At 53.1% G+C, this 138343-nt stretch overlaps 5 protein-coding genes and 1 long non-coding RNA gene across 24 annotated transcripts; 4 read left to right on the top strand and 2 right to left on the bottom strand.

Moving 5' to 3' along the window:
* Positions 1 to 13726: 13726 nt before the first annotated feature.
* LOC134728986 (uncharacterized) lies at positions 13727 to 17595 on the top strand. The gene is made up of 3 exons (XR_010109824.1): positions 13727 to 14308; positions 16078 to 16213; positions 17032 to 17595. It is a non-coding gene; the product is annotated as an uncharacterized LOC134728986 (long non-coding RNA).
* Positions 17596 to 52570: 34975 nt separating this feature from the next.
* FBXO2 (F-box protein 2) lies at positions 52571 to 58632 on the bottom strand. Its single transcript, XM_003822076.4, has 6 exons — positions 58498 to 58632; positions 54654 to 55019; positions 54133 to 54262; positions 53967 to 54062; positions 53275 to 53413; positions 52571 to 53013 (listed from the first exon to the last, which is right to left on the bottom strand). The coding sequence occupies exons 1-6, from the start codon at positions 58517 to 58519 to the stop codon at positions 52879 to 52881; spliced, it is 888 nt and encodes a 295-aa protein (XP_003822124.1). The 5' UTR covers positions 58520 to 58632; the 3' UTR covers positions 52571 to 52878.
* FBXO44 (F-box protein 44) lies at positions 58624 to 67495 on the top strand. 15 transcript variants are annotated; one of them, XR_008621087.1, is made up of 8 exons: positions 59012 to 59134; positions 59983 to 60277; positions 62445 to 62571; positions 62711 to 62806; positions 62914 to 63049; positions 65305 to 65483; positions 66800 to 66855; positions 66991 to 67495. XR_008621087.1 is itself a non-coding variant. In XM_055098465.2 (7 exons), exons 3-7 carry the CDS (start codon positions 60013 to 60015, stop codon positions 65446 to 65448), a joined length of 768 nt encoding a protein of 255 aa, XP_054954440.1. In that variant the 5' UTR covers positions 58630 to 58763; positions 59504 to 59876; positions 59983 to 60012; the 3' UTR covers positions 65449 to 66466. The 15 variants fall into 15 exon arrangements, 11 of the variants coding, with proteins under 11 accessions (XP_003822126.1, XP_008973853.1, XP_054954440.1 ...); XM_055098465.2 differs by lacking the exons at positions 59012 to 59134; positions 66800 to 66855; positions 66991 to 67495 and adding exons at positions 58630 to 58763; positions 59504 to 59876 and having other exon boundaries at positions 65305 to 66466; XR_008621091.2 differs by lacking the exon at positions 62711 to 62806 and having other exon boundaries at positions 62445 to 62542.
* A 5349-nt stretch (positions 67496 to 72844) lies between these two features.
* Positions 72845 to 80116, top strand: FBXO6 (F-box protein 6). The gene is made up of 5 exons (XM_034955416.3): positions 72845 to 73130; positions 77020 to 77146; positions 77683 to 77778; positions 79032 to 79167; positions 79374 to 80116. Exons 1-5 carry the CDS (start codon positions 72845 to 72847, stop codon positions 79608 to 79610), a joined length of 882 nt encoding a protein of 293 aa, XP_034811307.3. The 3' UTR covers positions 79611 to 80116.
* Positions 80117 to 80238: 122 nt separating this feature from the next.
* On the bottom strand, positions 80239 to 97733 carry MAD2L2 (mitotic arrest deficient 2 like 2). Of its 4 annotated transcripts, none has more exons than XM_034955564.3 (9): positions 97632 to 97733; positions 86277 to 86328; positions 86071 to 86189; positions 83294 to 83365; positions 82599 to 82699; positions 81804 to 81898; positions 81416 to 81489; positions 80840 to 80932; positions 80239 to 80575 (listed from the first exon to the last, which is right to left on the bottom strand). In XM_034955564.3, the coding sequence occupies exons 2-9, from the start codon at positions 86314 to 86316 to the stop codon at positions 80534 to 80536; spliced, it is 636 nt and encodes a 211-aa protein (XP_034811455.1). In that variant the 5' UTR covers positions 86317 to 86328; positions 97632 to 97733; the 3' UTR covers positions 80239 to 80533. The 4 variants fall into 4 exon arrangements, with proteins under 4 accessions (XP_034811455.1, XP_034811462.1, XP_003822122.1 ...); XM_034955571.3 differs by lacking the exon at positions 97632 to 97733 and adding an exon at positions 97451 to 97527; XM_003822074.4 differs by lacking the exon at positions 97632 to 97733 and adding an exon at positions 97112 to 97272.
* DRAXIN (dorsal inhibitory axon guidance protein) lies at positions 97421 to 134316 on the top strand. Of its 2 annotated transcripts, none has more exons than XM_057299847.2 (7): positions 97421 to 97552; positions 111994 to 112454; positions 115020 to 115210; positions 117597 to 117711; positions 118141 to 118230; positions 120924 to 121013; positions 131781 to 134316. In XM_057299847.2, exons 2-7 carry the CDS (start codon positions 112004 to 112006, stop codon positions 132044 to 132046), a joined length of 1203 nt encoding a protein of 400 aa, XP_057155830.1. In that variant the 5' UTR covers positions 97421 to 97552; positions 111994 to 112003; the 3' UTR covers positions 132047 to 134316. The 2 variants fall into 2 exon arrangements, with proteins under 2 accessions (XP_057155830.1, XP_034811290.1); XM_034955399.3 differs by lacking the exon at positions 131781 to 134316 and adding an exon at positions 125371 to 128516.
* The last annotated feature ends 4027 nt before the right edge of the window (positions 134317 to 138343 follow it).

The raw sequence follows: 138343 nt of genomic DNA, 5'->3' as shown, positions 1-138343 counted from the left end.
GATTTTTTGTAGAGATGGGGTCTTGCTATGTTGCCCGGGCTAGTCTCAAACTCCTGGGCTCAAGCTATGCTCCTGCCTCAACCTCCCAAAGTGCCGAGATTAGCCACTGTGCATGGCCAGGATCCTTTTATTTTATTTTATTTTATTTTATTTTATTTTATTTTATTTTATTTTTGAGATGGTGTCTTGCTCTGTTGCTCAGGCTGGAGTGCAGTGCCGCGATCTCAACTCACTGCAACCTCCGCCTCCCGGGTTCAAGCGATTCTCCTGCCCCAGCCTCCCGAGTAGCTGAGATTACAGGCATGTATCTCAGCCTGTAATCACCATGCCTGGCTACTTTTTGTATTTTTAGTTGAGACGGGGTTTCTCCATGATGGCCAGGCTGGTTTCGAACTCCTGACCTCAGGTGATCCACCTGCCTCGGCCTCCCAAAGTGCTGGGATTACAGGCCTGAGCCACCACACTGGCCAGAATCCTTTTAAAATATAAATCAGATGATGTTACCTTTGCTTCCAACACCTCCCGCTGAATTCTGGAGAAAATTCGAGCTCCACCTGCTGATTTCTCTGACATCACCCCAGGCATTGTACCTCAGCCACCACCCTCACTTCACACTGGCTGTCCTGTCACTTCCTAAACACGCCATCTTTGCTGCCTCTACCTCGGGGCCTTTGCATTTGCTAGTTCTCCTGTTCAGAAAACGTCCTTCAGCTCCTTGAAAAGCCAGCTCTGTCTCATCATTCAGCTCTCAGAACAAATACCCTTTTCTTAGAGAGGGCTCCCTGGACCACTGGACCCCTCTCACCCCACTCCCAGTCACTTCCATCCCAATACTGACCACATCATGCTAACTGGACACCACTGAGACACTCAGCTCACCTGTGTGTCTAGAAAGTGTGTGTCTCTGCCATTCAGCTGGGGGGTAAACTCAGGGCAGAGCAAGCCATGTGGTGGGGAGGTCTGTAGAAGGAAGACAGTGGGTCCTGCTGGGCTGTGTTGAGTCTGAGGGCCCTGGGGTTGGCCAGGTGGGGATGCCCAAAGGACTTGGGACTCAGGAGGGTGTTGGGAGTTGGATGTGGGAATCTATTCTTTTTCTTTCTTTTTTTTTTGAGATGGAGTCTCAATGCTGTTGCCCAGGCTGGAGTGCGGTGGTGTGATCTCAGCTCACTGCAACCTCCACCTGCTGGGTTCAATCGACTCTCCTGCCTCAGCCTCCTGAGTAGCTGGGATTACAGGCGTGTGCCACCACGCCAGACTAATTTTTGTATTTTTTAGTAGAGATGGGGTTTTGCCATGTTGGCCAGGCTGGTCTCAAATTCCCGACCTCAAGTGAACTGCCTGCCTTGCCTCCCAAAATGCTGGGATTACAGGCATGAACCATCACGCCCAGCCAGATGTGGGAATCTTAATACGCTCCCTGAGAAGGGGCTGAAGAATGAGAAGAGGAAGTAGATTCACACAAGAGGAGCTGGCAGCTTCAGCACGTTCTGAGCAAGCAGTGGGGAGGCCTAAAGAGAAGGGCTGTGGCCAGGCACAGTGGCTGAGGCAGGAGGATAGCTTGAGGCCAGGAGTTCGAGACCAGCTTGGGCAACAAAGAGAGACTTCATCTCAAAAAGAAAAAAAAGAGAGAGAGAGAGAGAAAGGGAGGGTCAGATAGGCCAAGGGGAGCAGACCCTGTGCCTTGGGGAACCTACCCAGATGGTCCTTGCAGAGGAAGATGGGGAGGGAGCCACAGAAACAGGACCCCCGTCACACGGCCTCCTGGGAGCGCATCCCTTTCCCTTCTTCCGACAGGTCTGAAATGCCACTCAGGACCACAGCTGGGGCCCAAGCCCAAGCCACTGTCTCTGCCTGACCACTCTGCAGGGACAGCCCCACCAAGCCCTGGGCCATCGACCTGCCTGCCCCTCTGGCTCTTCCAACAGCCCCTGACAATCAATGACACTGAATCCTGTCAATAGGACAGGGCCAGGGGTCTAAGGCGGAGAAATAATCACAGTCTTGTTGCTGCCAACATTGCAGGGACAGATTTTCATTAACCCAGTGGGCCTCTCCCGAAGCCTCTCCACGTGGTCTCCACCCACAGGCCTCTAACTCTTCATCCCTCCTTGTCCCCAGCTCCCTGCTTGCAAGAGTGGAACTGGTGAGCACACTGGGCTGGTGTTAGGGCTGGGCATGGAGACCTCCAGGGGCTGATAGTCCTGCAGGAAACAGCCTTGCGGGAGGCAGCTGAGCCCTCTCCGCCAGCATCAGGCCCAGTTCTGGGGAACCAGGGGGCCCAGAGGGGAAGGTGGCCTTCCAAGGATGGAGTCTCAGGAGGATTCTGGGGTCCCACAGTGTTGAAGGCCAAAGTGTCAGCAGGGGCAGCATCACCTAGTGGTTGGGGGCTCGGGCCCTGGAGACCCTGGCCTGCCTTCAGATCCCTGCTCTGCTACTTTCAAGCTGCATGGCCTTAGGCCAGTGGCCTGAGCCTCAGCTTCCTCACCTATAAAATGGGGACAATAACAGTACCTATCTTCAGAGGGCTGTGGGGAGGGTTAAATAAGATAATGCAGGTCAAATGCTCAGCACAGTGCCTGGCACCTAGTAAGTGCTCAAGAAATCTCGGTGTTCATTTGATTTCATCTTTGAATTCAAATGAGGCAAAGGAATGAGGCAGAGGGCCACACGTTTCCTTGGTGAATAATCTCCATACAATTTCATTTCCTTCCAGATTGTCTGACTCAGGGGAGACTGTGCTCAGCATTGTCTAGAATGTTCTTCGATATCAGCTGGTCAAAGCGAAAACACATTGCTGCTCCCTGCAGCCTCTCACCCAGAAAAGGTATGGCCAGGCACCCAGGTGCCCAGGCCCCCTGCCCTGGAAGCCCCACCCCTTGGCAACTCCACCCCAGGGAGCAGGGCCTTCACCCAGCAAAGGAGCCAATCAGGAGACTCCTGGCAACATTCAGGGACTCTGGGTCCCCTGGCTCCACTCTTTGATCAGAGTCGGGAGGGGACTGAGGGTGGGCATGGGGGCGACATGGAACCAGAGCTGGGCCAGTTACCAGCAGCAGGTGCCACTGCAAGCCTGGGCTTCCGGGGACTCCCAGGACCCTGGGAGAGGGAGGGGTCCTGGAGGGTGGTATTTGTAACGGCTTGCACCAGGAGCTACATGCTCTTGTTTGCTATTTCTCCAGATGGAGTGGTTCCTGTGTGACAAATCACAGATGTAATTGCATCTCTCTTGGATGGGCAGGTGGGTGCCTCCTGCAGAGAAGGTCCAGGTCCCAGGAAATGGAAGCCAGGGAGCTGCTGCCTGCCCTCAGGGTGGGTACAGCGCACCACTGCTCCATTTTGCAGATAAGAAAACAGACTCAGAGAGGTTGAATGCCTTGCCCAAGGTCACACATTCGTTAAATGTGGAAGGAAGGGTCTGAAGCCTAGGTTTCTGGCTCCAAGTCCAGACCTCTCTCAGGGGTAGGGGAAGTGATGGAGAGACAGTCTCTTGGGGAAATGATTAGAGGTCACCTGCTTTTTGGCCACCACAGGGGCTGGGTCCCTTGGTCTCCCCAGTGGAAGGCCCTGCAGTGGGAAGTGGAAACAGACGGGGGAGGTGAGATGACATGGTGGGAACCAGGGGATCAGGATGGGGTTCTGGCCTTGCTTTGATCCTAGCTCCCTGTGTGACCTTGGACAGATCCCTTCCCCTCTCTGGACCTCATTCTTTTCAGCTGTAAAATGAAGAGGTTTCCATCTTCAAGCTGCCCTTTCTTGCTCTCAGACTTCAAAGGGATGATCCAGTCCTCTCAGATGTCACGTGAAAGAATTGAGGCTCAGAGAAGGGCAGGGTCTCACCCAAGGTCACACAGCTCTTCATGGAAGAACCAGACAAAGATCTGGCGCTGGACTGGAGATGGCCCACCAGTCCAGTCATAGGTGTCCTTTCATGGGCTAGTTCCAAGTCACCTCTGCCCAGCTGAGCCGGGCCAAACCCAACCTTTGAGACTCTCCCAAGACCTCACTTTCCCCTAGTCAAGCCCCATGGCTTTAATCCCAATATTGTCTATGCTGTGGGCTTGCAGCTTGGTTCCAAGGAGTTTTTTTTTTTTTTAATGAGGAGATGGCAGAGGGACCACGATGACTGAATGAAAGGGGCAGGAGGGGCTGCCGCCGGCTTCTTCCCGGCTTCCTCCTGGCTCCTCCTCTGAGCCCCTCTCTCAGCCATGGTGAGGGGTTCCTGCCAGGGACAGTGAAGGTGTCAGAAAGGCTCTGACTGAGACTTCACAGAAGCCAACGACAGGCCCTAGACCTGGGCCAGGCCCAACACAAAACGACTTTTAAAGCCCTCCCCAGTATCAAAGCAAACAACGTCCAGTAACAGCCCACACTCAATAGAACATATTTGCCAACAATTTTTAAAGGGGTTTTTATGATTTTGCTTTTGGAATTGCCTGGCTACCAGGCACTGATTTAATTGGCAGTTGGCTATGCTTTCTCATCCATTCTCTTGTCTACTTGGGAATTCTTACCAAGTGAGAAAATGTAGCTGACAAATTGCTTTCACGCATAATGACACATTTATGAATACCTAATGTGGTAATTAATGCAGTTGACCTAATGTTACATTTTGTAGACATTTAACATTTATTAATTTCGATTTCACAGTTTTCTTTTCCCATTTGGTAGCCAATAAATATTTTAAGGTCTCAGATATTTTTGCAGGATCTTTAAAAGCTCATACACCCAAAGTCCTAGAGTGACCTGGAATAAGGAACTTCTCTGGGCCTCAGCTTCCCTGTCCTGCTCTCCAGCCCCAGGAAGGACTCTTTAGAACCACACTTGGTCAGTCCAAGGCCAAGGCCAATAGGAGCTGCCAGCAATGCCCACAATGGAGAGAAGCGCAGAACCACACGAAGACAGAAACAAAAACCTTCCTCTCACCCATCAAGAGCAAAGCAATAAAAAATGTTATTTTGCCAGTCGGTTGAATTTCATTTGTGTGGTTTGGAGTGTATTTCCTAGTTAATGAACCTGCCACATTTATGACCTCCCTTCTTCAATTCAATAGAGAGGAATGGGGAAAAGAAACGGGGAAAAGCTGCAATATTTCCCCCACGCAGCCGGCAGCTGACAGCTGCAGGTCTGGGCAGGGCAGTGCTGCACAGCTGTGGACCCAACAGCCCGGTCAAGGACAAGCCTGCCAGGAAAGCGTTTGCACCTGCAGCATAAGTGTTCTGGGTTTGCTCGGGGAGAATCCTCAGCAGACGGGTGTGCGCTCCCCTCCAGGTATTTTGACTGGGTAAAGGTGACTGGGACTGCCTTTCTCTGCCAGGCAGGCTCTGAGGTTAACAACTGACCAGAGCCCTCTACCTAGTTGAGTAGGTTTGGGAGAAAAGGCCAGAGAGACAGGGACACACTCATGGGAAGAGGAGAAGAGGGGAAACCCGTGGCAGATGTGATTATCCATGAGGTGGCATAGGGGTTGGGTCCTGAATTTTCCATGGCAGGGGGGGACCAGTGGTTCCAGCCACACACACACTTCCCTCTCCTTCCCCGAACCCAGTACTGCTCCCTGGGCTATTTAAGAGGCTGGGTGGGTTGTGCATCGTGGCTCATACCTGTAATCCTAGCACTTTTAGAGGCCAAGGCTGGAGGATCGCTTCAGCCCAGGCATTCTAGACCAACCTGGGCAACATGGTGAGACCCCATCTTTACAAAATAAAAATTTAAAAATTAGCCAGGCATGATGGGCCGTGCCTGTAGTCTCAGAACTTTGGGAGGCAGAAGTGGGAGGATCACTTGAGCCCAAGAGGTCAAAGCTGCAATGATCTGTGTTTATGTCACTGCACTCCAGCCTGGGTGACAGAGTGAGACCCTGTCTCAAAATAAATAAATAAATAAATAAATAAATAAATAAATAAATAAATAAATAAAAAAGGCTGGGCCACCTTCCAGGGAGGAGCCCAAGGCCTCACCCTCTGGGGAGGAAGACCTCGGCTGGGGAGCCCACCATCACCCAAGCTGGAGACATTCCCAACCACACTGGCCACGGACGATAAAGGCACCAACTGGGGTGACTTTGCAAGGCCACCACGAGCATGGGCTTTGGCAAGGAAGAACCTGTCCAAGCTGGAAGAATCTCTTTTCCTCTCTGAGCTCTGCCTCCATAGCTCCCGCCCCCCTCTGGCCTTCACTGCAGGCCTGGCTGAACTGCACAGGAGTGGATTGTGTCTTCCTCCACTTATTCACACGCACTTCGCATCTGCTGTGTACAGACACTGGGCTAGACACTGGGTGGAAGGGAGATGGCCGTGAACAAGGCACACAACAGCCCCGTGCCGCTGGAATTCACAATCCTCCTGGAGAAACAGACAAGTACAGCAGTCACAAGAGATTAAGCCACGATCTGATGGGGGAAATTCAGAGCGGGGATGACTCCCCAGGCGGAATGTTTAGAGAAGACTTCCTGGAAGAGGGGCAGCTCAGCTGGGAAGGAGGGAGGGGACTCCCAGAGGGAGCCTGGAGCCAGGATGGTCCGTTCAGCTCCACCAGAGTCAGAGCCCCGAGGCCTGCCTCCAACAGCAGCAGCAGCAGCACCCACATAGTCACTGGGGATGGGGAGGGGCACCCGTGGAGTCGGTCTAAGTCCCAATTTCAGGCTTCCAGGGCCTCAAATCTTCCACTTTCCAGAGCAGCATGAGAAACTGAAAACAGCCCTGCCTGGCCCTCCCAGGGGATTTGCATTTTAAGAGGGATCTGAGCCTGGAACAGAAAGATCCGCCCCCTGTGTCAGCCCCTGCTCCTCATTCTCCATCCCAGCCAGCCTCGGCCTCAGGCACCCTCTCCCTTCCCACCTCTAGTCTCCAGCCCCAGACCCAGGCACACATCTTGTGGGGTGACCCACACTGGGGCTCCCGTTTCCCCGATTAGCCTGGGGAACACTGAGTCTTAAACAACAACTCCCACTCTTGGCTGGGTCCAGCCCTGAGCTCAGTGTCCCCACCATGTGATGGGGGAAGGGGGAACTCCGGGCCCTCCAGGGCCCAGCTCTCCCATAGGATGGTGGTAGGGAGGGGAATTGGGAAAGGAGAAATGATGGATTACTACATCCTCCGACCTGCTAAGACATTCACATTTCAAGAGGGGTGTCTAGAGACAGTGCCTTAAACCTTAGGAGAAGGGTCAGAGGTGAAGTCGAGGAAACTGAGGCCCAGAGAGCTTGGGGAACCGGCCACGGTTGGGTTGCAGAACTAGTAGGCATCCCTGCCCTGGCCTACATCCAAATCTGCCTGGTTCAAAAGTTTATGCAGTTAACCACTAGACCATCAGGCCACAAAAAACCCAAACACCTGCCTAACAAGGTCAAGCAGGTCAGGAGGTGAGCGGACTGTGAGTGGTAGGCAGCACCAGGAGCTGGCACACACAGGTGCCATCTGCAGAGACAACCAAAGTCCAGTTGCTGTCGATGGCTGCCCCGTGGAAATGCAGGCCCCCATGTTATGAGACCAGCTGATTTTTCCAGAAAGCAGGAATTCAGATTTTTATATGAAATACTCTGGTTTGTAAAAGCTATCTAATGAAAACGCATTTAATTAGATGCTGTGTAGGTCAAATAAGACATACTTACCCCCAGTCTGCATAAATTCATTCAATAAATATTTAATGAGCACCTATTATGTGACAGGTAGGGTGACCAAATAGTCCCCATGTGCCCAAGACTGTCCCAGTTTTAAGACTGAAAGTCTCAGCCAGGCACAGTGGCTCATGCCTGTAATCCTAGCACTTTGGGAGGCCAAGGCGGGAGGATCACCTGAGGTCAGGAGTTTGAACCCAGCCTGGCCAAAATGGTGAAACCCCATCTCTACTAAAAATACAAAAAATTAGCCAGGCGTGGTGGCACGTGCCTATGGTCCCAGCTACTCAGCAGCCTGAGGCAGCAGAATCATTTGAACCTGGGAGGTGGAGGTTACAGTGAGCCAAGATGTACCACTGCATTACAGCCTGGGTGACACAATGAGACTCTGTCTCCAAAAAAAAAAAAAATGAAAGTCTCACATCCTGGGAACCACCTCAGTTCCTTAGCAAGGTACCGTGCTAAGCTTTGGTGCTATGGTGGGGTGGGAAATAGAGAATAAGACAAAGTCCCCACCCTCGAGGAGCTTACACAATGGTAAACACATACCCAGGGTAAGGCACAGAAAATAACACAGGGCAAAGGATAGATTCAATGGTGACTTGGGGAGCAGAGTGGCCGCTTTGGCCAGTGCAATCAAGGAGGACCATTCTGAGGAGGTGACATTTATTTAAGATGAATTCTGAATAAGAAGACGGTCAAGAAAATCTCTACAGTAACAAAGATACTCTGGTGAAAATATGAAAAGATGTTTGCACAAGTTTATTCACGGCAGCTCCACCCATAAAAGCAAGACTGGAAACAACCCAAGGATGATTAATATCGGAGTGGTTGAATAAGTGATAGCACAGGCCCATGAAGGAGGAGAGCTACACAGCTGTAGACAGGAGTGAGGGAATCTGTGTAAACTGCTGTGCAGGGATAGGGTCTCACTCTGTCACCCAGGCTGGAGTGCAGTGGTGCGATCATAGCACTAACCTCTAACTCCTGTGTTCAAGTGATTCTCTGGCCTCAGCCTCCCAAGTAGCTAGGACTACAGGTGTGCACCACCATGTCTGGTTGACTTTTTCTTTTTCTTTCTTTTTTTTTTTTTGAGATGGAGTCTCACTCTTGTTGCCCAGGCTAGAGTGCCATGGCGCAATCTCGGCTCACTGCAACCTCTGCCTCCCAGGTTCAAGCAATTCTTCTGCCTCAGCCTCCCCAATAGCTGCAATTACAGACATGTGCCACCACGCCTGGATAATTTTTGTGTATTTTTAGAAGAGACGGAGTTCCACCATGTTGGCCAGGCCGGTCTTGAACTCCTGACCTCAGGTGATCCACCTGCCTCAGCCTCCCAAAGTGCTGGGATTACAGGTGTGAGCCACTGTGCCTGGCCAGAATTTTTTTGTTTTCAGTAGATACAGTGTCTCACTTTGTTGCCCAGGCTGCTCTCAAATTCCTAGACTCAAGTGATCCTCCCATCAGCCTCCCAAAGTGCTGGGATTACAGGTATGAGCCGCCACACCCAGCTGTGCTTATATTTTTAAAAAGTAAGCATAGGAAGGGCACAGTTCAAATCTTTGATCACATCAGGCCTGCTAACATCCCACTGACCCAAACAAGCCCAAAGTCAATGGACAAGGATGTACTTTATGCTCACTGGGTGGCCCCAACCTGTGTGGACGTTTACACAGATCAATGAAGAATGGACTCAGTCTACCACAAAGAAGGGGTGCTGGATTAGGACAGGGTTTCTCAGGGGTTCTCAGCCTTGGAGATAGTGACATCTGGGCTCGGCAACTGCTGGGCGTGTGGGACTACCCTGTGTGTCATAGGATGTTTGGGAGCAACTCTGGCCTCTGCCCACCAGATGTCAGTAGGATCTCCCCAGTCCAAAAATGTCTCCAGTCATGGCCAAATCTCTCTTGGGGGCAAAACCACCCCCACTGGACCACTGGATCCAATACCACCATTATACATGCCCTTATGAGTTAAAGCATCTATGCTATGCTCATCAGTGGCTGGTTAAACTCACAAAAAGAGAAAGTATGTCATTGTGAGCCTCCCAAAGAAAGCACACTGCATTGCTGCACGCCTGTAATCCCAGCTACTCGGGAGGCTGAGGCAGCGGAATCACTTGAACCCGGGAGGCGGAGCTTGCAGTGAGCCGAGATGGCGCCACTGCACTCCAGCCTGGTGACAGAGCAAGACTCCGTCTCAAAAATAAATAAATAAATAAAATAAAAAAGAAAGCACACTGCATTACCTTTGACATATTCTTGCTCAATATCTCACCTGACTGTGATCAAGCCTCTAGACCTAACTGCCATTTTGCAGGAGCAAAAGGGACAGGAGAACATATTAAATGACACATTGAAGATACGATCAGCAAAGTCCAGACAGCAGGAACTCTAAAGTATATGCAACTCAGTTTCTTCACCATGTCAATTGCAAGGACAGAGAGAGAGAGAAAAAATATATATATGAAGGGTTAACTTACAGAACAAACAAGGCAGAAGCATAAAATAAAAGAACATTTACCTGCATTAAAAAGCCACCTAATTCTGGAGACAGGCAGAAACCCACAGCGTTCCAAGTAAAAGTTCCATAAAAATAAATTGAAACCTTGCATTTAAAAAATGTATGGGCCAATGGGGAAAATTGGAACACTGACTAGATTTGGATGATATTAACAGAATAAGGTTTATTTCTTAGGTTTGATAAGAGCATAGCGATTATGTTTTGAGGAAGGGCATTTTTTTAGAGATAATGCTAAAATATCAACAGAATAAATGACACGATGTTTGGTTTTTGCTTCAACACGATACATTGGGGAGAGGGGTTCATTATTCGATTGTGTTTCTACTGTCTCTGAAAGTTTTCCGTAATAAAAAGTAAAAACAAACAAAATAGGATGGGAGTGAGTGTTCCAGACACAGGCTTCAGAGGCCACTGCCAAGGTCCTGAAGCTGCAGTGAGTCTGACCAGCTCGAGGGTAAGCCAGGCCAGAGCAGCTGAAACCCAGGAGATGACCAGGAGAAAAGCAGACTGAGCTCAGACACAGGAGGGGCCTGCCTTGCAGAGCCTTGGGGCCAGCAGAGGGGCATGGGGTTTGCTCTCATTGCCAGAGGAGCCATTAGAGAATTGTGGGAAGGGACATGGTAGAACCTGATCCTGCCTTTAAAAGAGCCTTTTGGTTGGGCACGGTGGCTCATGCCTGTAATCCCAGCACTTTGGGAGGTTGAGGTGGGAGGGTCGTTTGAGCCCAGGAATTTGAGACCAGCCAGAGCTACATAACAAGACCCCATCTCTATAAAAATTTTAAAAATTGGCCAGGCATGGTGGAGCATGCCTGTAGTTTCGGCTATGCAGGAGGATGACTTGAGCCCAGGAGTCCAAGGCTGGAGTGAGCTATGATTGTGCCACTGCACTCCAGCCTAGGTGACAGGGCAAGACCCTGTCTCAAAACAAAACAAAAAAGAACCTTTTGATTAACAGCATGTGGTATGTCCATGCAATGAAATAGTACTCAGCCATCAAAAGAAATGAAGTTCTGATGCACGTTGCAATATGGGCGAACCCTGGAAGCACCATGATAGATGAAAGCAGCCAGTCACTCAAGGCCACGTCGTGCGTGACTCCACTTAAATGAAATACCCAGAATTGGCAAATCCATGAAGACAGCAGCTTAGTGGTTGCCAAGTGCTGGGAGAGGGGAGAATGGGACCAAGTGCTAATGGTACAGGGCTTCTTTCTGGGGGGATGGAAATGTTCTGGAATCAGATAGCAGTGATGATCGTACAACATAGTGACTATACTAAAAATGGCTGAAGTGTTCCCTTTAAAATGGTGAATTTTAAGCCGGGCACGGTGGCTCATGCCTGTAATCCCAGCAATTTGGGAAGCCAAAGTGGGTGGATCACCTGAGGTCAGGAGTTTGAGAGCAGCCTGACCAACATGGTGAAACCTTGTCTCTGCTAAAAATACAAAAATTAGCCAGGTGTGGTGGCATGCGCCTGTAGTCCCAGCTACTCAGGAGGCTGAGACAGAATTGCTTGAACCCGGGAGATGGAGGTTGCAGTGAGCTGAGATCGAGCTACTGCACTCCTGCCTGGGAGACAGAGCAAGACTCCATCTCCAAAAAAAAAAAAAAAGGTCAATTTTATGTTATAGGAACTATGTTTCAATAAAAACATTTTTTTTTAGGCCAGGTGCAGTGGCTCACGCTTGTAATCCCAGTACTTTGGGAGGCTGAGGTGGGTGGATCACTTGAGGTCAGGCCTTCAAGACCAGCCTGGCCAACATGATGAAACCTCGTCTCTACTAAAAATACAAAAATTAGACTGGCGTGGTGGTGGGCACCTAGCTACTCGGGAGGCTGAGGCAGGAGAATCGCTTGAACCCAGGCAGTGGAGGTTGCAGTGAGCTGAGATCACGCCATTGCACTCCACCCTGGGTGAAAGAGTGAGACTCCATCTCAAAAAAAACAAACAAACAAAAAACAAGCTTTTTTTTTTTTTTTTTTTTTTTTTTTTTTTTTTTTTTTTAGTGGATGCAGGGAAAGGATCCTTTTGGCTGCTCCATGGAGAATCAGCAACTAACTAGCCGGGAGCCTGGAATCATGAAGCACAGCAGGAAGTGCTGCGGGCACCCGTGCAAAAGACCAAGCAGCAGTGATGGGAGGCACCCAGTCAGCTCCCCCACGGGGCTTCATGGGGTGGAGGGAAAGAAGGAACAGGGAGGACCCCAGGCCTGAGCCTGTGGGTGGAAGTTGCCACTACTGGTCAAGAGGGAGCAGACTAGGCTTGGGCCGGAACAGCTTCTGCTTCACGTTTGTTAGATTCCACGTGTTGGGGTGGTCATTAGGGCGGTTCTCCTCCAGGCACTTGTAAGCTAGAGGGATGTGCAAGCGGGGTGGAGCAGGTATTTGATTGCTGGTCCCAGAGGTGCTGGAACTCCCCGCACCAGGGTGGCCAACAACATTCAAGGTAGTGGCTGCCCCACCAGCCTGAGTCCTGGATGGAGAAGACACAAGCAAAGCCCCCTATGGCTCAGGACAGCTGTCAGCAGGTGAGGAACACGCCTTTGTTGTTGCGAGCCCCTGCAATCTCAAGGTGGTTGCGGTTGTGAGAGGTGACAGCATGCTGGCAGTCCTCACAGCCCTCGCTCGCTTGCTCTGGGCGCCTCCTCTGCCTGGACTCCCACTTTGGCGGCACTTGAGGAGCCCTTCAACCCACCGCTGCACTGTGGGAGCCCCTTTCTGGGCTGGCCAAGGCTGGAGCTGGCTCCCTCAGCTTGCAGGGAGGTGTGGAGGGAGAGGCGCGAGCGGGAACCCGGGCTGCGCGTGGCGCTTGCGGACCAGCTGGAGTTCCGGGTGGGCATGGGCTTGGCGGGCCCCGCACTCGGAGCAGCAGGCCGGCCCTGCCGGCCCCGGGCAATGAGGGGCTTAGCACCCGGGCCAGCAGCTGTGGAGGGTGTACTGGGTCCCCCAGCAGTGCCAGCCCATCGGTGCTGAGCTCGATTTCTTGCCTGGCCTTAGCTGCCTTCCCGTGGGGCAGGGCTCGGGACCTGCAGCCCGCCATGCCTGAGCCTTCCCCCGCCTCCGTGGGTTCCTGTGCAGCCCGAGCCTCCCCCACAGGCACCACCCCCTGCTCCATGGCGCCCAGTCCCATCGACCACCCAAGGGCTGAGGAGTGCGAGTGCATGGTGCGGGACTGGCAGGCAGCTCCACCTGCAGCCCCGGTGCGGGACCCACTGGGTGTAGCCAGCTGGGCTCCTGAGTCTGGTGGGGAGGAGGAGAACCTTTGTGTCTAGCTCAGGGATTGTAAATACACCAATCAGCATCCTGTGTCTAGCTCAGGGTTTGTGAATGCACCAATCGACACTCTGTATCTAGCTACTCTGGTGGGGCCTTGGAGAACCTTTGTGTGGACACTCTGTATCTAGCTAATCTGGTGGGGACGTGGAGAACCTTTATGTCTAGCTCAGGGATTGTAAACGCACCAATCAGTGCCCTGTCAAAACAGACCACTAGGCTCTACCAATCAGCAGGATGTGGGTGGGGCCAGATAAGAGAATAAAAGCAGGCTGCCCAAGCCAGCGGTGGCAACCTGCTCGGGTCCCCTTCCACACTGTGGAAGCTTTGTTCTTTCGCTCTTTGTAATGAATCTTGCTACTGCTTACTTTTTGGGTCCACACTGCTTTTATGAGCTGTATCACTCACCGCGAAGGTCTGCAGCTTCACTCCTGAGCCAGCGAGCCCACGAGCCCACCGGGAGGAACAAACAACTCCAGACGTGCTGCCTTAAGAGCTGTGACACTCACTGCGAAGGTGTGCAGCTTCACTCCTGAACCAGGGAGACCACGAACCCACCAGAAGGAAGAAACTCCGAACACATCCGAACATCAGAAGGAAAAAACTCCAGACGCGCCACCTTAAGAGCTGTAACACTCACCGCGAGGGTCCGCGGCTTCATTCTTGAAGTCAGTGAGACCAAGAACCCACCAATTCCGGACACAGTTGTTGTCACAGCCCGGCCTGCCCCAACCTGCCTCATAGGAAGCATCGGAGACACTCCACCAGCTTCCCCCATGGCTTCCTATTCCTGGGGCCAAGGCAGCGTCTGGTACAGAGCTGAGGCAGGGAAGAGATATCCTTGGAGCCAACATACATGTGTTTAGCCTGGATCCTCTGTGCCTGAGCAACTCAGGGTGGGTACATAGGAGAGGCCCAAAAGGTGTGGCCTGCAGTCAAGCGGGGGGTACCAGAGCAGACTCGGGGAAAGGGGATTGAAATCAGGTGGAAAAGTGAAAGCAATTTTTAAGGAAAAGCAAATATCAGGGCTTAATCAAGTGCTAAATTGAATATAATCAACTGCCACAGAGGGTTGACAGCTGTGGACACAGCCAGTCCAAGCGGCTGAACAGCAGGGTGGCCTGGGCCCTCAGGAAGGTAGCCCTGTGTGTTTCAGGGCACAGGAAACGCAGCAGCGCAGGGCAAAGGCACTGATGGGAGGACCTGAGGGACCCAGGAGGGGAGCAGGACACCCTTGAAAGAGCTACCCAGGTTCCCTGGGGTCTTCTGTGAGCCTGGTCCCTGCAGGGGACCCTGAGGGACCCCCAGGAAGATGAATCCATTGTTCTAGTGTTTTTACCCCTGTGCCGCCTCATCTTTGGGGTAAGACCTTGGCTCTAGAAGGCCCCTGTTATGATGCACACTTCCTACCAAGAGGGAGAGTGTGCAGGCAATAGATTAGCCGCCCCCCAACACCCCCAAGAGACCGGAACCCTGAAGAACGTGGGGTGACGGGCACCACTGTGAGGGGCATGATGCCACCACAGACCAAACATAAGCCTGCGCCTCCAGCCCAAAGGAGACCTGCGTTCTTGGCACCAGCCCCTCCGCACTCCCACTCCTACCCCTCACTCCCACCCTCCCCCTCATTCCCACCCTCCTCCTCACTCCCACCCTCTCCTCCCATGGCTGTTTGAAGTCAGTCACACACAGGCCAAAGCTACTTTGAGAATCACACTGTGTGTGACTTATACCCTCTCATGACCCACCCTTGAGGCTCTACTTCTGGGAAATCAGCCAGGTCCCTGACCCAGCAGCTCTGAAGACCAGGGAGAGAGGAGGCACCTGGCCGGTCATGGGGCATTTAACACCAGCGCTTGGCATAGGGATGGCCTGGGAGGCTCTGCCTTCCTGAGGAACAGAAGAGACCCAATCCTAGCCCTGGGCTCTGACCCTCCAGTGGAAATTGTTGCCAAGAGAAAATCTCAACCCATCACTTCCTAGCTGCAAGATGCTGGGAAAATTACTGCATCTTTCTGAAGCACAGTGTTTCTATCTTAAAAAATGGGGATTAAAAAATACATACAAGCACCTAAAGAGGAGAATCCATGTCAAGTGTTTGGAATACTGCCTGGCACATCATGAGTCTTCGTTGCATGTTGTTGTTATTGCTGCCGTTATTATAATTATTATTAAAGTCTAAGAGAAGCTGGCCTCTCCTCTCGCCAGACTCTGCCTGGATAACTTCATAGCAGCTTCTGGCTGGAGCAAGCTGACTGTTTGGAAACAGACAGAGACAGGTTCAATCCCAGCGATGCTATTACTAATTAAATGACCTTGAATGACCTTGGGGACGTTGCTTAAATTCTGCATGCCTCAGTTCCCCACTTATGAAATCAGCATAGTAACGGTACCTATCTTCCAGAATTACCTGGCTCAAAGGAAGTGTTGACTGTTGAATTAAATGAATAAAGAAATGAATGCTGGTATGCCAGTCAGGGGCTTTTGGTCACGAGCCACAAAAGCCCAACCAAGCTAGTTCAAGGGGAAGGGCATCTAGCAGCTCTGGTAATGGAAAAGGCTAGGTGTGATAGCACTGGCTTCAGACACAGCTGAATCCAGGTACTAAAGCATATCCTTTGACCTCTTAGTGTTCTCTCTCTGTCTCTGTCTCTTCTGCACACAGCTTCTTCCACGTGGCAGGGGCAGGGTGAGGCCACAGACAGCTCCAGCTCACATCAACCCAGCTAATGGCTTCACAGGAAAGAGGGAAGCAAAATCCCAGAGAAGTCTGATTGGCCCGGCCTGGATCTCATGGCTGTGTAAGTAGGGAGGGCTGCAGGGATGCAACGGTCCCCACAGCCAAATAGAGTGACAGGGGGATGTCTCTCCAGAGGACGGGGTTCTGTTACCAGAAGGGGAAGAAATGAGACTGGGCAGGTACAAACGGTATGGCTATGTCAGGGGTTCCCAGCAGAGTGCCTGGGCAGCTAGCCAGGGCGAGGCCACAGCACGTAAGCACAGAGGAGAGAGAAGAAGAGAGGGGAAGGAAGTAGAGGGGGAATAAGGGAAAGGGGTAGGGCCTGGACCACCTGGGCTAAACCTCTGAGCTAAGCATCTATATGGCCCCCAAAACACAGACACCCACTGTGTAACAACCACCCTGTTTGTGTGAGGCCAACCCCACGATAGCCCCAAACCCTCCTGCCAAGAGGTAACCCATGCCTCTTGCCACAGCAATTGGTTTAGATAAACCAGCTCTGAGCTGATCAGTTTGTGCCATTCCTCTGGCCATACATCTTGGCTCTGAAGTAGGGGGGCCAGTCAGCCCTCCTTCAGGCTGAGGACTTTTGCTAGGATTCTAGGACACAGACATCTCTCTCCTTTTGAACTAGGAGGTGTGGCTGGAACTATGCAGCCCTTCTGCCACCATGAGGGAAGCCCTCTTCTCATCAAAACTAACATCAGAATTAGAAAAGACTGGAGAGATGGGAAAATAATTGGGCCTTGTTGATACCAGCTGCTGAGTCAAATAACCCTGGAGGCTGCCTTAGCCCTGCACTCCCAGTGACACCTGCTGATAAAGCCCTGGTGTGGTTGAAGCCACTTTGAGCTGAGTTTTTCTATTACATTTCTGCAGGGGCAGTGGAAAAGCTGAGGGAACTGGAGAACAGCTGTTGTCCTCTCCCTGCGCACATCTGTTCTGCCTCATGCCAAAGGGAGACAATGGCTAAAGGGGGCCCGTATTGGTCACGCCCTGCAGAGAAACAGAACACACAGGTTGTGTATGCATGTATAGCTAGGTAGGGAGACAGAGAGTGGGGAGAGAGAGAGGTTCGAGAAATTGGCTCATGTGATTACAGAGGCTGGCAAGTCCAAAATTTGCAGGGTGGGTGATACGGTTTGGCTGTGTCCCCCCCCACCCAAATCTCATCTTGAATTGTAGCTCCTATAATTCCCACGTGTCATGGGAGGGACCCCATGGGAGGTAATTGACTCATGGGGCTAAGTCTTTCCCATGCTGTTCTCATGATAGTGAATAAGTCTCAGGAGATCTGATGGTTTTATAAAAGGGAGTTCCCTGCCCAAGCTCCCTCTTGCCTGCTGCCATGGAAGACGCGCCTTTTCTCCTTTGCCTTCCACCGTGATTGTGAGGCCTCCCCAGCCTCGTGGAACTGTCAGTCCATTAAACCTCTTTTTCTTTGTAAATGACCCAGTCTCAGGTATGTCTTTATTAGTAGTGTGAGAACAGACGAATACAGTGGGCCAGCAGGTTGGAGACCCAGAGAGGAGCCGATGCTGCAGCTCGAGTCCCAAGGTTTCTGCTGCAGAATTACCCCTTCTTCAAGGGAGGTCAGGTTTTGGTCTTATTCAGGGCTTCAACTGATTGGATGAGGCCCACCCACATTATGGAGGGCCACCTGCTTTCCTCAAAGTCCACTGATTTGAATGTTAAGCTCATCCAAGAACACCTCACAAAAAGATCCAGAATAAGGTTTGGCCACATATCTGGGCACCATGGCCCAGTCAGGCTGACACATCAAATTAACCATCACTGGGTCCCCAGATGCATCTTGTTCGACCTCCTCATGCAGAGATAAAGAAGCAGAGGTCCAGAGAGGCCCAGTGGTCTGTCCAAGGTCACAGGGCAATGTAGCAGCAAAGCCTCACTGCCTCCATCCTGACTCCCAGGCCAGGGGTCTCTGGACAGTCCCCTTTCTCCTGTATGGCTCATGGAAACCCAGGGACCAGAGGAGACAGACCAGGACAGGAGCCACAGGCGACAGGCCTGAGTCATTGGCCTGAGAGAACAAATTCAGGTTGGCATGCAATTTGCATATTATTTCCATGTTGTTCCCTAAAGTTCAAAATCTACAGAAATTCCCCAGTTCTGCTTCTTTTCTTATGGCCTCCTGGTTTCAGCTGCATCTGTTTGGAAGGACCCCAGAAGGCACTGGTTCTTTGGGTGGATCACCTGCCCCCTGCCCTCTCCTGACGCTGGCCCTGAGACTGCAAGGACCACCAGGGCAGGAAGCCCTTTCTTCGACCTGATCCGGGTTCTCCACGGTGTCGACGCACCACTGCCCACGTGGGTGTCGCTTTCAGGTGGTGCACGTGTGGACATTTTTTAATAGTCATGTATTCATTTTTATATTGCTCTGAATTTATGACTGGGGATGCTGGTTTCCTATTTATGGTGGTGATATAAAGTTTCCCTTTAAATGAAATTTCAGTTTTTTAAAAGTGAGTCAATGAAAATAAAAATAGTAAGTAAATAATAGAACAGGCAGTATGTCGATATGGCCAAAACAGAGATGAAATGACTGAGGGTTTTAGGAATGCTGGACTGATGGAAATGTCTCCTGCTACCATGTCAGCGCAGTGCCCAATTCCACTTGACCTGTCGTCAGTGGAGGGGGTCTTATGTGTTGGGAAGAAGTGCCTCACTAGCTTTGAGACACCTGAGGCACCATGGTGTGCCCAGCCACCTTGACCCAGAACCCTGTAGTCCCAGGAAAAGGTCTGGCACTAGTTCTTGCAACCCAGCGTCTATCCACAGAGCATCTCACCAGGACCCTCTTCCTCCCATGCCTCCCAGAAGGGGAGTTGTGTTTCCCCACCTAGACCACCCACCAACATGGAAACAAGCCATTTCTCCATGCATAAAAGCCTGCAATGTAATTAACATCCCCTCCATTTAACCGGACTATAATACTCTCACTGTTAATAAGCTAGCTAAGAGCTCCGCTTGAAATTAATAACTTGTAAATGACCCAAGAGCCCTGGTTTCATACCTTCTTTTTTTAAACAACAACAACAAAAAAAACCGCACAGAATTTAAATAGAAAAGCAATTTTCATTTATGAGCCAGTATCATTATTCATAACTGGAGAATTGTAAGGAGTAAAAGTCTCTTCCACTTAATTAGAATCTTGAACATCACAGGAAAAGAGGGGAGCCCATATCTAGCACCAGGGATGAGAAGGCAAGAAGCACAAATCAAAAGGAAAACATCACCCCATGTAGCTGCAGGTCCACACGGCCACGCAAGGAGCAGGACCCAGCAGCTGTGCATGGAATCCAGCGCTCGCAATCACGTCAGGGCTGAGGCCGGCAGGGGAGGAATATGCAGAGACGCCAGCGTGTCATATCCGTGTCCTCAAGACAGAAGCGATAACGTCTAATCTTAAACTACAAGGGAAGCCGGAAGGGAGAGAGCAGAGATAGTGGATGGAGAAGCAGAGGCGAGATTAGAGGCTCAGGAAGGAAGAGAGAGGATTTGAGGCAGGAGGGGAGAAAGAGGAAAGAGTGGTGCACTTTCTCCCACGCTGATGGCCCAGCCCTGTGGCCCAGCCTGGCCCCACCCTCCTCTAGCCACCAGACACTTGGCATATAGGATCTCATTTTTAGCCTCACAGTAATAACCTGCAAGCCTCACAAAATAATCTGTATTTCAGCCAGGCACAGTGGCTCACGCCTGTCATCCCAACACTTTGGGAGGCCGAGGCCGGGGGATCGCTTGAGCCCAGGAGTTCGAGACCAGCCTGAGCAACATGGCGAAACTCCATCTCTACTAAAAATACAAAAAGTTAGTCAGGCATGATGGTGCATGACTAATTTGTAGTCCCAGCTACTTGGGAGGCTGAGGAGGGAGGACTGCTTGAACCTGGGAGGTGGAGGTTACAGTGAGCTGAGACTGCGCCACTGTACTCCAGCCTGGGCAATACAGTGAGACCCCTGTCTCAAAATAATAATAATAATAACGATCATCATCATCCATATTTTAGTAAAAGTGAGAAAATAATGCTCAGAGAGATTGATGAACTTGCCCTGGGGTTGCCCAGCCAGTGAGTGACAGAGCTGGGAAGCAAACTCAAGTTTCTTTGACTGCGTGCCAGGCAGAGCACCTCGGCCACCAACGCTTTTTGTTTGCATGGCAGATTCTGCTGCGCTCGTTCTCCCCACTGCCCTCTGCTCCCTCAGCATCCTGGCGAAGTAGACATCACAATCACACACCACAGATTTGGAAGCTGAGGCTCAGACTAGCCAAAGGCAAGTCCTGGCCAAGGCCAAGGACTGAAACTGGAACACACGCCTTGAGACCAAAAGCCAGAGCTTGCCTCACTCTAGGGCACAAATATCAGGTAAGCTGATGGTTCACCCAAAGCACACCAAATTCTGCTGATCCCCAGGAGGAGGTGTCTGGGCCTGGGGATTTGCAGGTCGCTTGCTCCAGCGGTTCCCCAAGGATCCCCTGTCACCCACAGCCGCCTGGAGGGTTCAGAACCTACCTCCAACCCACCCTGGAAAGTGTGACATACCTAACCCAGTTCAACTCTATAAATAATGACACCAACAATAGCTGTCCTTTGTAGAGTCCTTCCCGTGGGCGGGGCAGCATGCTAAGCCTTCACCTGGAGTAACCCAGCAGACTCACTGGAATGAAGTAGATGCTTTTCTCCTCCTTTTAGAAGAGAGGAAACTGAGGCACAGGGAGGTCAGGCAACAAGGTCACATGGCTGGTCAGCAGCTCAGCCTCCACGGCCTGCCCATAACCCCAAGCAGGTACAGTCCTCACTAATACTAACAGCAACAACAATTGCTAAGTGCCCACTGAGGACCCCCTGAGGGAGGGGCTGTTAGCATCCCCCACTTGATAGGAGAGAAAACTGGAGCACAGAGGGGAGTGGCTGGCCCAGGGTCACACCATTGAGGGCAGAGCTGGGATTTGAATCCAGAAAGGGCAGCCCCAGGACTATGCTTTGAGCCGCCTCTGCTCATGGGGTGGCACGGGGGGTGCCCCAGGGCATCCTGTGGTTCTCTCCAGCTGTCCAGCAGAAGCGTTTCTGCCCCATTCTCCCCTCCCTTCCTGAGCTCTTGGTTTGCTACTCATCTGGCCTGATCAGCTGGGGGCCTGCCCTCTGGCACCTGCAAGCTGAGCCCCTCCTCCATCAAAGCTGCCTTCTCCCCCACCCTCACAGCACCCCTCTGTGTGGCCGTCTCTCCCGCGGAGCCCTCTCGACGGACTAAAGCAGACTCAGAAGGTCCAAGCTACAAACCCACTGGACAGGTGGGAAGACAGATGCCCCAAAGAGGATGACCTGACTTGCCCAAGGCCACAACCTGCTCCCCTCCCCCCTAGACTTAAGCAGCCTGCCCCACAGCCTCCGGTCCCCATCCCAAGCCAGCACGCACATCTCTTCCCCAAATCTCATCCCCAACAACAGCATGGAGTGAGACCTCCTGCCAGTGTCCCAGGAAGAGCTCTCAGCTCTGAGATGCTCCGCCAGCTGGCAGGGCCAGGTCCCCATAGAGGCCACCTGCTACGTGAGAACACAGGGCAGTCACCACCAGGAGGCTCTTGGGCCAGTCTGGCTCAGCAGCTACTGTCTCTTGCCAACTGTATGCAGGACACACCCTGTTAGCTTTAGGCTAGCAGAGCCAACAAGCCCAGATGCCTCAAAGAGCCAGTTCATTCATTGTCCCTTTCAAGGGACCAGATTTCTTAGGCCGTAGTTCCCGAGCACCAGGTTGTGAACCAGCTACAACGGAATCACTCCTCAAAAATAATAGCTTCCAGGGTCCCGCTCCCAAGAGAGTGTGATCCAACTGGTCCTGGGGAGGGTCTAGGAATCTGTATTTTAACAGCCCTGTTCCCACCCACGTCATCCTGGCAAGCAGGCTTCGGAACCTCTCTTTGCTCAGAGCAAGCACTTCACTCACAGAGGGTCAAACTTGGAGGCAGTTTAAAGACCTTCTAGTCTAGCCCACCCATTGTCCAGACAGGAACACTGAGGCTTAGGGGGCTTGTCCTGGGTCACAGAGTGACTCAGTGACAGTGCTATGACCCAAACCCCAGTGTCCCAACTCCTAGACCAGGAAGCGTGCACTTCTGTTAAGACATTTTGGGAAGATGGCAAGAAAGTCCTTCCAGCTCAGGGCAGGAAGTCGTGCTTGGCACAGAGCAAGACCTTTGTGGAAAATTGGTGGATGGGAATGAAGAACATTGAATTGGGGGCAGATAGTGCCTGTTTCTGCCTGTCTCTCCCCCATTCCATGAGGTCCTGGTAGGGCTTAGTCACAATGCTCTACAAAACATAGTCACGGGAACACACACACACTCATGCACATACAGACACACACAGACATACACACACACACACACACTTCGTGGGTGTGAGATCAGGCCAGGCTGCCCAGAATTCTAATCCCCCTGATCACACTGATTGGCTCAAGAGTGAACACCGTGGGTTGGGTGTGGTGGCTCACGCCTGTAATCCCAGAACTTTGGGAGGCCGAGACAGATGGATCATCTGAGGTCGGAAGTTTGAGACCAGCCTGGCCAATATGGTGAAACCCCGTCTCTACTAAAAATACAAAATTATCTTGGCATGGTAGCATGTGGCTGTAATCCCAGCTGCTCAGGAGGCTGAGGCAGGAGAATCGCTTGAACCCGGGAGGCGGAGGTTGTAGTGAGCTAAGATCATACCACTGCAATCCACCCTGGGCGACAGAGCAAGACTCTGTTTCAAAAAAAAAAAACACCTGACCCAAGAAGATCAGAGATTTGACACCTGAACCCAGCAAGGAAGATCTCTCTTCCTTTTGGGTAATGAGTTATAGGGATTCGGGGCTACCATTGGCCTTCTTCCCTAACACATGGAGAAAGGCTTTGTGAGAACATCTGAAGGGACACAGACTCCAGATATGCAAAACAGATGATGTCCTGACGATAGCATTTGGGCTCCTGGATCTAGCCTTTCCTGAAACTGGGAAATCCTGAGCACCCAGTTATGTGAGCCAATAAACTCACTTTTTGACTTAAGCTTGTTTAAGGTGGGGTTTTTGTCACTTGCAACCAAAACAGTGCTGACTAGGGTCCTGGGACACACCTGTCTGGGGGCAGAAAGCGGGAGGCAGAACATTTCATTGCCCTCAGCCCCTGTGATGGTCTAGGGAGGCCCTTGTCCATAAGGAAGGCATGGGATCTCGGGAGAAGCCATCTGAAGATCACAGGGGCATGTCCTGGACCGAGAGTCAAAACACCTGGGCTCTTTCACTCCCAAGCTGCGTGAACTTCGACCAGTCAACCAACCCCTCTTTATCAAGCATGCCTTTTATTTTCTGTGTTCTGATACTTTGACATCTGGGGCTTTGTGACCCTGGAGGGTTAAGAGCTGGTAAATTCTTAGAGATAGTAACCAACTTGCCCATGAGCCCATTTGCTTTGAAAATGCAAACCAACCAATCCAGAGTCTATACCCGCAACTACCTCCTTTATTGGCTCTCACACTTTGGACCACTATCCACCTGCCCTGATCACTCCAGGGTCATCTACCAGACAACTAGGGGCAGCCCTTGTGGCCCAGAATGCACTGAAATTATTCAAACTAGCCAACCCTAAGCCAGCTTGCTCTGCCTCATTCGTTCCTTCTCATGGAAACCACAATAAATGTTCTTGCCCACGATTTCCCCCTCCCTCTACCTCCTGACTGCCCCTATGTGCCCCCTCATGGCTGGACAAGCCCGCTCCTCTTGGGATCTGTGAGTGTAATAAGCTGTCTTTTTTTTTTTTTTTTTTTTTGAGGCGGAGTTTTGCTCCTGTCACCCAGGCTGGAGTGCAATGGCGCGATCTCGGCTCACTGCAACCTCCGCCTCCCAGGTTCAAGCGATTCTCCTGCCCCAGCCTCCCAAGTAGCTGGGATTACAGGAGCCCGCCACCATGCCCAGCTAATTTTTGTATTTTTAGTAGGGACGGGGTTTCACCATGTTGGCTAGGCTGGTCTCGAACTCCTGACCTCACGTGATCTGCCCGCCTCAGCCTCCCAAAGTGCTGGGATTACAGGCGTGAGCCACTGTGCCTGGCCACAGACTGTCTTTTCAATGGCAGCTGTCTGCTAATCTGTTGACCTCACCATATCTGGAATCAGACGTGATTGTGTAAAAGCCTTGAAATTACAGAGGGCTCTGCAGATGAGAGAGGGTGCATTCAAACCCAAAGACAGTCCTTCTAGAACACTACCATTAGATTGCCTTTGGAGCAGGTAGAACTGGAATTATCATCCTACTCTTCAGATGGGTAAACTGAGGCACAGCAAGGTTAAATGCCTTGCCCTAAGACTTGCAGCTCGTTTTCCAAAGATCCAGAACTGGAAGTCAAGACAGGAGAAGGTATAATCCAGGCCAGCTGGGGTTAACCAAGGAGTGTGTCTTGGAGGAGGTAGACAGGCGCACGCCACACACATGCACACCCTGTATGCACACACACCCATGCACACTGTCTCTTTCTGCCAGCCCTGGCTGAATTAAGAATGCATGTGCTGTAGAGGACCGGCTAGACAATTTTCCTGTCACTCCCGCTCCTAGTTTCTCCCACCTCGTCCTTGGACACAACTGGGAATCTCTTTAAGGCTCACAATTGGGCCCTTTCAACTGGCATTGTTTCCACGCCTCACCACGTGACTCCGCCTCTCCCCAAGCTTTTCAGTGGCCGCTCTCAGCCCAACGAAGCCTGACAAATCCTTCCTGCAAACGTGCATGTCTTGGGCTCAGAATAACCTACCAAAAGAAAATAAAACCCCCATGAAGTGAGTCCAGGTGACTCAAAGCGTTCTGTTGGCAGCAGCATTTCCGGCGTCTGCTTTCTCTCTGGATCACAAACATTTCTCATCTGCTGGAGCCATTCAAGCCAAGCCCACAGGCAGCCAAGGAAGCCCACGGCCCTGGAGACCCCAAACAACTGCACTGAAATGATTAGATGCTCCCCATCTTCCTGCCAGGAGTGTGTTGGGGGCCGGGGAAGGAAGACATCTGGTCTTTTGTACAAATAGAGAATAACAACAATCGTAGTAATTGTCAGTACAAAGTCATTGCCACTCACTATATGCCAGCCATTGTTCTGTTAATAGGCACTTTGCATTTCTTAGCTCATTTAGTCCTAACACCAAGTCAATAAGACAATTATTAATACTGTGCCCATTTTACAGATGGAGACACTTGCAAAGACTGAATCCATCTGACAACCCATGATCAACACCCTTACATGGCAATGATCAGTGGAGCAGAGAAATGGCTACCCCTTTAGGTGGGACGTGCGGTTCCAATTTGCCACAGTCCTCACCAGTCCCTGTTATATTACACCCTGTCTGTCTCACTCATTTAAGTCACTTGCTCTGCACCTATGGGTTTCTGAGTTGTCAACCTCTACACTATGCTGCCTCCTCCCTCATACTTCCTTCACTCTCATCTCCTTCTTCAGGAATCAGGATTTGGGGCCTGTAAATCTGCAGAAAGCTTGACCCTTCCCTTTCCTACAGACTGACTCCTCCAGGAAGCCTTCCCTGCTTAATCACCAACGCTGCCAATGTCTAAGCTGAAAGGATTATTTGAGGTCATTTGGTTCTAACCCGTCAGTTACAGATGAGGATACTGAGGCCTAGAGAGCTAGGAATGCTGCTGTCTGCCTGGTCCTACACCTAACGGTCATCAAGCCCTGTCCGCCAACAAGGTCAGCATGCCCCTTCCTACCTGTCGGGGAGGTAGGGCTGGGGTTGTTCCCGTGCCCATTTTATGGATGAAGGAACTTAGGCAAGATGCTGGGTCTCTCTTTGCAATGTCTGAGGCTGCTCTCACTTCCGAGGGCTCCCTGACCACGGGCCAAGGCTGTTTGGCCCTCCCAGTACTCCTGATGCTTCCATCAGTCCCTGAGCTCTAGGACCAGGTCTGGGCCCCTCACCTTTGCCTGGGCACAGGGCCTCAAGGAGCCCTAGCTTTGTGCTGCACCTAAGCCTCCTTGTCTGATATTCTGGCCCTTCGTTCCACCTCCTCCATTTCACATCTGGCCCAGCTACACTGTCCTTCCAGGTGTAGGTGGGGCCTGGATTCTGCTCATTTCCCAACAGAAGAAAGAGCATCCCAGAGAGGCTAAATGTGACCTAAGGTCACACAGGGACTCCTGACAAAGCTGGCAGCAGCACCTGACCCCAACCCCTGTCTTACCATGTTTTTTTCTCCACTCTGTGACCCATTCTCTCTGCTCAGGCCTCCCTCTGGGGACCCTGACCACCTGGGAGACATTCCCTTTTCTGAGTGGGCAGTAGAGTCTTAGACCCACCCCAGACAGTCATTTTTGTGGAACCTTTGATACACACACCCTGGCAGGACCCTTAGGGTCCCCTCCCTCCTACTTCCAGGACCTGCCTATCTCTGGATAACCCAAGACTGTCTGTACAGCTGTGCAGGTTGCACACTGCTCGCCCAGCACAGCCACATGCTGCAGTCCTAATTGTCGCTCACTAGGCATCCCCACACATCCTGCACAGTACAGCTGCCAAATGCAGGAAGGGTTGCAGCAGCCTGCCACTCCCGGGCACCAGTGAGCTTCTCCTTCTCCACTCTGCACCTCCTAACCCACCCACCACCACCTCTGAAGCAATCAGGAGGCCACCAGGACTGGCAGGAAAGGTCCCCTGAGTAGGGGAAATCTTGCTTGGCCATAATTAAACTCCACTGCTGTGCAGGCTGCAGACAAAACAGAACCCATAATGGGATTAGAATTGTAATAAATTAAAATCATAAATTCAATAAACGCCTTTTTGGCCCCCCTCTGGAAATGGCCAGCCCACAGCAACTGGCTTTGGTAGGCATAACGGAGGGGCCGTGGGAAGACAGGTCAGTGCAGACAGGCAGGCTGCAGTTTCAGCTGCTGGTCCCAGCTGACTGGGGCCAGGTCAGGGACCCTTCTCCAGAGCAGACTCCCCCAAGGACAGGCCATGACCACCAGTGGTGCTCCAGAACCCACTGTGGCTCCCTATCACCCCACCATTTAATCCAGCTTAGCCCTTCACCAACTTCCTGCCTTAGGATTTACTGACACACGCCTCCGCCATCCATCATTTGGGCATCCATTAAATGGCCATTGGCCTCAAATGTACAGGGTGGTGGAAGGCACGCATTTGACATGGGAAGGTTCTGAGTTTGAATCCCAGCTCCAGCACATGCGAGCAGTGAGACCTAGGATGGGTACGTGCATTCAGGTGTACTCCCCCCTCCCACCCTGAGAACACCTTTCACCCACCCTTGTACTCATCCTCTCATTTTGCCTGTAATTTATTGAGTTCCTACTGTGTGCTGGACTCTGTGTCAATCAGTGGGGAAAACAGCAGCAAGACAGGCAAGGTCACGGGGCTGGCATTCCAACAGGGGACACAGCAGCAGGCAAGATCACGAATCATGAGTTATCACTGCAGAGGGGCCACAAATCAGAGGTCCAGGAGACCAACTGTGGGGAAGGGGGAACATGAAGGGAGAAGATTTCTTTTTTTTTTTTTTTTTTGAGACATAGTTTCGCTCTTGTCCCCCAGGCTGGAGTGCAGTGGCGCAATCTCAACTCACTGCAACCTCTGCCTCCCGGGTTCTAGCGATTCTCCTGCCTCAGCCTCCCGAGTAGCTGGGATTACAGGTGCCCAGCTCATTTTTGTATTTTTGGTAGAGACAGGGTTTCACCATGTTGACCAGGCTGGTCCCAAACTCCTGACCTCATGTGATCTGCCCACCTTGGCCTCCCAAAGTACTGGGATTATAGGCGTGAACCACTGTGTCTGACCAGAGAGAAGATTTTTGTGGAGCACTGAAGCTTGAGCTGAAGTCTGAGGGTTAAGCTAAGAGAAGAGAATGGAGGAGACATGGAGCACTCTCAACACAGATGAGAGCATGTGCAAAGGCCCTGGGGTGGGAGCAGCAGAGGATCCTAGGTTGTGGTTTGCGGGTTTTTTGAGACGAGGTCTCACTCTACCCAGGCTGAAGTGCAGTGGCACGATCATGGCTCACTGCAGCCTTGACCTCCCAGTCTCAAGAGATCCTCCCACCTCAGCCTCCTGAGTAGCTGGGACTACAAGCGTGCACTGCTACACCTGGCTACATTTTTAAAAAATTTTTTGTAGATTGGGGTCTCACTATATTGTCCAGGCTGGTCTTGAGCTCCTGAGCCCAAGCGACCCTCTTGCCTCGGCCTCCCAAAGTGCTGAGATTATAGGCATGAGCCACCACACCCCACTGGACTTTTTTAAAAGAATGTAAAATTAGGCATGAAAGTTCATGCTTCTTTAGAAGGAAAAAGTGTTACAAATTACATTTAAAATACATTTTAAAATATATTTTCATTAACTGCTCAACACACTTATATTTTTTTCTTACATTTTTGGCTGCATGTTCTTTTTGGATTCCCCCTTTAACTGTCAAGATTTTGTAATATCATTTTCTAGAGAAAAGATAGATAATTCCTCCAGCATGGCTGAGTGAAATATACACATACAAATTAGCCAGGTGTGATGGCACACTCCTGTGATCCCAGCTATTAATATTATACTTGAGAGGCTGAGGTGGGAAGATCATTTGGGCATGAGAGATCAAGGCTGCAGTGAGCCATGACTGTGCCACTGCACTCCAGCCTGGGCAACAAAGCAAGATCCTGTCGCAAAAAAAGAAAATATATATATACATACATTCATATACACAGACACATATGTGTATATATACATACATATATAATAAATGTATTTTGTTATGTAGGATGCACAAAACATGTGTCTTAACACACACACACACACACACACACACACACATTTATTGTCTGTAGAGCTGCGACAGGTTTGTGCCTTACTGTGGCTGGCAGAATAATAGCCCCCCAAAACTGTCTATGCCCCAATCCCCTGTGACTATATTAGGTTACATGGCAAAGGGAGTTGAAGCTGCTCATCAGCTGACTTTAAAATAGGGAGATTATCCTGGATGAGCCAGGTGGGCCCAAAGTCATCATAGGGTCCTTAAAAGTGGAAGAGGGTGGCTGGGTGCGGTGGCTGACGCCTGTAATCCCAGCACTTTGGGAGGCCAAGGCAGGCGGATCACTTGAGGCCAGGAGTTTGAGGCTGGCCAATATAGCAAAACCTCATCTCTACTAAAAATACAAAAATTAGCTGGGCATGGTGGCTCACACCTGTAATCCCAGCTACTCAGGAGGCCGAGGCATAAGAATTGCTTGAACCTGGGAGGTGGAGGATACAGTGAGCCGAGATCCTGCCACTGCACTCCAGCCTGAGCAACAGAGCGAGACTCTGTCTCAAAAAAACAAAACAAAAAAAAAGCGGAAGAGATAAGAGGGAGAATCAGAGACAGAGCAGTGTGAGAAGGACCCAGTTCAACATAGATGAGGGTTGGGGCCGCACACCAAGGAATGCGGGCAGCCTCTGGAAGCTGGAAAATGCATGGACGTGAATTTCCTTTTAAAGCCTCCGGAAGGGAATGCAGCCAGGCTGACACCTTGATTTTGGCCCAGGGAGACCCACTTTGGACTTCTGACCTGCAGAGCTGTGAATTAAGCCATTTGTGTTGCCGAAGCCACTGCATTTGTGACTGTTTGTTACAGAGGCTGTCAGAAACGAACGCACCTCCAAATGCAGGCATTCCGATCAATCCCGTTTCATCTGATCACTTTGCGGAGGCGGGAAGTCTGAGTGGACAGAGACAATAGTATGGTCGGTCTTCATGGACTGCAGTTCACATCATCTACATCTGCAAATTTTACAAACACACATAAGCGTGTGGACATGATGCTAAGGCCCCTCTCAGGGCCTCGGAGGGGATCTGTGCAATAGAAGGCCCCAAGCCCTGAGAGCCATCGGTGTTTGGCAACTCCGCATTAGTCTCATTCAAATAACTCAAAGCAGATGCGGTGTTGGGGCCACAGAGAGCCTGGAAGAGGAGCTGGTGCCAGTCCAGCCGGGGCTTCGTGGCTCAAAGCAGGGGCCTGACCTCGTCCTATTCCCCAGTGGTGCTGGCGTCAGACCCCAGTGGCTGTCGGGTGGTGGACGGGCTGGAGGAGAAGGGGTGGACGCCGGGCAGATCACTGCAGGAGACCCCTTCAGGATGTGGTGGAGGAGATGGTGGGGTGGAGGTGAGGGTGAGGAAGGGAAGCAGGGGAACCGCTTAGCAGGGAGCAGCCCCAAGAGTTTCTGCCAGGTGGGAGGTGGGCTTGGGGAGGAGCAATGTCAGAGCTGACTCCAAGACTCTGGCTGAGAGTTGGGAAGATCCCAAGGGGTGGGGTGGGCGGGGGCTGTGACAAAGAAGAGGGCACCCGTGTGCTCACCTCCCCTTCCCACCTCCAGCCTGCAGGACAGAAAAAAGCAAGTCTTTCCTCACTTCCCTGCACCTGCCAAACCACCATGTTGGGACAACACCAGACCAAAGACCCTTCCCCACCCAGTGTTACCAGTAAGGCTGAGAGCTTCAGCTCAGGAGGGGTCTGCAAAAAACAGACAGAAACAGAAACAAACAGGTTTCTTTCCTCTTTGACTAGGCTCTCTGGGCTTCTCAGGTTCCTACAGGACCCCACCCATTCCCAAGCCTTGTGCTCTCCCCCACCTCTGCAGCCCCCCACGCCTAGCCCTCTGGGGGTCTCCATCCCTCCCATCCCAACGCCCAAGCCAAGCCCAGAGTCATTGTGAGCACTTATTAAGCCACTAATTAATTGAATTTTTCCCCCTCATTGCATGCTGTTAATTAGTTTCTTGTAGTAACAGAGACTATTATTCTTGGAAGTAATAACTTGGTCCGGGAGGCAGTTTTAATGCTACTTATAATTACCAGAGGAGGCAGAGTCTTGGGCTTAGGTAGGCGGAGCTAATCCAGCACAAGAAAAGAGGAAAGTCAACATGGTTCTTCCTTGTCTAAAAGATGTCTTTTATTTTGCCTTACTATTGTTCTGTATTTTCTAAATTTTCTGCAATGGAAAGCATTTTTTTTTTTTTTTTTTGAGACGGAGTGTCGCTTTTACGCCCAGGCTAGAGTGAAATGGAGCGATCTCGGCTCACTGCAACCTCCACCCCCCAGGTTCAAGCGATTTCTCCTGCCTCAGCCTCATGAGTAGCTGGGATTACAGGCATTCGCCACCACACCCGGCTAATTTTTGTATTTTTAAGAGAGACAGGGTTTCGCTATGTTGGTCAGGCTGGTCTGGAACTCCTGACCTCAGGTGATCTACCCACCTCAGCCTCCCAAAGTGCTGGGATTACAGATGTGAGCCACCTTACCCGGCCGGAAAGCATTATTTTTATAACATGAAAAGTAAGTTTTTTTAAAGACAGGAAAGCTTTAGAGTGGCTGTGAAATTGTCCCTGGGAGAAAGGAGCTACAGAGGGCTGGGGTAGGGCCCAGTGGGGAGTGGATGCCATTTCCTTCTGCAGCTTCTGTTCCAGGCTGTCCTTTCTGTCCTCTCCCTGTGGCCCCATGGCCAGTAAGCACCAAAACCAGCGTGCAGAATCAGGGCTCTGACTCCAAGTTCAGAGACCTAACCCTGGCCTCAAACCCCCTCACCTGGCATCTGATAGGCAGGTGTATTAGGGAGAAATCAGCCAGGGGTAAAGTCTTCCCAGATCAAGCACCAGAAAGCCACAGGGAGGAGAGGATGAACAAGAAGCATCAGAAGTTGCAAATTGCCTGTAATCCCAGCTCTTTGGGAGGCCAAAGTAGGCGGATCACCTGAGGTCAGGAGTTCAAGACTAGCCTGGGCAACATGACAAAACCACATCTCTACTACAAATACAAAAATTAGCCAGGCATGGTGGCACACACCTGTAATCCCAGCTACTCAGGAGGCTGAAGCACAAGAATCACTTGAACCCAGAAGGTGGAGGTTGTGGTGAGCTGAGATCACACCACTGCATGCCAGCCTGGGTGACACAGTGAGACTCCGTCTCAAAAAAGAAAAGAGCTAAGCCTCTCTTGCCTCAGTTTTCCACTCATGGACGTTGTAGTCTAGTGAAAGAAATAGACAAAGAGGTACGTCAACAGAAAATAAACTAAAAGAGAACTGTAGGGCAGAGAAACATACCATAGATAGGATGCTCAGGGTCGCCGGGCGTAGTGGCTCACACCTGTAATCCCAGCACTTTGGGAGGCTGAGGCGGGTGAGTCACAAGGTCAGGAGATTGAGACCATCCTGGCTAACACAGGTGAAACCCCATCTCTATTAAAAATACAAAAAAATTAGCCAGGTGTGGTGGCGGGCACCTGTAGTCCCAGCTACTCTGGAGGCTGAGGCAGGAGAATGGCATGAACCCGGGAGGTGGAGTTTGCAGTGAGCCGAGATCACGCCACTGCACTCCAGCTTGGGCTACAGAGCAAGACTCCGTCTCAAAAATAAATAAATAAATAAAAGATAGGATGGTCAGGGTCTCCTTGAGGGCATGATGTTTAAGCTGAGATCAGAAGAATGAGCGAAGAAAAAAAAAGACACCAGCATAGAAAAAATGCATCCTAGAGGACACGTATGTGTTTATCTCTTGTGGGGGGGTTGTTCAGTGCACTGCCCCCTGACTAGATTCCTGCCATGTTCTCAGAGCCCAGTGAAAAGCTATCACTCACACCAATAAAAGCACCTATTAACCTTGAGTGAGACCTCAATTAGCAGCAAGGCCTTAGCTCCACCATCAACCTGGGTATGGGAGGGAAGGGTGGCAGGGCACCACACCCGACTGTTAAAGCCACCTGTGATGTTAAAAAGTGGCCATGCAGGGGTTGAAAACTCTTAACTCTCCAATGGGAATTCATGTTACTATTCCTCAGTTCTTCCACAACAAGCAACCGCTTCCCAGCAGCAGAGACATCTTTTGCTGCTCCAATGTGACAGCCATCCTCTGCTGCTGCTCCAGAGAAGAGCATCAGTCAAAGCATCTGGGTGCAGTGGTGCACTGGTCCATGCTGAGATAGCCCTGCAAAGAGGAAACCCCCTGATTGACAGCACCTGCCCATTCCCATTGGTATAAATACTCCCACTGCGGTCAATTTCACAGCACCTGCCCATTCCCATGGTATAAATACTCCCACTACGGTCAATTTCACAGCACCTGCCCATTCCCATGGTATAAATACTCCCACTGCGGTCAATTTCACAGCACCTGCCCATTCCCATGGTATAAATACTCCCATTGCGGTCAATTTCACAGCACCTGCCCATTCCCATGGTATAAATACTCCCACTGCGGTCAATTTCACACCACCAACCTGAAGTCATCAAAGGCCAAGTTGGGAAGAGAGGCATACTGTTATAGCCCACTGCAGCACGCTGCCGCTGTGGCGTGACCCTGGGCACATCTCCTCCTCTGTACAATGGGGGTTAAATGGGATAACGTAAGTAGCCTTGGTGAAGGGCCGGACAAGAGTTGGGGTTGAAAAAGCAAGAGTTTCCTTCTCCCACCCAGGAGAAGGAAACTCCTCTGCTTTTGCAGAGGAGTCCTGGGACAATGTTGGGAAATATCACTGCAGCATTAAGGGACTGAGTTATCTTGCTCAACCATCTGGGCCAATGTGGGATGGGGTGGGGACGGGAGTGGGAGAGGGGGCAGGACAGGGAATGTAGAGATCTATTCCCGCCCCCAGCCAGAGCTCATAACAGTCTTGCCTGCTGGGTGGGAGCAGAAAGATGGAAAAGGAAACACCACTTATGCTCCCAAGGACAAGACCCGGCTTGGCTGGTTCGCCCCTGTATACCCAGCCCCCAGCCCAGTGTGCAGCAGGAAGCAGCAGATGTTCAATAAATGTTTCCCAGATGAATGAGGGAATGAATGAATCATGGAGTTCTCCCCAAATAGAGGGTGACTGCCTCCTCCCCTCTCTCAGCTTCCCCAGCGCAGCACCCTGACAGGCAGCCTGAATCGTGAGCTGGGCTCTGGAATGGATTGCCAGGCAAGCTGCCCCCTGGGACCCTGGAAAGTCTCTCCGGGCCTTCGGACAGGCCTGCGGTGCTGTGTGAGAGCAGGTTAGAGACAGCCCCGTGATTCATGGCAGCAAATGCCTGGGAAATAAATATCACACTGCCCTAGCCCTTCCCATCTCAGCCTCTAATATCCTTTCTGAGGGAAGAGACCTGATTATTCAGGGCCCGTGGTGACAGCTAACAAGTAAATCAGTGCCCTGGAGATTGCTCCCTGGGGAAATTGGCTGTGGCTTCTGGTGATGGCCACTTCACAGGGGCTGTATGGGAGGAGGAGGGGTCACATTGGGGCAGGAGTAGGGGCAGAGGTACGTGTAGAGAGACTCCCTGCCCCTTGTCCTGCTTCCCATGAAGCTCACCAGATGGGGAGTACCCCTCACCCCACCCCAGGGTGGTCATTGTGAATAGGAATGTCCCTTGCTTCCACCCCAGCCCTATGCTGTCAGGGGCCTTCCTGGGACAGTGCCAGCTTGCAGGTCAAACAGGCAGAGGCACAATTCAAAGTGGGCATCATATGGTCTTCTGGGCATGAGTCCTCCAGAGCCTGCCTCCCAGGCCCTAAATCCTGGACCCAAATCCACCCATGTAGGCTGGGGTGGATGGGAACCAAATTCACCAACAACAGTTTTCTGAGATCACATCCCCATTCCCAAGGTGAACACCTAATTCTTTTGTTTGCCTGTTTGTCTTTAGACAGGGTCTCCCTCTGTCATAGGCTGGAGTGCAGCAGCACAAACTTGGCTCACTGCCGCCTCAACCTCCTGGGCTCGAGCAATCCTCCCACCTCAGCCTCCCAAGTAGCTAGGACCGCAGGCGTGTACCTCCATGCTCAGCTTTTTTTTTTTTTTTTTTTTTTTTTTTGTAGAGAAGGGGTTGAACCGTGTTCCCCAGGCTAGTCTCAAACTCCTATGCTGAAGCGATCATCCCGCCTTGGCCTCCCAAAGTGCTAAGATTACAGGCATGAGCCACCATGCTCGGCCTCCTAATTCTTTTATGTGCCTGGCACATATTAGCCCCTCAATAAATACTTGCTGAATGAATAGATGAATAAATAAAGGCATGAAGAAACGGTTACAAACAGAACAGGCACGGGCGTGCATTTTTCATCTGTTTCTCTGGCTCGTTATGTTCCTAATCTTTCCAAGAATGCACCAGCACTTTTCATCATGGCAGCAATAGAATTCACTGGGTCACACTAATTTCTACTCTCTTGCTTCAAGCACTGCTTGGGCTTGGGACTTTTTCTTCCTCCAACTGTCAAGATGACACTACCCTGAAATCCTCTTGCTAGCTCCAGATGGTGGGCATCACATGCAAGATGACTCCTGTGCCTGCTGACCTCCAGGACAGTAGAAAGTCTTTCTGCATCCCCAGCAGGCCCCACACGACAGCCCTCATGGTCAGAATTCCAGATGCTGCGGTTGGCAAGGGGACACTCTGGGGGGAAGGGAGCCATCTCTGTTGCCTTAAAACCTCATGGAAGAGTGAAGCTCAGGGGACTGGTGCCTACAGGGCTTTGCAGAGAAAGTAAACATGAACTTGGTAAGAGTTAAGGGCCCAGTTCTAAGTTCTCCCCAAGGTCAGCAGGATACAGCAGCACCAATCCCGCTGCCTGCCACTCTGGCAAGTCTTTCTCCTAATTATATCTGAATTATGCAAATCAATACCAATGTCAGTATATGATTTCCTCTAACAAGTTGAGAACATGCAAGAAGTGAAGACCTGGGGAGACGGAAACCGTCTAATTAGGAGCGAGTTTCTGTGTTTTTCTTTTGGTTGAGGGAATAAATGGCTGCATGACAACCCCAGAGAAGACCAGGTCAAGGATGGAGCAGGACAGAGAGTGGAAAGAACACGAAGATGGGCTGTGGGCAGGGGCAGGGAGATTGGGGCCATGCTGACAGCGTGATGGGTGCAGCATCAGATGCAGAGCAAAAATGTGATCTTGGCAGCTCTCTTTCCACTAAGCAGTTAAAAATGCCCCAACACTGGAAGTTGGGGGCCCAGTAACACTGAGGAGGCACAGACTGTTACTGAGGACATGGGCTCAGAGAGAGAGAGAAAGTGGAAGGAACGAAGGAAGGAAGAAAGAAAGAAAGAGAAAGAAAGAAAGAAAGAGAAAGGGAGGAAGGGGAAGGGAAGGGGAGAGGGAGGGGAGGGAGGGAAGGAGGGAGGGAAGAAGGAAGGAAAAAGAAAAAGTAGGCCAAGTGTGGTGGCTCACACCTGTAATCCCAGCACTTTGGGAGGCTGAGGTGGGAGGATCACCTTAGGTCAGGAGTTTAAAACCAGCCTGGCCAACATGGCGAAACCTCATCAAAAATTAGCTGGGCGTGGTGGTGCAAGCCTGTAATCCCAGCCATTCAGGAGGCCGAGGCAGGAGAATCGCTTGAACCTGGGAGGCAGAGGTTGCAGTGAGCCAAGACTACTTCATTGCACTCCAGCCTTGGTGACAGAGGGAGACTCCATCTCAAAAAAAAAACCAAAAAAACAAAACAAAACAAACAAAAACAAAAACAGAAGGGAGCAAGGGAGGGAGGGAGCGTGGGAAGGAGGAAGGGAGGGAGGGAGGAAGGAAGGAAGGAAGGAAGGAAGGAAGGAAGGAAGGAAGGAAGGAAGGAAAAGGAAGTTACAGCTGTCTCATGCTGGGCCTTTGCTGTGTGCCTCTACTAAGCACTGCACCTCCACGATCTCATTTAATCCTCAACACTCTGAGTTAGGTATGATTAGGACCCCATTTCAGAGATGAAGACAGTGAGGGCAGGAGGTGAAATGTTTGCTATTTACATAGGCTGTAAGTAGCAAAGCTGGGGCACAAACCATGGTATCCAACTGCACCTCACTGCCCCATTAAGTGCAATTGGGGGATTACAGACAGACAGAGCACAGAGCCGGCAGGGAGTTGTCTATGGTGGAGAGGGGGAGAGGGGATAAAGACCCCCTGCTTTAAGCTCTGGGGGTCTTGGCAAAAGGATCCCCCCTCTTGAAAGCCTCTAGTGCATGAAAGAAGCACCAGGGCCTGAGGTCCAGGAACGGGAAGTTCATCTGAGTGGGGGTTAGCTTAGCTCCCTTTGGATCACTTTGTTATGGCATCTCCTCCCCCAGTAGGGATAGAACACACCCGATGAGCCCTTTATGTGTTCAATGAACAAACATTCTCCAAGCAGAGGGCCCTGAATGTGGCATTATAGCATAGTGGTTAAGAAGCTGGAATCTGGAGACAGGCTACCTCCGTCCACTCCCAGCTCTGCCACTGGTAGCCATTTGGCTTGTGACAAGTCACCCTCCATGCCTCAGCTTCTTCATCTCAAAAATGGGACTAGGCTGGTTGTGGTGGCTCATGCTTGTAATCCCAGCACTTTGGGAGGCTGCGGCAGGCAGATCACTTGAGGTCAGGAGTTCGAGACCAGCCTGGCCAACACGGCAAAACCCCATCTCTACTAAAAATACAAAAATTATAACCGGGCATCATGGTGCACACCTGTAATCCCAGCTACTCGGGAGGCTGAGGCAGGAGAATCTCTTGAACCCAGGAGGGGGAGATTGCAGTAAGCCAAGATCTCACCATTGCTCTCCAGCCTAGGTGACAGAGTGAGACTCCATTTTTTTTTTTTTTTTTTTACTTTTTGAGACAGAGTCTTGCTCTGTTTATTTTACTTTTTGAGACAGAGTCTCACTCTGTTGCCCAGGCTGGAGTGCAGTGGCACCATCCCGGCTCACTGCAACCTCCACTTCCCAAGTTCAAGTGATCCTCCTTCCTCAGCCTCCCGAGTAGCTGAGATTACAGGCGCATGTCACCAAGCCAAGCTAATTTTTGTATTTTTAGTAGAGATGGGGTTTCACCATGTTGACCAGGCTGGTCTCGAACTCCCCACCTCAAGTGATCCATCCACCTCAGCCTCCCAAAGTGCTGAGATTACAGGCATGAGTCACCATGCCCGGCCGAGACTCCATTTAAAAAAAAAGGGGGGGACTAATATTAAGTCCCATGTATGGTTCATGAAAAAAATATTTTGATGGGACTAATGATAGTGCCTGCTACATAGCAGGTGCTCAATAAATGTTAGCTATTGTCATTGTTCAGGGCAGAGCACTGGGTCTCAGAACAAGGCACTATCACTGTCCTTAAGGGGCTCACAGCATACAGAGACTGGCGAATAGACAACCCCATGTTAAGTCAGCTATGAAGGTGAGCAAGGGGCCATGGGAGAAAAGGAAACTTAACCTGGCCTGGATCAGTGCTTTGGGGAGGCATAGGGTACTCAAGGAAGGCTTCCTGGAAGTGGTGACATGACGGCTGAATCATGAATGATACACTGTGCTCACCAGGTGGATAAGAAAAGCAATGGCTGTCCAGGCAGAGGGCTCAGCTCATGCAAAGGCCTGGAGGCATTCAGGATGTCTGCAGCCGCCAGTGGCAGGCACCAAACCTGGAGAGGGAGGCAGGGCCTTGCCTTCCAAAGGCCTTGAATGCCAGACTAAGAGATTAGGATTTCATTCCAGAAGTGCCAGGGAGACCCTGAAGTGAGACAGGATAAGCTTCACCCTTTGGAATGGTTGCCCTGAAGCTGAGTGGAGGATGGCACAGAGGCGTGGAGGGGGTGAGGCAGGAGGCGGAGTCCCAGAGCCCAAGCCCCTAACTCCCAGCTCCCAGCCATGCTCCCTCTGTGAGGGCAGTGGTGGGAGCCGGAGCTCAGCAGGACCAGAGAAGTTATTAATCGCTTCACGACATTGCAGGCCATGGTCCATTTGCTGCTTTTCCCGGTCTGTTTTGAAACTGTGAAATGAGCCCCAGTCTTCAAGGCGCCTGTAATAACCATCCTGATTCTGATATTTAAATTACAGATGGCATTTTCAATTAAACAGGCACTCTCAGCAGGTTTAATTTAGCTATCAGTTCTGGTCTGTTCTTTAAGTGCTTAAAAAAGAAAGGCCAGTGAATTCTAGGTCTCCTTCCAGGAGGAGGGAGGAGGGAGAGTCTTTGAGATATGACACCACCTCTCATCTTCCAGCTCCCATGGGGTCTCACACAGCCTCCTGTAAACAGTCACACTCCACTGAATTCACCCTCGTGCACACCCAGAAGCACTCACAAAACCACACACAAATGCAAATGCAGCCTTCCAGCCACAAATGCCAGCAGCTCTGGGGGCCATGGCTGCCACAAGTGTTTGAAGGCTGTGCCTCTCCCATCAGATTAGAGAGACAGTAAGATGGAGATGCTGGAGCCAGATGAACTTGGACGGAAGTCCATGCTCTACCGCTAACTAGCTGTGTGACCTGGGCAGCCTATTCAGCCTTGCTGAGCCTCCGTTCTCTCCCTCGTAAAATAAGAATAAAGAGGAGGCCGGCCGGGCTCTGGGGCTCCCATCTGTAATCCCAGCACTTTGGGAGGCTGAGGCGGGCGGATCACGAGGTCAGGAGATCAAGACCACGGTGAAACCCCATCTCTACTAAAAATACAAAAACTTAGCTGGGCGTGGTGGCGGGCACCTGTAGTCCCAGCTACTCGGGAGGCTGAGGCAGGAGAATGGCGTGAACCCGGGAGGCGGAGCTTGCAGTGAGCCGAGATCGCACCACTGCACCCAGCCTGGGCAATAAAATAAAGAGGAGGTCAAGTTGAGCTAATGTATTAAAGTGTCCATCACCAGCGCTGGCTGATAGAAGGGCTAATAATCCTTGTGCCTCCCCTCTCTCCTTCCCTGAGGGCAGGGACTGGGTCGCCCTGTCCACTTGGGGCTTTTTTTTTTTTTGAGACGGAGTCTCGCTCTGTCGCCCAGGCTGGAGTGCAGTGGAACGATCTCGGCTCACTGCAAGCTCCACCTCCCAGGTTCACGGCATTCTTCTGCCTCAGCCTCCCGAGTAGCTGGGACTACAGGCGCCTGCCACCACGCCCGGCTAATTTTTTTGTGTTTTTAATAGAGACAGGGTTTCACCGTGTTAGCCAGGATGGTCTCGATCTCCCGACCTCGTGATCTGCCCCCCTCGGCCTCCCAAAGTGCTGGGATTACAGGCGTGAGCCACCGCGCCCGGCCAGGGCTCTTTCCTTCAGGATCCACACTCCTCACAGCTCAGGTCTCTGGGTCTCAGAGGCTGGCAGGGCGCTGTCCGCGGTGCTGAAGCGCCTCTCTCTAGGTCCGGGTTCCACATGGTTTCCCTTCCATCCTCCAGCCTGGTTGGCGGGCTGTGAAAATTCTCCCCACCCTAAGGCAGCTGCTGCAGGTGATCTGAATGGCACAGGACCAGATCTTTCCCTAAAGGTCTGCCTCCCCACATCCCAAAGTGACTAAAACTCAGGGCTGGGGTGCAAAGTCACTCAAAGGAAAAGCATCACTGGTCCCCAACCGCCAGACCCTGTGGACACAGGAAACACCCGGCTTCAGCTAAGCAAAAGTGCAGCTGCTGGACTCTGGCAAGTTTTGTCTGCGGTGTCTGTTGTGCCAGGTAGATCCCTGCTTTTCTTGTGGGTTCTGGACAGGGTATGGATGGGCTGTCTTCTCTGGCCACAATGTGTGCTGACTTCCAGTATTTGAGGGAGATGCTGGCTTTGGAGAAACCTCATATGGCTGCGTAGTGTGTATTTGCATGGACTGCCTGTCCCTTCACAGCCAGACCAACATTTTCTCAGGTGGAATTAGCACTGATGGGGGAGAAGACAGGGATTATCACCTCGACATTATAGTCTAGCTCACCAAGGCCCAGAGAAAACCAGAAATCCACCCAAGGGGTCAGGTCAGGCCTAGAGCTCCAGTCTACCCTCAAAGCTAACTGACTGGGTAAATGTTCTCCCAAAGACATTAGAAATTGAGGAATGGGGTCAGGCTGCAGCCCAGAATCTGGTGAAAACAGTATCTCCCAGTCTGTAAGTTTGCAGTGGTGTGCGCCTATAGTCCCAGCTACTCAGGAGGCTGAGGCAGGAGAATTGCTTGAACCTGGGAGGCAGAGGTTGCAGTGAGCAGAGATAGCACCACTGCACTCCAGCCTGGGTGACAGAGCAAGACTCTGTCTAAAAGAAAAAAAAAAGGCAATTGCAATATCATGACATGACTTTATATCAGGGGAAAATAAAACAGATATGCAGTGTTCTCACAGTAGGGACTATAGAGATAATAAAGCTTGGCAAGATCATCTTGGCCATTGGGGATCTTTCCTACATGAGGAGAATGGGGGTAACACAGAGTGAGCAGTGCATCTGTGGGGTGAGCCAGTGAGCGCTTCTCAGCTTGGGGCACAGAGCCCCCCATTGCACCCTCCCCGGCCCCCAGCTCCTCTCTCACTGGCCAGACCTCCAGCCCCTCTAGAACCAAAGCCTGGACCAGACACAGCCACCTCCCTCCCTGGAAACTCCCTTGGCCCCAGCTCATTAGCCCTGAAAAACCTGCCCAAATCCAGGGGGAGGTTTTTCAGCTGAAATATCTCCCTCTTGGGCTAGCCTTTTCCTCTCTTCCCCACATCATTAGTGAAATTGCAGACTCTGCAGCTCCCAGGGTGTGTGGAGTGAGGAATGCCTCCCCTTCCCTGGGGACTCCTGGCCAGGCAGAGGGCCGATGCCTGATACCTGGCCTGGAGATGGGAGTAGAGGCAGTGAGAGGCCATGAGGGAGGCAGAGGAAGTCCAGGGAGGGCCCCTCACACCCTGCCCAGGAGGATGTGGCAGCCCCCTTAGTGGAAACAGAAGGAGTCACTGTCAGCAGAGCTGTGGCTGGCTGAGCACTTGCCCTGTGGCAAGCACCATGGTGAATTCTTCCATGTCGAGACCTGTGAGGAATGGGGCTCTGTGTTAGGTTTTTGACCCAGCACCCTCTGCACTCTTCTGTCAGCCACATGGTTCTCACTGGGTGACTCCACCCCAAGCCTTGCCCACCAGGGCACCAGCCCTCTAGCCACAGCAACTAGCTCAGAGGTGGGCGCGTGAACCCATTGAACTTGATGCTGGAAGGACATAGGCCTGGGGGGCTGCCGACCCCTTCTGGAGTGAGCCTGCTTGGGAGGAAGCCACACAGAGCTGAGAGACAGAGAAAAGCCGAGTTCTGAATACACTGTTGGGGCCTCTGGATCCAGCTGTACCTGAAAGGACACTGCCAGAAATCCACACGGAGCTTCTCATCCATGTGAGCCACAACCTTTGCTTTTGGATTAAAACACTTGGAATTGCATTTCTGCCCTTTGTATCTGACAGAGTAGCAAACACTACAAGGACTGTGGTTAACGCTGTTTTCTGAGTCAGGAAACGGAGGCCTAGAGAGGGGAAGCTACTTGCCCCAGGTCATACAGCTATGGACATGAAGAACCAGTGCTCCAGACAGGAAAGCTCCCAACTCCAACTTGCTCAACCTGGGGTTCCCTGGGAGGGCGGGGGACATTTTCAGCAGGACCCAGAGGACAGGGACATAAAGGTAACAGGTTGCTATGGTTACCAGCTCACTGTGTGGCCTCAGGCAAGCAACCTCACTTCTCTGAGCCTCAGGCTGGGAACAAAAACATCTCGCCCCTGCAGAGTGCTGGGGGTCCCTGGGGCAGAAAGCATGGCTACCTCTTGCCCCCGAACCCAGAGAACTATAAGTGGGGGGCTTCCTCAACCCCAACTAACAGAAGACCCAGTGGCTGTCAGACACACCCCACAAGCACACACACTCCACTTGGTTTTAAATGTCTCTCAAAGACCAAATTCAATTTGGTAGAACTCTGCCAGCTCTGCAGTGCAGAATTCATCGGATGAGGTGCCTGCTTTTCGGGGAATAATTCATTTTTCCTGTGTCGGAGAGGAAAGTAATTGATCCAAGGGGTTGATGCCTCCTCCCTCCTGCTCTCCCTCCCCGGGACGGTCTGATTCCAAATGCAGACCCGAGACTGTTAGGTCAAAGTCGCAGCAATAAATAGGAGCGAGGACTTCTGCTTTAATATATTGGATTATTCCACTTCGTGGTGACGAAAAAGAAGATTTAATTCCCCAAGAAATGCCAGCGGAGAAAATCATTTTCCCTGCCGGCTTCCCCCTTCCTTTTTTTTTTTTTTTTTTTTTTAGTTTTCTTTTTTTCAAGGACATCTTTGTCTTTCTGCAGCTTTGAGGGCCTCTCTACACCCTGCCCCACTGGAGACCTCCCCACACACGCCCACAGCACCTGGGGGCCTGTTTTTCTGTCCTAGAACATATTCAGGATGCTTTCCTCCCACCCCTCTCAATCATAGGTCCCTGAGCACAGAGATTTCTATTCGAATCCAGATGCCACTACAGTGCTTAGCACATTGATAAATTATGACAATAAGCCCCAGGAAAAGGCCAGTTAGTACTGCAGCTCCCAGTGACAGCCCAGGAAGCTACAAGCTGGCTAGGGAAGTAATTCACCCTCCTACCATCACTTGGGTCAAGAGTCCATGGACCGCCTCCTCCAGGAAACCTTCCTGATCAAGGTCTATGTTAGATGTCCCTCCTCTAAAATTCAGTAGGCTTCCCCTCACCACCCTTTTACTATTATTAGACTATAGTTGCCAGACTTGTCCATTTTATTTAACAAACTTGTATGTAGCACCTTTTATGTGCAGGCCTTGATCTAAGTGTCTTACCTATATTAATTCATTTGATTCTCATAACAATCCTATCAGGTAAGTAACAAAATCATCCCCATTTTACAGATGTGGAAACTGAGGCACTAACTGGTCACACACCTGGGGAGGGTCAGAACTGGGAACCCAGATCCTTCTCTCCCTCTAGTCTGTGAGCTCCTAGAGGACAAGGACCTCATTGGTTCACTGTTGTATCCTCAAAGCATAACAAGGTGCTGACACGCAGAAGGTGCTGAGTAAATGCTTAAGTGACCAGGCACAGTGGCTCACACCTGTAATCCCGACACTTTGGGAGGTTGAGGCGGGCGGATCACTTGAGGTCGGGAGTTCAAGACCAGCCTGACCAACATGGTGAAACCCCATCTCTACTAAAAATACAAAAAACAGCCAGGTGTGGTGGTGCACACCTGTAATCCCAGCTACTCGGAGGCTGAGGTAGGTGAATCACCTGAATCTGGGAGGTAGAGGTTACAGTGAGCCAAGACCATGCCACTGCACTCCAGCCAGGGAAACAGAGCGAGATTTCATCTCAAAAAAAAAAAAAAAAAAAAAAAAAAAAAAAAAAAAAGCTTAAGTGGTAAATCCTTCCACATATGAACCAAAGATCAATTCCTGAGGCTGAGTCTAAGTGTGTGATTTGCGGGACACAGAAAACGCCACCAGTTCCAACTGAACCCGGAAGCCCACGGCCTCCACCACAATTCCTGTCTGCACAGAGGACTAGAATCCCTCCGCAAGAATCACTTCACCCAGGAAAGCCTGCAGGTGGTGGCAGGGGGCGAGGAGAGGCAGCTCTGGAGGGGATTCCAGCCATGCAAAGCCCTTGCTGTGTGACCTGGGGCGAGAATGCACGTCTCTGGGCCTCCGTTTCATCTCAGCCTCTGAAACGGGAATAACAGCACACAGATATGCTTGGAGGATTAAATAAAACCATACACAAGTGATGTTTTGAACACACCTATCACATGGTGAGTGCTCAGCGTGTGCTGAGATAGCATAGATTGTAAAACTGGACTTTGAAGCTACTTTTGCCATGCTCAGAAAATAAAAAAAATAAAAAATAAATAAAAAAAAAACCTCATCAATCCGAGTAAATGAAGCAAACTTAGATCTGGATGGGAGGGTAGAGTTTTCTTCACAGTAGTAGTGAGGTGGGTGAGTTGCCAAGAATTACCAAGAAGAATTTCACAAATCACACACAATCCATTTACTTCTGGGAGTTATCAGGATGTGGGAGAGTCTGAAACGGAACTTACTGGACCAGAAATAGCATTTGATGAGCGTTTCATTCATCCGGCCAGCACACACTGAATCCCTTCCATGTGCACGAAGCAATGAGCAGATGAGGAAAGGGCTCAAGCTTTGGGGGCCATGGTGACAGAAGCCCCGTCCCAGCCAACTCTGCAGCCTACAGCTTGGTGACCTCGACCAAGGGCCCCACCTCTCTGAGCCTCAGTTTCCTCTTCGATAAATTTTGTGATGACAAAATAAAGCCTCCCGAGGAGGCTGCTGTAGGCAGTCGATGAGATAATGCAGCAGTAGACCAACAAATGTTGGTTCCCTCACCTTTCAGCAATGGCCCACAGCAGTCAGGCCGCTCCATTCAGCTTCACTGTCTTGTTCCAAGAATCTAGTGGGTGCAGGAACTGGAGGCACATTAGTGCCTGGGAGTATCAAACCAGGTTGGCAGGTGAGGATCGTAGGTTCCATTTGTGTGGTTGAGGACAAGGGGCAAAGCCAGGTGAAGCCCAAGTGTTTCTGTCTCTAATTATTTTTATTTTTATTTTAGAGAAAATCTCACTGCCACCCAGGCTGGAGTGCAGTGGTGCGATCTCTGCTCACTGCAACCTCCATCTCCCAGGTTCAAGCGATTCTCATGCCTCAGCCTCCCAAGTAGCTGGGACTACAGGCGTGTGCCACCAGGCTCAGCTAATTGTTTTGTATTTTTGGTAGAGACGGGGTTTCACCATGTTGCCCAGGCTGATCTGGAACTCCTGGCCTCAAGCCATCCACCCGCCTCAGCCTCCCAAAGTGCTGGGATTACAGGCGTGAGCCACTGCGCCTGGCCATGTTTCTGTCTCTAAACCCAAGCTGTTAACACTGGACAAATGGCCTCCCTGATTCCTAGGAGAGGAAGGGAGGAAAAAAAGCAGAGTGGGGAGGAAGCCAGAGACCCCTGAATGCAGCTTCATTCATCAAAGGTGACTGCAGAAAGGCAGGGGAAGGTCCCAGGGGGCCTCGGATGGACATGGTCAGGTGGCTGGGAACTTCCACAGCGTTCCCCTCCATGACTTAGAAACATCACCTCTGTGAGTGATTCCAAGCTCTTTGCACCCTCCTCCTTGGTGCCAGCCCCCTCCTTCATTCTGGCAGTTCTCCCTAACATCTACCTGCAATATTTCCTGCTGCATGACCAGCAGACCCCAGTGGCAACCCTAGCGAATGGCCCCCAGCCCTGTTCCATCCTGTCTGCTGAGCTCCTAGCAAGCAGCTCCTGGCTCCAGGCGGTAATCCTACTGACGATTAATTGGCTTTTGTTGGAGGAGAATGAATACCATCTCATCTTAATCTTCTTCATTATTCTCCTTGTTCAGCAGAGTCAACACAAGATTAGGTTTAATTTACGGTGGTGGGAAATAGCAAAGTCATTATGCACCAGGAACTCAGGATTGGATCTGTCTGGGTGTTCTGTGTTCACTGCAGGCCTGGCATCATCAAGCAGGCCCAGGGCTCTGCCGAGGTGGGGATGGACTTGGGGGGGGTTCTAGACTCCCAGACCTACTTGGAGCTAGATCCCAGGATACCACCAGCCCTCCCTAGTTGGGAGGGGCCCAGCTCTGGAGGGGAGTCCAGCCATCCAAAGCCCTTGCTATGTGGCCTGGGGTGAGACCCAGGGGCCTCCCAGGCCTTGGAGACCTAGCCTCCTAAATGTTTCTCATACAGCCTCTGGGGTCAGAGCAGCGCCAAATCCCAGCCCCTGAAGAGCCAGGCTCAGCCCCAAGCAATGGGAAGAGACCAGGATTTGGATTCAAATTCGACTTTTCCTCCGCAGAGAAATGGGCAGGACAGACACAGCTTGGGGACAGCCTTGACAATGCTGACACCTAGTGGTTCTTGGAGGAACTGGCCCTTCCCTCCCTCTATGTGCACAACTGAATATACCATGTCCACAACTGAATACACCGCGTACACAAAAATCCAGATTTTTAAGGTAAAGAAACCAGAGGCCAGGTGCAGTGGCTCATGCCTGTAATCCCAACACTCTGGGAGGCCAAAGTGGGCGGACCACAAGGTCAAGAGTTCGAGACCAGCCTGACCAACACGGTGAAACCCCGTCTCCACTAAAAATACAAAAATTAGCTGGGCGTGGTGGCGCACGCCTGTAGTCCCAGCTACTCGGGAGGCTGAGGCAGGAGAATCGTTTGAACCCGGGAGGTAGAGATGCATTGAGCAGAGTCGCACCACTGCACTCCAGCCTGGCAACAGAGCGAGACTCCGTCTCAAAAAAAGAAAAAGAAATCAGAAAGGGGAAGAGGGACTTTTCCATTACCAAATTGTTAAACATATGTTTCCACTGAGAAATCTAAGAGGAAATTCATTTTACCTTCCCTGACCACTTAGCCAAAATAGCCCCCAAACACCTAGCATCCCTCCTACTGCCTGGGGTAATGGTACGCACAGACACTCTGGAGCCGTGTCCTCGTCATCTCCAACTCTTTCTGCTCTTCCTCACCTGGGAGCCCCCAGCTTCTGTCCTTGCTCTGTCCCCCAGCATGTGGCCCCTTCTGACTCTGTACCCCAGCAAAGTCATTAAAACTTAAGCTGGTGAGGCAGGAGAATCGCTTGAACCTGGGAGGCGGAGGTTTCAGTGAACTGAGATTGCGCCATTGCACTCCAGCCTGGACGACAGAGCGAGACTCCATCTCAAAAAAAAAAAAAACAGCAACACAACCCACAACTCCCCTCTTTCCCTCCTGCGGACTGAAAATGTTTGCTTGGCTCTGTGAAAATAATGTTAATTAAAAGTCTATATACACATATAAAATGTCAATTTAAAGAAAAAAAGACTTAAGCTGGAAAGCCAGCTTCAACTCCTTATTCATTGCATGACCCTGGCAAGCTACCCTGCATCTCTGAGTCTTAGCTCTTTTATCTAAGGGGGCCACTGCACAGATTAAATGAGCCTGTGCACTGAGCTCATGAACTGGTGCTCTAGGTCCTCAGCAAATGCCTGTCATCGCCATCATTGCTGCCATCAGCATCATCACCATCGTCATCATCCTGATCATCCTGCTACTCTTGGGAAATTTGGTTTCATCAAACAAGATTGTCAGCAGCTGATGTCTAAACCCCCATCCCTAGCTCCTGCTGAACAGAGCAAAGGTTTTTCCTTAATGGAAACGATATCATATCTGCTTCCTAGAGCATTTATATCTTATAGGGCAGAGCACATAGTAGGTCCTCAGGAAACTCTCTGGGTCACCTTCCTACATCTCCAAGCTCACGTCAGATCACCTCCTCACTTGCTCACTGCTCCAGCCATGCCGGCTGCCTTTCTGACCTGTGAATAAGTTCATTCCCACGTCGGAGCCTTTGGCTGCCTCTGCCTGCCTCTGCAGTGCTCTTTCCCCAGAGCCGTATGGCTGGTTTCTCGTCATCATGTGATTCAAGTGTCACTTCCAGCCAGGTGCCGTGGCTCATGCCTGCAATCCCAACACTTTGGGAGGCCAAGGCAGGTGGATCACTTGAGGCCAGGAGTTCAAGACCAGCCTGGCCAACATGGTGAGACCTTGTCTCTATTAAAAAAAAAAAAAAATTAGCTGGGCATGGTGGTGCACGCCTGTAATCCCAGCTACTCGGGAGGCCGAGACACAAGAATCGCTTGAATGCGGAAAGTGGAGTTTGCAGTAAGCTGAGATAGCACCATTGCACTCCAGCCTGGGCAACAGAGTGAGACTCCATCTCAAAAAAAAAAAAAAAAAAAAAAAAAGTCACTTCTTCAGACAGGTCCTCCCTGATCACCCCAACCAAAGTAGCACTCCTGCCCTCACTCTCTACTCTACAGAGGCCAAGTGCCTAAGTGGCTGAGTAGAATTCCAGTTCCGGCCTGGCATGATGGCTCATGCCTGTAATCCTAGCGCTGTGGGAGGCCAAGTCAGGTGGATCACTTGAGGTCAGGAGTTCAAAACCAGTCTGACCAACATGGTAAAACCCCATCTCTATTAAAAATACAAAAAAAAGGTTAGCCAGGTGTGGTGGCGGGTGCCTGTAATCCCAGCTACTCAGGAGGCTGAGGCAGGAGAATTGCTTGAACCCGGGAGGCAGAGGTTGCAGTGAGCTGAGATCACGCCTCTGCACTCCAGCCTGGGAGACAAAGCGAGACTCCGTATCAAAAAAAAAAGTTCCATCACTTCTTAGCAGTATGGCCTAAGGCAAGTTGCTTAATCTCTCTGTGCTTCAATTTTATTTTTATTTTCTTTCTTTCTTTTTTTTTTTTTTTTTTTTTGAGACTGAGTTTGGCTCTTCTTACCCAGGCTAATTTTTGTGTATTTTTAGTAGAGACGGGGTTTCACCATGTTGGTCAGGCTGGTCTCGAACTCTTGACCTCTGGTGATCCACCCACCTTGGCCTCCCAAAGTGCTGGGATTACAGGTGTGAACCACTGCACCTGGCCCAATTTTCTCATCTGTAAAAATGGAAGTAATCACAGTTTCCACTTCGTGAGGTTATTATGACAAATTAATATAGATAAAGCTTTTAGAGTAGTGCCTGGCTTATTGATGAAGGGCTATCTCATGTGGGTAATTATCTTGTTCACTCATTTAGTTGCTTGTGTTATGTTTCTCCATCTAGACTGTATATTCCAAGAGACCAGAGACTTTGTTTGTTTTGTCCCTACCTTACATATAGTAGGTGCTCAATAAATATCAAATGATTAGGAAGAACTGGCCAGGCACGGTGGCTCACGTCTACAATCCCAGCACTTTGGGAGGCCGAGGCAGGAGGATTGCTTGAGGTCAGGAGTTTGTGACCTGCCTGACCAACATGGCAAGACCCTATCTCTACAAAAAATAAAAATTAGTCTGGTGTGGTGGCACGTGCCTGCAATCCCAGCTACTCAGGAGGCTGAGGTGGAAGGATCGCTTGAGCCCAGAAAATTGAGGCTGCAGTGAGCCATGATCACACCACTGCACTCCAGCCTGGGTGACAGAGTGAGACCGTGTCTCTAAAATTTTTTTTTAATTTTTAAATAAAAAATAGGATCATAGGAGACATGAAAGCCCTATCTGCTGTCTCTCGCTTCAACTGTCCCCACTGTCCTAGAGACAGCCCTGGGGTGCCCCCTGCTGGACGCCACACAGGTTTTTCCTTACAGGCAGCTGGTATATGCCATCCTATAACATTTACACATGGGTCCAGCTCTGTCCTCCAGGGTAGGGGACAGTAATGCTGAGAGGAGTTAAGAGCACTCACTTCAGAGCCAGATGTGCCTGGATGGGAGCTTCTGCTTCTCCAGTTACTCTGTGTCACTTGCCAGGAAACCGTAAAAGGGATGACCATGCCCTCTCCCCTGTCCCACTTGACTGGACTGTAGGGTGGTGTGATAGGAAGTGCCCTATGCCCAGTGAGCCTTCTGGCCCGCCTCACACAGCCCTTTGAAGGCTGAGAAGCAGTTGTCCTATCTTCCTGACCTAAACACCACTGGTGTATCCGATGTCCCTCTAGTGACAGCAAGAGTGAGCCTGAGGCCCCTCCGGTCTCCTCTGAGGGCCCAATGCTCTGGGGAGAGACCACAGCAGGCTCAGAGCCTCTGGGCTTCTGGGCAGGGCTTCTGGCTCCTTCCTCAGGCTCTTGGCTGCAGGTGGCCTTCTGGTCTTGCACCTTCCTCCGACCCATCTCCCTGCCTTCCTGGCTGCCCTGCTTTCCCTGTCCCCGGTCAGTCCGGTCTGTCGTGAGCCCAGAGGCCTCTCCTGCCTCACTCTGCGCCTGTTCCCGCCCTTGGCTTTGGTTGCTGGCCACAGACACTGCAACTCCTATACCTGCATCGGCAGCCCAGGGCCCCACACTCTTTATGGGCCTCTTTCCCGAATGTCCCATGGGCACCTGAAACTCAGGGGCGCTCCCCTCCACCTGCAGCACATTCCACACCCCCCACATTCCTATGCTGACCTCCAGTCCTTGAAGGGCCAGGCCCTACTTGGCCTCCTGGCCCCTCACACCCACGACCTGTCTCCATCTTCAGTTTCCTCCCATAGCCCAGTGCGGGCTCCGGTCCTTTCTCCACTCACCCCATCTCCTCTTAACCTGGCTCCCCACATGCCCACCCTTAGTCTCCCACCCCTAAGCATGGGAGCTCATGGGGTGAGCCTGTTCCTCCATAGCCCTTCATCAAGCTGGACCCTGAGGGCAAGGCATCAGTTCCTTTGTCTGATTGGCAGCTCGGGTGAACATGGACTGTGCCTTCCCCAGCAGACTGAAATCCCCCAGACAGGACGGAGGGCATCCTTGTGGAAGAGGCTATGCCTCTCCCTTGAAACTGAGAGTTTTCTGAAGTCAAGGTTTTGTCGCCCTTGTCAGACTGAGGATGCCCCCAGAGCAGGGGCTGCATCTCCACCACTGCACTGGAGGGCCCACGACACTGGATCCCCCTCCCCTGGGGTCCCACCCTTCATGTGGCCAGGCTGCTGATTCTTCCTGGGAAGGAGTCTCTTATTCCCCACCGTAACTTCAGGGCCCCCACACATGACCTGGCCTGGGGTTGGGGCTCTGGGAATTGTAAATAAATGAACTAGTGAATGAATAAACAATTGCAGGCAGGCCCCAGCTTGAACCCTGCAATCCCACCAGAACAGCAGGTAGCATCAGGGTTCAGAACCGAGGCAAAGCTGGAGACTCTCGGTGATTTTACTGGTCTCCATTTCAGGAGAGGAGGGCAGAGGGTTCCAGGCCCTTCAAATGCCCACCCCTAGGACCAGCAGCTGACAGTCGGCCGGAAGGAGCGTGCCGGAGCACAGAGTCTGGCACAATACCCTCCCCACCTCCCCTCCCCCAGGCCAAAGCCTGGGCCAACCTCTGGGCCAGGTTTGGAAAAGGGCCAATGAGACCAGATGCTAATGACTCCAGGGGGTGGGCACGAACTAAGAGAAACCCCAAACCAATCCTTTTTGTGCTTCCCCATCCCCACCTCCCATCCCCTACCCCAGGCCCCTCACCTCCATCCCTGGGCCCAAGAGAACTGGTACCCTAGACCCTAGCACAGTCCACACCCACCCCAGTTGCCAATCAGACAAAGGAACTGACACCTTGCCCTAGGGGCCCAGCTTGATGAAGGGCTGTGGAGGTTTGGGGAAGGTGAGGACGCTATGGACTAAGTTAAGGCCTATCTACTCCCAGCCTCTACCCTTCCAAGCAGCTGGGGGAGGGTGGAAGCAGGGCCGCTCAGGGCTCTACCCACATGCTGCTATTGGTCACCCGGGCCCTGAGAACTGGTACACCCCCAACCCCACTCTGCCTTTAGTAAAGGATGGGGGGTCATAGCAAGGCCTAGGATACTCACTGGACCAAGAGAGGCCTGGAGGGCAGCCCCCCCGCCAACATGCCCTATTCTGGCCTCTGGGCAGCTTGGGTGTCGGTCAGGCGCCAGGCTCAGCTCAACCTTCCTTGGTCTCACAATCCCAGCTTTGTCCTGCCTGGCAAGGCCGGGCCCAGCTGACTCCATACTGGCCCAAGGTCCGCTGGAAACCAGAGCAGCTGGAGCCCTACCAAGTATTTTTCCAGGCTATGCCGGGGGCCCTCAGGAGACAGAAAAGGATGGGAAGGGAGCAGTGTTTATCCATTTGTTCATTCATTCCTTCCTTGGACAAATAATATTTATTGAGAGCCCACTTTGTGGCAGGCACTGTGCTAGGTGCAGGGGATTCAGCAGTGGGTCCAGTCCAAGCTCACGCCCTCACGGATCTACATTCTAGAAGCCGGCTACCTAAGCAAACCTATGCCAACAAAACTTCTCTCTCCCTGCTCAGGGGCTGGGATCGGAGCAAGGGATGGCAGGAGGATGTGTGGCTTGGGGAAGGTGAGGACGCTATGGACTAAGTTAAGGCCTATCTACCCTCGACCTTTGCCCCTCCAGGCAGCTGGGGGAGAGTGGAGGCAGGGTCGCTCAGGGTTCTACCCACACGCTGCTGTTGGTCACCCGGGCCCCGAACCAGCCCTTCCAGTAGACGGAGTCCTGCCCCCCGTGCTGGAAGCGGACGAAGCGGACGCCCGGCCCGTAGTCGGTGAAGGTGTGGGAGATCTGGGGGTGGAGGTAGCAAGAGTCAGCCTCGGAGGTCCTGAGGCCTCTCCTGCCGCCCCACCCCGGTACACCGCCCCACCCCGGTACACCGACCGACCTGCAGCTCCCCCACTCGGTTCCTCCGCGGTATTCAGAGCTCTCTCCACCACCCGGTGACTATCTCAGCCCAGCCCAGCCCAGGAGCGCTGTGGGCGGGGTCTCCTCGAGCCACGCCCCTCACGTCCGTGCCCCACCCCTCCGCCCTGGGTCCCCCAGGCTCACCTCCATCCAGCCCCCGCCGTCACTGTCTTGGGGCACTGCCACCTGCCCGCTGCTGAACTCAGCCAGCACGTTCTCGTGCTCGGACAGTAGCTTAACGGTGAGCTCGTAGAGGCAACCAGCGTCGCTGCGGCCCGAGTACCTGCTCAGAGGGAGGGAGCGAGGTGGGGGGCGGGAGGTGGGGTGGGGGCATGGCCTCAGCCCTGCTGAACACGTCCTGGGGATGGGGATTTCCACAAAAGTCCTCCTGTGCGCCCAACATCCCTGTCAGCCAGCACTGCCAGTGTTCCCAGTTTACAGATAAGGGAAACGAGGCCAGCAAGAGAAAGTGACAGCCCACGAGCGAAACACAAGGACTACATTCCAAGTTGGCCAGACCCCAGCTTGGGGCCAAAGCCAGTCCACAGAGTGGCCTTTGTTTTGGACCGCAGACTGATTTTGAAATATATACATTACATATATACAAACATATATATGTGCATATATTTGCCAACATTTAAAACTCAGGAGGGGAGGTGGGTTTCCAGGTTCTCCTGCAAACACGGAAGTTGTCAACCTTTGCAGACCCGTGGCCCACGTGGCCTCAACCCCTGCAGTGGGGAGGCAGCACCCCCAGGCGGGGGGTTCCCCAGCTGGCTCTCCCCTCTGCCTTACCCCGTTCCTCCCAGCCCCATGCCACCCCAGGACCCTCTCACCAGTCCTTCACCACGATGGCCGGCTGAGTCGTGTCCAGCAGCTCCTCCCAGTAGCCCTCAGCCTGCAGGTCAATCACCTGTGCTTTGCGACACCACCTGGGAGAACTGGAGTTAGGACAGAGCGAACACTCCCCCCTTCCCACCTCCTCCACCCCCTTCTCCTTACTCAAAGGAGGAGGCGAAGTACTTCTTGACGCTCTCATCGTGGGTGAACTCCACCCCACTGTCTCCAGGCAGCTCCTCCACCCTCCAGCCGTCCCCACCATGCTCCACGTCACACCAGCCTTCCAAGTCCTCTGTAGGGACACGACAGCCCCACCCTGGTCACTCAGTCCCTGCTAAGGCTGGCTCTTGCCACTATGTGGTGGGGGGCAGGGCAAAGGTGGCACTTGGTGTCTTGGTGGGCAGATGATGAATGAGAGGGTGGACCAGTGGGCACTTTCTAAATCTGCCTCCCGGGAGGTATGTCCCGCATCCCGCCCTGCCCCAGCTGGCTGAGGGTGGGAGGACCCGGGAGACCCCAGGGCACAGGTGGCCAGAGAGCTACAGTAATAGACAGCCTTGGGGCTACCCAGTGCTGGCACTGAGCCAGGCGCTTAATCCCATTTCTCCCTCAAAGCCAGCCGGCGCCGTTTCGGCCCATTTCGCAGCAGGGGAAGCTGAGCTCGCCCAGCGAGGGCCTCTCACCTTCCCCACACGGGTTACGCAGAAGGTTGCGGCGCCGCTTGCTCAGGAAGTAGAACTGCTGCCAGTGGTCGCGCTCCTCCTCCACGCCGCCCTCGGGCACCAGCCCCTCCTGCTGGCACTTGAGCAGCCACAGCGGGGCGCCGTCCACCAGCTCCTTCCAGCGCAGGCACACCAGGCGGCAGGCCTGCACCAGCTCGGCGGCCGGCAGTGCGGCCAGCACGCGCAGCAGCAGCGGCTCGGGCAGCTCGTCCAGGTACGCGGCGGCCGCCGCCTCCTCCTCCTCCTGGTCCTCCAGCCGCTCCTCCTCAGCACTCGCCTCCTCTGGCTGCTCCTCCGGGCTTGCCTCCTCGGGCTGGCCCACGCTCTCTGCAGGCAGGGATGGGTGGGGGGCTGTGATTCCTCCACCCTGTACTCCTCCAGGCCCCAGGACTGCAATGTGCCCGTATCTTCCCCCACCCACCGTGGGACAATCCACAGCTGGGGCGGGAGATTCTGTGACTCCATACTGGTGCCCAAGAACGAGGGCCACAAGGCCACAGACCAACCCCGGATCAGCCCCTAAGTCCAAAGAGGTGCCTCAGAGGCCTATTTCCTCTGCTGGACCAGTAAGCCCCACGCCTGGGCAGATGGCAGCAAGGATCATATTATTATTATTAATGACATCCATCTATAGCACTGTACAATGCTTCACACAGGAATTTCTTTCTTCCTCCCAACCACCCTCTGAGATTCCTGCTCCCCTCACCTCCTCAGGAAGGCTTCCGGGACTTCCCCCATGACACCCTCTCACAGCCCTTCCTAGCTTTTGTCCTGGGGTGTGATCCTGTGATAAACGCCTGTCTCTGGACCATACGGAGCCTTATAAGGGCCAGAACATGGTCTGGAAAACACACAGCTTCATGCCCTGTGCCTGGCATCTGGCACTTTCCTGGTCTGTTGTCAGGAACTCATGTTTTGGGGGCACTCATCAAGTGTTAGGCACCGTCCAAAGCATTTCAACTTCATTTACTCTTTAAATCCTCATACCATTTCTTTGAGGTTGCTCTTATTGCTGTTCTTATTTCATTGATGAGGAAACTGAGGCACAGAGAGGTGAAACGGCCCAGGATCACACGGCTAATCAGTGGTTGGAGCCTGGATTTGAACCCAGACAGCCTGGCTCCAGAGCCATCTTAAACCACCACAGCCTCCACAAAATAATTCACTGAATTAGTAGGCAGTGTTAGGATTTTGACTTTTTTTTTTTTTGAGATGGAGTCTCGCTTGCTCTGTCACTGCTCCATCTCAGCTCACTGCAACCTCTGCCTCCCAGGTAGCTGGAAGCTGAGAAGCGATTCTTCTGCCTCAGCCTCCCAAGTACTGGGATGACAGGCATGTGCCACCACGCCTGGCTAATTTTTGTATTTTTAGTAGAGGCGGGGTTTCACCATGTTGGCATGGCTGGTCTCAAACTCCTGACCTCAGGTGATCCACCCGCCTCGGCCTCCCAAAGTGCTGGGATTAAAGGCGTCAGCCACCACGCCCGGCTGACTTTTCTTTTTAAAGATAGGGTCTCACTCTGTTGCTCAGGCTGACCTCCAACTCCTGGACTCAAGCAATCTTCCTGCCTCGGCCTCCTAAAGTTCTGGGATTAGTCATTCTCCACTACACCCAGGCCAGGATTTTGACTTTGCAGGTGCAAATGCTCAGGCTCAGGGATGAAGTGACTTGTTGAAGGACACACTGCCAGTATTTAGGGAAGGGGACATGGGACCTGGGGCCTTCAGGGGCTGGAGAACAGAGCCTGGAGACCCAGCTGTCCCCAGCTATTGTGTGACTTGGGGATGAGGAGGGACTTATTAAAAGAAACTGTATCAAGCAAGGAGATGACATAGGGGCTTGGGAAAGGAAACTTTCTCCACCTCCTTTTCCCATCCGTGGCCCTCAGTTTTCTCATCTATAAAATGGGGGTAATCGTTGTGCCAGGCCATACAAGCAGGACAGATGTCCAAATCCCCTGAGGAGGGGGACAAGGGCATTCTGAATTGTAAGGAGGCAGGCAGATGTCACCGCAGCAGCCAGACTGTCTCTTGCATCCCAGTCGGCTTCAGCTGGGCCATCACAGCCTTGAGTAAGTGGACACCGAGTGCCCCAGATGCCTGGACGAGGGAGAGCCAGTGAGGAGGAGATGGGGCCACTCTGGGTGATCAGGAAGACTACAGCTCTGACCTACGGATGGGGAGTTCCCGTGGGCTAGGCCCTGGAGAGCCAAGGCGGTGGTGGGAACAGGCCAGGCACTGGGGAAGGGGACAGGTGGCAGGACTCAGACCCAAGTCTCCAGGCCCACCAGCCCCTAACCTCCTCATATGCAGCCTCTCCTCCCTGCCCAACCCACAGTCAGGCCCTTGAGAGCTTTCACAGAGCCCAGAGCACACAGTGAGTCCTCAGTCAATCTTACTGAGTGAACCTCATTGAACACAGCACTTCTCCTTCCTTATTAGCATTTTTTTGGCCACATCTTTATGATGTGGGGATTTACACCGGCCCCTTTGGCAAAGAGGAAACTGAGGCCAAAAAAGGCTTAACAGCTTCTCCCAGACCACATCGCAGAACAGCAGGAAGACAGAGGAAAATGCCAGGCCCTGAAGTCACATCGCCTGCCCAGGCGGATGCCCACAGCTCTCTGGGGAGCTAGGCCCAGTGTCCTCACCTCTCCAGCCCTCCCTCCGGCCCTGGCCCCATCGGACACCTGATGCTCCCCGAAAGGTGCACCTCACCCAGTCCCCTCTTCTGGCCCCGGGGCCTGGCACTCGAGGCCCCAGATCCAATTACAGCTCCCCCCACCCTCTCTCTTACACACACAACTCCCCACATTGTTGCCGGCGGAAAGTTATCTGGCCCCTGGAAGCTGCCTGCCTGCGAGGCTGATTCACTCACCTGGAGTGGGCCCCAGAGTCCAGGGAATAGCTCAGCCCTGGGAAAAAGCAGGAGCCAGTTCTGGAGCCCTACAGAGGGTGTGGCCAGAAGGCCGTGGATTGGGAGCAAGGGCTGCAGGAGCTGGAATTTTCAGGGCTGGAGGCGGGGGAATGGGGGGTGAGGGGGGGCCTGAGCTTTCATCAGTCTGTTTGCCACCGCCTAACCCAAGCAATGCCCATCCCCAGCTGGACCTGATGAGGAAAGAGTGAGGGCTGTCTGCAGGCAGGTCTTGTTTCCATCCTGACTCAGCAGGCAAGCCCTGCAGGCCCCGCAGGGAGTTGGAGGGATGGGGGTGAGGGGTCTTGGGTGCCAGAGAGGATGACTGGGCAGCCTGGGAAGGCCCTGAGCACCAGCCAAAGCTGCCCCCAACGCTCCCTCACTGCTAGTCGGGTCCCCACTGGGCATCTCACTACCCCGGGGAGGGGCAGCCCCTCCAGACAAGGGAGCTCAGGAGGAAGGCAGGAATAGGTGAGGCCAGGCCTGGGACCCCAAGGAACCCACGGGGATTCAGACGGTCCAAGGCCCAGAGCTGGAAGAGCTGATGAAAGAAAAGGCTCGCAGCCTCCCTCCCAGACGCATCCCAGGCCCCCGCCAGACAGACCCTCAGGAAGCTGGGAGGCGGGAATGTGGGGGTCCTCTGGTGCTACTTCCTGGCTAAATGGGACCCAGGAGTTCTCTCTCCTTGCCAGTCGCCTCTCAAGGCCTCCCGCCAGACCAAGATAGCAGAGAGACGTGCTCTTTGGAGACCGCCTCTAGGACTTCGCTGGCGTGAAAGTTTGCCGCGCCAGGTCTCCGGGTCCCCTCGCTCTCTGACGCCCCTCTGTGCAGCGCTCGCCCGCCGACCCCATCTCCCCTCCCCGCCGCAGCGAGCGGTCCAGGCGGCGGCTACCTGGGTCACCGTCTCCGTCCATCGCTGCGGAGGGCGGTCGCGAGAGAAGGAGGAGCCGGAGCGCTGCGGGCTGCGCGAGTCCCGGGGCGGCGAGTCCCGGCGCTGTCCGCGTCTGTGTCGGTCCCGGCGACCGCGCCTCTTAAAGGCCCCCGACCCGACCCGCCCCGCCCCGCCTCTGGCCCCGCGCCCGGCCGCCCCGCAGTCCCAGCAGTCTGCTCGAGGCCCGGGGCTGCGGGTTCCTCAGCGGACCGAGGAGGCTGGGAAAGGTCAGGAGTCGTTTTTTTTCCAGCTGGGGAGGGGTCCGATTTGGGGCATCTCGCAGCTCGCTCCTGGGGGACTGCTGGGAGGAGGCGGCTAGGGGAGGCACGGAGAGGCTGGGTCAGGCCGAGGGTGCGGGGCGGGTGGCCCAGGCGGAGTCGGGGTATAGGAGGTGCCTTCCGCCCCACCCCCCACACCAGGTAATTTTCCTACGACGCGGTGGGGGTGCGTCCCTGGCCCAGCGCTGCGCGGGGCGGGGCGCGGGGCGCGGGGGCGGGGCCTGGCGGGCCGGGGCGGGGCCTCGCTTCCCAGGCAAGCGCAGGTCCAGGCGGTGCAGCTTGGGCGGCCCAGCGGATCGTGCCGCGGCGGCCGAGCGCAGGTGACCGGCAGGAGGGGGCGCGGGGGGCGCTGGGGAGGGGGCGCGGCTGGGCGGGGGCTGCCGGGAAGGCTCCTGGGTTCCGGGTCGCGCCGCAGTTGCCGAGGGAGGCCTGGCACCGACTAGGCCCAGGCCGCCGAGCTTGCCCGGGCTGCGCTGCGCGGCTGCGAACGGGGGCTGGGGTCGCCATCGATGTACAGGGGTCCGAGCCCAGACTTTGGGGGGCATTTTAAGGCACAGCGTGGGAAGGGGAGGCTGCAGGCGCGCTGGCGGACTTGGGGCTGGCGGAGCCCAGCCGCGGGGCTGGGGGTGGGGGTGGGGAGATAGGAAGGGCCCTTCCCTGTCGCCCACCCTCTTGCCACTCCCACCTAGGCAGGAGATCATGTCCTCTGAGATCTTGAGAAGGTGGCTGGAGCCCTTTGGACCTCCGCGGGAGGCAGTGATAATTAGCCTCCTCCTCCCATCATGTTCTGAGGATGGGAGAGAGGATGGTGACGGCACCGGAGGCCTGGGGTGCTCTGCCCGGCTGCGCATTATATCCCCATTAAAGACTGGCCTACTGAAAAAGGCTGGCCCTGGAATCAAAGAAGATCCGGGCTCCTTCCCCCTCTGCCCTTATTTTTGACCTTGGGCAGTGCCTTCCACCTCTATTGTGAGAGGCCAGAGAAAAAAAATCAGAGCTCACCTTTTATTAAAGTACCTGATGTGTCCCAAGCTCCTTGGACCGCCCCAGTGACCCCTGGAGGTAAGGCATCCATTTACAGAGAAGGAAACAGGCTGGGAGAGGCACCATGCTCTCCCGAGATAAATGGCAGAGCAGGGATGAGGCCTGCAGCATAGCTTTTCAACAGCTACAGGAGGGTGTCCAGAAGCCACAAGCCATGGCTGTGGGGAACATCAACGAGCTGCCCGAGAACATCCTGCTGGAGCTGTTCACGCACGTGCCCGCCCGCCAGCTGCTGCTGAACTGCCGCCTGGTCTGCAGCCTCTGGCGGGACCTCATCGACCTCGTGACCCTCTGGAAACGCAAGTGCCTGCGAGAGGGCTTCATCACCGAGGACTGGGACCAGCCCGTGGCCGACTGGAAGATCTTCTACTTCTTACGGAGCCTGCACAGGAACCTCCTGCACAACCCGTGCGCTGAAGGTGGGGTACAGGCCGGGTCTGGCATGCCTCCAGTACACAGTCATGACACCAGGAACATGTATTGAGCACTTAGTGTGAGCCGGGTACTTTGGATGGTTTAACACCTTTACTTCTCTCACAGTAACCCAAAGAGGTAGCTACTGTTAGTGCACACATTTTTCAGATGGGCAAACTGAGGCCAAGAGTGGTGTTTCTTATTCTTACTATACTCTCTTTTTTTTTTTTTTTTTTTTTTTTGAGACGGAGTTTCACTCTGTCACCCAGGCTGGAGTACAGTGACACAATCTTGGCTCACTGTAACCTCCACCTCCCAAGTTCAGCCTCCCAAGTAGCTGGGATTACAGGCATGTGCCACCACACCTGGCTAATTTTTTTTTTTTTTAAGGTGGAGTCTCGCTCTGTTGCCCAAGCTGGAGTGCAATGGTGCGATCTTGGCTCACTGCAACCTCCACCTCCTGGGTTCAAGCGATTCTCCTGCCTCAGCCTCCCGAGTAGCTGGGATTACCGGTGCCCGCCACCACGCCCAGCTAATTTTTTGTATTTTTAATAGAGACACAGTTTCACCATGTTGGCCAGGCTGGTCTCAAACTCCTGGCCTCAAGTGATCCACCCACCTTGGCCTCCCAAAGTGCTAGGATTACACGCATGAGCCACCACGCCCGGCCTCTTATTCTACTCTTAAGATTATTTCCCCAGTGACCTTTCCTAGGCAAGGGAATGTTGGCCAGCTGAGACTAATTCCGCTCAAGACACAAGGCCAGGAAGTCAGAGCCATATTTTGCTGGCCTAGTTTCTAGGCTCCAGGGTTGGGCCTACTGACATGGTCCCAGAGGGCCAAAAGGGTTTTGCTTGTGGAAGAATGGGAGATCCAGTCGTCTTCTCAGTATGTTACAACAACAGGTAAAGCAAGGCTTCCACTGATCCTTGCTTGCTGTGTTGTTGGGTTGACACTGGGATGGCATGGGAACCTCATTTTCCACAACTTGACCAAATTCTGGAGCAAAATGATAATAAAACCACTCCTACAAGCTGTCCATGAGCCAAATCTGGCTGAGGCATTAATAATTGTTCTAATAATTGTTTTTACATTTTAAAAGTGTTATAAAAAGAAGAAGAAACAACAAAAAACTATACAATAGAGATAGTTTATGGCCCACAAGTCCTAAAATATTTTCGCACTTTGCCAAAAAAGCTTCCCAGCCCCTATTCTTAACTCCAGTTTACAGAGGAGACAACTGAGGCTCAGAGAGGAAAAGCAACTGGCCTGAGGTCACACAGCTGAGTACTGGTAGAGCTGGGACTAGACCCAGGTCTGTCTGGCCCACATCAGAGCTTTCTCCATCACAGAAGGCAGCTGGGCTGGGTGCAGTGGCTCACACCTGTAGTCCCAGCACTTTGGGAGGCCAAGGTGGGTGGATCATCTGAGGTCAGGAGATCGAGACCAGCTTGGCCAACATGGCGAAACACCGTCTCTACAAAAAAATACAAACATTAACCAGGTGTGGTGGCATGCACCTGTAATCCCAGCTACTCGGGAGGCTGAAGCAGGAGAATCACTGGAACCCAGGAGGCAGAGGTTACAGTGAGCTGAGATCGAGCCATTGCACTCCAGCCTGGGTGACGAGCGAAACCCTATCTCAAAAAACAAAAACAAAAAAAGTTTTTGTGTTTTTAAGGGGTTATAGGAAAAGAAACAACAACAACAAAAAACTATACAATAGAGATAGTATGTGGGCCACAAGTCCTAAAACATTTTGGCACTTTGCCAAAAATGCTTCTCAGCCCCTATTCTTACTCCAGTTTACAGAGGAGACAACCAAGGGTCAGAGAGGAAAAGCAACTGGTCCAAGGTCAGACAACCGAGTACTGGTACAGCTGGGACTAGACCCAGGTCTGTCTGGCCCACATCAGAGCGTTCTCCATCACAGAAGAGGTCTGGTCATTCCCATCACCATGTGTCTCAGGGCCCCCAGTGAAGTCACCTCCCTGTGCCTGCAACACAGGAAGCACCTAATACGCGGTGGGCACTGTGATCTGCAGCGTCCCACAGCACAGGGCTTGAGGGCAGCCGCCAAGATGTGGGCAGAGGAGTGGGGAGGAAGGGGCATTTGGGAGAAGGCGGCCACTGAGGGACTTCCCTTCAGTGTGAACTCTGCTTTTCCATCAGAGGGGTTCGAGTTCTGGAGCCTGGATGTGAATGGAGGCGATGAGTGGAAGGTGGAGGATCTCTCTCGAGACCAGAGGAAGGAATTCCCCAATGACCAGGTCAAGAAATACTTCGTTACTTCATATTAGTAAGATCCGGGGACTTGGGGTAGGGGAAAGCCCAAATCAATTTACCCTGGGGTCTCTCCCACCCTGGAAGGGGCAGTCCTAGCCCCTCACTGCCCTAGTGGTGAGCCCAGCCCCTCCCACCCCTCTGCCTGCCCCCAGCACCTGCCTCAAGTCCCAGGTGGTGGACCTCAAGGCCGAAGGGTATTGGGAGGAGCTGATGGATACCACACGGCCGGACATCGAGGTCAAGGACTGGTGAGTGCCTGGGGCGAGGGTCTGGGGTGGGGCATGCCAATCAGGCACCCCACCCCCGCCCTGCCCCCAATCTCCGAGGCCCTGATGGGCCCTCCCTCTCCCTGCAGGTTCGCAGCCAGGCCAGATTGCGGGTCCAAGTACCAGCTGTGCGTTCAGCTCCTGTCGTCCGCACACGCGCCTCTGGGGACCTTCCAGCCAGACCCGGCGACCATCCAGCAGAAGAGCGATGCCAAGTGGAGGGAGGTGCGTGGGCCTGGGGGACGGGGGCAGAGGTAGATCGTCCAAGGCTGAGACTGTGGTCAGACGGGGCCTAGGTTCAGATCCAAGCTCTGCACCTTCTCACCTGTGCTTCCAATGCTCTGAGCTTCACTCGCTGTTTCTGTAAAATGGGTATATAGTGTTTCCCTCATAGAGCTCTGAAAGAAATCAGTGAAATGATGCTGGCAAAGCCAGGGCCAAAAAATATTCCAAAAGGTTGGCAGGGCATAGTGGCTCACACCTGTAATCCCAGCACTTTGGGAGGCCCAGGTAGGCAGATCACCTGAGGTTGGGAGTTCGAGACCAGCCTGACCAACATGGAGAAACCCCGTCTTTACTAAAAATACAAAATTACCCAGGCATGGTGGCGCATGCCAGCTACTTGGGAGGCTGAGGCAGAAGAATCGCTTGAATCCAGGAGGCGGAGGTTGCAGTGAGCCGAGATCACGCCATTGCACTCCAGCCTGGGCAACAAGAGCGAAACTCCATCTCAAAAAAAAAAAAAGAAAAAAAAATTCCAAAAGGTTGACTGACTGTTACTAATTACTAGTATTGATTACTACTGTTTTCTAGACTGGGGTCAGCAAATATTTGTTTGTTTGTTTGTTTTAATTTACTTAACATATTTTTAGGGACAGGGTCTCTGTCACCCAGGCTGGCGCATTCATAGCTCACTGCAGACTCAAACTCTTAGGCTCAAGTCATCCTCCTGCCTCAGCATCCTGAGTAGCTGGGAGTACAGGTGTGCACCACCACTAATTAAAAAAAAAATGTTTTTTTGTAGAGATGGAGTTTTGCTTTGTTGCCCAGGCTGGTCTCGCACTCCTGGCCTCAAGTCATCCTTCTGCCTCAGCCTCCCAAAGTGCTGGAACTACAGGCATGAGCCACTGTGCCCAGCCCTAGCAAATGTTTTCTTAAAATGGCAGATACGAATATTTTAGGCTTTGCAGGTCACATTGTCTCTGTCACAATTACTCAACTCTCCAACTTTGCTGTTGTGTGAAAACAGCTCTAGACAATATGTAAACGAATGGACATGGCTATGTTCCAGTAAAACTTTATTTATAAAAACAGGCAGTGGGCCTGCAGGCCATCGTTTGCCAACCCCAGCCCTGTCCAATAGAACTTTCTGTAGTGATAGAAATGGTCTGTGTCTATGCTATCCATAAGGTAGCCAGTAGCTACATGTGACCACTGAAGTTAGTAAGAGCCAGTTCCTAGTACAACTGAGTACCTGAATTTTTTATTTCATCTAATTTTACTTAATTTTTTTTTTTTTTTTTGAGACGGAGTCTCGCTCTGTCACCCAGGTTGGAGTGCAGTGACGCGATCTCAGCTCACCACAACCTCTGCCTCCCGGGTTCAAACGATTCTCCTGCCTCAGCCTCCTGAGTAGCTGAGATTACAGGCATGCGCCACCACGCCCAGCTAATTTTGTATTTTTAGTAGAGATGGGGTTTCTCCATGTTGGTCAGGCTGGTCTCCATCTCCCGACCTCAGGTGATCCACCCGCCTCGGCCTCCCAAAGTTCTGGGATTACAGGCATGAGCCACCATGCCGGGCACTTTTACTTAATTTTAACCTAAATAATACATGTGCCCCGTGATGAGTATATTGGACATCCTTTGGCAGCTTGCAGTTTCTTTCCATTCCTTTGGGCTGAATGATAATCCTGTGGAGTAGACCAGCAGGATTTTGCTCCGTTTTATAGATGAGGAAACTGAAGCACAGAGAAAGGAATTGGTCTGTCCCAAATCACAGAGTTCAAACAAGAACTCCACTGATTTCTAGCTGGCACCAAGAACTCAGCCCCTTCCTTGTTCCCCTGCCCCCCTCAGGCAGTGCCACACTCAGAGTCTGCTCCCACCCTTTTTTTTTAAGGCTCATCTTCTTTTATTTCTTTTGTTTTTTAGAGACACGGTCTCACTCTGTTGCCCAGGCTGGAGCGCAGTGACATGATCACAGCTCACTGCAGTCTTGAACTCCTCCTTTAGCCTGTACTCCTGCCTCAGCCTGCCTAGAACTACAGGCACACACCACCATGCCTGGCTAATTTTTTTTTTCTTGTAGAGATGGTATCTCACTATCTCTGGTTTGTGACAAGACTAGTTGCAAACTCCTGGGCTCAAACAACCCTCCCACCTCAGCCTCCCAAAGTACTGGGATTCCTGGTGTGAGCCGCCACACCCAGCCTGAGTCAGCTCCCTTGACCTTTCTCCCCCCTCTACCTGCCCTGCCAGGTCTCCCACACATTCTCCAACTACCCGCCCGGCGTCCGCTACATCTGGTTTCAGCACGGCGGCGTGGACACTCATTACTGGGCCGGCTGGTACGGCCCGAGGGTCACCAACAGCAGCATCACCATCGGGCCCCCGCTGCCCTGACACCCCCTGAGCCCCCATCTGCTGAACCCTGACTGGTAAACAACTGCTGTCAGAAAAGGGCTGGGCTTGGGAAGGGGAGGTGGAGGCCAGGCGTCCCCAGACCTCTAACCCTTGCCCCTAGCCGCCTCTTCTTTGTGGAGCCTCTCAGTGTGGGCAGCCCTCACATGCTGGGATCGGGCCAGCTCTCCCCGAAAGGTCTTGACCTGAATGATGGCCGGGGAAGCCTGCGTGTGCCCCTTTCAGAGACGGAGCACCTGAGATGTGGGAGGTGCAGCATGTTCCCCTGGGCCCCTCAGAAAGTCAAGCTTGGAGGCCAGCCTGGATCTGTCTCTCCCTTCCCCTCCTGGGACCATTCTACCTGTGTTCTTTGACCCTCGGAGCAGGGACAGGCAAGACAACTGGCAAGCTTGCAGCTGCCCTGATGGTGCAGGTGCAGGGAGGTGACCATGTAACTCTGACCAATCTGGGAAGTGGAGGGTGGGCTCATGGGCCGTGCTCTGCCCCTGTCTGCTGCTCCCAGTCTCTCGCTCTGCCTGCCTGCTCAGAAGAGGTGGCTTTGGCCCAGAGGCTCAGGCCAGGACTGAGATGGGCAGACCCAGGGCGGGGTGGGGTCCAGGTCGGGTGTGGACTGTCCTCACTGTCAGTGGAGCCCCAGAAGCTAGATGGGTACCAGGTGGGGTCAGGTTCCCAGAGGACTGAGGGAGTCCTGCACAGGATGTCCCAGGGTAGGTGGGGAGCAGGATTGGGACCTGCTCTGACAGCTGGACACGTGAGCCCTGGATGAGTGTGGTAGGGGGTTTGAAGGATCCCCTGTCCACCTCCCAAATCCAGGCCAGGCCCCCTCTGGCTTGGAGAGCATTCCAAGACCCCACCCCACCCCTAGAACTGCCATTCCCAAGACCTCTGTCTCCCAGCCAGCCACCCTTGGAACTTGCCTCTTGTCCTGCTGGAAGGACAGCAGTGTTCTCCTGACTTCGCCCTACTGCATGCAGCCAAATAAAAGGTGTGCCCAGTCTAACCTGTGCCCTGTGGTTTCTGGAAGGAAAGGCAGACTTTAGGTGGTCCTGCCTGGACCTGCAGATGGTACAATGGCATGGCTTCTGTCTAAGGTACAGAGGGGTTGGCATTTCAGGAACCAGGCCATCACAGAAACAGGTTCATGGGCAGACCCCTCAGTGAGCTGCAGGTATCTCACCTGGCAGCCGTCCAGTACTGCTGGCTTCCTCTGGAGGCCCAGCCACAGGCTGGGGTTGGGGTGTGTGGACATCTCTGGGCAGCCCTTGAGTCCACCTTGTGCCAGATCAGCAGTGCCACCCAGGCTCTGCCTCCTGGTGTTACTCTTTGCCAACAGCTTTACGGACATTGGATGAAGCCGAAACATTTAGAATGGTGCCTGGCACACCGTTGGTGCGTGATATGTTTAAGCTTTGTGTCCCAACCCACATCTCATCTTGAATGGTAATCCTGGGTGTTTAGGGAGAGACCTGGTGGGAAGTGATTGGATTATGGGAGCGGTTTTCCCCCATGCTGTTCTCATGATAGTGAGTGAGTTCTCACGAGATCTGATGGTTTTACAAGTGACGGTTTCCCCGCTCCCTCCCGCCGCCATGTGAAGAAGGTCGTTGCTTCCCCCTCACCTTCCACCACCATGATTGTAAGTTTCTTTTTTCTTTTCTTTTCTTTTTTTTTTTTTTGAAATGGAGTCTCGCTCTGTCGCCCAGGCTGGAGTGCAGTGGCGCAATCTCGGCTCACTGCAAGCTCTGCCTCCCAGGTTCACACCATTCACCTGCCTCAGCCTCTGGAGTAGCTGAGACTACAGGCGCCCACCACCATGCCCGGCTAATTTTTTTTGTATTTTTAGTAGAGACGGAGTTTCACCATGTTGGCCAGGGTGGTCTCAATCTCCTGACCTCGTGATCCGCCCACCTCGACCTCCCAAAGTGCTGAGATTACAGGCGTGAGTCACCGCGCCCAGCGATTGTTTCTTGAGGCTTCCCCAGCCATATGGAACTATAAGTCAATTAAACCTCTTTCCTTTTATAAATCACCCAGTCGCGGCTATTTCTTTATAGCAGTGTGAACATGGACTAATCCAGTGCTCAATAAGTACTCCTCACATTTAGCTATCTCAGTCAAGGGTGAGCTAGATAAGGGCTTTGGCCAGGGCAGGATCACCACCCACCAGCCCATGGCAAACTGCAAAAGGACGGCCTTCCACAGAGAACATGTAGCCCTCACTGCAATTAATGTGTCCTGGGCCAGTCCCCTTGTGCAGTGCACAGCCTGCACAACCCTTGGTGGTTGCCTGAACAAGGTGCTTGCTAAATATTTGTTGACTGATGGAAGAAATTCATGAACTTAATCCTGATAAAAAACCTCAGAGGTTTTTTATTTTTTGAGACAAGGTCTGGCTCTGTCGCCCAGGCTGCAGTGCAGTGGTACAGTCTCCACTCACTGCAGCCTCCCAGGTTCAAGCGATTCTCCCACCTCAGCCTCCGGAGGAGCTGGGATTATAGACGTGTGCCACCACGCCCGGCTAATTTTTGTATATTTAGTAGAGACAGGGTTTTTGCCATGTTGGCCAGGCTGGTCTCGAACTCCGGACCTCAAGCGATCCTCCCCACCTCGGCCTCCCAAAGTGCTGGCATCACAGGCGTTAGCCACCTCCCAGCCCCTCAGGTTTTTTACCTTTGAGTCTATGAAGCCTGCGGAGGTCACGCCCTAGGGAAAGAAGGAGCCCACTGGGTGTCAGCTCCTGCCTCTAGGGAGGGGACCGCGGGTCAAAGGTGGAGCCCTGGGCCGCATAAGGAAGGAACTAGTGCGGAGGTCCAGGGAGCGGCCGCGCGTTCGGGAGCTTCTGCCCTGCGGAGGAGGCGGGTGCAGGTGTGGGTGCTGAGCCGCCCGCCGCCTGGAGGGGGAGACAGCTTCAGGACACGCAGGCCGCAGCGAGGGCCCGGGCCCTGGGGATCCCAGGTTCGTCTTCCCGCGGTGAGGGTTAGGGGCCGGGCCGAGAGGGACGGCAGCGGGGTCCGGGGCGGGGGTGGGGACCGAGCGCAGCGAGTGACGCGGCGGCGGGGCCGGGCGGGGCCCAGCGACGACGACGCCGAGGCCGTAGGCTCGGGCCGACCCGGAGCTCCGCCGCTGCGCCCAGGTCGCGTCCCCGGGGGGACGGGCGGCGGGCGAGTGGGGAGCCGGGGTCTCCGGCGCCTGGGCGTTCACGGAGCCTGCGGGCGCTGGTCCGGGCGGCCAGGGGTGGGGGGCGCGCGGGCGGCTGGGCCCGGACTTCGACTGGGGGCCTGGCCCCGGGGCCACCCAGGCGGAGGCTCTGCGGCCGCCTCCACCCCGGCCACATCCCGAGGCCGGCGCCGGGTTCGGAGAACTGTCAAGGGACCTCCAGGCCCCCACACGCCTGCGATATCCGGCGCTTGCCTTTCCCCAGCCACAGTTTCTGTTTCCGAGAAACCGGTGAAGTAACAATGCCACTAGAGCTTGCTGGGAGGGTGGGTGCGGAGAAGGCGAGCATGAGACGCCGGGCCGGGCAGTTGGGGACCCCGATCGGTGTGAGAGGGCTTCCTAGGGCTGGCATGGACTTCGCCACCACAAAATGCCCCGGGCCGGGGCGGGGAAGGGGCGCAAGAAAATGCGGACTGGGCCAGAGACCAGACTTCGGTCACCACGGTGGGAAGCTATTGGTGCCTAGATGCCTCTAGCTTGGAGCCCAGTGACTTTTATTTGGTCTAGAGTCTAGCAGTGCCTTTAGAAGTTGGCAGCATTTATTTATTTATTTATTTATTTATTTATTTATTTATTTATTTATGGCAGAGTCTTGCTCTGTCACCCAGGCTGGAGTGCAGTGGCATGATCACGGCTCACTGCAGCCTTGACTTCCTGGGCTCAAGCGATCCTCCTGCCTCAGCCTCCTGCGTAGCTGGGACTACAGGCACGGGCCACCATGCCTAGCTAATTTTTTTTTTTTTTGAGACGGAGTGTCGCTCTGTCGCCCAGGCTGGAGTGCAGTGGCGCGATCTCGGCTCACTGCAAGCTCCGCCTCCCGGGTTCAGGCCGTTCTCCTGCCTCAGCCTCCCGAGTAGCTGGGACTACAGGCACCTGCCTCCCGAGTAGCTGGGACTACAGGCACCTGCAACCATGCCCGGCTAATTTTTTGTATTTTTAGTAGAGACGGAGTTTCACTGTGTTAGCCAGGACGGTCTCGATCTCCTAACCTCGTGATCCGCCCACATCGGCCTCCCAAAGTGCTGGGATTACAGGCGTGAGCCACCGTGCCCGGCCTTTTTTTTTTTTTTTTTTTTTTTTTTTTTTTTTGAGACAGATTCTCACTCTGTCGCCCAGGCTGGAGTGCAGTGGCACGATCTCGGCTCACTGCAACCTCCGCTTCCCGGGTTCAAGCGATTCTCCTGCCTCACCCTCCCGAGTAGCTGGGACTACAGGCGTCCGCCACCACGCCCAGCTAATTTTTGTATTTTTAGTAGAGACGGGGTTTCGCCATATTGGCCAGGCTGGTCTCAAACTCCTGATCTTGTGATCCGCCCGCCTCAGCCTACCAAAGTGCTGGGAATACAGGCCTGAGTCCGCGCGTCCGACCTAATTTCTTTTTTTCTAGAGACAGAGTCTCACTATGTTGCCCAGACTACAAGCATTTTTAATTGACAAGTTTTACATATTTTTTCAAATGCTTACAGTTGCTTCTCAGAACTTAGAAGACTTGGCCACATTGGGTTTTTTGTTATTTTTTTTTTCCATCAAAGCATTTTTCTTTTCTCTTTTTTTTTTTTTTTGAGACAGTTTTGCTCTGTTGCCCAGGCTGGAGTGCCATGGAGCAATCATGGCTCACTCTGCTCCAGCAGGCTCCTTCTTTCCCTAGAGTGTGACCTCGGCAGGCCTCATGGACTGTAAGGTAGAAAAATCTGAGGGGCCGGGTTCGGTGGCTCACGCCTGTGAGCTACTGCAGCCTTGACCTCCTGCGCTCAGAAGATCCTGACGCCATAGCCTCCCAAGTAGCTAGGACCACAGGCACTCGCCACTATGCCTGGCGAATTTTTTCACTATTTATAGAGACGGGGCCTCCCTGTGTTGCCAAGGTTGCAAAGCCTTTTTTCTTTTCTTTTCTTTTCTTTTTTTGAGACAGTGCCTTGCACTGTCACCCAGGCTGGAGTGCAGTGGTGCAATCTCAGCTCACCACAACCTCCGCCTCCCAGGTTCACAAGATTCTCCTGCCTCAGCCTCCTGAGTAGCTGAGATTACAGGCGCACACCACCACGCCTGGCTAATTTTTTTGTATTTTTAGTAGAGATGGGGTTTCACTGTGTTGGCCAGGCTGGTCTCGAACTTCTGACCTTGTGATCCGCACCCCTCGGCCTCCCAAAGGGCTGGGGTTACAGGCTTGAGCCACCGCACCCGGCCTGCAAAGCATTTTTCACGAGGCACAAGTACCTCACCTGTTTTCTCTGCCATGTAAAGTGTTCCTCCCTGGGCAGGAGCGAGCATGCACCCACCCTCCTGTTTTCTGAGATGGGAGCCTTCAGAAGACCATGAACTGCTGCTTTGGCCAAGCCTCTATGGAAAATCAGAAGAGGCCACAGCAAAAGGCTGGGTACAGTGGCTCACGCCTGTAATCCCAGCACTTCGGGAGGCCAAGGCGGGTGGATCACCTGAGGTCAGGAGTTCAAAACCAGCCTGGCCAACATGGTGAAACCCTGTCTCTACTAAAAATACAAAAATTAGCTGGGTGTGGTGGCAGGCACCTGTAATCACAGTTACTTGGGAGGCTGAGGCTGGAGAATTGCTTGAACCCAGGAGGTGGAGATTGCAGTGAGCCGAGATCACGCCATTGCACTCCAGCCTGGGCAACAAGAGTGAAACTGTCTCGGGGTGGGGGGGAAGGAAAAAAAAAAAGAGGCCAGCAAGGTTCTGTGTCCCTGCTTGTAGGTGGAGAACATTCTCTCCTCATGTGTAAGCAGATGAGGCCCACCCGAGTGACAGTGCAGAGCCCTGGCTGCCGGCCAACCCCCACCTACCTGGGGCAAGTACCTGGGATCCCCTTAAGAGGACTAACCAGGTGCCCCCAGGTAACAGATTCAGGCCAGGGCTGTGGCACTGCTTGAAGTTTTCCAGAACCCGTGTGCAGTGCAGAGGTACAGGGAGGACAGTGTTGAGAGCAGGTTTGTGCTGACAGCAATGCTGACTGAAGCTCTGTGCTTCACTTGGTCCTCCTGGCCCTTCCAGGGTCGGGACAGTTACCCCCTCCTTTTCACAGCTTCCCAACTGGTCGCTGCAGACCAGGATTCAAACCCAGGCAGTCTTCTCAGCCACCCTCCATCTGATTTTTTTTTTCCGGCCATCTCCAAGTGGATTCTGGCCTGACACCAAAGACAGCTCAGGCGGGTGCCGTGGGGGCTTCCCATGGGGTTGTTTTATCACATGTGACTTCCAGGCCAAGGTAAGCTTCTGGAGATAGGAAGGTGGTTTCTCAGCACTAGCCCACCACTAAATGAACATTAATGAGTCTGGGATGTAAAACTGATTTTATATTCTGGCCGGGTACAGTGGCTCACGCCTATAATCCCAGCACTCTGGGAGGCCGAGGCGGGCTGATCATGGGGTCAGGAGATTGAGACCATCCTGGCTAACACGATGAAACCCCGTCTCTACTAAAAATACAAAAAATTAGCTGGGCATGGTGGCATGCGCCTATAGTCCCAGCTACTCGGGAGGCTGAGGCAGGAGAATCGCTTGAACCCTGGAGGTGGAGGTTGCAGTGAGCCGAGATTGCACCACTGCACTCCAGCCTGGGTGACAGAGCAAGACTCTGTCTCAAAAAAAAAAAAATTTTATATTCTAACAGTGAATCCAGAGCATTAAAATAACGATCACCAAAACCCTCACAGAACTTTGCAGACAAGTGTGGCCTCCACAAAATCTTACAGTCCACCCAACCCACTGGCTTTAAAATTAAGCAATTTTTTTTAAATTGGGGAGGGGCCTTTTAAAAAATGTGTCTCTAAAGACCTTACTATTTGTATTGCACTCTTCTGAATGTGTGTCCCATGACTACTCTTTCCACTGAGGGGCTACTGTTTACTGGAAGGACCCTCAGCCTCAGAAATGCTCTTTTGTGGGTTTTTTTTTTTTTTTTTAGCCAGAGTCTTGCTTGGTTGCCCGGGCAGGGGTGCAGTGGCGCCATCATAGGTCACTGTAGCCTTGAATTCCCAGGCTCAAGGGATCCTCTGCCTCAGCCTCCCAAGTACCTGGGACTCCAGGCGTGTGCCACCACACCTGGCTAATGCAGGGTTGGAGAGGAGTCCCTGGCCTGGTTCCCTGGGGACCTGAGGGCCCACCTCCCTGGTCAGGCTCATAACTGCTGTTGCCCCCACAGGCCATGGATGCTCCCCACTCCAAAGCAGCCCTGGACAGCATTAACGAGCTGCCCGAGAACATCCTGCTGGAGCTGTTCACGCACGTGCCCGCCCGCCAGCTGCTGCTGAACTGCCGCCTGGTCTGCAGCCTCTGGCGGGACCTCATCGACCTCATGACCCTCTGGAAACGCAAGTGCCTGCGAGAGGGCTTCATCACCAAGGACTGGGACCAGCCCGTGGCCGACTGGAAGATCTTCTACTTCCTACGGAGCCTGCATAGGAACCTCCTGCGCAACCCGTGTGCTGAAGGTGGCATGGGGGCAGGGTGGAGGCTGCCACCGGGCTCGTTCCTTCTCATCCTTGGGCCTTGGCACTTGCAATTCCCACACTACCTGGAATATTCTCTAACCCTAAACACCCACCTCACTTCCTTGGTTCCTTCTCATTCTTCAGGTCTCAGTTCAGAGACCTGCCCTGTGCTCCCAAACTAAAAACAGCCCTCTCCACCTCTAGCATAGCACCCCCCTTTCATGCCCTGTAACACTTTTCACAAGGCGCGGTGGCTCACGCCTGTAATCCCGGCACTTTGGGAGGCCGAGATGGGTGGATCACCTGAGGTCAGGAGTTAGAGACCAGCCTGGTCAAAATGGCAAAGCCCTGTCTCTACTAAAAACACACAAAGTTGGGCATGCTGGCCCACGCCTACAATTCCCAGCTACTTGGGAGGCTGAGGCAGGAGAATCACTTGAACCTGGGAGGCAGAGGTTGCGGTGAGCCGAGATGGCTCCATTGCACTCCAGCCTGGGTGACAAGAGTGAAACTTTTAGTCTCCAAAAAAAAAAAAAAATTTTTTTCAGAATTTCCTTATTTTTTTCTGCTACAAACTTCAAGCTCCAGGGGCCAAATGGACCTTGTTTGCCACACTATAGCATCCACAGTGACACCTTCACATATACACACACACACATATGTATACATATACGTATATACACGTGTATACATATATACACGTGTATATATACACATGTATACATATATGTATGTATATATACATATGTACACATATATACATGTATATATACATATGTATACATATATGTGTATACATATACATACACACACACACACACACACACGTAGTTGGGATTACAGGTGCCCACCACCATGCCCAGCTAATTTTTGTATTTTTAGTAGAGATGAGGTTTTGCCATGTTGGCCAGGCTGGTCTCGAACTCCTGACCTCAGGTGATCTGCCTGCCTCGGCCTCCCAAAGTGCTGGGATTACAGGCGTGAGCCACCACACCTGGCCTATTTGTTTTATTTTTAAATTATTTTTTCAGAGACAGGGTCTTACTCTGTTCCCCAAGCTGCAGTGCAATGGCACAATCTTGGCTCACTGCAACCTCCATCACATATACATATATTATATATATACATATATATACACATATGTGTGTGTGTATATACATATATATATATATATATATATTTTTTTTTTTTTTTTTTTTTTTTTTTTAATTAAAGACAGGGTCTAACCATGTTGCCCAGACTGGTCTCGAACTCCTGAGCGCAAATGATCCGCCCACCTCAGCCTTTCAAAGTGCTGGGATTATAGGCATGAGCCACCATCCATCCCGAACACACCATACTTCTTGTTGGGGCTCCAGCAGCAACTGATTTTGAGACCTGGTTTGTGTACTTAGAATCCCCTTGCTATCTCTGTACTCTCTTCATCCTCATTAGGATCCTGGGAGATTGGCTGGGCGCGGTGGCTCATACCTGTAATCCCAGCACTTTGGGAGGCTGGGATGGGCGATTACTTGAGGTCAGGTGTTCAAGACCAGCCTGGACAACATGGTGAAACTCCATCTCTACAAAAATACAAAAAAATTAGCCAGGCATGGTGGCAGGCACCTGTGATCTCAGCTCGTCGGGAGGCTGAAGCAGGAGAATCGCTTGAACCCAGATGGAGGTTGCAGTGAGCCAAGATTATGCCACTTCACTCCAGCCTGGGGAACAGAGTGAGACTCTGTCTCTGAAAAAATAATTTAAAAATAAAATAAATAGGCCAGGTGCGGTGGCTCACGCCTGTAATCCCAGCACTTTGGGAGGCCGAGGCAGGCAGATCACCTGAGGTCAGGAGTTCGAGACCAGCCTGGCCAACATGGCAAAACCTCATCTCTACTAAAAGTACAAAAATTAGCCACGCATGGTGGTGGGCGCCTGTAATCCCAACTACTTGGGAGGCTGAGGCAGGAGCACCGCTTGAACCTGTGAGGTGGAGGTTGCAGTGAGCTGAGATGGCGCCACTGCACTCCAGCAGGCTGGGTGACAGAGCAAGACTCTGTCACACACAAACACACACACACACACACACACACACACACAAAAGGAACCTGGGAGATGCCAAGACAATTAGGGTGGACTCCATTGTATAGATGGGGAGCTTTGGGCCCAAGATGAGTGACTTCCCCAAAGACACAAAACTGCCCAGCTTCCAGGGTTTGGTCCTGACAGATAAAGGCCTCAAACTCCCCCCGCCCCAAATCCCAGAGCCCCCATAGACAGCGCCCGACACTCAGTCCCTCTGCCTGCCCTAGATTCCATTCAGAAGCTGCCCGGCTAAGCTGCCTGCTTGGCATAACACCGCCTGACAGAGCTGGCCTTACAGCCTGGCCTGCCTGGGGCTGGCAGTGCTCAGTCAAGCCTTGCTGGGGTACCCCCAGGTCTGTGCTCAGCACCAGCCCAGCTCCTGGATTTCTGTATTACTCCCCTGGTTCTCTACTGGGGACCCCAGAGCACCTGGAGAATAGCGGGCTCCTGGAGGGGGAGCAAGCGAGCCATTTGAAAAGTGCCCCGGTGGGCCGGGGGCGGTGGCTCACGCCTGTAATCCCAGCACTTTGGGAGGCTGAGGCGGGTGGATGACGAGGTCAGGAGATCGAGACCATCCTGGCCAACAAGGTGAAACCCCGTCTCTACTAAAAATGTAAAAAAATTAGCTGGGCGTGGTGGCAGGCACCTGTAGTCCCAGCTACTTGGGAGGCTGAGGCAGGAGAATAGCGTGAACCTGGGAGGCGGAGCTTGCAGTGAGCCAAGATTGCGCCACTGCACTCCAGCCTGGGCAACAGAGCAAGACTCTGTCTCAAAAAAAAAAAAAAAGTGCCCTGGTGATTGCCTGGGCAGCGCCAGTAGAGAAGCGCCATTGTCTTCTAAGGTCCTCTAAGTTCAGTGTGAAGAGGGTGATTGCTCCCCTGCACCCACCAGGCCCACCTAATGGAGGCCCACCCATGAATGTTACCACAGCGCCCAGCCCAAAGGGTACCTGTTCCTCCACTTGGCACTCTTGCCCTGGGCAGAGGCCATCTGAGCCCTATGGGAATCTTGGTCCCCATGACCCACCGACAAACCCACAAACCCGTCCTCTAGGGCCTCCAACCTGGGTTATGTAGTTAACCAAGGGCCTCTCCCTCCTGGACATCTGGGGTGCCATCTGGGTCAAGTAAGCAGTCTGTGTTGGGATGAACACGTTAGCCTTTTTTAAAAAATTATTTTACTTATTAAAAAAAAAAGGGGGGGGTGTCGCTATGTTCCCCAGGCTGGTCTTGAACTCCTGGGTTCAAGCAATCCACCTGCCTTGGCCTCCCAAAGTGCTGGGATTACAGGCGCAAGCCACCGTGCCCAGCCTCACATTAGTCTTTGAGGACAGTACTCTCACAGGCCTCTAGTAATGTAATTTTTTGAGAACTGATACTTGGGTATTTCCCAGAGTTCCACCGCAACATGGAAGTGAGGAAGGGGTTGGTTTAGAATTTCTGGTAACACGCATTCTTTTCTCCAGCTGCGTGTTAGGAGTGAGGCCAGTTTCGGACTGAGTGGGAGGGACAGAGTCAGATCAGAGCTGATATGGTGAGGACAGTTGGGAATGTGTTGGAGGGGTGCTTTGTAGGGGTGCTCCAAGGTGCAGTTGGGGTACACTTGGGCTGGTGGGGTACCTTGGCTGCACAATGCCCTTGAGAAGAAACAAGCTGGTTAACCCTTTGGTGTCCACAGCCCCAGAGACCTGAGCATGAGCAAGTCCTGCCTCCCAAGAGGGTCACTAACGCCAACCACCCTCCCTCCCGCCCTCCTGGGACTAGGTGGGGAGGGCTGGACTTTGGATTTACACAGGGGGTCTCACCTCGGCTTCTGTTCTTCCTAGAGGATATGTTTGCATGGCAAATCGATTTCAATGGTGGGGACCGCTGGAAGGTGGAGAGCCTCCCTGGAGCCCACGGGACAGATTTTCCTGACCCCAAAGTCAAGAAGTATTTTGTCACATCCTACGAGTAAGGCAAACTGAACCTACCAGGCTTGCGTGGAGGGGACAGAGGGTCAGGACACCTTTGCCAAGTCTCAGGCAAAGTCTTCCTAAGGGAAGTCCTCTCTGCGAAGCTCGAGGGAGGTGGCCCCAAAACTTGCCCAGAGTCACTGCTTCCTGGAATCACTCAGTGCTGTTGTGTTGATGGACAGTGGGGGTGGGGATCACTGAAGCAGGCCAGGAGTCCATTGGGCGGTTAAGATAAGCCAGGGCTATCTACAGGCATCCGTCCCTAAGCTAGGAACTTGAGTTTACAAAAGTGCCCTGGAACAATGGGCCTTTGGACTGGGATCAAATGCCGCCCAGGCACAAGTGGGTCAAACTCCCTCCTGCACTGGAGGAAAAGCCAGAGTCAGCCCCAGCCAGTGCCTGTCCCGCAGCGGCCAAGGGGTACCCTAGGTCCCCAAACCACCTCCCTGGGCTCACAGGGGCTGCCAAGGCCTGGGTGAGGGGGGGCCATGCAGAGCACACCCAGGTACGCAAGCCCCCAACTCTGCTCCCCAGAATGTGCCTCAAGTCCCAGCTGGTGGACCTTGTAGCCGAGGGCTACTGGGAGGAGCTACTAGACACATTCCGGCCGGACATCGTGGTTAAGGACTGGTGAGTAGGGTCCATGGCCTGTGTCCCCACACTCTACATGCTCCTCTTACTGCGCTGCATGTACGTGAGACAACCCATAGCAAGTGCCCACTCTGCACAGCAGTGTCCTGGAGCCAGGTAGCCCCGGCCTCCGCCCCTGCTCTGCACCCACACCCTGCGGCACCTCCTGGCCTCCCCACCACCCTGTGACGTAGTCAGCAGGACACAGTAGCCCCAGTGTGCAGGTGAGGAGGCTGAGGCCCCCAGGTGCGCTGTCATGGACAGGCACTTTTTTTTTTTTTGAGACGGAGTCTCGCTCTGTCACCCAGGCTGGAGTGCAGTGGCATGATCTTGGCTCACTGCAACCTCCGCCTCCCATGTTCAAGCGATTCTCCTGCCTCAGCATCCTGAGTAGCTGGGATTACAGGTGCCCACCACTACACCCGGTTATTTTTTTTTTTATATATTTTTAATACAGACGGCGTCTTACCATGCTGGTCAGGCTGGTTTCAAACTCCTGACCTCAAGTGATCCACCCACCTCGGCCTCCCAAAGTGCTGGGATTACAGGTGTGAGCCACTGTGCCCAGCCGACACTGACAGGCACTTGGGCAACAGAGGACCTCAGCCCTCTCTGGACTGGGTGGGAACCCCCAGGTCCCCTGACCTACCTGCCTCCCCTGCCCCTTTCCCTATTCATCCCATGACTCTTTTTGGAGCTCCTACTCTGTGCACAGGATTGTGCCAGGCTCTGGCTTGGCCGGTGGCAGAAGCAGGACCCCAGTTCTAGGCAGGCCCCAGGGCTGCCACTCTGAGGATAAAGCGGTGAGGATGGAGGGGTATGCAGAGCTGCAGGGGGGAGAGGTGGCTGGGCTGAGCAGAGGGTGAGCTTTGTGCCAGCCCCATTACACAGGCCACCCCCTTGACTCTCCCACTGAATCCACAGCCTGGTCCATTGTAAGTACAGGTGACATGGCTTGGACAGACCAGGCCTCTCTGGAGGGGTCTTTTGATTTTTGAGGTCGTATCTTTAGTAGGATGCCCAAAAGGGTCCCTCTTCTCAGATGGGGTAACGGAGGCCAGCATGGACAGACAGCTTATCCCCGGGCCACAGTGGGGCATAGGGAGCGCTGAAGCCAGCTGGGCCTTGCAGGCAGAGCAGTGTCAGCTGATGGGAGATGAAGCTCCGAGCTCCAATGTGTAGGTCCCACCTGCCCCCACCCCTGGGGCCAGCTCTCGGTGGCTTGGACACAGGGCTCTCAACCCCTCCACCAGGTTTGCTGCCAGAGCCGACTGTGGCTGCACCTACCAACTCAAAGTGCAGCTGGCCTCGGCTGACTACTTCGTGTTGGCCTCCTTTGAGCCCCCACCTGTGACCATCCAACAGTGGAACAATGCCACATGGACAGAGGTGAGGCCTCACCCACTTGCTGTCTCTACCCACTCCTCCCAGGGCCAGGATGGCAGGAAGCAAAGGGCAGCCTCAGGGCCCAGGGTGCCCCTGCTCTCTGGCCTGGAGCTGTTGCCTTCCAGCCTGGGCAGCTCTCTTAGAGGACCTGGCTCCTGCCTTCCCCTCCCCCGTCCCGGTGGTCACTTCCTCTCCCTTCCTCCCGACAGGTCTCCTACACCTTCTCAGACTACCCCCGGGGTGTCCGCTACATCCTCTTCCAGCATGGGGGCAGGGACACCCAGTACTGGGCAGGCTGGTATGGGCCCCGAGTCACCAACAGCAGCATCGTCGTCAGTCCCAAGATGACCAGGAACCAGGCCTCCTCCGAGGCTCAGCCTGGGCAGAAGCATGGACAGGAGGAGGCTGCCCAATCGCCCTACCGAGCTGTTGTCCAGATTTTCTGACAGCTGTCCATCCTGTGTCTGGGTCAGCCAGAGGTTCCTCCAGGCAGGAGCTGAGCATGGGGTGGGCAGTGAGGTCCCTGTACCAGCGACTCCTGCCCCGGTTCAACCCTACCAGCTTGTGGAAACTTACTGTCACATAGCTCTGACGTTTTGTTGTAATAAATGTTTTCAGGCCGGGCACCGTGGCTCACGCCTGTAATCCCAGCACTTTGGGAGACCGAGGCAGGTGGATCACGAGGTCAGGAGATAGAGACCATCCTGGCCAACACGGTGAAACCCTGTCTCTACTAAAAATACAAAAAATTAGCCGGGCGTGGTGGCGGGCGCCTGTAGTCCCAGCTACTCGGGAGGCTGATGCAGAAGAATGGCGTGAACCCGGAAGGCGGAGCTTGCAGTGAGCCGAGATCACGCCACTGCACTCCAGCCTGGGTGACAGAGCGAGACTCTGGCTCATAAAATAATAATAATAATAAATAAATAAATAATAAATGTTTTCAGTAAAACCACCCTGGGGTTGGTTTTAGGAGTGGGGAGAGGGGGTCCCTGGCATTTTGGTGGAGAAGCAGCCCCTCCCCCAGGTTACCCTGGCCATACCTGTCCCTCCCACTCCAGTTAATGACGGCTCAGCTCAGCCCAGCCCTTGGGGCCCCTTTATTGAAACAACTCACAGCACAGTATTTGAGACAGACAGTGTTGGCCGGCGGAACCCCAGGAGGCTGAGAAGTCGAGGTTGCGGCATCCTTCACTGCCCTCCTGGGGGAGGCATCCTCCAAGCAGACCTGAGCGGCCCCGGGCTGGGGCAGGCGATCCACACACAGAGGCGATAAGAGCACTTGGAATCAGGGCAGCCATGCAGCACTGCCCTAGGCAGGGATCCCCCAAAGTCTGACAGTTTGGGCATCAGTGGGGTGGCAGGTGCCCCCTCAGCTGCCTTTATGAGCGCGCTCTTCCACGTAAAGCTGCATCTGACGGACACAAGCAAACAGCCACAGTCAGCAAGACAGCCAGGGCATCCCTGCTGGAGGACACAGAAGCCCCTGGTGGGCAGACCTCCACCACGGGTGGGGCCTCATGGCCATAGCCAAGGTGGAGAAGAGTAGAGACGGGAGGAGCCCTCCACCAGGCATTCCCTCGTTCTCTCCCGCAAGCCCTCTAGTAAGGCCTCAGCACCGGGCCTCACTTCGTAAGCAGCCCCTAAATAAAGCTTCCCGGGTCCCCACGAAGCTCACCTTTAAAATGTCCGACGTCATGGTTTTTAGTGGTATCAGCCGGGGGTCATGCATGTGGACATCCTGCTCATCCGCCAGGATCCAGGGGAAATCCTAGGGAGGAGACAAAGGTCAGGGGGGTGACAGGGCTGGGCCCTGGCCTGCCCTCACTTTGCTGTCCCTCCCACTCCAGACCAGGGGCCTCCAACCTGAGCCTCAGAATCACTAGGAAGCTGTTGGTGATGCAGACCCCAGGACCCCCCCGATCCCCCACAGAGGCCAAGTCCATAGAACCCAAGTGACGAACAGGCTCCAGGCACCAACGCTGAACCTGGTGGGCTAGGACCCCTCCCTGGAGAGCCCCCACTTCAGAAGAGCCAGGATGAGCTGGGGGCCCCAGTAGGTGGCTCCACCTGGGCTCCTCACTGCCCCAAGTGCCCAGATGGAGCAGTGGCCAGGCCTGAGGACCTGCTGGGTGCCAGGTGCTGCTGCACCAATGTAATGGGTGGCTGGCCACAGGCAGTGCCCCTGCCCGCCTGGAACTGCGACATCACATTTCTAGAGCCTGCGCCCAGACCCAGACCCGTCTCATCTCACCTTGATGACCTGGATCTTCTCCATGTTGCGAGTGGCGGCTTCTCTCGTGTGCACCAGGACTGTGAAGGTACAGCCTGGAGAGGCAAGAGGTTGGTGGAGGCTCCCCCACCGCCCTGGTGCCAGCCACTGGGCCCAGCCTCTTCCCACTTCCCTTGCTGGCTCAGCAGCACCCCCAGAGCAGATGGCAAAGCAAGTGCTAAGAAAAGCCCCAGTCAATAGGGAGATGGAAGCCAGGTAGAATCAATCAGGGAAGCTTCCCAGAGGAGGTGGACTCTCAGGGTTAGGAAGAGATGAGTCTCAGAACAGCCAAACATGGACCTGGGAACACAGCCCAACCCGAGATAACCATGGAAACGCCAAGGGAAGAGAGGGTGGGGAGTGGACACACCTGGGGGGTTGTGGTCCAGGACGGCATCGCACACACTGATCTTCAGGATGAAGGCCCGGAGCAGCTGCTCCACATGAGACAGCAGCGAGTCTGAGCTGGGAGCGAGAGGAGGTGTTCCCATCATACTGGCGCCCTCCCCTCCACCACAGGCATCAAGCCTGGATGCAGACCTGGGGTACAGGACCCCCTCCAGTGCCTGTGAGAGTGCTGCATGCCTGGGACCCAGCTCCCTATCCGGTCCACACAATTAAACCAGCAAGGGAGTTTAAAAGAAATGCCCAGCCCCACCCCAGACAAAGTCAGAATTTGGCAGGGGACAGGGGAGGTAGGGGCAGCCTGAGGAGGCCTCCCTAGGTGGTTTTAATGTGCAGCCAGGCCCAAGAACCAGGACACCAAGCCAGGAGGGGAAAGGGCTTGCCTAAGGCCACACAGCCCGTGGGGACAGGTTGGTGCCAGATTCCAGTGCCCTAACCTCACCATTGGAAGCATGCAGTTGACCAACTAACGCATGTGCCAGAGGTCAACTTCGAGTTGACTGGACACTTGCCTGGGGAGTCAGAAAACTGCTTCTGTGTCCTGGGCTCTGCCCCCACCCAGGTGACCCTGGGTAGCTCATGTCATCTCTCTGGAACCATCTCAGCTGCTCACAGGCTGTCCCCTTGTCATGCTGGTGCTTCTTGCCCTTTCTCCTCCCAGGCCTTTACCAAGGTATTCAAGGGCCGCCTTAAAGGGGTGGGTGTGTTGCCAGAGACACACCTGATGCCAGCTAGTGGGCGAGGGGCAGGGGCAGCCCACCTGATGGACAGCAGTGGAGGCTGGGTGATCTCAAAGACGAATTTCTCCACTGGGCGGTGCTCTTTATCCAAAATCACCACCACCACTTTCTCCACATCATTCTGCAAAGAGAGGAACCCCTACTGCAGAGCCAGGCACCCCACCCCCACTCCACCACCCCGCCTCCACCCCCTTGCCCAAGGAAGGAGGGGAAACGGCCCACTCACAGCCCTGCTCAGCTGCTAGGCTGGGGGTCCCCAAGAGGCCAGAGAGCGGGTTTGAGAAGCTGGCACCCTCCAGCATGAGTGGTGTAGACTGAGAGAATGCCCGGGCCCCATAGGGAAGGTCCCAGGAAGTCTGAGATCAGGACTAGATGGGGAAGAAACCCTGAGGGGCTCAGTTCAGACAGAACGTTTAGCGTGGAGAAGAGGGGACGGATGTGAGAAGAACCCCGAACCCTCTGGGGCAGCCCCTACTTAGAGCAAGCTCCAACCCGGGCTCCCAGGCCCAAGGCACTCTGAACATGGCCCACATGCCTTGGGGCCTGCCCCTGGGTTGGGATGGTCTCCAGAGTGCAGGGAACAGGCTTCTGGGTATTGGAGCCATGAAGACCCCACAGAGTCCTAGCATCACCCCATCCCAGAGTTGGACTGTGAGCACACAGGGACAGGGGTGAGCATGGGGTGAGATGGCTGGGGAGCCCAGTGCACCCTCACCTTCTCCAGGAGTGGCTTGACGCAGTGCAGCGTGTCCTGGATATACTGATTCAGCTCCGGGTGGCAGGACATCTGCACACAACACCATGTGGCCCGTGAGGCCGAAAGCACAGAATGGGGAAACCACCCAACACAACCAGGAGCCTAAGGCCCCATCTGCCTTCAGTCAGAGGCCCAGCAGCTCTCCAGGGCTCCCTACCCAGGAGACCCCACTTTCCCTCAAGAGGCTAAGAACTGGCCGGGCATGGTGGCTCACGCCTGTAATCTCAGCACTTTGGGAGGCCGAGGCAGGTGGATCACAAGGTCAGGTGTTCGAGACCAGCCTGGCCAATATGGTGAAACCCCATCTCTACTAAAAATACAAAAATTAGCCAGGCATGGTGGCAGGCACCTTAGTCCCAGCTACTTGGGAGGCTGAGGCAGAAGAATCGCTTGAACCCAGGAGGCGGAGGTTGCAGTGAGCAGAGATCACGCCACTGCACTGCAGCATGGGCAACAGAGCGAGACTCCATCTCAAAAAAAAAAAAAAAGAGGCTAAGAACTGTGAACTTATCCATAGAGAAAGAAGTTAGAAGATAAGAACTCAGGCTGGGCACAGTGGCTCACTCCTCTAATCCCAGCACTTTGAGAGGATGAGGTGGGTGGATCACCTGAGGTCAGGAGTTTGAGACCAGCCTGGCCAAAATGGCAACCATCTCTACTAAAAAATACAAAAATTGGCCAGGTGAGGTGGCACCTGTAATCCCAGCTACTTGGGAGGCTGAGGCAGGAGAATCACTTGAACCTGGGAGGCGGAGGTTGCAGTGAGCTGAGATCAAGCCACTGCACTCCAGCTTGGGCAAGAAAGCAAGACTCCATCTCAAAGGAAAAAAAAGATAAGAACTCAATCCCAATATGAGCATTTAATATACCATTAGGGGTTCTTAATGTGGGGTCCATGGACTCCTCCAGAGTCTGAAAAGTCCCTAAAGTTGTATCTTTGTGCACTTGGGCATTTTTCCAGAAAAAGGATCCAGGAAAATGTAATCAGATGTCAAAAGTTAAGAACTAAGGAACTGTGTGGCCTCAGGCAAATTCCTTAACTTCTCTGGGCTTCAATCACTTCATCATAAAGAAGAAGTGAGTAAATGTCAATTGTTTTTTCCTTTCCCCTCTAAAGGTGACCTTCAACTTACTATGGGTTTATGTTTGGATAAACCCATCAAATATCACCAGCGGAAAATGCAGTTAATGCACATAACATACAGAACATCATAGCTCAGCCAGGCCTACCTAAACACACTCAAAACACATTAGCCCACAGTTGGGCAACATTATCTAACACAAAACCTGTTTCATAATAAAGTGCTCACGTCTGTAATCCCAGCACTTTGGGAGGCCAAGGCAGGCGGATCACCGGAGGTCAGGAGATCGAGACCAGCCTGGCCAACACAGCAAAACCTTGTCTCTACTAAAAATACAAAAATTAGCCAGGTGTGGTGGCACACGCCTGTAATCCCAGCTACTCGGGAGGCTGAGGCAGGAGAATCACTTGAACCCAGGAGGTGGAGGTTGCAGTGAGCCAAGATCACGCCACTGCACTCCAGCCAGCGTGACAGAGTGAGACTCAGTCTCAAAAAATAAAGTAAAATAAAATATAAAATAAAAAATAAAGTGCTGACTACCTCACGTAATGTCTTGAATACCATACTGGAAGTGAGAAAACAATGGTGGTGTGGGGACTTGAAGCGGGGACCACCTGGATGTCCTTTAAGCTTCTACCACTTATTCTCATGTTTCCTGAGTGCCTTCCAGAGACAGGCACTTCTAGGGACTGGAGCTACAGTGCGATGCACACTGCTTCGTCTGCCTTTTAGCCTTAACCCATTGAGTTTAGGATAAATGGTAGGGAGAAGGTTTGGAGGTTTTTGGAAATACCCTCCTCACACCAAGGTTCACCAGCTTCACGAGCTCCTTCAAAGTGCCACCATGCCCCCAGGGTAACTTTTTTTTTTTTGAGACATAGTCTTGCTCTGTCGCCCAGGCTGGAGTGCAGTGGCACGATCTGGACTCACTGCAACCTCTGCATCCCGGGTTCAAGTGATTCTCCTGCCTCAGCCTCCCTAGTAACGGGGATTACAGGCGCGTACCACCACACCAGGCTAATTTTTGTATTTTTAGTAGAGACAGGATCTCATCATGTTGGTCAGGCTGGTTTCTTGAACTCCTGACCTCGTGATTCGCCCGCCTCAGCCTCCCAAAGTGCTGGGATTACAGGTGTGAGCCACCATGCCCGGCCACCCCTGGGGTAACTCTTATCAGGTCTGGTCCCTAACTTCTGGCAAGGGGAACTCCCTTCTGAGGGGTGGGTAGGCATCACCACTTTGGAACTGGAAGGCATGGGCAGGGCCCTGCGGAATGAGGTGGCTTGGCCCGAAGTGGAAGAGGTTTTTTTTTTGAGACGGAGTTTCGCTCTTGTCACCCAGGCTGGAATGCAGTGGCACAATTTCGGCTCACTGCAACCTCCGCCTCCTGGGTTCAAGGGATTCTCCTGCCTCAGCCTCCTGAGTAGCTGGGATTACAGGCGTTGGCCACCACGCCCGGCTAATTTTTGTATTTTTAGTAGAGACGGGGTTTCACCATATTTGTCAGGCTGGTCTCGAACTCCTGACCTCAGGTGATCCGCCTGCCTCGGCCTCCCAAAGTGCTAGGATTACAGGCGTGAGCCACCACGCCTGACCAAAGAGTTTTTAAAAGTCCACCCTGTACCCACTCTGTGGTTCTGGGACGTGCCTCACCTGGACCGGCACGTTGTACTTCTTGCGTTTCTGGAAGATGCCCACGGGGTAGACCTCGCGCACGTAGAGGATGAGATGCACAGCCACCTCCAGGAACTCGCAGAGTACATCGGCCACCACTGCAGGGGTGCACAAGGTCGGTGGCTCGAGGAAGCCCGCCGGCCCAGACGCCCCCGCCCCCGGGCCCGCAGGTCCAGCCTCCCTACCTTGGCCAAAGTTGAGGTCTTGTCGTGTGAGCGTGGTCATCCTTCCCGCTACCTGAGTGTTGGGGCAAGGGCAGAGGGTAGTTCCAGAGACCCAGGAGCCCAGAACCCGCTCGCTTCCACCGTCTCTTCCCTCCCCACAGTCTGTGGGAACTGGGGCAGGACCTCCCACTTCGCACAGGCTCAGGGCAGCTGGAAGAACCTCCACCCCCACGCTGGCGTCCGTGCTTGGGGGCATCAGCCTCTATCCACTGGCCGCCCGCGCCCCCTCGCCCCGCTGTCTCGCGGGGTGGAAAGACCACAGCTGTGCCCCCGAAAAGGGCAGGGCCGCGGACGCAGAGGGAAACAGCGGGATGCCCAGGGCCGGGAGCGCAAAGCGGAACATGCGGAAAGCGAAGCTGGGTTGGAATAAGACTCCGCCCCCTGCTACGCCGGATCCCTCCCGGCGGGAATCCCGCCCCCTCTCCCCTCCCCCAGTACCGGCTCTGCGCTCGGTTCCCGCCCGAGATCGGGCCCGGCCCCGCCGCGGGGAGCCACCGACCGGACCGATCGCGCCTCCCGCTCAACCCGGGGCCTCGGCGCCGCTCGGTGACGTTCACGGCGCTCCGGTGGGTCCTAGCGCCCGCCCCGCCCAGGCCACGCCCATTCCCGCACCGCCCAAACCGGGCCTCGCAGAGGGCGGTTCCGCCTGCGGGGGCGGGGCTCCGAGGGGCGGGGGCCGGGCCTCGGCGTCCGGGAGGGGCTGAGACCCGCCGCGCCACCTCCCTTCAACTTCGGGTGGGCGCGAAGAAAACACAACGTTGATCTCCACGTTCCATTGGATCGCTACATATCTTCCCCCGAGGGCATTTCTCTCGCTTTAGCAGGCGCCGGAAGAGGGCTGGGGAGGGCCGGGGGAGCGCGCAGCTGGGGACTAACGGCAGCCACATCTGAGCTAGCCCGAGTCACCATCCCTGCAGCTGCCCACGCAAAAGCGAATCCTCTGGCTCGGGGGCGGGAACAGGGGAGGACAGGGTTGTACCGGTTGTCAAGGCCCGGGTGAAATTTTAAAAATAAAAAAAAGAGGGCGTGCACCGGCGTCGCCCCTGCTCCGCCCCCACCGGGTACCTAAATGCAGCCTGGCCTGACCGCCCAAGAGGATGAACCCTCCCCGCCCTACGCTTCATAACAATAGCTGACCTTTATGGAGCTCCAGCCGAGTGCTGGGCACTGGGCTAAGTGTGTCCGTGGATTATCTCAGTCCTGGGAGTAACTCCATGAGGCAGTTACTGTGACTGTTCTCTTTATACAGATAAGTCAAGCGAGGTGCAGAAGGGTGAATAACCTGCCCGAGTCTCCCAGCTGGTGGGGTGGGCGATGGCCGAGGTGCCTCCTGCCACTACATTTTACTGCTCCCAAGTCCCCCAGGGGCGTGGACTCGGTCTGGAAGTCCTGAAAGGGCCCTCAGAGATGATATTATTAAAATAATAAAAAATAATGACTAACATCGAGCACTTCTTATGTGTCAAACACTGATTCCGTTAATTCTCTCATTAACCCTAGCAGCTAAGTCTCCATTTTATAGCCCCACTTTACGGATGGTTAAACAGGCCCAGAAACGTTCTCTAATTCGCCAAAATCACACAGTGGGAATACAAACCCAGCTCTGATGCCTCTTCTGACACCAGGGCTTCCACTTATTTACAGCCCCCTTATTTTACAAGTGAGAAAACTAAGATCTGAGAAGCAGCTACGGAGTTAGTGGGCAACAAGTCAGGACCAGAAGCCAAGAGGACTTTGTCTGTGACCTCCAGGGACGTAAGAGCTTGTTAGTCCCATCCGTCTGTTTGGACACAGATCTAGCCAGACTTGTTTATCGTTTACAGCTCATTATAGAAGACCTGGATCCCTCCCCCCGCCCCCTGATGCCTTCAAACCTGCATTTCCAGACTTCTAATGGGGAGAGAAAAAGTAACCTGTAAGTAACCCATTAAGCTAGGAATGTCAGCAAAACATTTCTTCAAATGCAGTCCTAGGAAATCTGCATCAGAATCCCCCAGGAGCCCATTAATCACAGCTGCCCTGCTGCCTAGAGCAACCTGATCGAGGTGGGGTGCACAGCAGGGCACTGGCCCTTTAACAAGCTCCCCAGGGGCCCGGATGCCCAGCAAAGTGTGGGAATCACCACAGAGGTTTGGACTGTTCCCAGAGAATATCTTCATTTTGTAAAAATGCGATGCATTTTGTAAAATTGTGATGTAAAATCATCCATCCAAAGGGATGGATGATTTTGTTTTAGGAACTGGTGCACTTGGCAGCACATTCTGGGCACAGCAACCCTTCTCAAGATATGGGGATCCTGCCCACATCATGCCATTTCCACACAGAGCTGGCCAAGCAGCTCACTGGCTTATACACAGAGTTCCGTGGCTCCTTGAGACTGACTCATTGCAGAACTTGGGAAAAGCAAGGGTCTTTCCTTTCCCTCTCTGGAGGCTGCTTAAGCAGCTTTTGCATTGGTGACAGGCAGTGGCAGTCATAGGGGGCAACTCCTTGCAAAGGAGCCCTTCAGACTGGGGCCTGGGGTGGGGAAACTGAGAGCCAAGTGACTCCTGTGGGATGGCCTTCAGGACACAGTGTGAGGGGCATTGGGGCTCAAGTCAGGCCCTCTCTCCATGGGCTCCCAGCCCCAGCCCTCTGCCCTGAGAAACAATACAAGCCACCCGTAGAACTCCTGACACACAGAGCTAAGAACGTCAGAAAAACCTTGGAGGACATAAACTCAACCCTCATTTTTCCTTGGGGAAACTGAGGTCCCAACAGCTTTTGACACTGGAGTACCCACCCTGTCAACTAGAAACCTGTGGATAAAAATATCTGGGTTTGCAAATATCGTATGTTCTCACTTGTAAGTGGGAGTTAACCTATGAGGATGCAAAGGCATAGGAATGATATATTGGACTTTGGGGACTCTGGGGGAAGGAAGGGTGGGAAGGTGAGGGAAGGGTGGGAAGGTGAGGGACAAAAGACTACATACTGGGTACAGTGTACACTGCTGAGGTGACGGATGCACCAAAATCTCAGCAGTCACCACTAAATAACTTACCCATGTAACCAAAAATTATTGCAATTAAAAAAAAAAAGTCAGCTGGGCGCGGTGGGTGGCTCACGCCTGTAATCCCAGCACTTTGGGAGGCTGACGCTGGTGGATCACCTGAGGTCAGGAGTTTGAGATCAACCTGACCAACATGGAGAAACCCCATCTCTACTAAAAATACAAAATTAGCCAGGTGTGGTGGCGCATGCCTGTAATCCCAGCTACTCGGGAGGCTGAGGCAGGACAGTCGCTTGAACCCGGCAGGCGGAGGTCGTGGTGAGCCGATCGCACCATTGCACTCCAGCCTGGGCAACAAGAGCGAAAACTCCATCTCAAAAAAACAAAAAAAGTCTGGGTTTGGGGCCTTGGGTTCAGATCCAATCACAAACAGAAGGAAGGTGGGTTAGGAAGCAGATGGGGAGGGATTCAAACCCATCTGACCCGAAACCCCCAAAAGGCTTCAGTCTCATTAGTGAAATGAACAGGCCAGACAGATGTTCTCTAAACCTCTGATGGCCTCAGGTTCCACGGGGGCGGGGGCAGGGGCAGGGGGCCGAGTCAGCATGGGCCCATCCGGGGAGCTCTGCCAACACTCCATCCATGCGCTCTTCAGCATCTGGTTTTGCATATCTTAATCGCATCAGCATGATGGATGGTTGCGGGATCCAGATTACATTATGGGGTTAATTTATTACATTTTTGAACATCCGTCTGCTGGGAGACTGTTGTTCAAAGTTATTTGCATATTTTTCACCATAATGACAATATGTAGGAGGGCGGCTGAGAAGGAAGGATGGGTGTTTAGGGGGAGCAAGAGTTTATTTGCCAACTAGAGCAGGTCCCTGAGGATCTCTGATGGGGACGGAGGGAAAATCACTCCCAAGAGACATTGAAATGGAAACTGAGAAGGTGAGCTGTGAGCACCAGCCCAGCAAAGAGGAAGACCTGCACGGGCAGAGGAGGACTGCTGGGGTTTACGGAACAAACCCACAGTGAGTGAACCGGGCAATGAAGTTTCCAGACCCCAGAGAGGATTCCAAGACCCCTCCCATCCCCACCAGGCTGATGGCAGAATGAATCAGCTCTCCCACCCTGCCTAAGGTTCCCAGGACACCAATCACATGGGTATGGGGGACATACAGAGTGAGACACACATAGCCTGGTGACAATCTCCTGATATCCTGACGCTCAGGGGCCCATCCAGTTGCAATGCTCCTGGGCAGGGACCCAGCCCTCATTCATTATTTCAATACAGTGCCTGGCCAAATTCAGGTTCTCTCTCTCTCTTTTTTTTTTCCCCAGAGACAGGTTCTCTCCTTGTCACCCAGGCTAGAGTGCAGTGGGGCAATCATAGCTCACTGCAGCCTGAAACTCCTGGGCTCAAGGGATCCTCCTACCTCAGCCTCCTGAGTAGCTAGGATTACAGGTGTGCACCACCACACCTGGCTGATTTTTCAAATTTTTTGCAGAGGCAGGGTCTCCCCATGTTGCCTAGGCTGGTCTCAAACTCCTGGGCTCAAGTGATCCTCCTGCCTCTCACCCTCCCAAAATGCTGGGATTACAGGCTTGAGCCACCATGCCCAGCCCGAATTCAGGTTCTCAGCAAATGTGTGTCAAATGAGTGAATGAAAGAATGAATGACAGAGGAATGAAATGATGGTGGACAGTGGCTCATTACCACTTGCCTGACTTGAATCCCGACTGAGTCTGGATGAGGAGCAAAACACGTCGACTTCAGTGCCTGGGCTATGGGTGGCGCTATGCAGAGAAAAGCTATTTTCAAAAACAAAAGCAAGGGCTGTGGCATGTTCCCTATGGTGTCCCCAGCACCCACTGGGCCTGCTCATGTGTCCAACTTGCTGCTTCTCTCCCCAGCACTGCCCCTTAAACAGCTGCGAGGCCCTTCTTTCTCTGAACCTCAGTTTGCTCATCTGTAAAATGGCATAATGGTAGTTCTAATTTCATAGGATTGACAAAGAGCAAATGTTTATGTCCATGTTCATGTTTATAAAAAATATAAAGTGCACAATGCCAGGCATGGTGGCTCACGCCTATAATCCCAGCTTTTTGGGAGGCCAAGGTGGACGGACCACTTGAGCTCAGGAGTTCGAGACCAGCCTGGGCAACATGGCAAAAACTCTACAAAAAATATAAAAATTAGCTGAGCATGGTGGCGTGCACCTGTAGTCCCAGCTACTTAGGGGGCTGAGGTGGGAGGATCACTTGAGCCCGGGAAATCAACGCTGCAGTGAGCCAAGTTTGTACCGCTGCACTCCAACCTGGGTGATAAAGTGAGACCGTGTCTCAAAAAATAAACAAATAAATAAAGTGCACAATGCCTGGCACATAAATGCTCAATTAATGACTGTTATGACAATGATATTAAGGTCTATATACACTATTTAAGCCCCCAGAACAAACCCTCTGGACAAGCTGTCACACTTTTCAAAACCCCATCCAAACCATCCTTAGTGGCATCCCCATAGCTCCATTTCCATTTCCCAAGGCAGCAGGCAACTCCCAAGGTGCCCTAGGGAGGACACGCATCATCACGGAACAAGATGCCTAAAGACAAGGACTTCCTGCTGACAGCTCCTCTCCGCTCTCATCTGCCTTCTGGTGTGAGGCCTGACTTGGACAGCTGTCCCAGATCCCGGGGTTCACTGCTGACCTGAGATGGCTTCCGACACTTCAGCCAGAGCAAAGCCCTCACCCGCCATTCCCTCCGTGGGGTTCTACTGATTCCCAGTGTTGCTGACCCCTCAGTGGTCAGGGGGACCTTACTGATCATCTGCTCTTTTTTCACAGAGACAGGGTCTCGCTGTGTTACCCAGGCTGGTCTTGAACATTTGGCCTCCAGAGTTCCTGCTTCAGCCTCCCAAAGCTCTGGGATTACTGGCATGAGCCACCGCACCTAGCTAATTTTTTTGTACTTTTAGTACAGACAGGGTTTCGCCATGTTGGCCAGGCTGGCCTCGAACTCCTGACCCCAAGTGATGTGCCCGCCTCCGCCTGCCAAAGTGTTGGGATTACAGGCTTGAGCCACTGTGCCCGGCCCAGAGACACTAAATGCCTTACACAACATCAGGAGTGTCCAGATATATTCAGAAGCCATCCTGGGCCACAAGGTAAGAACTTTTGATCCAGCTCAACTGCCACTTTAAAAAAAAAAAAAAAAAACACTTCTCTGTGGAGATATAATTCACAAACCATAAAGTTCACATTTTCCCTGGGTACAATTCAGTGATTTTTAGTATAGTTGCAATGTTGTACATCGCTACTCTCTAATTCGGAACATTTTCATCACTCCTGATGTCTTGAGAAGGGTTGTTCATGCCCAAAGTGTGTTGCCAGGCACATCAGTTCCAAAACCATTAATCTACTTTCTGTTCTATGGATTGTCCAATTTTTTTATTTTTTAATTTTATTTTTTGGAGACAGGGTCTCACTCTGTCATCTAGGCTGGAGTGCAGTGACGCAATCACAGCTCACTGAAGCCTCAACCTCCTGGGCTCAAGCAATCCTCCCACCTCAGCCTCCCCAATAGCTGGGGCTACAGGTGTGCACCATCACACCCAGCTAATTTTTATTTCATTTATTTCTTTTTTGAGACGGAGTCTCTCTCTGTCACCCAGGCTGGAGTGCGGTGGTGCAATCTCGGCTCAATGAAATCTCCGCCTCCCCGGTTCAAGCGATTCTCCTGCCTCAGCCTCCCGAGTAGCTGGGACTACAGGCGACCTCCATCATGCTTGGCTAATTTTTAAATTTTTAGTAGAGATGAGGTTTTGCCATATTGGCCAGGCTGGTCTCGAACTCCTGACCTCAGGTGACCCACCCACCTTGGCCTCCCAAAGTGTTGGGATGACAGGCATGAGCCACCACGCCCAGACTAATTTTTAAAATTTTCTGTAGAGAAGGGGTCTCACTATGTTGCCAGGCTGGTCTCCAACTCCTGGCTTCAAGAGGTCCTCCTGCCTCACCCTCTCAAAATGCTAGGATTACAGGCATGAGCCACTGCGCCTGACCTGGACTTGCCAATACGGAACATTTCATATAAATGTAATTGTACAAAATATGGTCTTTTATGTCTGGCTTGTTCCACTTAGCATAATGTTTTCAAGATTCATCCAGGTCGAATCATATATTGATACTTCATTCCTTCGTAGAACCAAAATACTCCCGTGTATGGATAGACCACATCTGCTTATCCAGTCATCAGTTGATGAATATTGGAGCCTGCTTTGGCCCCTCAAGTACCTCATTTTACAGACAAGGAAACTGAGGCCCTAAAGTCATCATAACCTGGATGGGATAGGAGTCCAGGCCTCTCCTAACATCCACCTTTTCATATTGTGTCACCCCAGCTCCAAGCACATCGGAAGATCACCCAGCCAGGGGACAGCCACAGTAGCAGCATTTGAACCAGAGACTCCAAGGTTTTTCTCCTGGCTCATGAATGCTGGCCCACAGCTCTATCCTTGGCGACGCAAATCATGCTGGCTGCACACTGCCCCCTCTCCCAAGCCCAGGTGACCATCATCTCTTCTCTGCCACAGTCCTTAGCTGGTCTCTTGCTTTCACCCTTGTCCCACTGCAAACTACTCCCAACCTTAGGAATCAGCACACGCGGCCGGGCACGGTGGCTCACACCTGTAATCCCAGCACTTTGGGAGGCCGAGGCTGGCGAATCACCTGAGGTCAGGATATTGAGACCATCCTGGCTAACATGGGGAAACTCTGTCTCTACTAAAAATACAAAAAATTAGCCAGGCGTGGTGGCATGCACCTGTAGTCACAGCTACTCGGGAAGCTGAGGCAGGCGAATCGCTTGAACTTGGGAGGCAGAGGTTGCAGTGAGCCAAGATCGCGCCACTGCACTCCAGCCTGGACAACAGAGCAAGACTCCATCTCAAAAAAAAAAAAAGAAAAAGGAATCAGCAAACCTGCTAAAAACCTAAGTCGGATCATGTCTCTGCTCTGCTCATGGTCCCTCTAAACAGCCCAAGTCCTCCCCGTGGCCTTTGCAGGCTCACATTGTTAGAGTTGTCTGAACCAGAACAACCCCATCTTGAGTAGGGGCTGGGTCAAATGAGGTTGAGACTTACTGGGCCATATTCCCAGATGGCTAAGGCATTCTAAGTCACAGTATGAGACAGGAGATCAGCACAAGATACAGGTCATAAAGACCTTGCTGATAAAACAGTTTGCAGTAAGGAAGCCTGTCAAAACCCACCAAAACCAAGATGGCCACGAGAGCAACCTCTGGTCGTCCTCACTGCTCCACTCCCACCAGCGCCATGGCAGTTTACAAATGCCATGGCAACATCAGGACGTTACCCTATACGGTCTAAAAAGGGGAAGCAAAGGCCAGGCACACTGGCTTACCTCTGTAACCCTAGCACTTTGGGAGGCCAAGGCAGGCAGATTGCCTGAGGTCAGGAGTTCGAGACCGGCCTGGGCAACATGGCGAAACCCTGTCTCTACTAAAAATACAAAAAATTAGCTGAGCATGGCGGTGTGTGCCTGTAACCCCAGCTAACTGGGAGGCTGAGGCATGAGAATCGCTTGAACCTGGGAGGCAGAGGTTGCAGTGAGCCGAGATCGTGCCACTATACAAGCCTGGGCAACAAAGTGAGACTGTCTCAAAAAAAAAAAAAAAAAAAAAGGCTGGGTGCTGTAGCTTGAGGCTGTAATCCCAGCACTTTGGGAGGCTGAGACAGGTGGATCACCTGAGGTCAGGAGTTCAAGACCGGCCTGGCCAACATGGTGAAACCCCATCTCTACTAAAAACACAAAGTTAGCCGGGCATGGTGGTGCGCACCTGTAATCCCAGCTACTCGGGAGGCTGAGGCAGGAGAATTGCTTGAACCCGGGAGGTGGAGGTTGCAGTGAGCTGAGATTGTGCCACTGCACTCCAGCCTGGGTGAGAGCAAGACTCCCTCTCAAAAAGAAAAACAAAAGGCGGGGGGAGGGGGGAAGCATGAATAATCCACCCTTTGTTTAGCACATCATCAGGAAATAACCATAAAAATGGGCAACCAGCAACCCTTGGTGCTGTGCTGTCTATGGAGTAGTCATTCTTTTTATTCCTCTACTGTCTTAATAAACTTTTTACTCTATGGACTCGCCCTGAATTATTTCTTGTGCGAGATCCAAGAACCCTCTCCTGAGGTCTGGGTCAGGACCCCTTTCCTGTAACAACATGGTCCTATCCCAGCTCCCTGTCTGATGTCACCTCACTCTGTTCCAGCCTGACTCTTCTCCGCCAAACACACCAAGCACACTCCCGCTCCAGGACCTTTGCAGTAGCTCTTCTGCTTGCAAGTCTTCTCCCCACAACCACGTGGCTCATTACTTCCTTTTCTTTGCCAAAAGAACTGCCCCAGCAAAGAGGCCTTTCCTAACAACTTTATGTAAAACAACACCTCGTCCCTTCATGCTTTGTCTGTAATGTGCTTTACTTTTCTTCATAGCACTAATCACCACCTGACATCATTTATATTTATTTGTTCACTTATCTTCTGTCTCCTTCACTAGAATCTGAGCTCCATGGGGGCAGGGATTCTTGTCCATGTTGTTTACTACTGTACCTCCGGTGCCGGCACATAGTAGGTGTTCAACAGGTATTTATGGGATGGATGACTCAAACCTTTCGGTGAATAAACAGTTCAGTGTTCTCATCAATCCATCCTGGTGCCCACCAAGCTAATAATATCACGGTAACAATGGCAGCTAATTTTACAGGAGCATTTCCTATGGGCCAGACCTTAGAAACGTTATCTCCTTACACAGGGCACTGCATTCAAGCCTAGAACACTGAAATTAGGTATAATCATGAGCTCAGAGGTCAGGCGACTTGCTCGAGGTCATAGGGGATGGCATCAGAAGAGGAGCACAGACATTTAGCCTGACGGCAGAACTGTGTTCTTAAACCTCAAAGTCATAATTTGCCACACGCTGGAGAAAGAAAACAGTCGAAACGGAAGCCACCTGGCGAGCTCAGGGCGCCAGGTGGGCGCGCTGCTTCCCACATATGGGAGTCCGGCCCCATCGCTCTTTGATCTTTGCAGCGTCCGTGGCCCCACCGACCCCGTCGTGAGTTATGGGAGGCACGGGACCCATAACCCAGCATTCTCAGACTCCCAGGGTCGTCAGGACACGGCGCCCCGCGCGGTGATGGATGAGCCGGCCCCAGCGCTGGCTTTGTCCGGGTTGGGCCGGTCTGAGAAGCTTCAGGCCGGCTTTGGACGGGGCGTGGCGAGAGCCGCGCCGCGTGTGTGTGTGTGTGTGTGTGTGTGTGTGTGTGTGTGTATTGGGGCGGTTGTCTTTCTCCCTTCCCTACCGGGAAAGAGGGCACAGGTGCGCCGTCAGCGCCCCAGGTGAGCTGGTAGCACTTTGAAGACCCTTTGTACCCCCACATCCAGGAGCGACCTCTCGGAGAACCCCGCCTGCCCACTCTGCGCACTTTCTGCGGCTACAAAGGCCCCGCCGTTCCCCGTCCCGCCTCCCCCGCCCTGGGCATTTCTTCCATCCCTTTTGACAGTCTAGGCGGAATAATCCTTTTGCGGCCCCGGGCCCCTGCCCGGACAGACGCGGCCGCAGCTGAGCGCGCAGCCTCGCTCCATTGTTGGGGTCCACCGAGGACCGCCCGCCGCGGCCCTTTGTCGCCCGCCCTGCGCGGGGCCGCTCCTGATGCGCCACAACTGCCGGAGCCCCTCCCGTCCCACGCGCCCTGGGCCGCGCCGAGGCGGCTCTTACGCACCGGGAGGAGTGGGCCTGCCTCGCCCGGTGCCCGCACGGCTGCTGGGCTGCGCCCGCCTTTGTCTGCCTCCTTTGTCTGCCCCGCGCCCTCGCGGCGGCGGCGCCTAGGCCTCTGGGGAGCTGGCCCAGAACTCAGAGCGCAGCTGGCGAGGGCGCGCTGGCCGGGAGCGCGCGGGGCCCAGCCCCGGGGCTGCCCCTCGGCTGGGGGCAGTCGAGACCGCCACCCGCCGCCCCTCCTCTGTCCCCTCCCCGCGCTCCCGCCCCCTTCCCTCCTGCCCGCCCACTCCCCCTTCCTTCCAGTCCCGCTCAGCCTGGGCACATCCTCCGGCTGCCCGCGCACCTCTCCACGCCGGCCCCGTTCCGCGGCTCGCCCTCAGCTGCGCTCGGCTCCCGCGGGCGCTCGGCCCCGAGCCCCTCCGCCCCCTCCCCGCCGGCCGGACAGGTAAGGCACGGCCTCGGCCCGCCCCTGGCTCCGCCCTTCCCGCCCCACCTGGCTGCGAGCCCGGACAAAGGTGGGCTACCTGGCGCGCCCAGGGGCGGGGTGCGCGGGGTCCCGAGGCTGGAAGTGAGGATGCTGCCTCCTTCCCAGCCCTCGGACCCGTCTATCCGCGAGTCCTTCCGCCGCCTCCTCTCCTCGCCGCGTCTGCCCACGGACCCTGGCTCTGCTCCCGGGCTCCCCATCCGTCCACCTGCCGCTGGACGCCCACTTTTCCACGCTCTGACACTCGGCCTCGCGCGCGCCCTCGCCGCCTTCTGGGGTCCCGGCTCGCACCTACTCTCCTCGGCACTAGCCTTCTCTCTTCCGGACCCAGTCTCCCTTTGTCTCTCTGTCTCTGAGTCTCCGGGTGGTCTCTCAGGCGGGGGGCCCCAGTCCGCCACCGCTGGAAGAAGTCTTCGAAGACTCCCTGAGCCCCGGGCAGAGCTGGCGGGCGTGCCCTCCAGCCCCTTTCGAGGCCGCCCAGGAGGCTGGGGTGTGTGGCCGGGGTCGCTGAGTGCGCCCGGAACCAGCACCGCCGGTGGCCCCGCGCCGTCCCATCTGTGCCCAGGAAGGTACTCAGCCTGGCTCCCCCGACGGCGCTGGTCTTTCGCCTGTGATCTCCCGCCTGTGGTCTCCCGCTCTGTCCCTCCTGCTCCCCACCGCCGGCTTTTGGCTTTTCTCCGTCCGCTCGTCAAGGGTCTCAGCCGCCTTCGGGGCCGGGGTATGAGATGAGAGAGGGCTGGGGTTTCCCGCCAAGTCTTTCTTGCTTTCCTCAGCTGGGTGCTCCCTGGGCCATCCTCTCCGCCCGGTGGTCTCCCCTGCCCTATATGCTCCCTCCACGCTGCCCACGTCCCAGCCCAGTGACACACCGGTGTCTGGAACCGGTTCAGTACCATGCATCTGGAGTCGGGTACACTGGGGCTCTGGGAGTGATCTTGGACAAAGGAATGCACCTCTCTGAGCCTCAGTGTTCCTGTCACAAAACAGGGATGGTGCTAGTCCCTACCTATAGGGATGTGTTTGGAAATTGTGGGGTGCCGCTTGGTGCTGGTTCACACACCCTGTGGAGGAAGGGAGGGGAGGGGAGGGGAGTCTACAGACCTGGGATAGGGTGGGGACAGGGGGCTCCACAGAAATGGATCTGAAAGTCAAGGCTTAGAGACACTTCAGAGTAACCCCCCCCCCCCCACCACAGCCTCTTCCCCCATCACACTTCCTGTCACCTTCACCTCCTCGTGCCCATACAGGCGTCCACACCCTTGCAAGCACTCTTCTCTTTCTCTCTCTCCTCCTCTTTGCTTGTCCTAAAATCAGCTAAAACAATCAGGGCCAATGGGTCACTTTTTTTCAAAATGAGATCAGTGTGGCCGAGCTGGTGTTGCCAACAACTGGTCACCCATCAGAAGGCGTCCGGTGACTCACCCCCAATTCTGAACCTCAGTCTTGGCTTGATGCCTTTAATAGCGGCACCAGCTCACAGGCCACTTCCTTTCCTCTGAGGGGATTGTCTTGCTGGCTCCTGGACCTGCTGTGTGCTTGCCCAAGCCCCCTGACCACTGTCTAGGTGGTCATAACATGTGACACACCACTCCAGGAGTCTGGCAGTGACGTGGCCTGAGTGTCTTAATGAGGGTGACTTCAGAAGAGGGAAACCTCCCAGCTGGCAGGTTCCAGGCTCCCCTGGCTGAGTTCTTGTTTCAGCCACAGCCAGGGCTGGCAACTGGAACCTTTCTCTTTAGAGGCAAGAACGGCCGGATATCCCCACGACATCCCCCATCCAGGCTCCTGCTCGAAATCCGACCTGGCAGACAGGCCCTAGTTTGGTGAACCCGGCCCTTCATACCATCTCTACCCCCTGCCTTCTGCAGCAAAGCCAGCTCAGAGGCTCAGGAACCTTGCTCAGGTCCTCTCTGCTCCCTCCGCTGCCTTCCTCCTCACTATTCAATTCATCGCCCTCCCAGTCCATAGTCCTCAGTGGCTCCCTGTGGCCACTCAGTTAACTACAGAGACCTCAGCCCAGCCTAGCCCTGTCCTGCCTGCCTCCCAGCATTGTCCCCTCTGCGTCCCAGGTTGCAGCCACGATGGAGAACTGACCATCTCCACAGCCTGCCCTCCTCTGAGCGTTTGCTAGGGCTCTTTCTGCCCTGCCCTGTGTTTGATCTCAGCCCTCAGTCTTTGCTGACCAAGGAGGTCTGATGTCCTCTCCTGTGGGAAGCACCCCGGCACTCCCTTGCCTCCCTATCTCTTGTGAACTGCACGGCATAATCCCTATCTGGGAGGGGTCTGCTCCTCCCTAGGTGGGGGCTGGGTCTCCTTCTGCTTGTGGTCCCAGTGCCTGGCATGCAGTAGGGGCTCTGTGCACACCTGTTATATTGAATGTGATTCCTGGTCAAAGGCACAGGAATGAACTGAAAACTGCAAGCCCCAGTGTCTTGCTGAGTTCTGCTGGGTCCTGCTGGCGGGGCCAGGGCGGAGCTGGCCCTCTGGCTGGGGAGGTTGGAGGGGGAGCAAGCTGCCCGGAAACCCCTGTGATACTGAGGCCCTGTATCACTCTGGAAAATGAGGGTGGTCTCTGTGCCTGTTATAGGGGTAGAAACTGAGACCAGAGAAGGAAGTGGCTCACCCCAGCCGTGCAGATTGGGTTTGAAGCCCAGCTGATCACTTAGCAGCTGTGGGACCCAGAGGGAGTTCCTTCACGTGTGTCGGCCAGGAATGTGATGGAGCAGGGACTTGCATCCCAGCCTCCCCGAACTTCCCTCAGAGGCATGAGCATGTTCCTGGGGGGCAGGTCATAGGAGCACCCCTGTTCTGGCCCAGTGGGTTGGAGCTGCCTCCCTCTTGCTCCGCTGGCCCTCTCTGCATGCCCTACTCCAGCCTTCCTTCTCAGGGGTTAGTCGCTGTGGCCAGTGGTCCCCAAGAAGAAGAAGGTTGTGGGAGGATGGCTGAATCCTTGCCAGTAGAGGCTCTGCCACCCCAGGTTCCAGCTTGACAACGTCCCATGCCCCAACACCATGACCCGCCCATGCCCCAACACCAAGACTTCTCTTGATGGGATGGGGTTGAAGGGGTGGTTATGAGGGATGAGGCTCCTGCTAGAACCCAGAGCAACTGGAAGGAGCTCACTGCAGGATGTAATGGTTTTCAGGTGTACCAGGCTCTGGGTCAGGTCCCAGCTCATGCCACCTTCCCTGGGACTCACAGCAGCTGCACTGGTGTTGGTTACTGGATGGCAGCATGAGGAGCAGTCTCGGCCAGGAATGTGATGGAGCAGGGATGATGAGTCTGAGGAGTCAGACAGCTGTGGGTTCGAATCCCAGCTCTATCACTTGCTCTACTAGGCAACCTTGGGCAAGTCCCTTGGTCATTGTCTTAATGTTCCTACACAGCCATTGTTGCTATTACCATCTGAAAAATATTATCCACTTCAGGCCAGGTGCAGTGGCTTATGCCTATAATCCCAGCACTTTTGAGAGGCCGAGGCAGCTAGCTCACTTGAGGCCAGGGGTTCGAGACCAGCCTGGCCAACATGGTGCAACCCTATCTCTACTAAAAAAAAAAAAAAAATACAAAAATTAGCTGGGAAGTGTGGTGCACGCCTATAATCCCAGCTACTTGGGAGGCTGAGGTAGTAGAATCACTTGAACCCAGGAGGCACAGGTTGCAGTGAGCAGAGGCTGCAGTGAGCTGAGATTGCACCACTGCACTCCAGCCTGGGCAACAGAGTGAGATTCTGTCTCAAAAAAAAAAAAAAAAATATATATATATATATATATATATATATATATACTTCAAAGGGTCAAGTTAAATAATGCCTATAAAGCTCTGGGCCTAGAACCTAGAACAGTAGATGATACCCAAACAAACACACAGAGCTAAATGGTCTAGGTACCAAGATAATGAAGTTTGAGGAATATGGAGGCTGAGGGTTGCTTCCCCCACCCACAAATTGCCTAGGAGAGGAGGAAGAGGGGCCACAAGTACCTATAATCTAGCAGGAGGTAGGACTCGAGTTCAGCAGGTGAGCGGGGAATGCTGGAAGCTGGAGGCCTTTGAATGGGTGGGGCCTCTGATGAACTCCCGCAAAGCCCCTGTACAGGTTTTTTAAGGTGTGAGGTCTGGGGTGGGTTGAAAATCCCAAGGCTGCTGTCGGAAACAATAAAAGCAGATGGAGCCGCCCCTGCAGGGAAGCCAAACCTCATTTGCCAGGACAATGGTCCCCTCCAGGCTGGCCTAGGACAGTCCTGCCCTGCCATTGATCACCCCACTGAGGACAGAGGACGCAGCCACCTGCGCCTGCCCCTTTGCACACCCAGGCACAGATGCACAAATGCTTCCAGGAAACTCCCTGGCCCCCACCACACCCACGCCTGCCACCTTACTCCCTCTGTCTCCCCTTCCCATAGTAACAACTACTGTTTATTTCACCCTTTCTGTGTCCCATTTACTTTATAAACATTTACTCCCCAGCCGGGTGCGGTGGCTCACGCCTGTAATCCCAGCACTTTGGGAGACAGAGGCAGGCGGATCATGAGGTCAGGAGTTCGAGACCAGCCTGGCCAAGGTGGTGAAACCCCGTCTCTACTAAAAATACAAAAATTAGCCGGGCATGGTGGTGGGAGCCTGTAATCCCAGTTACTCGGAAGGCTGAGGCAGGAGAATCGCTTGAACCTGGGAGGCAGAGGTTGCAGTTAGCTGAGATTGTGCCATCGCACTCCAGCCTGGGCAACAAGAGCAAAAATCTGTCTCAAAAAAACCAAAACAAAAAACACTTTGGGAGGCCAAAGCGAGCAGGTCACGAGGTCAAGAGATCGAGAACATCCTAATCAACACGGTGAAACTCTGTCTGTACTAAAAATGCAAAAATTAGCCGGGCGTGGTGGTGTGCACCTGTAGTCCCAGCTACTCGGGAGGCTGAGGCAGAAGAATTGCTTGAACCCAGGAGGCAATGAGCCTCCTGGTTTCAGTGAGCCAAGATCGTGCCACTGCACTCCAGCCTGGTGACAGAGCGAGACTCTGTCTCAAAAAACAAAAACAAAACAAATCAAAATAGCCAGGCATGGTGGTGCATGCCTGTAATCCCAGCTGCTTGGGAGGCTAAGGCAGAAGAATCACTTGAGCCCGGGAGGCAGAGGTTGCAGTGAGCCGAGATCGTGCCATTGCACTCCAGCCTGGGCAACAGAACGAGATTCCATCTTAATAATTTAAAAAAAAAAACAACTTTTACTCCCCAATCCTCATGACAGCTAACATTTTACAAGAGAGGAAACTGGGGCCCAGAGAGGTTAAGAAACTTGCACAGATTGTCTAGCTCCTTCTGCTTTGCTCAGTGAGGGCCCTCCCATGGGTCAGCTTGGTGGGTTTGGGCTGACATCTGTGAGCTGGAATCGGTAGTAGTGATGTCTGGGCCTCCACCTCTCATTAATGAGACCTGTGGCCTCTCACCCGGACTGTCTCCCTTATCAATGGGGACACCTGGAGGCAAGGACTGTGTCTTTGCTGGCAGAACAGCAGCTCCATGTTCTGGGACCCTCCCAAGGCCAGAGTTGTGCCTCTCCTATCAGATTGGCAAATTCCTGAGGACAGCAACTGTATCTACCCTGCTAGTTGGGAGGCTTCCCCAGGGCAGGGGCTGCTTCTGGCTTAGATTGAAAGCACTCTGCAGCCATGGGCTGGGTCCCCTAATAGTCATAGAGTCCTCTAAGGCATGACCTGGTTCCCTCCTATCCCAATGAGCCAGGACTATGTGTCCGCCCTCAGACTGGTGGTTTCCAGGAGCAGAAGCCAGGTCTCTCCCTTCAGACTGGAGCAGGTGCCCTTGTCTGGCATCCTGGTTCTGCACACAGAGGGGCTCAGCTAGTGGCTGACCACCGGGTTTCACTCTCCCCTGCGATCTCCATCGCAAGGAGGCAGCAGTCCCCAGCAGAGCAAAAGGCAGAGCTCTGTGCCTGAGAAAGACCCGTGGAGGGGTAGGTGGGGCTCTGGCTGCTCTGAGGCCTAGGGGTTGCTGAGACGCCCCTTCCTATTGGCCAGGTGGCACTTTGGGGGATACAGAGCCACAAGGAGGCAGGGAGATGGGTAGGGACTAGTCCAGGATGATCAACGCACCAGTATGCCAGTGAACACCCAGCAGGGCAGCTGCTGTGAATCTCACCCGCCCCATCCTCTATGCCACCTGCACTGCCAGGCTCCATCCATACCCGGAACACCACCACCACCCACCCACACACACAAACCACACAGAAGCACTGACTTCCTAAGTAGTCAAGTCTCATGGCAGCCTAATAATCCCATTTCACAGACAAGGGAATAGACTCATGAAGGGAGGAGATGTTGGGAGGGATCAGGAGGGGGGTTAGAACACTCTCGTTCCAAATTACCTTGGGAAGAGCTCAGCCCAGGAATTAATTTAGAATCCATACAGTTGTTCCCCAACTCTCATGTAGGATATGACTGTTTTGACTGAACAAGAAAATTACCCACTTTCCAGCCCTAGGGGTGTCAGCTCCACCTAAACAAGACAGAAGTCTGCTCCTAGGGGGCCGGGGCTCCAGGAAGCCCTAACTAGATCTGGGGCTGACTGCAGAGTGGCCACACTCTGCTAAGAGCAGATGGGCTTGGGGACTGCACTGCCCATCTCCAATTCCTGCCATTTCAGGAAGTGTCCATGTGAGTGATGAGGAGTAGCCAGAGGGAAAAGTTGGGCAGATCAATCTCAAGTTAAAGCAATTGCTGGGCCCGGGACTCATGCCTGTAATTCCAGAACTTTGGGAGGCCAAGGTGGGAGGATCACTTGAGGCCAGAAGTTCGAGACCAACCTGGGCAACATAGGGAGAGACCTCATCTCAACTAAAAATAAGAAAAAATTAGCCTGGCATGATGGTTTGTGGCTGTTGTCCCAGCTACTTAGGAGGCTGAGGCAGGAAGGTCGCTTGAGCCGGAGAGGTTGAGGCTACAGTGAGCTATGATGGTACAACTGTACTCCAGCCTGTAGGGCAGAGCAAGACTCTGTCTACAAACAAACAAAAAAGCAATCGTAAAATCTTCCTGGAACTACAGAGACATAAAACCTGAGATGATTCCTGCATTCAACAAAATCTCCTGAATCTGGGTATACAATTCCTCCCCACAGAGCTCCTAGGTTGGGAGTATCCGGAAGGGAAGAAGATTTTGCCCCTAGCTCCTGGAGGCTCAGTCCACACCCTACTGAATATTGTCTGTCACCCCTCCCCATAGGGGTCTGACAGTTGAACAGACAGACAGATGGAGGAGTCTTATCGTCATGGATCATAAATTCTCAGGCTCCCTTGGCAGACAGGGCCTTTGGGACCACCTAATCCAATGGCCCAGTGGTCCTCCTCCCCTACTCCCTGCCAAAAAGAAATGTTTTGAGTAGTGCAAATCTTTTCCCAAATGAAATTCGATCCATAATCCCAATACATAAAATCAACAAAACAGTGTTTTATAAGCAATGTAGCACTCCACCACCACCAAGAATGCCTTTCCCCAAATCAAAAATGTTTCTATTTTATGCAGACACAACACACCTTTAAGCCCTACTTGCGATCAGACTAACTCTCTTTGGCTTCTCCCACCTAGATTCTGTGCGACCACTGCTTTGCCCCAGTTTATAATAATTACTTATTTTAATTTTTGTTAAAAAATTTTTTTTTTAGAGACAGGGACTTACTATGTTGTCCAGACTGAATTCAAACTCCTGGGCTCAAGGGATCCTCCTGCCTCAGCCTCCCAAGTAGCCAGGACTAATATTTACTTATTTTAAAGCAAACCGCCGGGCGCAGTGGCTCAAGCCAGGCATGGTGCTCACACCTGTAATCCCAGCACTTTGGGAGGTCAAGGTGGGTGGATCACCTGAGGTCAGGAGTTCGAGACCAGCCTGGCCAACATAGTGAAACCCCGTCTCTACTAAAAATACAAGAATTAGCTGGGCGTGGTGGTGCGTGCCTGTAATCCCAGCTACTTGGGAGGCTGAGGCAGGAGAATCGTTTGAACCTAGAAGGTGGAGATTGAAGTGAGCCGAGATGGTGCCACTGCACTCCAGCCCGGGCGACACAGCGAGACTCACTCTCAATAAATAAATAAATAAAGTAAATCCAGGTGTAGTGGCTCACACCTGTAATCCCAGCACTTTGGGAGGCCAAGGTGGGTGGATCACGAGGTCAGGAGTTCAAGACCAGCCTGGCCAACATGGTGAAATCCTGTCTCTACTAAAAACACAAAAATTAGCTGGGCGTGGTGGCAGCGCCTGTAATCCCTCAGGAGACTGAGGCAGGAGAATTGCTTGAACACTGGAGACGGAGGTTGCAGTGAGCCGAGATTGTGCCACTGCACTCCAGCCTGGGTGACACAGCGAGACTCTGTTTCAAAATAAATAAATAAATATAAATAAAGTAAACCAATGAGAAAAAAAGAAGCTGTTCTCCATGATAGAAAATGATGTAATGGATATCAGTTACACTCATGGACGTGAGGCTGCGCTTCTAACTAGCTTTGATTATTCACGTTCAGAAAATCCTGGAGCATGCAATTAAGTAGCTGCAAATGGCAGCGAGTCTTTGAAACTGCTCACCTTATATCCCTGGAATACTCTTCAGTGAACCAGAAGCCCAAGTTATGATGGGGCCGTGCCCATGTTCAAATTGGGTAGAGAATGTATTCGAGAGTGTCTGTTATTTTTACTGCAGTTTTCAAAATAATTTTAAAAATATATTTTTAAAGTGAAGCTAGAATCAGATGCTTACAGAACCCCTGAAACATTCCTGCCAAATACAGTCGCACGAATTTGTCGCTTTGGCACATGAGTAGATTCGGGGTAAGGGAGGGAGGCTGATGGGCTCCGGTTCTCCCAGTGGGGGGTTGTCTGCTTCACATCATAATCCTTCCGCACCATCTGAGCATCACTGATATCCCTGACCCAGGATTCCCATGGGACCCGCCTTGGCCAGCCATGACTTGCTCCCCCCAACCCACTATGCAACAGGAAGGCCGATCAGCGCCGCAGGAATGCTGGTCCGACAGCTGTCCCGAGAAGCCTGGTGGCCGAGCTCCACAGTTGTCCCTCAGGCAGGCGGGGCAGGATCCCCCGAGTCTCCTGGCCCCCAAATGCAAGGCTGTTGTGGGGGAGGGGCTCAGGAATCAAAGCTGACTCCAGGCTCGATTCATCGCCTTCGTTTGCATACGGCGATGCTGACAGCTCTCCAACTCTCCCCTATAATGGGGGACAGGATGGGGGCTTGAGATAAGCCCCTTCCCCTCCCTGGTTAGTGTCTGTTTCCCAGCTGCTGGTGGCTCCTGGGCCCTGACTGCACTCAAGGAGGAAGATGCCTCTTACCGCGAGGATGAGCGGCTGCTTGAGGGAGGCAGGTGGCCCCACGGGCAATGGGGACAAGAACCATGTCCTGTGTGCACCGGGTGCCAGGAGAACCCCGGCCTTGAGATGGGCTTTGCCACTTGCTAGTTGTGCCATCTTGGATTTGTGGCTTACAACCCCCTCACCCCCAGAGCCTCGGTTTCATCATTTTAAAACCATGGAAAAGTCTCCCTGATGTACAGCGCAGTTGAGAGGAAAAATGAGATGTGGATGAAAGAAGGAAACGCGGAAAGGCCTGGGCTTCACAGCTGCTCCGGGACAGCAGCTCCTACAATTACGATTGCTTTTGTTTTAATTTGTTTTGTTTTTAATGATTCGCTATCAGACCTCAGTTGTGAAAGGGGCCGGCTGTGGGTTGTGGATGTTCCTGCCATCCCTCAGCAACTCTGGTCCAGGGCTACTCCGGGCTGCTGACCGTGCCCGGCTGGAAGGAGCAGACCCTGGGCCAGAAGCGCAGGCTTTGTGAGCAACCCGGGCCGGGCAGAAACGCCCCGGGCTGCGGGGAGGCGGAGGGGGCTGCCTCCTCCTTCCGCCTGGTTGCCTGGTGCTTTGTGACACAGCCTCCAACTGGCTTTCAGAGTGACAGAAATGGATTGGAGCCCTTGGTCGCTGTGGATCCTTGGCACGACTTCTGTAGCAGCCCACGTTTCCTCGGGGGCTCCCTGCCAGGCTGGCATCTCAGTTGCTGGGCTGTGCCAAGAGCTGTGTACAAATCCTTGGGCTTGGAGAGAGGGGCCCGTGTAGTCTTCCCCCAGCCCCTCCTCCAGCTGACACACACTGTTGCACACAGTCCACACCCATGCTCACAAACATGCTTGTGCACACACATACGCTCACACATGCTCACAACACACATGCTCTCACACACACACGAGTTCACACACATGCTCACACTCATACGTACACACCCACACACATATTCACGCTCACACATGCTGACAACACACATGCTCACACATACACACATGCTCACACACACCCACACATATGCTCACAACACATACACGCTCTCACACACACATGCACATACACACCCATACCCATACATATTCACACTCACATGCTCACAGCACACACACACACGCTCACGCACATGCTAACACTCCCACACATACACTCACAACACACACACCTACACACCCACACATTCACGCTTACACATCATCACACACACGCTCACACATGTTCACACACACATGCTAACACTCCTACACACAACACACATACATACCTACACACCCACACATATTCATGCTCTCACATGATCATAGTATACACACACGTGCACTCACACATGCTCCACACACACATGCTAACACTCCCACACACTCACTACACACCTACACACCCATACATATTCACGCTTACACATGATCATAGTACACGCACACACATGCTCACACATGCTCCACACACACGTCACGCTCACACATACATGCCAGATGCTCACACACACACACACACTCACACATCCTGGGGATTTGTTTATGATCTTCTGCCGAGGTATGAATTCTTTTTTTTTTTTTTTCTTTTGAGTCTCTCTCTGTTGCCCAGGTTGGAGTGCAGAGGCACAATCTTGGCTCACTGCAACTTCCGCCTCCAAGTTTCAAGCAATTCTCCTGCCTCAGCCTCCTGAGTAGCTGGGATTACAGGCGCATGCCATCATGCACGTCTAATTTTTGTATTTTTAGTAGAGGCGGGGCTTCACCATGCTGGCCAGGCTGGCCTCAAACTCCTGACCTCAGGTGATCCTCCCACCTTGGCCTCCCAAAGTGCTGGGATTACAGGCATGAGCAACTGTGCCCGGCCTGATACATAAATTGGATTGTGCTCAATCCACTTCTGTTCTGATCCATGGCTACCAGCGCCTATTATGTGCAGGGCCCTGGAGGGGCCGCAGAGCAGAAGGGAGACTGGGCAGAGTCCTTTATGAGCTTCCAGTCTAGCCAGGGGCTTTAAAAAACCTGACGGTCCCAGCACAAAATGACAAACGAGGTCTTCAAGAGCAGGACAAAGGCATGTGGGAGCACCAAGCGGAGAGCACATGGAGTCAGGGGACTGAACAAGGCTTCCTGGAGGAAGGGACATTTGGGTTGAGTCCCAAAGGATGGGCAGGACGTGGACGGAGAGAGATGAGGGAGGGGGGGAGAGGTTCCATGCAGAGGGGACAGGCAAAGTGAGAACAGCCAGCCAGAAAGCAGGGGTGTGTTTGGGGCCCAGGGAGCAGTCTCTGTTGCCTGTGAAGGGGAGAAAGTAGAAGTTGGAGCTGCAAAGCTTGGTTGGGGCCACATTACACAAGGTCTTCAGTGCCAAAGTAAGGAGTCTGTGGTTACATGGGAAGGCAATAGGGAGCCATAGACAGTTTTGAGCAGATAAGGGTCACAACCCGAGTAGCCATACCACCAGTATATGCTGGGTCTGGGGAGAGGATGGAGCCCCCTTGGATGGACCCCCATGGGTGCTCTGGCACTGTGCACTGAAATCCCACTTCCTCTGTCCCAGGCTGGCTGCGTGGGTGATATGTGGTGCTTGAAGGGTGGGAGGGAACAAAGATGGCATTCAGACTGGGGTTCCACTGGCCCTGAAGCAGGATGGGTACTGTGAACGGCCCCACAGCCAAGTAGGGTCTTGGCAACGGAGCTTGGGAAGGTGGCAGTCTGGGTGGGATCATGCTGCTTGGGGGTGTTGGAGTGGGGCAGGAGTGGGAGTTCATCTCCTGGCTCTGCAGGGAAGGAGCTGTCCTCCAAGACCAGCACCTAGGCTGCTCACCAGGCTCAGAGGCGGCTCTGAGGTTTACTGACAGCCTTGTGTGTCCCCGGGGACAGCAGACTAGCTGAGAAGCTGCCCACCTCTCTACTGAGCCTCCTCTGCTCTCTTGCCCGCACTGTCTGGGTTTTCTACCTCATTCCCCTCAACCCCCAGGACAAGGAGGAGGTGGTGATTCCTTTCATTGGCCAACGTCCCAAGGTTGCCCTGTCCCTAGGACGCTCTTTGGGCTTCTCCCAGGCTGTCATGTCCCTGCAGGACAGAAAGGCAGGGCTGGGTCTCGGACATGGACGGGATCCCATATGCGCTTGGCCTTTCCAGTCACAAGGAGAGCAGGGGGTGAAGTCTGGCAGTGGTCAGGCTAAATGCCAGCCCAGAGAGCAGCCCCGCTCCACTGGCCCCGAAGCAGGATTGAGGTTCCCTCTGCGCCGAACAATGCTTGAGTGACAGGCCTTTAAAATGGGCCCCTCCTCCCCCTGGGCTGCCTCAGGAACCAGGGACACAGGTCCCGCTTGCTGAGCTCTGGCCTCAAGAGCACTTGTTAGGGAAGGGCTGGAGGCAAGGCCAGTGGGACAGAGCCTTCCGTTGCTGGTGACGTGACCAGGACAGTAGCAGGGACTGTGGTGCAGGGTCTGTGGCCTTAGGAATGGATGCAGGTGTGATGGGAGACAGGGTTGTCACAACAAGCCTGTCCCAGGGTCCCACGCACGTCACCAAGGCTCACCTAGTATCTTCAGCCAGATCCCCGGGATAGGGGACAAGATGGAAAGTGACGGCCACCTCCTTGTCTCCATCCACAGTTCTAGGAAGAGCTGAGCTGTGGACAGTGGGGGCCAGGGCCCAGGATCCCAGGGGACCAGGACATGCCAGGCTGGGATGGAGGCAGAACTGGGTGAAGCCACCACAGACCCTGCGAGGCTGGAGAAGGTGTTTCCCCCCTCCCCTCCACGAGTGCGTGGTCAGAGCTTCGAGGGCACAGCAGTTTCCCTGCCCTACCACCCTCCCTCGGGGTCGGGGCTAAGGTGACACTGGGGTGGGCCAGCCAGCATGGGGGCCGCAGGGAGAGGCGCCGGGAAGCAGGGAAACATCACAGGCCCACCAACCTTTTCTCAGCCCGGGACAATTATATGGCCACAAATCACAAAGAAACGGTGGCGTAAGCACCCTTGCCAGCCTAGTGGAATACTCGGGAGGCCATAAAAATTCAATTAGCCTGGCTAACCTAGTGCCCAGCTCCAGGATACAGTGAGGTTGGTACAATGGAGAGGGGTGCGTGGAGGAGCAGCTGCGGGTGGTGCATGGGGGCAGGAGGTCTCCAGAGTCTGACAGTCGCCCCCACCACCCCCTGAGCTGCAGCTTCTCCCTCCAGTGTGGAGGGAGGGCACTGGGTCCCCTGAGGGGGATGTCCTGAGGCTAGGTCGGGTTGGCTCAGTCTACCCTGCAGGGGTCAGAGCCAAGTCTGCAAAGCTGTTCCCAAAGCCCCTCCCCCAGGGGAAGGGACAGTGTCAGAACATTCTGGGGCCTCAGAGCTCATCATGAGAGGAGAAGAGAAAGGCAGAGCTGGGCCATCCTGGGACAGCCACACGGGGTTCAGGGCTCAGGGACAGGAATGACACAGTGCCACTTACTAGGTGTGACTTAACCTCTCTGAGCCTTAATTGCCACTTCAGAAAAATGGGGAAAATAACAGGAGCCATTTCAGAGAGCTCTTGAAAGGGCGAAGTGACATGAATTCACACAAAGCACTTAACGTGGGTCCTGCCTACAGCGTGCGCTCAAACGCTATTATTCCATTTGTATGGAATTAGGCTCCGAGTCAAGTCTCAGGGGCCAGAGGCATATTTCTGAGCTCTGAGGGACTCGGTTCCTTCTAGGGGACTTGGTAAGGGGCAGAGGTTTGTGCAGAGAAAGGAATTCTGGACTAATCTGGAACTTGAATGCTGCTGAAACGATTTAAGCCGGGGGTTCTCAGCCTCCGTACTGTTGTTTTTCTGGGCCGGATGATTCTTGGTTTGGGGGGCTGTCCTGTGCATTGTTGGGCGTTTAGCAGCATCCACGGGCTCCAACCTCTACCTGCCAGTAGCACTCCCCAGTTTTGACAACTAAAATATGTCTTCAGGCATTGCCAAATGTCACTGGGAGCAAAATCTCCCTCTATGGCTGTTGAGAAAAACTGGGCTTTAATCATTTGAGTGAGGGGCAGCAGAGAGAGGCCTGGGGCTGCGCATTCATGGTGTTGCTCTTCTTGCAGGGAGGAGCCAATGGCTGGGCCTGCCATCCACACCGCCCCCATGCTGTTCCTCGTCCTCCTGCTGCCCCTGGAGCTGAGCCTGGCAGGCGCCCTTGCACCTGGGACCCCTGCCCGGAACCTCCCTGAGAATCACATTGACCTCCCAGGCCCAGCGCTGTGGACACCTCAGGCCAGCCACCACCGCCGGCGGGGCCCGGGCAAGAAGGAGTGGGGCCCAGGCCTGCCCAGCCAGGCCCAGGATGGGGCTGTGGTCACCGCCACCAGGCAGGCCTCCAGGCTGCCAGAGGCTGAGGGGCTGCTGCCTGAGCAGAGTCCTGCAGGCCTGCTGCAGGACAAGGACCTGCTCCTGGGGCTGGCATTGCCCTACCCCGAGAAGGAGAACCGACCTCCAGGTTGGGAGAGGACCAGGAAACGCAGCAGGGAGCACAAGAGACGCAGGGACAGGTTGAGGCTGCACCGAGGTAGCTGGAGGGCTGCGAGGGGTGGGGATGGGGGTGATTCCTGCCATGGACTGAGGGGAGCAGGAGAGGATGCAGGCAAGGGTCAGGGGCGTGAGGTCCAGAGGAGAGGAGGGGTCTCACTGAAGCCAGAGGGACCTGGTAAGGGGAGGAGGCTGGGAGAGGCCTGGGGTTGGGGCATGGGAAGAGGAGAGGGATGTGTTGCAATAGAATCTGTCTTATCGCGGCCCGGTGCCGTGGCTCACGCTTGTAATCCCAGCACTTTGGGAGGCCGAGGCGGGCGGATCATGAGATCAGGAGATCGAGACCACGGTGAAACCCCGTCTCTACTAAAAATACAAAAAATTAGCCGGGCGTGGTGGTGGGCGCCTGTAGTCCCAGCTACTTGGAAGGCTGAGGCAGGAGAATGGTGTGAACCCAGGAGGCGGAGCTTGCAGTGAGCTGAGATGGCGCCACTGCACTCCAGCCTGGGTGACAGAGCGAGACTCCGTCTCAAAAAATAATAATAATAATCTGTCTTATCAACAGATCATCCTCCTGAATCAGGAAGTTCTACCTTGTATCTGACCTAAATTTCTCCTACTTTAAGTTCTGAGTAGAAATGGAACAGTTCAGCGCCCTCCAAGCACATTTCTTACTCGACTCTGACGCATCCGGTAGGAGCTAAGAGCCTAGACTCTGAAGCCAGGTCTGCCCGAGATCAGGTCCTGCCTCCACCACTAGGGTGTGGCCCTGGGCAAGTTCTCTTTCTGTGCCTCGGTTTTCCCCTCTGTAAAGCAAGGAGACTGGTCCCATCCCATCTACCCTCAGTGTCGTTGCAGAGACTTGGTTAGTGGGGCGCTTGGAGCTCAGCTGGCAGGGCCATGAGCAGTCATTGTTCTGGTTAACCTCAGCCCCCTGCTGAGGCCAACTCAGTGTCCTCCAGCCTGGACGCAGGTGACTCCAGGAGAGGCATCGCTTGCCTACCGCTCCTGCCTCTGCCCTATTTGTCTCAGTGCTCCCCTAGCCCTTCCCACCTTCCTTAACGTTTCCCCCACATCCCCTGGGAGCTAGCTAGCCCCCTGCTGGCCCAGGCTTCCCCCTCCCCGTGCCCATTCAGTCTCAGAGCAGACATGTCCCCTCAGCTCCAGTCAGGTGGCTCCTCCCAGCCTTGCCTGGCCCTAAGCCAGGGAACTTGGCTTCTAAGCTTTCCATGTGACCCGACTGCCTCTAGGGACATGCCGAGTGCCACAAATGCAGTGGTGACAGCAGGGTTCTTTGGCAGGAAGGCAATGGAGCTTCAACACCCCTTCTTGTGCAAACAGCTGAGGCTGGCTTCCCTGTGAGGCCTGAGAACCCCCCAAGAGGGCAGAGGTCAGTCAGGGTCCCCCGGCTTCGACTTTCAGCCTCCCACTCCTGGAGTTACCTGTGTCAGCTTTCAGGGGAGGATGCTGGGACCTTTGAGGACAGCTAAAGGGCACACGTGGGGTGTGGACCCGTCCTGCTGGGCTCCCACTCCGCCAGCTCCAGGGCTGCAGCCAGGCCTCCTGGGAGAGTTGATATGGTGAGGAGGAGGTGGGGAACGGAGAAGGTTTGCGGGCTAGGCCCTGCTCTGCTAATGACTGGCTGTGAAACCTCAGGCCAGGCTGGGCGTGGTGGCTCACACCTGTAATCCCAGCACTTTGGGAGGCTGGGCAGGCAGATCACTTGAGATCAGGAGTTGGAGACCAACCTGGGCAACATGGAGAAACCCCATCTCTATCAAAAATACAAAAATTAGCCAGGGGTGGTGGCGCATGCCTGTAATCCCAGTTACTCAGGAGGCTGAGGTGGGAGAATCACTTGAACCCTGGAGGCAGAGGTTGCAGTGAGCCAAGATTGAGCCCCTGCACTCCAGCCCTGCTGGAGCTGAATCCAGACCCTGCTACTCATGAGCTGTGCATCCTTGCGTGAGTCACCTAACCTCTCTGTGCTTCAGTTTCCTTCCCTGTAGATGAGACTGAAGGAGCACCCACTTCCCAGAGCTCTTGCAGTAGTTAGACGAAATAACGCTTGTGACACAACTCCTCTGGGACCCAGCACACAGCAGGTGCTCCATTAATGGGGTGATGACTAATTGTCACCACACAGGATGCACTCACTTGTGTGTGATAAGCAGTGATTCCCACCTCCCAGCTTCCTCAAAGGCCACTGCAATGATTCTCAGCCTCATGACATTTCTCCCTACTCAAACTTCACCTCCTCCAGGAAGCCTTCCATGGTTAATCCTACTAGTTCCTATTTGTTATACTTACATATCTGGCTGCGCCCAGCCAATCTGGACTTGGACTTGCTGGAATGTTGCTTTACAGGGAGAATCCTTGGACTGTCTCCCCAGCGACACTGCAAGTTCTTCCAAGACATTTTCCTCCGAGTTCCCATCCCCCAACCTCCCAAGAAGGGTAGGAAGCAGGAATGGGGGCTGAACCAAGGGCTTGTCACACAGTGCCTGCTGCCTCCTAGTTTGCAGCATAAATTGTGGGTTCTACTGTAGACTGCCACGAGGTGGCAAGCAGATATAGCCCCTGTGCTCCCCACCCTGTGTCTCAGGCCGAGCCTTGGTCCGAGGTCCCAGCTCCCTGATGAAGAAGGCAGAGCTCTCCGAAGCCCAGGTGCTGGATGCAGCCATGGAGGAATCCTCCACCAGCCTGGCTCCCACCATGTTCTTTCTCACCACCTTTGAGGCAGCACCTGCCACAGAAGAGTCCCTGATCCTGCCCGTCACCTCCCTGCGGCCCCAGGTAAGGGGTCCCCAAACAGCCTCGGATCTGGAAGGGTCCTTGAGCCCATGTCATGGAAAGCCCTCTTAATACATGTAGGGAGACTGAGGCACGGGGGCAGGAGGCCACAGAGCTTACTTAGATTGAAACCAGATCTCCTGCTGCCCATCCAGTCTAGCTCCAGCCCTGGTGGGTGCTCCATCCTGACAAGGGTCTGCCACTGTCCAGGGCAAAGTGCTCCCGGGGGCCCACTCTGGGGACAGCCAAGGAGGCAAGCGGTAGCTCAGCATGCTGGTGTCTGCATGGAGAGCAGCAAGGCCTGGGGAGGAGCTTTCTGTGTACAGAGGAGCATGAAGCATAATAATGGTGATTTTTAAAACTGTGTCGTCAAGACCCAGAATTAATAAGCATTAGCTAACACTTGGACCCATCTGCATCAGATCTTTAAAAAAGATATGTGGGCTGGGTGCGGTGGCTCATGCCTGTAATCCCAGCACTTAGGGAGGCCGAGGTGGGCAGATCACGAGGTCAGGAGTTCGAGACCAGCCTGGCCAACATAGTGAAACCCCATCTCTACTAAAAATACAAAAATTAGCTGAGCGTGGTGGCGCATGCCTGTAGTCCCAGCTACTCGGGAGGCTGAGGCAGGAGAATCGCTTGAACTTGGGAGGCGGAGGCTGCAGCGTGTCAAGATCGCCCCACTGCACACCAGCCCGGGTGACAGTGTGAGACTTTGTCTCAAAAAAAAAAAAAAAAAGATATGTGGGGCGGGCATGTTGGCTCAAGCCTGTAATTCTAACACCTTAGAAGGCCAAGGCACGAGGGTCACTTGAGCCCAGGAGTTTGAGATTATCCTGGGCAACATAGTGAGACCCTGTGTCTACAAAACTTTTTTTTAAAATTAGAGAGGCATGAGGGCATGTGCCTGTAGTACCAGCTACTTGGGAGGCTGAGGCAGAAGGATCGCTTGAACCCAGGAGGTCAGGGCTGCAGTGAGCCATGATTGCACCACTGCACTCCAGCCTGGGCGACAGAGTGAGACCCTGTCTCAAGGGAAAAAAAAAATGTGGAGAGAAAGTAAGCGAGCAAATGTGGCAAAAACACTACCCACTGGTGATTCTTGAAGAGGGGTATATAGGAGCTGACCGCATCATTCTTGCACCTCTTCTGTGGCTTTTAAAGGTTTTCAGGCCGGGCGCGGTGGCTCATGCCTGTAATCCCAGCACTTTGGGAGGCCAAGGCGGGCACAAGGTCAGGAAATCAAGACCATCCTGGCTAACATGGTGAAACCCCATCTCTACTAAAAATACAAAAAAAAAAAAAAATAGCCGGGCGTAGTGGCAGGCACCTGTAGTTCCAGCTACTTGGGCGGCTGAAGCAGAGAATTGCTTGAACCCGGGAGGCAGAGCTTGCAGTGAGCCAAGATCACGCCACTGCACTCCAGCCTGGGCGACAGAGTGAGACTCCATCTCAAAAAAAAAAAAAAAAAAAAGGTTTTCAAACTAAAATTATTTAAAAGGATCAATAATATATATGTATAAAAAATACATAAAAAAGAAATAGGCCAGGTGCAGTGGGTGGCTCACGCCTGTAATCCCAGCACTTTGGGAGACCGATGCGAATAGATCACCTGAGGTCAGGAGTTCGAGACCAGCCTGGCCAACATGGTGAAAACCCGTCTCTACAAAAATACAAAAGAAATAAAGCTTTTTTAGCAGCAGATCTTTCTTATCCTTTTTTGGGGTCTTGCACCCCCTTGAGATTGTGATAAAAGCTGCAGACCATTTCCCAGGAATACATGGTTATCCGTCTTATCATCCAAGGCCCCCTGCAGGCCAGCCTAGAAGGTGCGGTTCCTGCCCATGCCCTAGTGCTCGCACATGCCCATGTGTAGATCCAGCTATTGCTGAGGACCTCTAGCCCTCTGCATTCCTGGGGCCACTGGCCCAGGCTGTGAGTGGGACTGAGCCCTGGTTGTGGCCTTAATGGTGCCACGGATTGCTGGTAACCTCTGCAGAGAGAGGAAGGGATGGGAAAGTCCAGTGAGTGGCTGGGCTACTTCCAACACCCTCCTCGTGGGCTTAAAGACCCTGGGCAAGCAAGGTTGCCTTCCCAGCCTGCAGGTGGTCTCTGCCCCTCCTCAGAGGGCCTGGTAGGTAACTCACCTGTGTGTGTCTGCATGGTCCTTCTTGAGTAATGGCTGCACAGGAAGGAAATTACCTAGTGGCCACTGGAACAAGAGCCTCCGGCAGCCATCTTTATGTCCTCGGGCTGAGACTCCAGGCTGCCCAGCAGAGGATAAGGTGGCCTCTGAGAAGCCTCTTTTTTGCCCTCTGACCTTGGGACTCCACACTCCTGCTTCCATGGATTTGAAGGTTCCAACATCCCCCTTCTCCACGGTCTCCAGCAGGCACAGCCCAGGTCTGACGGGGAGGTGATGCCCACGCTGGACATGGCCTTGTTCGACTGGACCGATTATGAAGACTTAAAACCTGATGGTTGGCCCTCTGCAAAGAAGAAAGGTATGCCCACCTACCCCACTACCTTCCATGCCTGGGTGCCCTGCCCTCCCGCACCATCTGTTGAGGTGGGGGCCCCAGTGAGCCCTGTCTGATCTTCAGATGTCCAAAGGTGGGATGTGGGGAGAGGGGGAGCATGGAGCCTAACCTGGAAACACCACTTGGAATGGAGAATGCTGTCAAATGCTTATCACGTGCCACACACTTCCATGTTTCCACTCATGTTACCCTGAGGGAAAATACCTGTTAGGTCCATAGTACTGTTGATCCCATTTTAGAGAAGAGAAAACCGAGGCAGAGACAGAGGGGTACAGTGCCTTGTCCAAGCCATGCTGTAGGGTGGTGGTATGGGCATTCCAACATCTGAGTCCCTGTGCTTAACCTCTGCTCTGCTGGGCCCCAGCTTCTGACGACAGATCTTCTTATCCCCAGAGAAACACCGCGGTAAACTCTCCAGTGATGGTAACGAAACATCACCAGCCGAAGGGGAACCATGCGACCATCACCAAGACTGCCTGCCAGGTACCAGCCAGCACCCACATTCAAGGCACCAGGCTGGGTGCTGGGAGGGAACCTGGGTGGGAGTGGGGGTTCCCACATGTGCAGGACCTGAGAATCCTTGACCCTTCATGGATGATAAATAATAACAACAGCTGCCACTTTCCTGAGAGTTGCTGTCAGACATCCATTCATTTCATACATTATTCACAGCCAGGCACGGTGGCTCACACCTGTAATCCCAGCACTATGGGAGGCTGAGGCGGGTGGAACACCTGAGGTCAGGAGTTTGAGACCATCCTGGCCAACATGGCGAAACCCCATCGCTACTAAAAATATAAAAATTATCCGGGCATGGTGGAACATGCCTGTAATCCCAGCTACTCGGGAGGATGAGACAGGAGAATCAATCGCTTGAACCTGCAAGGCAGAGTTTGCAGTGAGCTGGGATCATGCAACTGCACTCCAGCCTGGGCGAAAAGAGGGAAACTCCATCTCAAAAAAAAAAAAATACCCTGGGCATGGTGGCTCATGCCTGTAATCCCAGCACTTTGGGAGGCCGAGGCAGGCGGATCACGAGGTCAGGAGTTTGAGACCAGCCTAACCAACATGGTGAAACCCCGTCTCTACTAAAAATACAAAAATGAGCTGGGCATGGTGGTGTGCGCCTGTAATCTCAGCTACTTGGGAGGCTGAGGCGGGAACATTGCTTGAACCCGGGAGGCGGAGTTTGTGGTGAGCTGAGATCGTGCCATTGCACTCCAGCCTGGGCAATAAGAGTGAAATTCCGTCTCAAAAAAAAATACATTACTCACAACAACGCAGTTTTCAAGCCAGGTGATTGAGCCCCAGAGAGGCTGTCTTGCCCAAGGTCACACGGTTAAGAAGTGGCTCCAACCTGGCCTGGCTGGAAAGCCTCTTCACCACAGCCCCATGCTGCCTTAAATCGGGATGATCCTCTCTTGCCCTCTTCCTCCTGACACCAGGCAGGGCTTAATGCTGTCCTTGTCCCATCACAACACTGCCAGGCATTCTGGAGATGCTTTTGGTGACATCCTCACTGTTCGGCAGCCGTCTCCATGGAGACAGTCTAAAAACAAGAAGCCGGACGTTGTAACTAATGTCCTAAACCCTGGGGGCCCTTGGGGGTCTGTCGGACCTTCCAGGAAGCAGATACTGAGGTAAGTTAGAAGTGTGAGGCCGGGTGCAGTGGCTCACACCTGTAATCCCAGCACTATGGGAGGCCGAGGCGGGAGGATCCCGTGAGCCCAGGAGTTCAGGACCAGCCTGGGCAACACGGGAAGATTCCATCTCCAAAAATAGTAATAATTTTAAAAAATAACCAGGCTTGGCTGGGTGCGGTGGCTCACGCCTATAATCCCAGCCCTTTGGGAGGCCGAGGTGGGTGGATCACAAGGTCAGGAGTTCAAGACCAGCCTGGCCAAGAAGGTGAAACCCCATCTCTACTAAAAATACAAAAATTAGCCGGGCATGGTGGCAGGTGCCTGTAATCCTAGCTACTCAGGAGGCTGAGGCAAAGAATTGCTTGAACCTGGGAGGTGGAGGTTGCAGTGACCCGAGATTGCACGACTGCACTCTGACAGAGCGAGACTCTGTCTCAAAATAAAACAAAAATAAAAAAATAAAAAATTAACCAACCAGGCTTGGTGGTGTGCGCCTGTGGTTCCAGGTATTCAGGAGGCTAAGGCAGGAGGATCACCTGAGCCTCGGGGGTCAAGGCTGCAGCGAGATATGATCGCACCACTGTACTCCAGCTTGGGTGACAGAGCAAGACCCTGTCTCAACAAAACAAAACAAAAAGTGCAACAGATTTATTTTGGGGTGGGCTAGGGGTGGGAAACACTTGTGAATGATGAAAGGTGGAGGAAGCATGGAGGAAGCTTCAGACATCATGCACCGGATGGGCGCTCCAGTACAGAGGTGGCCTGTTAGACGAGGCCCGTGCTGAGCAGAAATGGCTGGGCCCCAGAACCCCCATGCCTGTCATTGGCAGGGGCTGCTGGGAACAGCCTGCCATGGGCCAAGGTGGCCCTGAAGCTGTACCAGCTGGAGGCCGCCAGCAAGCGCTTTCCCCAAGAGAGATCTGAGCGGCACACCTCCACGGCACCACGATTGTTAGATCAGTGACCAGAATATTCTACAAAACAGCAACCAAACCAGCAATTAGCATTGTATAAGGCAAACCACCAGCTCCCTGACAGGCTGCTTCATTCCCAAACCATTGTTTTCACCCTGGGCACAAAGAAAAGGCCCGCATTTGGGCCGACTGGACAGTCGCTCTGGGAGCCGGCTCCATGGCAGGTGCCCAGGACTTCAGTTTCCCCATCTGTCAAAAGAGGACATTGGTGTTGGGGATCCTGAGGCCCCTCCCAGCTCTGAGCTGACTCCACACCTGGCAGCCCCCAGCTGTTCTACTGGCTCTGTCTGGGAGGAGACCTCACACCACCTTCGCTCTTCCCATGATCAATCAGTTCCCTATCTGAGGCAGCTGGGGTCTCTGCCACCGATCCTTGGGGGCCTCGGCCATGACATCTCTCTGTGGTTCCACTCAGGAGCCTTGCACACCAGGTGGCCCACCCCGCCAGGGCACGGCCTGCCACAGAGATGATGGATCTCTTGTCCAGTGGGACCGAGTGCAGGGCTGCGGGGAGGGGCGGCTCAGCTTGGCTGACTGCGTGTGCTCTCTGTGTTGGCAGGGACTTGCTGCGACCTGCGGGAGCATCTCTGCACACCCCACAACCGAGGCCTCAACAACAAATGCTTCGATGACTGCATGTGTGTGGAAGGTGGGTCCAGACTCCTTTGCGGGGGGCTCCCCATGCTCTGAGAACCACAAAGCCTCCCTTTCTCGAAGCTGCTTCTGCACCGAGTGGGGGACAAGCTTTCCTGGCAGAGGGTGGATCATGGGCCTGCGGCGGGGGTGTAGGTGGGAGAATCCCTCGGGAGCCGAAGACGTGAGCAAGAACAGCTTTATCAGTGCCTTCCCAATCTGTGAACTCATTTAGTACTGATTCTTGGCATCATTTCTGAGATTTGCTTTTCTCAACTTTTGAAATACAAGCTGGCGCAATCTCCCACTATCTGGAAGAGAAGGGAGGAGATAGGAGCACATCTCTTTAAATTAGATCCAGCCTCAGAAGGCTGCCGCTTTCACACCAGAATTCTATCCCAGCGGAGGCATTGAAGTGTGATAATGGGGTGGGGGTGGGTTTCCCAGCATGTCCCAGGGAAGGATGCACTTGCCCAGCTGCCTCTTTAACTCCTCCGTGCCCCCACCTCGCCTAGGTGTGCTGGGCTCTGTGCTGAGCACTTTTCTACTGAAATCCCCATGACCACCCCTAGAAAGGGGCTATGATGATCCCCACCATACAAATAAGCCAACTGGGGCACAGAAAGCTTAATGATGCCCAAACTTACACAGCCAGGAAAGTGGGGGGAATAGTTTCAGGTTTTTGTTTTGTTTTGACAGGTTTTACTCTGTCACCCAGGCTGGAGTGCAGCAGTGCAGTTTTGGCTCACTGCAACCTCTGCTTCCCAGGCTTAGGTGATCCTCCCATCCCAGCCCTGCAGGTAGCTCTGACTACAGGCGCATGCCACCAGCCCAGCTAATTTTTGTATTTCTGGTAGAGGCAGAGTTTTGCCATGTTCCCTAGGCTGGTCTCAAACTCCTGACCTCAAGCAATCCACCTGCCTTGGCCTCCCAAAGTTCTGGGATTACAGGCATGAGCCACCACACCCAGCCAGTTTCAATTTTGTATTCTGCAAAGTTTCAAATATATACTAAAGTAGTTAGAATAGTCTAATGAACGCCCATTTCTCATCACTCTGCTTCAGTAAATACCAACTCACGGCCAATCTGTGTCTATCATCTCTCACACGCTTTCCTTATTCCGACATGATTTCTAAGCAACTCCTGGGAGCTTACAGGTATTTCACCTGTGAATATTTTAGTGTGTACCTCTGAAAGACAAGTACTCTTTTAAAAACAAAATGCCAAACATGAACGATAATTAATCAGTTCCATCCAATATCAAATCAGCATTCACACATCTCCTGGATGGGGGAATTGGGGCTCAGCCCCTCTGTGGACCTGAGATACATGCCCCGTTTTGCTCATATTAGCCTCAGAGAGTTATCTACCATGATCGTGCCACTGCACTCCAGCCTGGATGATGGAGCGAGACCCTGTCTTAAAAATGATAATAATAAATCTTTTTCTTCCCAGTTTTTAAAATTGTGGACTTTTAAATTTAATTTAATTATTTTTTGAGACAGGGTTTCACTCTGTCACCCAGGCTGGAGTGCAGTGGCGCAATCCCAGCTCTCTGTAGCTTTAACTCCCGGGCTCAAGGGATCCTCCCGCCTCGGCAATAAAGCTATGTAGTTCTGATTATTCACTCATCTAATCAGTTAAATATTTAGGGAGCACCTACTGTGTATCAGACATTGCTCTGGACACTGGGGGGTTCAGTAGTGAAAAGAACCAGCAAGTTCTGTGCCCATGAATTACATTCTAGTGATATGAGCAGACAACAATCAAATACATAGATAGTATGTCTTTAGAAAATAATAAGGGCTATGGCCGAGCATGGTGGCTCATGCCTGTAATCCTAGCACTTTGGGAGGCCGAGGCAGGAGGATCACTTGAGGTCAGGAGTGAGACCAGCCTGGCCAACATGGTGAAACCCTGTCTCTACTAAAAATACAAAAATTAGATGGGCATGGTGGCACTTGCCTGTAATTCCAGCTACTCAGGAGCCTGAGGCATGAGAATCGCTTGAACCCGGGAGGCGGAGATTGCAGTGAGCCGAGATCCTGCCATTGCACTCCAGCCTGGGTGACTGAGTGAGACTCTGTCTCAAAAAGAAAAAAAAAGTAAGTAATAAGGGCTATAAAGATAATAATGTGATAATGAGTCCTACAGTTGTTTTAGAAAGGGTAGACAGAAGTGGGCATTGGAGGCCAGGGGGGTGGTTCATGCCTGTAATCCTAGCACTTTGGGAGGCCGAGGCAGGCAGATCATGAGGTCAGGAGTTTGAGACCAGCCTGGCCAACATGGTGAAATCCCATCTCTACTAAAAATACAAAAATTAGCCAGGTGTGGTGACGCGCACCTGTAATCCCAGCTACTCAGGAGGCTGAGGCAGGAGAATCTCTTGAAACCAGGAGGCGGAGGTTGCAGTGAGCTGAGATCGTGCCTCTGCACTCCAGCCTGGGCAACAGAGAGAGACTCCGTCTCAAAAAAAAAAAAAAAAAGAAAGGGTAGACAGAAGTGGGCATTGGAGGCCAGGTGGGGTGGTTCATGCCTGTAATCCCAGCATTTTGGGAGGCCAAGGCAGGTGGATCCTTGAGCCCAGGAGTTGGAGACCAGCCTTGGCAAGGTAGAGAGACACTGTCTCTACCAAAAATACAAAAAAAAAAAAATTAGCCGGGTGTGGTGGCGCACACCCATAGTACCAGCTACTTGGGAGGCTGAAGTGGGGAGGATCACTTGAGCCCAGGAGGCAGAGATTGCAGTGAGCCGAGATCTTGCCATGCCACTGCACTCCAGTCCAGGCAACAGAGCAAGACCCTGTCTCAAAAAAAAAAAAAAAAAAAAAAAAGGGAGGCCTGGCATGGTGGCTCATGCCTGTAATCCCGTCACTTTGGGAGGCCGAGGCAGGCAGATCACTTGAGGCCAGGAGTTCAAGACCAGCCTGGCCAACATGGTGAAACCCCATCTCTGCTAAAAAAAAAAATACAAAATTAGCTGGGTGTGGTGGCGCATGCCTGTAATCCCAGCTACTCGAGAGGCTGAGGCAGGAGCATCACTTGAACCCAGGAGGCAGAGGTTGCATGAGCCAAGATGGTGCCGCTGCACTCCAGCCTGGGTGACAAGAGCAAAACTCCATCTCAAAAAAAAAAAAAAAAAAAAAAGCAATGGCTCTCCATAGGATGTTTTACAGGGAAGGGCAGAATTTGAGCCACTTAAAAAAAAATTAATAACCTTTTTCCTTTCCAATTTTCAAAATTATAGACTTTTTAATTGAATGTATCTGTGTATTTTATTTTTTAATTTTTTTGAGACAGAGTCTCACTCTGTTACCCAGGCTGAACTACAGTGGTGCAACCAAGGCTCACTGCAGCCTGGAACTCCTGGGCTCAAAGGATCCTCTCATGTTAGCCCCTCCTTCCTGTAGTTGGGACTACAGGTGTATGCCACAATGCCTGGCTAATTTTTACATTTTTTGTAGAGATAGGGTCTCCCTATGTTGCTTAGGCTGGTCTGGAACTACTGGGCTCAAGCGATCCTCCCACCTCAGCCTCCCAAAGTGCTGGGATTACGGGTGTGAGCCACCGTACCCTGTGGACTTTATTTTTAGAGCAGTTTTCTAGAAAAATTTCACAGAATGTCGTTCTCATATACCTGCTTTGCCCCTGCATGCAGTTTCTCCTATTAATAACATCTTGCAATCATGTGGTAGATTTGTTTGTTTGTTTGTTTTCTGAGAGGGAGTCTAGCTCTGTCGCCCCAGCTGGAGTGCAGTGGCATGATCTTGGCTCACTGCAAGCTCCACCTCCCGGGTTCATGTGATTCTCCTGCCTCAGCCTCCCAAGTAACGGGGATTACAGGCACCCACCACCATGCCTGGGTAGTTTTTGTATTTTTTTAAGTAGAGACGGGGTTTCACCATGTTGGCCAGGCTGGTCTCAAACTCCTGACTTCAAGTGATCCACCTGCCTCGGCCTTACAAAGCGCTGGGATTATAGGCGTGAGCCACCGTGCCCGGCCTCTCTTGGTACATTTGTTGCTTGACAAACCAATAGTGATGTATTATTATTACTAACTGAAGTCAACGTAAGTTTTAGTTCACTGTGCGGTGCATTCTGTGGGTTTTGACAAATGCATGCCATGTCCCACCATTACGTGTCACACAGAATATGTTCACCGCCCTGAGTCTTCTCCGTTCTCCTTCCGTGTTCATTCCTCCCCTCTTCTGGGTTCGTGTCTTTTAAGCTCACTGGGGCTGCCGTGAGGAAGCTGGGTTGTAGGGCAGAATAAAGAAGGCAGGAGGGAGCTGGCTGGCCCCGAGCGTGCAGGGGAAGGAAGGGGATGGCACGGGCCCTTCGCGCCTCTGACCCCCCTTGCCTCCACTCGCCCAGGGCTGCGCTGCTATGCCAAATTCCACCGGAACCGCAGGGTTACACGGAGGAAAGGGCGCTGTGTGGAGCCCGAGACGGCCAACGGCGACCAGGGATCCTTCATCAACGTCTAGCGGCCCCGCGGGACTGGGGACTGAGCCCGGGAGGTTTGCACAAGCCGGGCGATTTGTTTGTAACTAGCAGTGGGAGATCAAGTTGGGGAACAGATGGCTAAGGCTGCAGACTCAGGCCCAGGACACTCAACCCCAGGAGGGGAGCCGCTCGGCGAATGAGCTGGGTGGGTGCCCAGGAGCCGGCCCGCAGCACCTGCACACACGAAGTCCAGACCCACGCAGCCTCCATCCCGCGTGTCTTGCTCTCCGCGATGGCAATGCCGAGAGTGCCCTCTACTGTCCGACTCCAGCACTGCAACAGCTTCAAGTTCAAAACCAAGAGGCGTTTTTGAGAGTGGAAAAGAAATTTAAACTTCCCGAAAGAAGGTCCACCATCAGGAGATGAATATGGAACATCTCCTATGTACCAGGCACTGTGCTAAGTGCTGGAATACATCATCTCATTGAATTATCACAACGACCTTTTCAAGTAGGCATTATCACCATGCGACAGGTTGAGGACCGTGAGGCACGCTGGAGTTATTTGACTCGACTTGCCCAGGGTCCCAGGTCAGTGCTCCTCAAACCTGAACATGCTAAGAGTCACCTGGAGGTCCAGTTAAAAATGTACATCTGGCCGGGCGCGGCGGCTCACGCTTGTAATCCCAGCACTTTGGGAGGCCAAGGCGGGTGGCTCACCTGAGGTCAGGAGTTCGAGACCAGCCTGGCCAACATGGGGAAACCCCCGTCTCTATTAAAAATACAAAAATTAGGCCGGGCGTGGTGGTGCACACCTGTAATCCCAGCTACTCGGAGGCTGAGGCACCAGAATCGCTTGAACTTGGGAGGCAGAGGTTGCAGTGAGCAGAGATCGTGCCACTGCACCCCAGCCTGGGGGACAAGAGTGAAACTCCATCTCAAAAAAAAAAAAAAAAAAAAAAAAAAGCACATCTGACTCAGTGGGCTCTGTGCTCTAACAAGCTCCCAGGGAACGCGAGGCTGCTGGCCCAGGGACCCACTGAGAGGTCCTAGGAAGTACATGGCAGAGCAAGGACATGAACCTGGGCCAAGGCTGTCCAGCTCCAAGGCCCACGTTCTTGCTGCTCCACAGCCAAGAATTTCTTCCAGATTCTCTAAGGCTTTTGGCAAGAGAGGCTTACACCCTGGTATTCCCTTCCTCTGTGGCTGGAATAACTTGACTGTTCTCTGCCTTCCCTGGATAAAGGTGTATCATGTTTAAAAACAAAACAAAATACAACTTAAGCACATACTTGCTTGCAGGAATAAGTTGGGCAGGTTGATCCCTGTGGTCTGGTAGCTGATATCCTGGGATAAGAAATGTTTGGGGAAAAGAATCATGTTGGCCTTTATGTCCCTGTGGTCCTGATCATCCAGTCCTGGACAGGCACTTTACAGTTTTCTGGAGCGCTTCCACCCCAGGGGTTCTGATGCAAGCATGGAATCCAAAAAAACCCCACACATATTGCCCATGTTTACCCACTTTGCATAGTGTTTAGTGATTTCCAGGACCACAAAACCATCCCTGGAACCCCACCCCACATTTTTGCAGCAGAGCCCACTGGGAAGTTGAGGCTCGCCTGAAATTGAGGTGCTATCTGAAGCTAACTGCCCCTAACAGGCCAGACTCACAATGCCCACCCAGAACATCTGTCCCAGCAGATCTGGCTTCAGGGGTCACTTCAGGAGAACCATTTAAATCCCCCCACTTGGCATCTCACTCCTGGCCAACCCTCTGTTCCAGGGCGAACCAGGTTGCAAATGACAAAAGACTTTCCTGGCCAAATTCCTCACTGGCCTGGATCATACCCATAAGATGCCAGAGATGTTTACTGCATTGGAAAAATCAGTCGGGGTCAGGGGTCAGGCACCAAGGAAAGCAGGCAGATCTAGAAGAAACTAAATATGCTTGTTCTCTCCCTATCCAAGTTTGATGGGCATGGGAACCTTGTGGGGAGGGAGCGGGGAGGGCAGGGGAACTGGGAGATCAAAGCAGGCTAGCTGAAAGGCAGATATGGCTAGACGCAATGGCTCATGCCTGTAATCCCAGCACTTTGGGAGGCTGAGGTGGGCGGACCACCTCAGGTCAGGAGTTCGAGACCAGCCTGGCCAACATGGCAAAACCCTGTCTCTACCAAATATACAAAAATTAAGGCTGGGCACGAGGGCTCACGCCTGACATCCCAGCACTCTGAGAGGCCGAGGTAGGCAGATCACTTGAAGTAAGGCATTCGAGACCAGCCTGACCAACATGGTGAAACCCCATCTCTACTAAAAATACAAAAATAAGCCAGGCATGGTGGCAGGTGCCTGTAATCCCAGCTACTCAGGAGGCTCAGGCAGGAGAATCACTTGAACCCAGGAGGCGGAGGTTGCGGTGAGCCGAGATTACGCCATTGCACTCCAGCCTGGGCGACAGAGTGAGACTCCAAAAATATAAAACACTTAAAAATTTAAAAAGGCGGATCTGCCAGCAGCTTCGTACTTGAGACCAGACAACCCACATGCTGTGTGTGCCTCACATTAAGTGGTGACTTGGGACTGTGCTGGCTCTATGGGGCTAGAACCCTAAGGAGTACCGCAGGAAGAAAGCCCAGCATTACTATGGCTGGGGGACAGCTGTTAGATGGTCCTAGGACATCAGCCATGGAGAACACAGAGGGTCAGGACAAAGCTAAAAGGCCCATAGAACTGCCACTGGTTGCCAGGGTAGTTCCATGGTTGGAAATTCAAGGCCCATCTCTTTGCCCTAGCTATCTCTATTTGACATTTCCAAAGAGGGATGGGTGGATGGAACCTCTTAACTCCAGAGCTGGGAATCCCAAAGCCCTCTCAAGTGTCTAACCAACCTCTCTGCCAGGAAGTTCTTCCTTAGGTCTATCTTAAATTTATTTTGCTCATACAGAAGCCAATTTCCTCTAATCCAGGGTTTAGCAAACTTTTACTGTGAGGGGCCAAATAAACATTTTAGGATTTGCAAGCCATCTGATCTCCACCAGCTACTCAGCTCTGCCGTTGCTCGAAGCAGCCACAGACAGTGTGTAAATGAATTCATGGCTATGCTCCAGGAAAACTATTTATGGACACACATGTGAATTCCGTATACTTTTCACATGTCACAAAATATTATTCTCTCTTTCTTTCTTTTTTTTTTTGGAGATGGAGTTTTGCTCTGCTGCCCAGGCTGGAATGCAGTGGCTCAGTCTCAGCTCACTGCAACCTCTTCATCCCAGGTTCAAGCAATTCTCCTGCCTCAGCCTCCCAAGTAGCTGTGATTACAGGCATGTGCCACCACACCTGGTTAATTTTTGTATTTTTAATAGAGATAAGGTTTTACCATGTTGGCCAGGCTGGTCTCAAACTTCTGACCTCAGGTGATCCGCCCGCCTCAGCCTCCCAAAATGCTGGGATTACAGGTGTGAGCCACCGCACCTGGCCATAAAATATTATTAGTTTAATTTTCTAAAACCATTTAAAAGTGCAAAAATTGCTCTTAGCTTGCCAACTGCGCAAAAACAGGCAGTGGGGCAGATTTGGCCTGAGGGCCACGGTTTGCCAACCCCTGCTCAAGCCTGCTCACTCTCAACGGTGGCTGCACGTTGCAATAATCCAGGAACATTCACAGGCCTGGGGCCCACCCACAAAGCTTCTGTTTTGTTTGGTCTGGGCTTCATAGTTTTTCTCCCAGGTAACTTCAGGTACAGCTGGGGCTGAGAGTCTCTGCTCTCCCCTTCCATCTGTAGCAGTGTGGCTGGTGTTAAATCCACCTATTCCACCTCTCACAGCTTTGGCAACCTTAGGAAAGTTTCTTAAGGTCTCTGTGCCTTGATTTTTTCATCTGTAAAATGGGAATAATAACTCTCCCTTCATAGGGTTGTTGTGAGTAGTGAATGCATACTTCTTTTTTTTTTTTTTTTTCTTTTGAGACAGAGTTTCACTCTTGTTGCCCAGGCTGGAGTGCAGTGGCGCGATCTCGGCTCACTGCGACCTCTGCCTCCTGGGTACAAGTGATTCTCCCGCCTCAGCCTCTCGAGTACCTGGGATTATAGGCAAGCATCACCACGCCCAGTTACTGTTTGTATTTTTAGTAGAGATGGGGTTTCACCATGTTGGCCAGGCTGGTCTCAAACTCCTGACCTCAGGTGATCCACCCGTCTCAGCCTCCCAAAGTGCTGGGATTACAGGCATGAGCCAGCATGCCTGGCCTGTGAATGCAGAATTCTTTTTTTTTTTTTTTTTTTTTTTTGAGCAACAAGGCTGTTTATTTCAACTGGGTGCAGGCGGGCTGAGTCCGAAAAGAGAGTCAGCAAAAATGCAGAATTCTTATAAGGTGTTTAGAACAGTGCCTAGCACCTAATAAACCTCCAGTGTTAGCTAATTTGTTATTCTAGGAGAATTTTAGATGTCGGTTCTTTGACAATGACCCATCACATACTCTGAGATCATTTCTAAGTCACCATTCAAGCTCCTTCCCCAAAGTGTGTTCCATAGAACACTGGGACCATGAGATGCTCCATTAGAAAGGGTCAGGGTACGGTTCCATGGTCAGAGAGGTTTGGAAAACTGTTCTGGCCTCAGCCCTTGGCAGCATGTGCAGATTCCAGGCACCGAGGCAGGGCTGGAGGAGTAAGTGGCTTTGCAATAAAATGGGTGCTGGAGTCTAAAATGATACCCTGGGTGGAGTGGGGGAGCTGAGCAGGAGGCCAGGTGGCAACCAGTAGCTGCTGGGCCCGTGGCCTGAACCCTCCTGCACTCCTCCAGCTGGAGTCTCACCGCGGATCCCAGGAATACCTGCTGTTCCCACAGGGCTGCCTTTCTGTGGTTTGTCTGGAGACACCAAGAGTGGTTTCCATGCCTGCTGGGAATAGGCTGAGCATGCAATGACATGAGGGCCAAGGCTTGTGGGAAAATGACAGCTTCACAGCCCCTTGAGGAGTGACCAAGCCACAAAGTAAATCCTAAAGCCACAACCCCTTCTACCACTGAGCTGCTGGAGGTGGGTCCTTATTTCAAGCCATATTCAACCCACCCAACAAAACCTAACATTGAGGTGGTGGGCACACGGCCCCTGCCTTGGGGCTCACTCTGCAGCTGGAGAGACAGCATACCTGAAACCTGCAAGGAACAGGTTTATAAAACAACAGAACAGCCAGGAAAATGGTGCTAGGACAGACAGTGGAGAGGCCAGAGAAGCAAACCATTGTGGCTCCTCACTGGCGGTTTCACGGGGTTGGACTGAGCCCTGTCACCTCTGTGATAGTCTTCACTCTGACAGGCAATGGTGACTGTGTGTGTTTCCTGGGGAGGAGGTTAGCAGGAACGGTTGCCTTTCCTGGGAAGGGCGGTTTGCAGAACCAGGGCTTTATATTGCAGGGAGTGTATTTTCTGAATTCTAAGTCAGAACAAGCGGTCTGATACAGGATCCATGGCTGGGTCACTTCCGGGTGCAAGAGGCTTTCTAGACCTTAGACACTCAAGATTACGGTCCCGGGCCAGTAACAGCACCTGGGAGCTTGGTAGAAATGCAGAATCTTAGCCTAGGCAACATAGGGAGACCTCATCTCTGCAAAAAATAACAAAATTAGCCGGGCATGGTGGTGCACACCTGTAGTCCCAGCTATTCTCCAGGCTGAGGTGGGAGGATCGCTTGAGCCCAAGAGGTTGAGGCTGCAGTGAGCCATGATCGCACCACTGCACTCCAGCTTAGGCAATACAGCGAGACCTTGTCTCAAAAAAAGACAAAAAAAAACAAAAAGAAATGCAGATTCTTGGGCCCCACCACCCCACGCCTACTGAGCCAGAATCTCTGGGGGTGGGGCCCAGCCATTTGGCTTTTCACAAGTTCTCCAGGTCATTCTTGGGCACGATCAAATTTGAGAATCACAGGTCTAGGATACAACGGGGAAAACAGAAATGTGGGGTGGTCAGGGACATTCGGATAATTCGGGCTATTTGTATTCAGGTGTGAGTTGGCAAATCCGAGACCTGTTTTGCGTAGCTAATTACCAGCAATGACAAACTCCCAGGCTCTGAGGCCCAGCCTCCTGGGCTGCAACTGGTCTTTATTTTTGGAGGCAATGAAGGGAGCATCTCGGCCTGGGACCCTCAGTGTAGGGTTTTCTGACTCTTAGGCAACTTCCTAGGGTGCTGTACTTCCTTTTTAAAGTTGGGGAGCGGCAGGGGGAGGGGGAAGTGCCACGCCCTTGTAGTTTCATGATGTCATGTTGCATGTGCTCTTGAGCTGTAAATAAAGAGACGATGGTTGAAAAGCCCACCTGGTGTCTCTCTTTGTTCCTCCAGGAGACGGTCTGTCTGTGCTGGTAGTGAGCTCTACAGGGGCATTTGGAGGGGATCCTAAGCCTGGTATTCCACCTATGACTTCTCAACACACTGGATTGAGCATTTGCCCTGAGCTAAGCAGCAAACAAGGCAGACAGGACCCCTGCCCTCGCCTGGTCCTCATCATAATCCCTCAGCCAGACCTCCTGACTGCGAGTCTCAGATTTTTTTGTTTTCTTTTTTTTTTTTTTAGACAGAGTCTTGCTCTGTCACCCACGCTGGAGTAAAGTGGCACGGTCTCGGCTCACTGCAACTTCTGCCCCCCAGGTTCAAGCAATTTTCCTGCTTCAGCCTCCCGAGTAGCTGGGATTACAAACGTGTGCCACCACGCCAGGCTACTTTTTGTATTTTTAGTAGAGACGGGATTTCACCATGTTGGCCAGGCTGGTCTCAAACTCCTGACCTCAAGTGATCCACCCACCTTGGCCTCCCAAAGTGCTGGGATTACAGGCGTGAGCCACCGCACCTGGCCGGAGTCCCAGATTTTTATCTCCCTACCCATTTTAGGGTTGGGGCCGCTGAGGTCCCAAAGAGATTCTGAGGCGGGTTGCAGCAGGCCGGTCCCCAGCAGCTTCCTTCCGAGCCAAGGTGGCCGAGTGCAGAGAAGAGCAGAAGCGGGACTCCTGCAAGATAAGAAAGGACAAGGCAGCTCAACGGAAGCCAGGGCTGGGGCAGGGTCAGTTGCCATCTTGGGAAAGGGCGTGAACTGGTGAGGGGGTGGCCTGGCTTGGCACCAGGAAGGACATCTCTTATCGTGGTGGCAGTTCCAGCCAGTGCCGCCCAGCTCTGCTGACCAGGGCTTCCTCGGGCAGGCTGTTATGTCTCCCCGTGACCTTGGTCCTAAAGCCAAGGTGGGGCCCAGACACCCCTGGGGGCCGTGGTGACCACAGAGATGGGGCGCCCTGAGGGCCTGGTGTCCATATCTGCAGAGATGTCTCTGCCTAGCCAGGACAGGGAAAATCAGGCTTCCCAAATCCAGGGTTTCCTAAAACATGGGTCCTCGGACCCCCAGCATCAGAATCCTGTGGACAGCAAGCCCAGGTTTCTGAGCCCCACCTGGGCCTCTGACTCAGAATTCCAGGCATGGGCTTGGGAATCTGCACAACTGAAACTCAAGTCTGAGAGCTGCTGCACCAAATCTTCTGAGAACTCACAGTCCTCCCCACACAGCCCCAGGTGGCTGGAGGAGCTCCCACGGGGGATGGTTCTGAGGAGCTGAGCCCAGAAGGCCTGTCCCCCTCCAAGAGACTTTGCAAGTCATACCCTCTCTGCCCACTACTCAACTCTGCCATCATCGTATGAAAGCAGCCATGGATCACACAGAAACAGATGCATGCAAATGAGTGAGCACAGCAGCGTTCCAATAAAACTTTATTTACACAAAAGGGCAGCGGGCCGGATTTGGTCCAGGAGCTGTAGCTTGCTGACCCCAGTCTGTACTACTGACCCCTGGGTCAAAGGTTACAGAAAGGCATGCTGGCCATCTAAAAGCCAAACCCCTCTGTCCTGGGATGTCCACTGGAACCCATTTCTACTAATAAAGGTCAGAACAGTGCTGAGATAAGGGGTTAGGGCCAGTCAAGCCCAAGGCCACAGGATGTCAGCTCTCAGTGCCAGCAGCCTGGGTGCAGCCCTTGGTGGACGGCAGGTGGCTGCACTGGGGTGGATCAGTCAGGGTTCTCCAGAGAAACAGAAACAATTGGATATTTATATTTATATATCTTAAAATAGCTATGTATTTATATATCTCATGTGTCTGTGTGTGTGTGTGTGTGTGTGTGTGTATACACACAGTCATGTGCCATATAAACATTTCAGTCAACGACAGACCATACATACAACAGTGGTCTCCTAAGATTGTTTTGTTTTGTTTTTGAGACAGAATCTGGCTTTACGTCTAGGTTGCACACAGTCATGACACTATGTCTAGTGGCACAATCATGGTTCATTGCAGCCTCAAACTCCTGGGCTCAAATGATCCTCCTGCCTCGGCCTCCGAAGTTTTGTATTATTAATGCAATAATAATTATTGTATTATAAATACAGTAGTTAGCCTGGTTAATTATTGTATTTTTTGTAGAGATGGGGTCTCGCTATGTTGCCCAGGCTGGTCTCAAACTCCTGGCTTCAGTGATCCTCTGCCTCAGTCTCCCAAAGTGCTGGGATTACAGGCATGAGCCACCATGCCTGTAATGAGCCACCATGCCATAAGATTCTAATACCATACTTTTACTGTACCTTTTCTATGTCTAGATATGTTTACATACACAAATACTCATCATTGTGTCACAGTTGTCTGCAGTATTCAGTACAGTAACATACTGTGCAAGTCTGTGGCCCAGGAGCAACAGGCTATCTCAGAGAGCCTAGGTGTGTGGGAGGCTTCACCATCTAGGTTTGTGTGAGTACACACTATGATGTTTGCAGTGTGTAATGCTATGATGTTTGCCCATCAATGAAATTGTCTAATGACACATTTCTCAGGATGTATTCCTGCTGTTAAGCAATGCATGACTGTATATAAAGAGATTTATTTTATGGAATTGGCTCCCATGATTGTAGGGGCTGGCAAGTCTGTAATTAGTAGGACAGGCAGGCAGGCCAGAAACTCAGGCAGGAGTTAATGCTGCAGTCTTGAGGCTGAATTTCTTCTCCCAAGACCTCAGTTTTTGTTCTTAAGGCCTTCAACTGATAGGATGAGGCCCACCACATTCTCAGGGGTACCCTCCTTTCCTTCAAGCCAACTGACTGCAGATGCCCTCACACACACCTACATTCTTTTTTGACTGAAACCTTGGGTACTAGAACTTGCCCAAGCTGACACATGAAATTGACCATCATGGAGCTTTCTGGAGCTCAGCTCCCCAGCTCAGATCCCGGTGACTGGACGTGCGACAGAGTTGACTGTGGCGGGTCATGAAGCTCTGGGCTTCCTCACTCTGTTTGGCAGCTTGAGCCTCAGTGTAGCGGTGGCCAACCCTGGTCATGAACATGGACACACATGTTGTGGTGGGCCCAGACCAGTGTCTACCCAGTGTTAGGACATGAAATTGCAATTTGGGGTGGGATGGGGTGGGGAGGGATCGGGTGAGGAGCGATATGAATGGATGCCTGACTGGGTCAGCAAATGACAAAACAGAGCTGCCCCTGTCCCTTCCTCACACCTCCCCCAACACACGATGGCATATCCTGAAACTCACACGTTTGCACTGGGGAACCGCAGTCAGGAGCCTGGGCTCTGTCCCTGCTGGCGATTAGGCACTGCGGCAAGGGCACAATTGGACGGCGCTATATGCTGTGGTCTTGAACTGGCACTGTGCATCCCGACCTTGACCTGTGTCAGCGCCTGGCACAGAGCAGAATACCTGTGTACAGAGGGAACACCTTCCTCCAGACACAGCCCTGGCCTCCATTGACGGCGTGAGGCGCCCCTCCTCTTGCGTAACTGGGAATTGTTAGACCTTCTTTTGCCAAGCATGAAAATGGAAGCACAAAGGAATTAAGGCCACTTGCCCAAAGTGGTGCTGGAGAGGCCTCCCCCAGGTCTGCCTGACTCCAAAACCTGATCATGTCCATGACCCCGTGTTGCCTCTCAAATACCTGAAGTTTACTGAGCACCTACTAGGAGCTGATCACTGATCTCACCCCTACTCCCACCTCACAGGCACTGTGCCACTCATTTAGGACCCATCGAGGCCGCTGTCAGGCAGGGGGCTGCCAGGACCGAAGTTGGATTCACCTTCAGGCCGGCTTCCCAGAGAGGAAGAGGGCTGGATTCCTTCCAGAGAGCCAGTGGAAGCACCCTCCCCTCCCCCACCCACTTCCTCGTTCTTCTCTTCTCTCTCCCTGTGGCCACTGGCCCCCTGCAAGGAAGATGAGACCTCGAAGAACCTGCAGCAGAGTCAGACGTGAAAGCCACCGCCAGTGAGGCCTGAAAACAGTGAAAGCAAACACCGAAGATAAACCCCATGGCAGATAGGCGTCTCGGGCCGTCGGGCTCAGTGGCCACAACAGGCCTCATGTGTGTATCTGAGCCATCACTCAGATTCAGCCAGAGCCCTCCAACGCCTCCCTTGGAATTCCAGCAGCATCCACGTGGAAAGATGGGAGAACGAAGAGAGGAGGAGGAAGCAGCCTGAAGTTATGACACAACCAGGACAGGCCATGGGAGGCGGGAGGCGAGCAGCACACATTGAAGCTCGCTCCGTGCAGGGCCTGGGCCAGGGGCTGGAGTTGAGCTCTGAACAAGATGCTCAGAGTTGAGGAAAGCACGTGAGCATGCACATGCACACACACACACACCCACACATACATGCACACGCACACACACACCCGCACGTGCACACACACGCACCCGCACATGCAGACACCCACACCCACACACATGCACACCCATGCACATGCCCATGCACACCTACACACATGCACACACACACACCCCGCACATGCACACCCATGCACATGCCCATGCACACCTACACACATGCACACACACACCCGCACATGCACACACACGCACCCGCACATGCAGACACCCACACCCACACACATGCACACCCATGCACATGCCCATGCACACCTACACACATGCACACACACACACCCGCCCATGCACACCCAGGCACATGCCCATGCACACCTACACACATGCACACACACACCCGCACATGCACACACACGCACCCGCACATGCAGACACCCACACCCACACACATGCACACCCATGCACATGCCCATGCACACCTACACACATGCACGCACACACACCCGCCCATGCACACCCATGCACATGCCCATGCACACCTACACACATGCACACACACACCCGCACATGCACACACACGCACCCACACATGCAGACACCCACACACATGCACACCCATGCACATGCCCATGCACACCTACACACATGCACGCACACACACCCCCGCACATGTGCGCGCACACGCACACAATAAAATAAGAGGATTGCTGCTGTATGCAGCAGGGGTTGAAGGAAATACCATAGGTCAGAATTTGAGAGTAGCTGAAGTGCCTCTCCTTCCTCTTGGGCAATAGCCTCTTACTTCCGCTTGTGTTCTGGGTGGTTTCTAACACAGCCACAGCTTCCTGGACTCCAACAGGGCACAGGCAATTTCCTTTTCTGCCTTTTCTACAATCACCAAGGGTTCCACAGGGCATTCTGATGGGTTCTCTGAGCACAAGGGTCTCTGGAGGGACAGGGCACTATTGCCACATGTCTGGGAAGGCCTGGCGGGGATCATTCTTAACCGGCAGTAATTTTCATAGGACCCTGATGAGGTGGCAGAGCAGCCGGAACATCAGGCATGATTTCCTGTGTTTTAAAGCTCAAGGAGTATTTATGGAGGCTGGCTGGAGTCCATAAGTGTCAGCAAGGGATGCCGCTGTAAGATTGAATTCTGTGCCATCGGGACAAATCGTTCAGAGTCAGCCCTCATTAGTTTTAAGTAGTCACAGAAACAAATGTCCCCTCTGGCCGGGCACGGTGGCTCATGCTTGTAATCCCAGCACTTTAGGAGGCCAAGGCAGGTGGATCATGAGGTCAGGAGTTCGAGACCAGCCTGGCCAACACAGTAAAACCCCGTCTCTACTAAAAATACAAAAATTAGCTGAGTGTGGTGGCACGTGGCTGTAGTCCCAGCTACTTGGGAGGTTGAGGCAGGAGAATTGCTTGAACCCGGCAGGTGCAGGCTGCAGCGAGCCAAGATCGCCCCACTGCACACTAGCCCGGGCGACAGTGTGAGAGTTCATCTCAAGAAGAAAAAAAAAAAGCAAAATTAGCTGGGCATGGTGGTGTGAGCCTGTAATACCAGCTACTTGGGAGGCTGAGATGGGAGGATCACTTGAGCCCAGGAGTTGGAGGCTGCAGTGAGCCAAGGTTGCACCACTGTACTCCAGTCTGGGTGACAGAGCACCTAGAGGGCCCTGTCTCAAAAAAAGAAAATAAAATGCATTTAATACACCTAACCTACTGAACATCATAGCTTAGTCTAGCCTACTTTAAACATGCTCAGAACACTTGCATTAGCCTACAGTTGTGCAAAATCATGAAAAACAAGCCTATTTCATAATAAAGTGCTGAAAACCCTATGGAATTTATTGAACACTATACTGCAAGTGAAAAACAGAACGGTTATACTGGGGACTGGAAATATGGTTTCTACTGAACGCAGATCGCTTTCGCACTGTTGGAAAGTAGACAAATCATGTCAGACCATTGTAAGTTGGGGAGTGTCTGTACTCACTCAATACATGACCCCAAGCCTTGTGGAATGCCACGTGGGGGTCTATTATGTCCTTCCATAGCCAAGAATAGGTCGTGGCAGGAACTCTGGTTCCTTTGAGGATACGGACAGTTTCACTTTCTTTTGTTTCTCCGTGCTTCCCACCTCCCCCCATCCCCCCAACCCCACCAGCCTGCCAAGCCCGCCCAGCCAGCTGGGTGTTCTCGTGCTCTCCTCCCTCCGCCTCTGGCCCCAGCTGGTGGAGATGAATACAGTGTC

This window comes from Pan paniscus, chromosome 1, assembly GCF_029289425.2.
Source record: "Pan paniscus chromosome 1, NHGRI_mPanPan1-v2.0_pri, whole genome shotgun sequence".
Taxonomy (NCBI): Eukaryota; Metazoa; Chordata; class Mammalia; order Primates; family Hominidae; genus Pan; species Pan paniscus.
This window is presented reverse-complemented; position numbering and strand designations above follow the sequence as displayed.

What these genes read in the sequence shown, in the direction of transcription:
- FBXO2 (XM_003822076.4), bottom strand. Translation starts at nt 58,519, where the DNA reads ATGGACGGAGACGGTGACCCAG. An exon ending in GGACGGAGACGGTGACCCAG is followed by an intron (nt 55,020 to 58,497) that starts GTAGCCGCCGCC and finishes CCCTGCCTGCAG; the next exon opens with AGAGCGTGGGCCAGCCCGAG. An exon ending in ACGGCGGGGGCTGGATGGAG is followed by an intron (nt 53,014 to 53,274) that starts GTGAGCCTGGGG and finishes CTCCACCCCCAG; the next exon opens with ATCTCCCACACCTTCACCGA.
- FBXO44 (XM_055098477.2), top strand. Translation starts at nt 60,013, where the DNA reads ATGGCTGTGGGGAACATCAACGAGCTGCCCGAGAACATCCTGCTGGAG. An exon ending in GCACAACCCGTGCGCTGAAG is followed by an intron (nt 60,278 to 62,444) that starts GTGGGGTACAGG and finishes CTTTTCCATCAG; the next exon opens with AGGGGTTCGAGTTCTGGAGC. An exon ending in TACTTCGTTACTTCATATTA is followed by an intron (nt 62,572 to 62,710) that starts GTAAGATCCGGG and finishes GCCTGCCCCCAG; the next exon opens with CACCTGCCTCAAGTCCCAGG.
- FBXO6 (XM_034955416.3), top strand. Translation starts at nt 72,845, where the DNA reads ATGGATGCTCCCCACTCCAAAGCAGCCCTGGACAGCATTAACGAGCTG. An exon ending in GCGCAACCCGTGTGCTGAAG is followed by an intron (nt 73,131 to 77,019) that starts GTGGCATGGGGG and finishes TGTTCTTCCTAG; the next exon opens with AGGATATGTTTGCATGGCAA. An exon ending in GACATCGTGGTTAAGGACTG is followed by an intron (nt 77,779 to 79,031) that starts GTGAGTAGGGTC and finishes CCCCTCCACCAG; the next exon opens with GTTTGCTGCCAGAGCCGACT.
- MAD2L2 (XM_034955564.3), bottom strand. Translation starts at nt 86,316, where the DNA reads ATGACCACGCTCACACGACAAGACCTCAACTTTGGCCAAG. An exon ending in AGACCTCAACTTTGGCCAAG is followed by an intron (nt 86,190 to 86,276) that starts GTAGGGAGGCTG and finishes GCACCCCTGCAG; the next exon opens with TGGTGGCCGATGTACTCTGC. An exon ending in CCTGGACCACAACCCCCCAG is followed by an intron (nt 81,490 to 81,803) that starts GTGTGTCCACTC and finishes TTGCCTCTCCAG; the next exon opens with GCTGTACCTTCACAGTCCTG.
- DRAXIN (XM_057299847.2), top strand. Translation starts at nt 112,004, where the DNA reads ATGGCTGGGCCTGCCATCCACACCGCCCCCATGCTGTTCCTCGTCCTC. An exon ending in CAGGTTGAGGCTGCACCGAG is followed by an intron (nt 112,455 to 115,019) that starts GTAGCTGGAGGG and finishes CCTGTGTCTCAG; the next exon opens with GCCGAGCCTTGGTCCGAGGT. An exon ending in TCACCAAGACTGCCTGCCAG is followed by an intron (nt 118,231 to 120,923) that starts GTACCAGCCAGC and finishes CTGTGTTGGCAG; the next exon opens with GGACTTGCTGCGACCTGCGG.